Source organism: Crocodylus siamensis, chromosome 5 (genome assembly GCF_052110815.1).
Source record: "Crocodylus siamensis isolate JL-2025a chromosome 5, ASM5211081v1, whole genome shotgun sequence".
Taxonomy (NCBI): domain Eukaryota; kingdom Metazoa; phylum Chordata; order Crocodylia; family Crocodylidae; genus Crocodylus; species Crocodylus siamensis.
The window spans coordinates 36395668-36539846 of NC_143399.1; the positions used below are offsets into that span (position 1 = coordinate 36395668).

At 43.3% G+C, this 144179-nt stretch overlaps 1 protein-coding gene across 1 annotated transcript; it reads left to right on the plus strand.

The window, feature by feature from the left end:
• The first annotated feature begins 48387 nt into the window (after positions 1-48387).
• On the plus strand, positions 48388-119922 carry PLPPR4 (phospholipid phosphatase related 4). Its single transcript, XM_090049280.1, has 7 exons — positions 48388-48760; positions 77679-77864; positions 93008-93137; positions 97410-97605; positions 108724-108781; positions 111838-112011; positions 115183-119922. Exons 1-7 carry the CDS (start codon positions 48683-48685, stop codon positions 116518-116520), a joined length of 2160 nt encoding a protein of 719 aa, XP_089905406.1. The 5' UTR covers positions 48388-48682; the 3' UTR covers positions 116521-119922.
• Positions 119923-144179: the final 24257 nt, after the last annotated feature.

Consider the following 144179-nt stretch of genomic DNA (forward strand, 5'->3'; position numbering starts at 1 on the left):
AAAAGGCCCTCATGAAAATGAATGGCTAAAACTTTTACTACAAAATCACCACAAATTTTTGCATATATTCAAAAGTGTTAAGTATACCTGCTCTGTAGAACTGTGCAAAACGGCAACAGTTTATTTCGATTTCAGATTCACGATTTTAAATGGACAGTGTTTCATTTTGATGTTTAAAAGCTCTGTTCTGTCTTGTTTCACCAAAACTGTTTCACTGTTTCAATGCTGTTTCAACACATTTCAGCGTTCCACCCATAGGCTATAATGGGGAATCACAAAAATGCCTATAACTTTGTCATTTCTTTCCTGATTCATATGAAAACAGCAAAGATGATAGCCCCTTCTGATGCCATGAAGCCTGTCAAGTTTAAAGGACATAGGTGCAGTGGTTTATGGGAAACTGAACCTCAAACTGTTCAGAACAAAACTCATAACGTGTGAGTGTGAAGGCACGGAGGGATGAAAACAGCAGGCATGATAGCCCCTGCTGAGGCCTAGGTTCAAGGAGATAGGTGCAGGGGTATCTGGGAAACAGCACCTCAAAGTCTTGAAAGCAAAACTGATGTCACTTGAAAACAGCAGGGATACTAGCCCCTGCTGAGGCCACAAAGCCTGCCAAGTTTCAAAGAGATAGGTGCAGGGGTTTCTGGGAAACCACACCTCAAACTGTTCAGAGCAAAACTCATGACATGTGACTTTGTGTATGTGTTAAGGCAGAGTGGAATGAAAACAGCAGGGATGGTAGCCATGAAGCCTGCCAGCTTTCAAGGAGATAGGTGCCAGGGTTTCTGGGAAATGGCACTTTGCCGTGGAGTAGGGTCCCTAGATATGGTCATAATACACCATAGCCCTAGAACTGTGCCAGCTCTAACTTGCGAGCACCTTCTCTTCTCACCTGCTGCCATGTCTTGTTGGAAAAGATAATAGATAGGGAGGCTGCCCTTGAGCTTCAGCTCAGTCACAGTCCTCATGGAAGGTGTTATTGGAAGGGATGCAGACACTGCTCCCATCTCCTTGGTGCCACTAGCAGCAGAAACAGCATGGCTGCTAGTTGCTGGAAAGAGGCCGTGTCTAAGTTTTGGAGGGGAGGGAACTTGGAGCTCTCCCTCTGCCCCCTCTTTTGCCCCAGCCAGAAGTGCAGCCACCTGCCTTTCCAGCATGCTTCATGTTTGGTTTGCTGGAAAATCTCTGTGTGTTTCTGTAATGTAATATATGTAGTTATGTAATACTAGCCAATAGCCTGTCAAGAATGACGGGGTGAAGGGGAGGCCAATCAGAGCCCAAAAAAGTGTTATGGACAGATAGACAGACCAACAGATTAAGGTATTTATATTAAAATAAATGTATGTTCTGTAATATATGTTGTGCTTGACTGTACAGTCAATGCAGATTGTCAGGGAAAATATAGATTTATTTTATGTGGAGAAAGAATTACAGAGAATATCAAAAACAAAAAGAGGATTTTGGGGGAGGAATAAATTCAAAAGAATGGATTAGGAAAGGGTATTAAGGTATTTTGCAAAGGATTGGATCCCACTTGCTAGGAAGACACTAGCAAGTAGGAAGTGAGAGCCTTCCTAATGCTCCTGATGCTGCTGGAGGACACAGCTCAGTAAGCTGAAAAAGCTTGTTTCAAACAATGCCTTTATGCTCCTTCTCCATCCCTCCCTCAGAGCACTGGGATTGTAAGGGACCTCAGGGAAGGATCACAGTCACTCAGCGGCTACACATGTCAGTATCAGAGCAGTCCTTCCCTCCTCTTCCCCCTCCCTCTCCTTAGTTTGTATTTCCCTGCAAGCCCGGCTTTGAAACCCAAAACTCTTTGAAATTTTCAAAACGTTTCGAGTGGCCTTGTTTTGTTTCGATGCTGTTTTGAAGCCTTGTGGTTTATTTAGGTTTCAGTGTTTCAAGCTCAAAATCCACTGAAACACCTTTGAAATGAAATATCTGTTGAAATTTTGCATGGCCCCACATTACTGCTCTGTAATGTGCTGCCGGTCCCAAGCCATAAATGTTTCAGAATAATATGACAAACACAGGTAAGTAAAATTTAATATAGAAGTTGGATGGATTCTTTGGAGTCCAGTGAAGATGAAAGGCTTTTTATATGTAATATAAATATAGGTTGAAAGAAAATTATAAAATCAAAATATGTAGAATGAAGTAGCAGAACAGGTTAATGCACTTGCCCTTTATCTCTATAGTGTAGGGCACAAATCCTGGTTTCATTTACACATGGGAAATTAATTTAGTAGCCACCTTAATTCTTCCTACCAAACATTTGTCTACACCTCTCTAGAACTGCACAAGTTAGCATGATTGATCATCTCTCCTAGGAGTGCCCCAGCACTAAGATGCTCTGGTGGGTGAGAAATAATGGATTACACTAGGTTTGATTTGAACATGCAACTTCAAAAGCACCAGATTCACATAAAATATTTTTAAAATCCATGGATTGCAGTGCAATCCATTCCAGAGAATCTTTGCACTGCAGGACTTAAGGAATCTTGAAGACCTGGACCACAGTGATTTAACCATTAAATCAGAAGAAAAAGGCACTGGTGATTTAATGGAATCTTTATCTCTTCTCTTTTTCTGTGGGTAAGTTAACATACATGTCCCATACAGGTCAAACATGCTGATGGGAACCTACAAAGATGATTTATACACAATGAACAGAAGGATTGGTTGGTACAACCCATCTGAATAAGATATATGGTAGTGACCAACAAACACAGTCTACCTCAGCACCAACTCTTTTAAGTCATAATGAGCCACATTGTATACATTACAACTTCCTCATCATTGTCACAGCTGAGTTGCACCTTTTCCCCCCATTTCCAATGATTTCTGTTTCTTCACCTGGCTTAAATGTCTGGCATACATCACCAAATGAGGCCCAAACAGTTTACCCAGAACCCCTTTATCAAGCCCTCTCTCGGCCTGTTGCATGTGATTAGCGTGGCCCTGTCTTCCATGAGGTGAAGCTGGACCAGGTTGCCCAATACTTTATCTGTCTATACATTTTTAGAGGATCCCTGGACTTATGATAAAAACACCTAGTCCCAGTCATGACTGGGGGAGGTAATTAGCAAATAGATCCTTTGTGGACATATCTGGAGTACACACACACATTAACCAATGCAAACATCACCTTGGCTTTAAATGCTGTTGACTGCTGGGCCCACCTCAATGAACTTTATGGTAAATCATGATAGTTTGTCTTCTTCCCTTCAGAGTGAGTCACCCATTCAGAAAGCCATGTGTGTTTTCTTCTGGTGCTACAGAAGGGCAAAATTTGTGAAGACCATGTTGTACAAGACAAAACAGACTTGGGGCCGAGGAATGTCCTGCTGTTTCTTTGAGCCAAATACACAAGCCAGATCTGCAAACTCATGACCAGGGCAGAATCTAAAACAGCCGGCTTCATAAGATACTTTGAAAGACACCAGCAGCATCACTAGTGAGCTTTACATTCTGCCCAACTCAAGCCCATGGACCATGGAGATGCCATGGTTCTACAAGATCCTGAAACACTTCCAGGAAAAATATGATCTGCATAATGAGACCCTAATAGCCCTGAAAAATCACCATAAACTGCAGGAGATGGTTAGGGTAAGAGACATTTTGTCACCTGTGGACTTAGTACCTAGCGACAGCTGCCAAATTGTGTGGGAGCAAATCTTCCACAGGGAGCACGGGGATTTGAACAGGAAAATAGCCCACTGGCACTCCTTGTGCAAGTATGGAGAAACAGCAAGGGACAGAGAGGCCCATCAAGCTCCCCCAGGCAAACCTTCTGTTGAATGGCTGAAACAATTGACCACCTCCTCTGGAACTTCCCCATCACCAGGGAGGTGTAGAGGAGAGTAATCGTACTTCTTCTGATGGTGACAGTACTCAGGACCTGGACCAGAGAGGCTGTGATTTTTGGTCACCTAACCAAGCAGTAGGAAACCCTAATAACCCACTTCAACCAGTTCATCTCCTGCTTCAGGAATGCTCTGTGGAAAGGATGTGGAGAAGCTTGAGAGAGTCCAGAGGAGAGCCACGCGCATGATCAGAGGTCAGGAAAACAGATCTTACGATGACAGGCTGAGAGACATGGGACTCTTTAGCCTGGAAAAGCGTAGGCTCAGGGGTGATCTGATGGCCACCTATAAATTTATCAAGGGTGACCACCAGGATCTGGGGGAACGTTTGTTCACCAGAGCGCCCCAAGGGATGACGAGGTCGAACGGTCACAAACTCCTGCAAGACTGTTTCAGGCTGGACATAAGGAAGAAATTCTTTACTGTCCGAGCCCCCAAGGTCTGGAACAGTCTGCCAGTGGAGGTGGTTCAAGCACCTACATTGAACACCTTCAAGAGTAAATTGGATGCTTATCTTGCTGGGATCCTATGCCCAGTTGACTTCCTGCCCTTTGGGCAGGGGGCTGGACTCGACGATCTCCCAAGGTCCCTTCCAGCCCTAATGTCTATGAAATCTATGAAACCATGGTTCAGGGGCGTCAGTTGTAGCCATGTTGATCTAAGGACATAGGCAGACAAGGTTCTTTGGGTAAATTAAACCAATGAAATATTTAGTTAGTCTAATAAAGGATATCACCTTTAACCAAAGAACCTTGTCTCTCTGTGGAAAACAAGGAACTGCTCATAAACAAACATACTCAGTCAAGGCCTGCATCAAAATGGGAATGAGTGAGATGCAGGGATTGGAAAAGGGCAAATACAGTCCCCATCTTTAAGAAAGGGAAGAAGGAGGATCCTGGGAACTACAGACCTGTCAGCCTCACCTCAGTCTGCAGAAAAATCATGGACCATGTCCTCAAGAAATCCTTTTCTAAGCACTTGGAGGAGAAAAAAAATGATCAGGAACAGTCAGCATGGATTCAGCAAGGGCAAGTCATGCCTAATCAACACGATTGCCTTCTTTGATAAGATGACTGGCTCTGTGGATGCGGGGAAAGCAGTGGATGTGATATACCTTGAGTTTAGCAAGGTTTTGATATAGTCTCCCACAGCATTCTTGCAAGCAAGTTAAGGAAGTGTGGGTTAGAGGAATGGACTGTAAAGTGTATAGAAAACTGGCTGGATTGTTGAACTCAATGGGTAGTGATCAATAGCTCAATGTCTAGTTGGCAACTGGTATCAAGCGGAGTCAGTCCTGGGGCTGGTTTTGTTCAATATCTTCACTGACAGTCTGAAAGATGGGATGAACTGCACCCTCAGCAAGTTCACGGATGACATCAAGCTGAGGGGTGTAGTAGATATGCTGAAGGGTAGAGCTAGGATTTAGAGTGACCTAGATGAATTGGAGGATTGGGCCAAAGAACTCTTATAAGCTTCACAAGGACACTTTCAAAGTCCTGCACTTAGGATGGAAGAATCCCATGCACTGCTACAGGCTTGGGATCAACTGGCTAAGCAGCAGCTCTGCAGAAAAGGACCTGGGGGTCACAGTGGACAACAAGCTAGATATGAGTCAACAGTGTGCCCTTGTTTGCCAAGAAGACTAATAGCATGCTGGGCTACATTAGTAGAAGCATTGCCAGCAGACTGAGGGAATTATTCCACTCTATTCTGCACCGGTGAGGCCATATCTGGGGTACTGTGTCCAGTTTTGGGCCCCCCACTACAGAAAGGATGTGGATAATTTGAAGAGAGTCTAGCAGAGGGCAACAAAATAGTTAGGGGGCTGGGGCACATGACTTCTGAGGAGAGGGTGAGGGAACTAGGCTTATTTAGTCTGCAGAAGAGAAGACTGAAAGGGGATTTGATAGCAGCCTTTAACTACCTGAAGGGTAGTTCCAAAGAGGATGGAGCTAAACTGTTGTCAGTGGTGACAAAGGACAGAACAAGGAGTAATGGTTTCAAGTTGCAGCAAGGGAATTTTTAGGTTTGGCTATTAGGAAGAACATTCTCACTAGGAACATGCTGAAGCACTGGAAAGGGTTATGTAGGTAGGTGGTGAAATCTCCATCCCTGGAGGTTTTTAAGACCTGGCTCAACAAAGCCCTGGATGAAATGATCTAGGTGGGGATAGTCCTGCTTGAGCAGGGGGTTGGGCTTGATGACCTCCAGAGGTCCCTTCCAACCCTCATTTTCTATAATTCTAAGATTCTATGATACTACAAAAAGATGGTTGAAGACAATGGGGAGGAGATGACAAAGATATGGAAGAGAAAGGACTGGCACAAGCTGTTCAGAGGTGGGACTACCACTGGAGAGCGCAACAATGATGGCGACAACAGAAACAATGGCAGTGATGATAACAATTATGACAATGAATGAAAGGACTGAGGAATAAGCAGAGGTTGGGAGGGGTAGAGACAGGAAGGAGCAGGGTACTGGGGCAGTTCTTTGTGTGATTGTAATGGGAAAAAGTGATGGTGACAGGCACACAGACGTGCGGGAGTGTGGATGTGCAGCACTGTTATTGTAACAGGAATGAGAATGGTATAACTGTAAAGGTGTGTGTTCAACTGTCAGGTGAACCACACTGGTCACAAGACAGGCTGATAGAGATTTAGGTGAGTGTGCATGTGTATGTTTATCTAAATACAAATAAATAGTTTTGGGAAAAAAATGTTTGTACTCTCTCTAAATAGATGCTAAAGTGCTACTTAAAAGTATGTTTATGGAGTACCCCTGCTAAAACTTGCAGCAGTTTCAAAAAAGTTAAAATGCATCATTTCTGGGTGAACTAAGTCTATGGGTACTATATGCAAATTGCTATGTTTATTTCAAGGTCAGTTTTTTTCAGATTTGTTCCTCACTTTCATGTGCTCATGAAGAGCAAGGTCTGACAGTAAGGAGGGGGGAAAGGGTTGCAGGGGGAAGAAGTTGGGGAGCACAGAAGGCAAAAGAGCTACCTGACCCCACCCCACCCCCATTTATTTTCCCTGCTATATTCAAGATAAACCTCTAATAACTAGATTCTATATCTAGAAAATTGTATCAAATTTATAAATTTTCCATATATAGAATCCTATTTTGGGGGCTCATGTTATATTCAGGGTCATTTATATTTGAGCAAATATGGTATTTTCAGGGGGGGTAGTGAGTAAAAATACATAGATTCTATTTTTCTTTAAGAATTTTAGAACCATTATTTACATGCCTACTGTTTCTATTAATACTTCTTTGTAGTGAATCCTCTTACTTTTGTGAATTATCCACTTGACTTCTATGGGACTTCTTGTGCAGAACAGACAAACTGGCTTTGGACCTCCATTTGTAGCATTTATTTCTAGGTTAGCCATAGCTAACAATTTAGGAATGAAAGAATCACTCTATTGGTTTAAACGCTTCATCCAGTCTGATCCCATCTGAACAATTATTACTGCTTCAGAAAGCATTACAGCCCAATAAATCACTAATTGACAGAAGGAAACATTTCTTCCCAAGCCAAGTTTATGCCCTCGAGCTTACACGTTCTTGGAATCAGTCTATATGCAAAGTGCATCCAGGCTTTCTACAGAGGTATATAAAGTTCCATATGGAAAAGAGTCATACCCCTCATGAATTTAATGTAACATTTATACTGCCAAAAATATCTGCTGTCAACATCCACAAATCATTTGCCACTTCGGAGTTATGTTTGAATAGAAAAAAATCTGACAATATATTCAAAAATACTGGACTGTAAGGAAAACTGCATACATCCAGTTACGAAATGTTTTATTTTTCAAATCCACAAATGGCTTGGCAGTAATCTCTTTCTTCTATTCCAGTAAGTCTTTAACATCAATGTAAACAATACCACTTAGCTGCTACAGGCTTTGCATAGATTCAACCCCTTAAATGAACTGTGGTAGAAATCAGATTCCATTTTTCCAGTAGAGTTGCATCTACTTTTGCTACAGCTGTGGAGTGTTTTATCTCCTTATTTACATAGTGTGATTCATCACTCATTGAATAAGAAAAGCTTTTTTTGAATGCCATGTAAAGACATTTGTGCCAGATTTCAAAAAGGCAAAGCCTCTTCTGTGTTCTATACACCAAAGATTTCTTAAGGCACAGCAAGTGTGCTCATTAAACTGTGCTCAGTAAAGCAGTCTTTCAACATAATTAGTCTTCTCAAATACTAATCTCACTTAAGCTGTCCATCCATCCATCCATCCATCTGAGTTTTTAAAATATATTCATGTCCCCTGTGCATTATATAGCACACAGTATTTCACTCTGATTTTTTTCCTAAACAAAGAAGAAATATATGATACATTCTGGAAAAAGCATTGTCATCAGCTTCATCAGGTAGTCTTTCAAATGTTTTATCTGTTAATTCAAAATAGACAATAAGGATATTCTTTAAGAAGTGACTATTTAATATATTAATTTAAATTACATATTTTGAATTTGTATAGTGAAAGAAAATGTTTGTATTAAGTCAAATGTAGTGACAATATTTCTAGACAAGTAATGCTGGATTATGTTACTTATGTTATGTTATATATACCTCCACTTTATTAGAATAAATTAAAGAAAGAGAAGCTGTTTTTGTGGTGCAATCAAATGAAACATATTACAGCTACTGTACAGCCACATTAAATTGAAATAATTCTGAAAGCTGTAACATGGACAGGCACATTTGTCCACAAGAGGGCTCTCGAAATGTAAAAATAATGTTCACTGAAGCCATCTGCTTACATCTGCTGGCCAGAATCAAGAAGGAGAAGCAATGGCACCAAAAAAAGCATAATAGCACATTCATTTTTATGTGAAATATGGAATTATTGTAAAGACAAACAACACAACTGGTTTGGTACATGGAGTCTTCTGGTTTTAAATGCAGTTGGCTTTCAGTGTGAAAAAAAATTCTCAACTGAAATATTATTACACGCCTCATTAAAATGGTTACCAATTGACTAAGGCACTCAGTAAAATATTGCTGATATATTTTTTAATTCTATTATATTTAAAGGATAAAACATGCATCTTTTCTGTAATAGATTTGCATGCTTATAGATGCATGAAAATTTTGGTTTCATCAAAAGGGCGGATCGGAAATGTATCTGAAGCCTTTCTGTCATGACTTATGTCATGTGTCTAGCAACCATCAAATATTCTGGTTTTAATCCATGCAGAGATCAGTTTTGAGATACCGGGGTTTCAAACAAAGAGAAAGCAAAGCATCCACACCTCATTGCTCACATTTGTCAACAGTCACCGCCAGGTGGCAAACATTTCTAAACTATCATCCAGCTCTCAGTGTTTCCGGGGTGCAGCTCAGTCTGCCATTGCTGTGCAGTGAAGCAGGCATTACATCGCCGATCCAGAATCTTACATATATGTTCATCAGCACTTCTTCTGTCTCTCCCCATATTGCATACATTCAGACACCGATGCATGTGCACACACTTTCTGGGGGCAGGGGAGGACCAACCAAGGAAGCAATTAACGAAAATAAAAGAAATAACATTCATTCTTTGAACATAAGATGAAATCCTGCCACCTCAATACACTGCATTCCTCTGCTCAGTCCCAGAACAAGGCCAGGAAAGTGGAGCAGCACTATCACAGATCCTCATCTCCATGACAACATCTCCACTAGCACAGAGGCTGGATTGCAGAATTAAAGGAACAGTGTGATTTTGCTATAACTATATCTACCCGCTTGCATGGTCCAAAATACAACTATATTACAAATATTTTAATAATTTGTCAGGAGCTAGTTTAAAAACAGAAATCAGCCTTGTACAATATGAGACATCTGCCTTTCCAAAATATAGCAGAGGTGCACTGTCTAGTCTGGTGCCCTGGGTGGTGGTGGTGCATGGTGCAGGGCCAATGACTACAGATTTCATGCTGCAGGGAGGATGTCATCTCCTTTTGTTTGCTGCTGATACGTGTGTCAAGAAGCCATTTTAGCAATGATTTTCTGCAGCCAAATAGGTGGTGACATCTCCCTCCCACAGCAGTGAATTTGCAGCTGCTGCTCCTACACCATGCACTACACTGCTGCTTTGCCTTCCCCATTTGCCGGATCCAGAGCTGGCACTGCAGCAGGAAAGGTTCAGGGTCTGAAAGGGAGGTAGGGAGTTGGAAGGCTGGCTGTCTGCTCTCCCCTCCCCCATCCCTCTCCTCCCACCCTCCAATTCCATTCTGTACTCCACCTCCTGCCTTAGGCAGCACCTATACATGCATATATGTATGTATCATGTCCCAGTCACCCACTCATCATTACACTACTGGCATATAGGATGCTACTCCTTTAACATCTTGCCATTATCATTATTTCTCTGATGCTTTTACTAGATAAAAGTATCCAGAGGCCATATATTAATGCCTCCTCTTATGTCCTTAGCTGGAGATTTCTGTGTGTTTTCAAGGAAGAAACATGGTCTAGTGCAAGGGTGGCCAAACTCAGTAACCCTTCATGCCACAAACCAAAATCCTAATAACAGCAGGACACACAGCTATACAGATGCACTTATCCCAAAGCCTGCACAAAGGCCCTACCTTACATAATAACTGGTCACAGATTGACTTCTTAGAACAAAGAATTTGCAAGAACTGAGGACACCCAAAAATAGAAAACAAGAAATAAATATTTTTATTTTAGAAGCTGATTTTAAAGCAACCAGGAGCTTCCTGTGGCTTGCAGGCCACAGTTCTGAGCACCTTTGGTCTGGTACAGTGATTCCTAACCAGAGAGCTGTAACATCCCAGGTGCCACCTATGCAAGGAAGAAGTGCTCTCTCCTTCACCTGCTGGCTTCAAGTCCCTCAAGAAACATCCACAGTGGGGAAGTGGGGGCTACATTTACCCCTTCAGGAACAGACCTTGACACTAGTCTCCATTCCTCCAGCAGCCACTGTCACCACCTTGTGCCTTGTGCAGGGACAGCTGCCTCCTTCAGGGGTCTAATGACCCACACCAAACTTTTCAGTCTGCCCCGCTGTGCAGCCCCTGATAGAACCTGGCTCCACCCCCTCATGCTCACAGAGGTGTCCTGCCTGCTCTGCCACTCTGTGAGATCATTTTAAGGGTGCTGCAGAGTGCGAGAAAGTAAACACTCTAAGAAATACATTCTTTTTTGAAATGGGGTACCACTAAATATAGAGAAGTTATGGAGGGGGCTTTGAGTCTAGAAAGGTGAAAAACCACTGCTCTAGCAGTTAGGGCGGGGGACTAGGGAAAGGGCAACTGAGCTCTTTTCCTCATTGTGCATTCTTTCATTGTGTGGAATTAGGAAAGTCATGTTTGTCCTGATTTTCAGAGGCTCTGAACCACTCACTGCCCTAGACTTCAGTCACTGATCTCTAGGTTTCAATTACAAAAATCGATAATATAAGATACAATGTACTTAATCCACATGTGCACGTAATCGATGGAATAGAATCTGGCCTAAGGTATATAACCTCCTGTCTTCTTGTCGCTGAAATAAAAGATAAATTGTCCATTAACTTTAAACAAAACAAAATAGGCCACAACTTTAATGTATTCTGCTAATTTCATCTTCACAACTGTTATCCCAGATGCAAAATTCATTATCCTACTACAGCAAGGAGTTCTTGGTCTTGAAATACAATTGCTTTTACTCTGAGAAGCATAGGCAACCCCATGATATGCAATCAGAAGCAAAGACCAGAGCAGGACGTGTGGTGGGACTCAAGTGCCTGTGCACTCTAGCTTTGCAGTGCGCTTGCAATTTGTTCTGCCAGGATGAGCAAGCTACTTGTCGCCCCCACCCAACCCCCACTTTTATCTATATAGCTCTTAAACTACCTGTGCCTCTGCTGCTTCTGTTTCTTTTTCTATTGTTCTGTCACATAAAACAAGCACCAGAGAATTCAAATGCAAATAAAACTGGGGCTGAGTTGCTAGAGGAGAAACACATTTCCAAAACCTTTTCTAACAAAACACAGTTAAACACTTTGAAAAGGTATTAAATTAAACCTGGTTTAAACTGCAAAACCCATTCTTATTCTGAATTCGTTTAGGGCCTTCTCATATGTTGCACTTCATTGATCTCTGTTAGTGCTAGCTTGAGTTTGGAACAGTCATATGTTCAAGCCAGCAGGGGCCTTGAGGACTGAAAGGTAAGAATACCCCCACCCTCCTCTCATTCTGGGCTTCCTCCCTGCCTCCCTCCCCCTTGGGCCCTCCCCTGTTTCTCCCCCCCCCAAACTCTCCCCACACCCCTCAGAGCTCCCTCCTGTCCCCCTGTTTTTGGGGACACCCCGTTTTCTCCCCACCACTTCTGGGGCTCCCCACTGCCCTCCTTGGCCTTCATGGTTTACCCATCCCTGTGTCTTCCAGCTTACTTATGGCCACCTGCCCAGCCCAGAAAGTGGCAGTGGCTGGGCAGGCAAGTTCCCCTTCCCTGCCTGCTCCCCTGGGACAGCATCTAGTAAGCCAGGACATTGGTTGGGGGGAGGGCAAGTGGAGATCTGGGTTGCTGGGGGGGGGGGTAGGGGATGGCAGGCCCAGTCTTGGGGGGGGAAGGAAAAAGAGGCAGATAGGAGCTGGTAGCTCTACCCACCCCTTGGGGTCCCCCTTCTCTTCCCACCTGCCCCTGGTGCTCATCTCTTCCCCCTCCAGCTTACTTTTGGATACTGGTACTGTTCTAGGGGAGCAGTCAAGGAAGGAAAATTCACCTGCCCAGCCCCTGCCACTGCCCCAGCCACTGTCGGGCTGCTGCTGTTCTTTGGGCTGAGCCCAGTGCAGAGAGCAGTGGTGACATTGAAGGCCAGGTAGGTGGGGTCCCCCTCACTGAGTGCTCCTCTGGGACATCACTGGCAGCCAAAGGTAAGCTAGAGGGATGAAGGAGGTAAGCATGGATTTGTGGGGGCGGGGAGCAGCACACTGGTCTGGGCTGGTGGGGGAGAGGGGCAGGGGGTAGTGGCTCAGTCATTGGGAGGCAATGGGCCTGATCTGGGTCAGTGATGGGAGTCGGGGGTGGGAGGCGTTGTACACTAATGCGTAGCCTAGAGTGGCTACAACTTAGTGCAGAAGTGGGCAATTATTTTGGCTAGAGGCCCACTTAAGGAGTTTTGGTGAACTGTTGTGGGATAAGAGAGGAGGTGCTGACCCAGTACAGTGTGATGGGGGAGAGGCAATTGATCCTGTCTGGCCCTGGGTCCATCCATCTTCCACCTGCTATGTGCTGGACATAGTGGAGAGGCAGGTGGGCAGGGTCTTCATGGAGACCATCTGGATCCCCATGGGCAGGGTGCGCTTGGCCAGGCAGATAAGATGGGGCTGGGCAGTCAGGGAGATGTGTCCAGGAGTGGAATGGGGGTCGGTCTGGGATCATGCAGTGGTGATAGCACAGGGCCAGGGCCCAGAGCAGAGCTGTAATCTGCTTCCTGCATGTCCCTTTGACAGACACAGGTCCCACGGGGCAGGGACATCTGGAGAGCAGATCACAGGGATATGTGGAGAGTAGATCTGCCCCAGGCCCTGGCCCCAGGCTGTCATTGCCTATGATCCCAGCCCTGGCCCCAACGCCTAACCCATTCCTGGATGCAGCTCCCAGCATGCAGCCCTGTCCTATCCACCCAGCTGAGCATGCCCTGCCTGCAGTGGTTACAGGCCAGTCTCTATGGAGAACCTGCCTGTCGGCCCACTCTGTCCAGACCCCTAGCAGTGTGTGCAAGGCAGACTGGCAGTGGCAGTTGGGCAGAGTGAGCCACCAACACAGGGACTGCTGGGAAGCTGAGTCTAACTGCTGTGCCACCCCCTGCCCTGAGGTGGCAGGACCGGTTGCACACATCACAGCCTGAGCTGCCCCCCCTCCCCCCCCGGGCTTGGGTCAGGTGGAGTCCAGGGACCCATTGTGGGACAGACAGAATCCCTCAGTGGGAAGTTCTGGCTCATGGGCTGTATTTTGCCCACCCCTGCCTTAGTGTAACATGTGCTTGGTAACATAGATCAAAGATAAACGTATGCTGCAGTGGCATATGTTTAGATGCTAAAAGAGTGCTTAAAACTAGTTTCATGTGCTAATGTGTGGACAATCCAAGGGTTAAGAGCTCCAGGAGCCACCTAAAATTAACATATAAGGGCATTGTTACCTGGTAATTCTGGGTGGTTCCTGGAGATCTTAACCACTGGATTGTCTGCACATAAACACCTTAACCTGGTTTTAAGCACTCATTATGCAGCTCAAAGTTACAGCACTCCGGAACAGGATTATCTCTGATGGGTACTATCCACCTCCTGTTCCATTACAGTGTGGTCACTCCCCACAGATGTGCTGCCCAACCTGAAGTCCTCCACTGTTCCAGAATCTCTCACACCCCTGCCCACAGAGCCTGTCCTTGCTCACCAGCCCTCTAAGTGGCAACTCATAGCTACAGCTCCTAGTGATCTGGTCCTTCCCCGTTCATCAGGCTAGTGGCAAGTCACAGCTGTGCAAGTGGGGGGCAGTCAAAGAAGGTTTCTAGACTAAGGATGTGACTGCTCCAAACTACACTCCCTTCAATAGAGTTGATCCCACTTTGCATCACTGTAAGTGACTTAAACCTTATTTTAAACTAAACCTTTTTCACAGTGGTGTCAGAGAGTTCACACTAGCCCTTCAAAATGAGGCTAATTCCTCAGCTAATTACTACTTTTTACAATAGTGCCTAGAGTTTTCTAGTCACCAAATAAGAGTCTGACTGTACTCACATAGCAAGAAACAGCCCTAGCCCATTGCATTGTGTCATGATCCTTTGTACTGGCTTTAATGGAAAGTTTTCCCATGCCCCAATATTTCATAGATTCATAGATGTTAGGGTTGGAAGGGACCTCAATAGATCATCAAGTCCGACCCCCTGCACAGACAGGAAAGAGTGCTGGGTTCAGATGACCCCAGCCAGATGCCCATCCAACCTCCTCTTGAAGATCCTCAGGGTAGGGGAGAGCACCACCTCCCCTGGGAGCCCATTCCAGACCTTGGCCACTCTAACTGCGAAGAAGTTCCTCCTAATGTCCAGTCTAAATCTGCTCTCTGCTAGCTTATGGCCATTATTTCTTGTGCCCCCCAGGGGTGCCTTGGTGAGTAAAGCCTCACCAACTCCCTTCTGCGCCCCCATGATGAATTGTGTTCACATCAGATTAAACACACACACATGTGTAATTATGGGTTGACTCTGTAGAGACAGCTGAAGTGCTGTGGGGCAAATATAGGAAGTCAGACATGCAAGGGTGCATCTATCAGAATAAAGGAAGGTATATTTCCTGTAAATAACCACAGGTGCATGTAATTATACATAATACGATCAGATATATGCACCTGCGGTTATAAGAACTAAATGTTGTCCAGGAAAGGCTTATGCTTTCAAGCCATGTCTCTGATATGGAAACTGAAACTTCTGATGAGGGGAGGATCCTTTAAGGAATTTAACTGTAACTCTTCAATAGATGTTTTTGGCCTATCTTATAGAATATAATTTAAAAATCCAATCTTAATTTCTCCTATAGTAGTTTAGATGGTGGTTCAAAGAAATAATATAATTTCTATTTGTTTCTGTAAGGTTTTTTGCACAACTGCTGTAAAAGATCATTTAATTTGCAAAGAACCATATTGGTTTTATCACTCTTCATGCTTAAAGGACTTTTCTTGTAGCATCCTCAATGGGCTTTCACTTTAATATTTATTGTAGCAAAACCATTCTAGCAAAATAAAGGCTGGATACAGAAACACTCCTATCTATGACTGGTATCTTGCGGTTGAGATTTCTCTAGGGTGGAGATGCTGTCCAGTGCATCACAAGTGTTTAAAAATTAAGGTTTAACTAGTACAACAGCTGATGGAGCTTGCATGTCAAATTCTAGGTTACTGATTCAGTTGGTGGAACTTTTCCAAATGAATCAATACTGACTTCACACCAAGGAGCACTGTGCTTGTAGAAGTTGATTCTTTCTAGGTGAGACCCACAGTTAACATCCCTTTACTTCTGGGATTCATTAAAGAGTTTGCATATTTTAAACATGAGAGAGTTCATCCTACTACAGTCCTAGGTATGTGTATGCACCATGTGCCAACATAAAATGCCTCTAGTTTTCAATTCTCCTTCATTTCACTTGTGTCAAGTGTTGTGCTGCTGCATATTGTTAACCAGACGGAGTATTTGACTGGCCAGAGATGGCTGCATTTCAGGGGTGGATGAAGTGATCCTTGTAGATAGGTATTATTTTAAGTATGTAAACAGCTCTGGGCTGTAAATCAACCTTGACTAGTTCTGGCTCAGCTATGCCTATAAAGCCCAGCCCAAGAAGTACTGGGGATCACTGAAACACAATCCTTCTCAGAAGTCCTCAAAGTTGAACAAGCCCCAGTGCAACATCTAGAACATGCTGCATACCCCCGTGTGCCTATCCAGCCATGCTGATGACAAAGGAGGGGTAAAAACATGACTTCATCCTGCCCCCTTTCTTTTAGTATGGGCAAAAGTCTACAGAGGGAATTCCTGTGTCATTTCCTTGGCAGTCCAAGACCACTTCTGAGAAGCATGACTTGTGTATGCATTCCTGTTCTGCACATGCCAAGCCCAGAAATGGGGTAGTAATGTGGCCCTGGGAAGCAGATGTCTATCTCTGACATGTTTGTGACTGGTGACAAGGGAAGACTCCACTGCCTTATTGCCAGGTTTACAGAGGGAGGAGCAGGTAAGTGGGAAATCTCTAGACGATGCTCTCAAGACTGCTACAAAAGCAGAATAGTAAAACACAGCAAACCCAGGAAAAGCAAACCTTGCATTCAGAGGAGCAAAGGGATTACAGTTATATTTAACAGTCTAACAACTGAATGAAGATCATAACACAACACAATTCCCTGTGCCAGCCATCTGATTTATACAACAATGCAATGGTAATATGTAATTAGATTAGCTAGATACATTTTCTTATGGCCTGAACTTCTAAGAGCTATTTTCCAGCTGAATGGGAGAAAACAGGTACAGGCAAGGAAAAGGAGGATTTGTACCTTCAAGGGCAGTGACTAATATGGGCAAAACACAGTGTCTGCTCTCTATAACAGTAAAAATGTGGATTTTCTGCCATTTTACCTTAAGGTGCTCATTTATTCAAACAGTTCTATTTAAATTCAGACAGAAAAGGTTTTAGCATAAATATGTACACCTCACCTAAAACTTGTTTTCCTGACACTTGATAAGTGATTTTATTAACTAAAATGGAGACATTGAACAGGCCATAAAAGTGTATAAATTGAGTTATGTATGCACAAATAACTTTTTGAGTTAATATAGTCATAATGGCTTTTTAAAAGGTACATCCAGAACTTGAGACTGTCATATCCTGAGTGGTATAAAAGTAAAATGAATGTAATTCCAACAAAAAATATATTAATTATACCACAGGTAATTTGAAATACAAAATATACCTCTGAGTTAGCTGTGACTGGGGACTAGATGTACTGTACAAACACATGTACACATGTAATGGACATTTTCTTTGGGCTTGTTCCAACCCTGCTACAACATGATTCAATTTTTTTTTGAAATAACAGAAGTCACTTACTAAGAAATACCTTAGTATGATAGGACTGAAACTCTCATTTTTTAAAAGCCCATTCTCCATAGACAGGAATTTGACAATCCATTTGGATATACCAGACTAAATTTTGCTCTCTGCAGGAACCTTATGTCACTGGTTACAGAACACTATTGCCCCAAAAGCCTAATGTTAGCCATTATTAAATCTCACTAATTCTTACTGAATAAGGACAGCAGGATTAAACCTTTAGCAATTTAATACAAGGTGTTAAATTCCAGCTAAGTCAATGAAGAATGAAAATCAGTATTGGAACCCTGGACAAGATTCTTCACTCTCATCCAGATGTTTCATGGCATTCTGGCATTCTGCAGTAATTAAGATGGAATCCAAAGGTAGATTTCTTTCTATGTAATAGGATATTCAAGTTCCAGCTTTCCAAACTTTTCCTGGGCTACTGTGGGGTTTGGGTATTGGTGTTAGGGAGGATGTGAATGGCCAACGTGAATCTCATCCTTATACAAAGGACTGATAAACTCACAAAAAGTTGTATACAAAACCACATTTCACAAGGGGGATCTTATGGCAGCACAATGCCTCCCACACCTCTGTTCCCTTTGATAGTATGAATGCAATATCCTCCCCTTCATTTTTCATGGTGGAGAAGTGGTACTATTCTGTTTGAGAGAAAGAACTCACTTATTGCTTTGTCTACTGAAAGGCTTGGTAACCCCACTGGATACTAATGAGTAACAGAAGCAGTCCTTGGGCAAGGGTACACATTCATTAATGAGCTTTTGGTAATGCATATTAAATTTAGTATCTCCATTGTGAAGTACTAGAAAAAGGCACATTAGCTTACTTTTACGTGCATTAGTGAAAGCGCATGTGGTTTTTTGTGATCCTTTAGGCTAGGGACAGACATTCAAAAAGCCTACGCCTGAATTGATTCAATCTTTTCAAGTTAGTCTAACCTGGCTAGGCTGAATCAGTTTTGTAACTGGACAGACATGCCAGAAATACAGGCACATGCCTGCAGTGGCTCAGGCTAGAAGCCAGGGGGTGCTAGAGCAGCCCTCCCTTCCTTTACAAGGGCTGAGCTGAGGGGGGTGTGGCCAGACCCCAGCAGGATGCTCTGATAATTCTCCCCCCCAACCCTCCAAGAAGCCCAGCAGGGAATGTTTATCACCCCTAACTCAGTGTTTATCAGCCCATTTAGAAAACAAAGCCTAACTAATGGAGCTCTTTTTAAACAGCTCTTCCAAGGAAGGACATTAAGCTATCTGTTGATGAGCTTCAAAAATCCTGTCTGCCTCTTATCTCCCACAGCAGGAACTGTAGCCAGCATGTGGTCTGCTAGCTAATGCTGAGGTGTCTGTGTAAGGCAGAGGGGAGGAGCCAGCCCTGCTGTAGAGCAGAGAGCCCCACCCAGGCCAGAGAACATGCTGGGATGCGGGGGGTATCTGGTTTATCTTAAACCGGCAAGAGGTCTGGGACAGACATTGCATAAACCAGTTTGAGCCAAATCAGTTAAGTTTGATCCTTCATTCAACTAGGTTTATCTCAAACCAGTTTCAGCCATTTTCAAACTGGTTTATGTGCACTGAACATCTGTTCTGTTACAGGTGTAAATCAGTTTCTGATCACTTAAACCACTTTATGTGTAATGTCTGTCCCTAGCCTTAATGTGCATTAAAATAGTCTAATGCACATTAAAGGTTATGTGTAGACACACCTCTTGTGAATATAGCTCTTTGAATGTTATATATGCCTCTTCTTTCTGTTGGGGAAATATTACCACTATGGACTACATATTGTGCTCAAATACACACAAGGGATTGTCACTGGGAAGGGGGGAAAAATTACTACAGATTACAGAAGAACTTAGACCCAGAGGTTCTTGAGAATAAGTTGACTTTAATTTTGAGTAACCCCCCATCGTAAATAATTTTGAAACATGCATTAGTTCATTTGACTTGAGTCTGTTGTTACATTCACTACCTTAAATTAGGAGTGAGAGGAGAGTCAAGCCATATCCGTACATAATATGTAATAGGGGTGTACGAAATGGGCCGTATTCGATTCAGATTTTGATTCTGCCCAAATCGGGGACAGCAATTTGATTTGTTGATTTGGATCACTGTCCCTGATTCAATTTGGCCAAATCTGGATCTGAAGATTTGATGCCGATTTGGAGAATCAGTGATTCAGCCATAGACACAGCTTTAAATGTTTTTTCTACATATCTCAAAGTACCAGGCATGGCTTGTGAATGCTGCAATGCTGGGGTGGATGAAGCATCCCACAGGAGTGCAGAAGGATCCCTCTGTGTGCTTGGCAGTGAATCCAGAAGCAGACAGGAAGTAGTTCCAGTCCACTTCCAGGTCCACACAGGGCCCCTCCTATACCCCCGTGCTCAGCAATTGGCTACAGGGGGACCCCAGGTGCCTCCCCCAGACCCAGGAGCCACCAGTCACCAAGCTGGGAGGGTGCGGGGGGCAGGGCGCAGCATGCTCCCTAGTGGACCTGGAAGTGGACAGAAGTGCTTCTGGTCCACTTCTGGGTCTGCTGCCTAGTGCACTGGGGAGCCCCACCGTGCTCTTATGGGATGCTCCATCCACCCCAGCACTGCAGCACTGGTACCTTGAGGTATGTAGAAAAAACATTTAAGGCTGTTCTATGTCTAAATCACCAAATCTTTCCGAATCTCTCCGAATTGATTCGGAGGGTTCCAGTTTGATTTGGAGAGATTAAAGGGTCTCCTGATTCAATTCAGATTCAGAGATTTGGCCACTGAATTGGGCCAAATCTCTGCCAAATCAAATCAGGGACCAAAGCTTCACATAGCACTAATACATAATATATATAACACACTGTTCTATGACTGATGACATAACATGCATTTAATAATATTCAGAATCTTCAGTATGAATATATCCTAAGAAACTTTAGATTGGCCATCTTTTTTTTTTAATTTGCACATCATAATCAGTTTTGACTTGGAAAAACAGTGGGGAAGAAAAATTTGTATTATGCATGTGTAATGCACAATGTCTGATCTGTTGTGACATTTTTCTTCACTTGTGAGAGACAGAGCATTTCATTAAAAGTTACACTGTTCTTGAGTTCTTCCTTCCTCTCTCCACTCATGAAGATACATTTTGTAATGAAAATTGGACATGACATGGGGCATAATGACAACACCTGACTGGTAAGCTATGTTTCTTTTAAAAAAACCTATCATTGTATATACTAAACTCTCAGATTCTCTAAAAATAATTATGATTTCAGAATATTAATGTAAAAAATGTAAAAACATTCCATAGCTATGCTACACAAAAATGTCTTATATGTATAAGGAAAAGCATCACAGCATTTCAAATTAACATCCTAATTTTTTCTCTGATGCCAGTTTTTAATTTTTTTTTTAAGATAAAATTAGATAAAGCAAACTATTTCACCTGAGAACCAGAGAAGTATGGGGGCAATATGAAGCACTCTGAATTTTGGCTTGATCAAAATAAATGGGAATTTTGATATTAACTTCAGCAGAGCCAGGTTTTCACCCTTAGGGTGCATCTACAAATGCCCTTTACTGCAGAGCAGATTAATTAGCTCTGCAGTAAAGTGTCACAGGTGTCAAAGCCTACTGGTATTACAGCACAGTAAACTAACTAACTCCATGTAGAATAGTACTGTTGAGGACAGGTCTATCTTACAGCACAGTAATTAACTGCAAGTAAACACACATGTAGTCTGTGACTGCAGTCATAAATTGCACCTGGTCAGCCCAAGCAACACAGGGCCAGATAAGTTACCTGCCACCACAGTTTCAGCATTCTCATGCCCTAACCAGCCCCTACACCACACAACACTGTCACCTGCAGCCTGGGGCTAACCCGCCAAGCCTGTTGACAACCTGCGGCTGCTCCATGATTCAAAATGCTGCTGTCCTGGGCACACATGTAGACACTGTGCTCAGGAGCAGTGCACTCTGGCACAAATTGCTCTGGAGTTTATCACATTGCCTTAATTATACATGTAGATGCACTCCTTGGGCACATCCAGATGAGCCCACACATGCCTCTTGCCACTTCTCAAACCATTTTGAGATGCGGCTAGAGGCATGCAGAAAGCAAACAAAAACATTCCCCACACTGCATATTTGCAGCACAGGCTTAAAATTTCATAGATTTCATAGATTTCATAGACATTAGGGCTGGAAGGGACCTCAGAAGATCATCAAGTCCAGCCCCCCGCCCAAAGGGTAGGAAGTCAGCTGGGGTCATAGGATCCCAGCAAGATAAGCATCCAATTTGCTCTTGAAGGTGTTCAATGTAGGTGCTCGAACCACCTCCACTAGCAGACTGTTCCAGACCTTGGGGGCTCGGACAGTAAAGAAATTTTTCCTTATGTCCAGCCTGAAACAGTCTTGTAGCAGTTTATGACCGTTCAACCTCGTCATCCCTTGGGGCGCTCTGGTGAACAAACGTTCCCCCAGATCCTGGTGGTCACCCCTGATAAACTTACAGGTGGCCATCAGATCACCCTTGAGCCTACACTTTTCCAGGCTAAAGAGCCACATGGCTCTCAGCCTATCGTCATAAGGTCTGTTTTCCTGACCTCTGATCATGCGCGTGGCTCTCCTCTGGACTCTCTCAAGCTTCTCCACATCCTTTTTGAATTGTGGAACCCAAAACTGGACACAGTACTCCAGCTGCGGCCTCACCAAGGCCGAGTACAAGGGGAGAATGACGTCCCAGGATTTGCTTGAGAAGCATCTATGGATGCAAGCCAGCGTTTTGGTCACTTTACTAGCCGAAGCATCACATTGCAAGCTCATATTCATCTTGTGGTCAATGATGACCCCCAAGTCTCTTTCTTCCATAGTGCTAGCCAGCATAGCACTGCCAAGCCTATAAGCATGCTGCAGGTTTTTTTCCCAAGGTGGAGAACCTTGCATTTTTCAGTGTTAAACACTATCAGATTCTCAAGTGCCCCGATGGCCACTGCTGCTGGTAAGGAGTGGGCCATGCAGGGGGGATGGGGGCATGTGGGCCATGAGAGGGGTGGGCAGGTGACCCTCCCCTTCCAAGCTGCATCCCCACTGTTTTTGGTTATCCAGGTATCAAAAAGAAAAACAAACCCAGAAAAAAGTGAGGCAAAGCACGGTCCAGGGCCATGCCCTGAAGCAACTGGATTCTTGGGTCCTCCAAAAAGATGCTTTGGTATCTGGCCAGAGTATCTCTATGCCTGCCCCTTTCCCCAGTGCTGCAGCATGCTGCCAGCCCATGCAGGGCAAACAATGATGCAGGCTGCAGGGACCTAGACTTGGGCTCTGTTCCAGGTAAGTGGGGGGTGGGGGTTGGAGGTAGGGAGGGGCTGGAGAGGGTGCGGGCAACCATGGGGATACAGCTTGGGAGGGGAGGGTCTCCTGCCCACCCCCCCCATAGCCGACATGCCCCAGCCCCCCTGCATGGCCCACTTCTCACCAGCAGCAGTGGCCATTGGGGCACTTGAGGCCTCCAGGCACAAGTACAGGGCAGCATGTCTTGGCCTTGGCCGCCTGGCACCTGGTGCTGCCTGTGCCTTATTGCACAAACCTGTTTTGTCTTGATGCAGCACCATGCATCTTTGGGCAGCTCTGGGCTGCTCTGGGTGTCCCTTGGGGCCCCATGCTACTCACAGGGACTGCCTGTCATGCTGGGCCAGGTCCTGTGACCCTGTGGGGGGTAGGTCCATGTACTGTTGGGGGGGCTGCACCCTGTGGGGGGCAGAGGACCCACCCTTCCTGAGCAGCCCCCCCACACAGCCCCCCTACACCTACCCATACATCCCATGCCCCCCATCCATTCACACCCACAAACATCCCCCCATACCTCTTTCCACCCCCCCTGCTGCAAACCCCACATTTCCCCACCACATACCCACCATGCTCAGCTGCCAAACAGGATGAGACCTGATGGCAGGAGCTGTGGCTGCAGAGGCAGCTGGCCCCACATCCTAATTACTGCAGGAGTCGGGGGAGCTCTAATTGTTCTATGGTAAGAAAATCAAAAGCAAACATCAAAATATATAGATATTTAAAATGTATTTTATTATGATGATGGAGACACTGGTAGGCTTCCAAATTGCTTTAACATTGTAAATATATCAATAAAACATTGCCCAACTGATCTCTCTCTCTCTTGCTCATGGTTTTTTGTTTTAACTGTAGAAGAACATGGATTTGGGGGTATTTTAAAGAGTGAGTTTAGGCTTTTTTATTAGAAATTTTGCAGTTTTTAAATAGGGAACACCAGAACTCCTGGTAGTGAGGCAGGTGGCAGGACCCAGGCAGAGGAGCCTGCTCAGGACTGGCACCTGGGACCCAGCTGGAGGTGGCTGACCTCTTGGCCACTTGGGGCCAGGAAGACATGCTTTGACAGGTAAAAGCAGGCCACCACACTGAGAACATCTTCTGGGCAATAGCTACCCAGATGGCAGGGTGGCAGCACACATGACAGTAGTGACACACAAAGGCCAACTGGGCAGTCACAGCCCACTGGCGGCTGGCCAAGAGGTGCAGATACCTCTGCTGTGACCATGCAGTCCCCATCCATGAACGCAATACTACTCTGAAAAATTACTATGTAAACTTGATAGCTCTTACTCAGTAGATAAGCTCTTTGGACGTACTGAGTAATACCTGCTGACTTGAGTAATCAAAATAATTTTGTATTGCTTTTAATGTCTCTTAAAACTTGTAGGAGCTAAAGCAGAATGGAAGCTTGATTCTCTTCCCACTTTTGCAAGGTCAATAGAATTATTCACCAGCCAACAGTTTCCTTGGGGTAGGTGACTGTTTTGTATGGTACAATGGGGCCTTAACACCCACATAAGTACCTGGTGGGAACTCATTCTAGTGTGTCATCCACTGAGGATCTGTCACCCTCTGTTATGCCACTTCCTTCTTTTCATAGTGTAGGAAAGCAAACATAGCTGGTGGAAGGGAGTCATGATTAACCACGTTGGTCATCAATTGAGGTTTTGTCTTAGAAAGTCTAGTGAAGTCCTGACCAGAGCTGTAGAAAGTTCCAGAATAGCAACACCGATCACCAGGGCAACACTTCTACATACATTTATATTGGGCATGCCAAGCAAAGCAAACACACAGACCTAATTTTTCATTAGTTCCTTTACTACAAACCAACAGAAGGCAAACAGGGCAGCATGGGTATCAACCCAGCATATTTTGAAGATATTGATGTTGCACAGGTTTAACAGAGGGACAGCTAACCTGAAGAATTTTAATTGCTGGTGATGATTCACAAGAAGAAAGAACTTGGCTTGACTTTCCCATCCACCATTTAATTTTCAGGGCTGGCAGTTACATATGTAAGTATGTATGTACATACTAATTTTAAATTGATTGTACATGAAAATCTTGAGGCACAATAAAACCAGTGCCTCATAAAGCTGTTGTTCTTTTTTAGCAGAGACTAACTGCAGACTAGAATAGCACTTCCAAGTAATGTTGATCTTAGTCTATCAATAGAATTGTATGACATGCTGAGGGGTCTTGTACATTATGAAGTTGCTGTTGTTGTTTATCACTTGTTTATTTTTTCCCTTCCCTGAAAGACTAGGATACTATTAAAAGCAGAGTACTGGATTTGATGCATTACAGTTCAGTCTGGTATGGAAAACAAATCTCTCTGTTCCTTGTATCTCTTTGCAGCTCCCCCTTCTAGAGCTAAGGAAATAAATGGGAACTAATATCTTCCACAAAAAAATCACTCCTTTTACCTTTAAAAGGGCATTCATTCACATATCAGACTCCTGAAAACCAAGATAGCATGCATTACTACTACCTAGAGAGATGCCACTTTTAATCTCAGATTATGTGTGTGTGTGTGTGTGTGTGTATATATATATATAGAGAGAGAGAGAGAGAGAGAGAGAGGGAGAGATTATTACTAGGATAGAACTTCTTTATTGATTCAAAAAGTCCAAGTGTCATGTTTTACTCAAGTAATCACTCCCTGACCTTATGGATCTGAACCACTGTCCACACTTAAGGTTTCTTGAGTAAGATAAGGCTTTGGATTGAGCCAAAGCATGATGATTCAGGTAATATATAGGGGAAGGAAACCAAGGAAGAATGTTAAACTGATGTTTTAAACTACCCACGTTTCAAAAGCAGAAACTCATGAGCCCCTTATTTTCTCTGTCAGCTGTGCTGTAGACCTACTGGGTGTGGAGGAGGTTACTTCCCACTAACCAAGAGACACTGCTGAATTTAGCTTGATGTCTTCTGTGGCAGCCTCGCTGAAATCACAGTAAGTCAGTCAAAAGCAGACGTCAACACGAATGAACTAAAACCAGTAGCAGCAGATGAATCAATCATCTGCTTCAGACTTGTTATTATCACTTGTCATTGTTACTGTAAAGTGCATGCCAGGAGTATACAGCAAAAATCTCTCGTTAGAATATTTGCGCTGTGTAAAGGCATTTTCTGTAACATTGACTGAGGCTTTGTTTAAAGTTCAGGGTCAGTTCATCATCCAGTTTCGTGTAAGCAGAGCTGGTTTACTTATCTTTCAGATCTATGAAAACAAATTTCAATGCTGATAGCAAATAGAGAGGAGAGGTTATTTTTTGTGGAAGGTTTAGGTACCATGTAACATGACAACAGGCATAGTAGAGAAACCTAGATAGATAAGATACAGCATTTCCTTTTGATTTTTGCCTTGTAACCTTCCTTTTTTCTTCACTGATTCCTATGCAGTCTCTTTATTGATGAGGTTTTATCTATATAATCTTTAATTTATTATTGTTCATTTTTACTAGTCTTAGAAATAGTGAAATCTGTATTGCAAACAGGACAGAGAGCCTGCCATGCCACCTACCTAAGCTCTAAGTAAGGCTTATGGGCACATGCATAGAACACCTGAGCCAAGTTTATATTACAGCTTCCACCTTTCCTGTATTTGCTGGAGCATCACCAGTGGAGAATTACAAGCCTTAATTTTTTCTAGAGTGTATACAATCAGGGAACAAGGGGACTGATTCTTTTGTATTTTCTCAGGGAATACTAATATTAATTTAAATAGGATAAAATCCCTAGTAGGAAATATCCTTTGGTGCCAGTAGTATGTTGTTGTGTACTCATGTTCTCAAAATCTGATCAACAATAGAGCTGATGAGAGGAAAGGAGAGGAAGTAGTTGACATTAATACCTTTTTCTCCTTGAATGTGGTAAAAAGGCCCTGTACTAAATCAAATCTTGACCTTTTCTTTTTGGATCTAGTTAAGAGCAGAGGGTTAATTAAAAAAAATACATCATTTTGGATCTGCTGTGCTTTCCATGTCCCATTGTGAGCTTTCACATGCCAGACAAGCTTATTGACATTTGTACATTCACCCAACTCGTTCCTTTACATTTCATCCATATGAGAGAACAGATATTCTTGTCCCACTTATTATGTCACATGACATTTTGAGGGTTGGTTAAAATCTGTAGACTTATCACCTTGGCTGATTCTTAGATATAGATATTACAAGCCATGCCTGAATTTGTTCCTCACGCCAAAACCATATGGAGATCATTGTTCATTCTTCCATGGATCAACGCAGTATTCCATAATAATAGGAGCTGGTTATATACAAGATATTCTCTGGTCCAGTTGCAAGAGGTCTTTTCTGGCCAAGACAGTTATAATGGGTAAATATTATAACTGATTGTCCATTCATAGCAAATACAACTATGCCTAATGTGAACAGGTTTCGTGTATGCTTCTCTTCACTCCTCTGCCAGTGCAACTTAATAATCATATTTAGCATACTGTCTGTTTTTATTGTGTGCTGGCCTCAGACCCCTTTTCCTTAAGCAAGAGATTGATAGTAATGCCGAATTATGTGGGGATTTTATAACATAGTCAAATACGGCTCGGTCTTGCAACTTCTACTCACAAGTTGCTTCTACTATTTTTACAGCCCCAGTAAGACCAGAATGAAAATTCAAGCATACAGAAAACTTGGTAAGAGGCTAGATAACACAGCTAATCTTTATCTTTTCAGAGCAAATAGGGCCAAATCTAGTACTCCTCGGCAGCTTCCTCAGCATGCTACAGTTCAAGAAAAGCCTGGATATAAGGAAAGAAGTCATATGGCCCTTACATAATATGCTTAAAAAGTTATGCTTCACACTGAATAAACATCTGCTGCAGCATGTATAGAGTGTGATAAGGCAGCATCTAAGTGAGCTGGGAAAAAGGTCTCTGGTCTAAGGACCTGCTATTGCATAGATCTTCCTATGAAAAGCGAGGGAGCATGGAAAGATGCAACCTTGCCATTTTACTGAGATAAGATTTATGGCATTACTCCAAAGTAACTACACTGTCTAAAAGGTGAATATACATTCCATCTGCCTCACTTCTTAACGTTTCAGGTCAAGGGTTGGATTCGGGAAATGAGAAAAGTCAGTCACTTCATCCAATGGTTTATAACCTCATAAATCCCGGTTTTAAAAATCCGTAATTCTCAGAAATCCAACACTTCGGTGGCTGCTCCCTGAGTAGTGGCAGCCGGTCCTGGAGCTGCGGCTGCAAGCAGAGTGGCAGTGTGGAGTGGTGGATGCAGTGGCAGCCCCGCATGCAAGCTTCCCTCTCCATTTCCGGCCACCGCTACCCCTCCCCCTCACCTGCCCACCCTGCTCCACACACTTTACTTACATTTCAGATGTCTGGCATTTTCAAATATCCAGCAGGTGCTCGATCCTGAGTATGCCAGATTTATGAGGTTATACTGTATATGTAAATTTGTCCTCATACAACAATCCCTTATTATGTTTATGCTGATATCTCATGCTGCAATTCTCTGTCTTCCAGAAACAAAGCCAGAGATGAGATTTAGTTGAGAGGCACAAGGAGGAGGGAAATAGATTGCATTGTGTAGTATCTAGGCCCAGATGTGTGGCCCCTATTTTGCTGTGTGCATACCCTTATTATGCAGCCCCTGATGGCATGTGTGCAGTGAAAGAGGATTATCTTTTGCTATAAGAACTGAACTGATCCAGAACTGGAATTTCTATGACATTTGCTCATTACAGTGCTAAGGTCTGTTGTTTCCCCACATTCCTATAACAGGAACAAATTGGAGGCAGGAAAAAGAACTGCCTCATTTGCAAAATCTCAGCTATATTTTACAGGCACTCATTTCTTGTGTCATCTGTTTTACATTTAAAAACAACTCCTTAAGGATACAGAAAAGAATAAGGGACAACAGTACCCTAGCACAATAGGAAATGATAAATCCAGTTGTTACTAGATTTACATTGTACTCCTATGTTTTATATTTAAGAGGCAACCTGTGGCATATACATTGCGGTATTCTTATGATGATAACCAGTATTTGCTGCTTTTAGAAACTTTCTAATCACCCTCCTTGTTGTGTGGATACAATATTGCCATTTGAGTTGTACAGCTGCTTACCATAGGAAAATGTCCTTTTGAGGCCCAACCTGCAGTCTGTGGCAGTGATTCTTAACCAGGGTGTCATGCACATTGGGGTGCCTTAAGGGCCTTTCAGGGATGCCATGGGGAGCCATAAAATGTTAGCACTATCAGGTGTCCAAATATGATTTACAAGATAAACCCAAAGATTTTAAATAGGAATCCATATGGTTAAAAAAGCTTCTGACCTATTGTCAGACCTTTTGTGGTCTTTCTGAATAGAGTTCTTTGCAACAAAAGAATTAACTTATTATTTTTTTTGTAGCCAAAAAACAAGTGAAAACTAAGAGCTGAAATTTTCCAAGGGGTGCACTGAGTCTAAAAAAATTGAGAACCACTGGTCAATGGGAAACAGCACTGCAGACTCCTGTGACAGGCTATGCAGAGCTGACTATTGTCAGTGCTTCTGGGGAGCACCCCTTTTCTGGTGCTCAGGAGAAGCAAGAAAGGGCTTATAGCTGCTTTGCAGGCAGTTTGTACCAGGCAGAGTCCAGTTTTGGGCAGCACATGTTGCCACCACATCCATGGATCTCCCAGGGTCAAAAAACCTGTATGTGCTGCAAGGCAGCAGTGCAGGGAATGCCTGCATGTGCAGTGTGTGGCACTGCAGACAGGTCTCCAGCATCACATGCCACATGTCTGCACTTGTCTGGATGCAGCGCCACTAACCTTAATAGACACAAAGGGGTTCAGTATATTGTATGTTTAATAAAAGTATGAACGTGTAAATCACCTTCCCTTCAAGAATTTCAAAGCCCTTGACTAATGAACAGAGAACTATGAAACATCCCAGCATCTCGCAGGGAATTAGCAACAGAATTAGGAATGGAAGCCAGGAGTCTGAAACCTAGCCCTCATCTCAGCAGTTTCCAAAGTTTTACCATCCCAGTAAAACAATAAAATAAGCAATCACAGCATTGTTCAGAACATCTTATCATGCTCTTCCTTGACCACTTATGCTATATACGTTTTCAAGAAGTGAGGTCCTTCCTCTTTCATTTCAACAGAAAATGTCAATGTTCTGAACCTCAAGAATACACCCAGAAAAAAAAGGAGAATGCATACGCCCACCCTGTATGAAATGTTCCTGAATTAAGAGCAGGGAATTTCAGGTCATGCAGCTTTTATTTCTGAAGGAACTAGCGGGCTGGTTTTACCAAGGGAAATTTTTGAAAAGGCACTGTTAAGCTGAAATCAATTGCATTGTTTTAAAAATAGTTTCAGGTAGCATGTGAACTTCTGAAGCACTTCTCTTCTTTGTGGTTTTATAGTTTTGTGGTTTTACAATCACATTTCTTTCTTTTTTTCTTTCTTTTAAAGAAATTTTCTTCCTTGTTGCTCTGGGACAGATCCATTCACAGAAGAAATAAACAAACTGATTACGTACAAATGTACTAATTAAATAAACTGAAAAGATTTTTTTTCCTATTGTCTTTCAGGCAAGGAAATTACTTATAAAAATAAGAGATGAAATGACTCCAAACAAAAGTATAATTAAATATAAAATGTCTTTTGGGGAAAGGAAAAAAAAATCCATGCTTGACAATGCCTTCTGACCTTGTCTTACCAAAACCAAGTGTGCATTTTTAAATGAACAGCTGGAGCAACAGACTAGTAATGTCAATTATTACATAACATTAATAAATTCTATTAGTAACACACTGAAATAGATTTTAAAGTATATTTTCCTGAACACTTGGAATTATTAACTTCATGTGTATGCATATGCAGACTCAACCTACTTAAGCTTGCATATTAAATATCTCCCTAGGTAATGAGCTCAGGGAATGAGATGCACAGTAATCCGTGTGAAATTCTACCTTCATTTGGAAACCTCATATTCTTCCTGCCCTGTTTTTTTTTTAATCACATGAAACAAAGACACTGGATTTAACAAGAGCTTGTGAGCCTCACTTCTTATTATCTTCATCTTCATCTAAAAAAGGCCACTGACTTCCCTGCCTACTGCTGCCCTAATGCTTCCAGCGTCCTCAGATCATTGATTCTACCACATGGTCACAGCTCGACTTCTGCCCTGACAGACTGTAATGGTGTTACTAGGGTAGAGTACATAGGAAGAAGTAAGAGTGATTCTACAACTGGTTTCCTGAAGAACTTAGAACAGAAATATGGAGAAAGGGAGAGAAAGAAACAGAAAGATGGTGCAACAGAGAACCCTACCTTGGACAGCTCCTTCGGCTCCACTTCCTTCTGCAAAGTGTAAAACAAATGTTACGTTAGCAGATGACAACCATGACATAGTTAATATTTAAAGGGCTCAGACAAGCACACTATCAACTCTAGGGTGGGGGAGGAGTGTTATATTATTCCTCACCTTTCAGAGCTGGGTCACTTGGTTTCTCCTTACTGTCTCAATTAACTAATTACTCTAAGCAAGGTTTGCTCTCTGCATCCTTAAATCTGCATGCCATGCAAAAGCAGGGAATTGGAAAAGTGGGGAGAAAAGCACAGAGAGGAGTTTGATCTAAAGTAGGCATAAGGTAAATAAAGGGGAGTGGATAGACGAGTCAAGAAGTAGGAAAGAAAGTATATGTGGAGTATGCTAAAAATGTGAGTAAAAGAAAAGACAAGAGGAGAAAATAATAGAAGAAAGACAGAAAGTGGAGTGGAGAGAAATGGAAAATTCATGGGGATGAAAGGATGAGGGAGAGATTAAGAAAAAGAAAAGCAGAGGTGTTAGGAAAACAAAAAGAGAAGGAAAGAAGACTGAATGGAAACATGTAATAAGGGAAAGGTATTTTCATGTTCGTTACAGAGATACTTTTGAACCTTTTGCATATACCTGTGAGACATTCCCTTCCTCTTGTGAGATCCTTCCTTCAGACCTGGTCTGGTGCTGTTCCACATACAATGGCAGTTTGAGAGAATATTCACATTTTAATCTGTGTGAAAGTATTATTTTTTTTCATTCATCTTAATCTGTCTGTAATCTCCATTTTCACAGCTATGATATATTTTATTTTATTTTATAATTCTCTCAAATGCTCATTATGCTGAGAAATTGTCACTGCTTTTTTTGTTTTGCCATTGCACTATAAATAGATTGGTTGAGCATAGTTAAGAGTCAGAAACAGCTTCCATCTGGGCTACAAGATGATGATATGCTCTTCTGCATATTCATTGTCATACATGTAAATAAGGAAGTTGTCACCCATTAGCAGAGAAACTCCTCTACTTCTTTTCTTATATAAAGCTGTAGCTTGCATTAGAACTTCCAAAAGTTAATTAGCCTAGCTGAGCCCAGTTCCTAAATGGAAAGATTTCCATAGGACATTAATAGGGTTTGGATCACATCCTAGTTGAACTGAATTATATTGGTATCTAATTTCATTTTTAAATAATATCCTTTGTGTAGTGAGATATAATGTAAACAAGCCCATTTGGGACACCCATAAAATACAAACTAATAAGTAAAAAATATCTTGTCTGTTGAAAGACATGCACTTTTTTCTTCTTTTCAGATAACGTAATTTGTAGAAGGCAAATAAAAAAAGTATCTCCTAAAAGTTACCCAATTCTAAATGAATGCTAATATTGATATTTTATGATCAAATACTTTTAAATCCCAACAAATAAATCCCTCAATCAATATCAATGGACCCCTGAAAAAAATCAGCCTTGCAAACTATGCTCTTATATATTTTGGATTGGAATTAAGAAATCTCTTTTATAATGCTTTTACTTATTTCAAAATCTGATGCTTTGTTTTCTAATGAGTCATAAAAAAAAGTAATAACAGCTTGAGAGAAAACAGATTTCTTTCAATGAAACCCAGAGATACATTTGAAAATTAGGAAGGGCTGAAATCTGTATGTCCACAGAAGAGTAAGTAAATTATAAGCAATATTTAGCTAGGACCATATCAACTACATATGCATTTGGGACAACAGTATGCTAAGTACTGGCTTTTGCTATGTACAAATGAAAAACTAGCTGCCTCTTGTATTTAATAGTATAGGATTTAATAGTAGCTAGCTCTTTCAGTATCTGGATGAAACAGTTCAACCCAGTACAGGTTTAATATTTACCTCACTGCTAGTTTTTACAAAACTTTGGGTACTGAACAGGGTCATGGGTCTTTGGTCTAAAGGAAGCCGATAGCTGATAGCTGACTTGGTAGAAAGGTCTGGCTGCCTGAGGAAGCCATTTTCTTCTTTTGTATTGGACAGAGCTGTAACAAATGGCTTTCTTCCCTTGGTAGTTCTTTGCAACTAAATGTCCCTGCCAAGGAGGGGCTGGAGGATCTCTGTATTTTGTTGGGTTCCAGATCAACAGAGTTCAAATGTTTTTTTCTAAATTCTTGCCCTCCTCCTACATTTGAGGCTAAATCTATTTCCACTGAAGCCATTAGAAAGATTGCTATTCCCATCTCCGGAGGGCACTGGGTCAGACTCCCCAGAGTCTTATCCTATCCTGCCCACCTCAGAGGTGCTTTAGTTCAAAACCACACCGTCACTATTTTCTGCATGCTGACATGCATTTTGTCTCTTATACAACCGCTTGCAGTGCAGTGTGCATCAGCTCATGTGCAGAGTAGACTTGATTAATCGACTCTTCTCAGAAGCAGCAGATCTCTGGTGTGTCGCTAAATGAAAAGTTATGTGTATAAATGCCCTAAAAAACCTGTGCTATTTAGTTAATGCACATTAAAATAGGCTAATGTGCATTAAACACCACTTAAGAACTATGCTCTTTAGTTAATAAGTATTAAGACAGGCTAATGTGTAATACGTATATAGATGGTGACCTGTTGGCTAGCTCCACACCAGAGTACCCTCGTACCCCAGCCAGTCCCTCTGCAGCACATCAAGCTGGGGCAGAGCACCTCTGGGCTGGCATGCTGATCCCCCAAGCCAGCTGCCACCTGGGGCCATGCTGCCCCAGTTCAACACACTGTAGTTCCAGGCATACATGTAAATGCTGTGCCTGGGAGCAATAAACTCCAGCACAAACTGCACTGGAGTTTATTGTGTCACATTAACAGCACATGTAGATGCAGAATATGGTCCATATTACTTAAGCTACAAATTCACTCTTCCACTTCCTATCCAACCTAAACTTCACTACTTGCACTACTATTTGCATGACCTAAAGCCCATTAAAAAGCTAAAATGGCATTAATGTGTTAAAGATATTCCTACTCTAGGGAAATAAGAGAAGTGCTGCAAGATGAATCACCTCCTTCTGGCATGATGGATATTTTCTCATTATCGCCATCATTATTATTTATGATCATTTTCCCCCTTTGGTTATTAAGATTTTTAATTCTACTTGTATTTTATAATTCTGTGCCCAAGTTATTGGCAGAATAAAGAAATGAAGGATTGCTCAGTGGTTAGGGGTACAAGCCTTGGGCATAGGGAGCTTCAGTTCAATTCCTGTCATTGCTGAGAACAAGTCACTTTGTCATGATGTATGCTTTCCAGATTTACTGGCTATAGGTTTAATAATTTTGCTAGTGAAAGCTCCTAGGTAGGTTTGATTTATACCAGAAAAAGTTCTTTTGCTGGTATAGCTTACACCAGCTCTGCAAGTAAAATAACCTATATTGGCAAAAAGGACTGTTTTGTTAGTAATAGAGTCTACACCAGGGGAGTTGCTGCCATAGCTATGCTGGCAAAAAAAAATGATTTCCCTACCAAGCACAGCAATACTGTCAAAACTTAAGTCTTATTAATAGTTTAGTCAGTATGCACAGTTCTCCATCTGTACAATAGGGAAAACAGAGATATTGTCATGATAAATACAATAAAGATTATCAGGGGCTTAGACAATATGATAGACCATAGAAGTACCTTAGAATGATAACCAAAAAGGTTTATGTCTATAGCTAGTTTCTACATTGAGCAGTCCCTACAGTTTCTGCCTTTATGTTAAGCAGAATCAAGCCTATACTTCAAGGTACAGAACACCCTCAAGTCCCATCAACTTCAATGGGAGCTGAGGATAATCACCATGTTTGGGGAAATCCCTCGCCCCTTGTTACCATCACCTATGTAGAACGTAGGCTTGTACAGCACTGGGTGTGAAAATAAACATGATTCACATGAGTTGATATGTATGATGGATCCAGATAACCAAAAGGCCATTTTCAATCGCTTCAAGTAATTGGGAAACTCAAGTCTGCAGGGCCAATTTACATCATCTATAACCTTTCTGTCTTACTGAACAAAATGATGACAGGGAGATGTGTTCTGGAGAGAACTAGTTACTGTGGGTTACACTGAGAAAGGATGCATGACAGATACCCTAGTCTATGCAGTATGCATGGAAATAAGCAGCTATGTTTTCACAAAGGCAATTTAAGAACCCACTGTAGCTTAGAAGAAGTAATTCTGAATACCTCACTGAATACTCCATTCTCTGACCACTAGGCATGTCAAATATCAGATTTCAAAAGATCAGATTTCAAAAAGTTCATGAAAAGGGTTTGTGTTTACAAATGTACAGTGATCAACACCTCTTTGGTTTAATGTATGCAGTTCCTGCCTTATTTTAAGTCCTTAGTTTGTTTTCTGCAAATAAAGCAAATGCTGACCTTGGAAAATAAATAAATCAGTAGTAAAAGAGAACCTAGTTTTATTTTTGCTAAGACCAAAATGTTTCTTACCAGTATGTATTAAGGATTGCATTTTAAACTAGTTATGTAGGGAGTTATTCATGAATAGTGTACAGAAATGAAATAGTATCATTCGTGGAATCTGATTACACTCACTGGGTGCATCTACACTTTCATTAATGAGCTGTAGTTACAGTGCATTGTTTTGTAAGTGCATAACCAAGTACTAAATCAATGTTCAGTAACTGATGCTACTGCATAGCAGCACCAGAGCACAGGTTTTTCCAGATGCTAACTATGCAGTAACCTAATACTACTGTGCAGTAACGTAATAGCAGGAGTTTTGCCTGACACGCTACTGCACCATGTTACTAGGCTACTGCAGTTAGTGTCTCATATAGATGCACTCACTGTGCACCATGTTGGAAAACAGCCAGAACTGTAGTATATATAGTTAATAAGTTAGGCCTCACATATTTGTATATATTTCAAATATGTATTGCTACATATTATATTATAAAGACCAAAAAAAAAAAAATGGGGGGGAGGAGGGGGCAATCCCTTGTTATCCACATTAATGTCAATGGAAAATCTGTGGCTAAATCCCTGTATACTGCCATGAACTGTTTACTCCCTACCTGATCATTTCTTATGGTGAAAACGTGTTGATTGCATATGCCAGCCTTCACTCTCCTAACATTCTTTTCTCCATTTAGTGGTTCTTATGGATGAGCCTTAGAGCATTTCTGTGCATGATCATAATATGGCTAAGAGCTAGCCGATTACTCTCTGACCTACATTTGACAAAATCAAAGTATAGAAGGGACATTTAGAACGGTTTATATTTTCACCCTAGCTCCACTATAAAATAAGCAATGTCTCAGAGAGACATGACTAGTTCATGTGGCAAATGTATGAAATAGGATCAATCTAGTAAAGGGTCTGGCAACCTGCAGTCCATGGTCTGGGTGCGGCCTGCAGATCTGGGGGGCTTCATTAATAATCTGTGGTGAGGGGCTTTCCCCATGCTGTGGCTGGACAGTGGGGTGGTCAGTTCCTAACACTGGCCTGCTTCCAACCTGAGCCTGCTCAAGCTGGCCCACCACTGTAAAAAGTGGCCATGTTCGTCAGTCTGCACAATCTGCTTTCCCACTCTTGCTCTAACTGTTTGGTGGGTTGGCTTTAAAATAGTGGCAGCAAGCTCTTCTCTCATTATGTAGCGCTTTTGCATGCCAGGTATTAATAGTGAGATTTTTCAGCTGCCTGATGTAGGCAAATTTTTTTGTTGTCACACATGTTTTAGAAATATGAAAATAGAAAATCAGTGGCTTCCTTTCCTCCGCTACTTGGCAACGGCGTTTCTTGATGCTGTATAGTACTAATGGGTGACACTGAGGCATGTTTCAGTGTTATTTCACAGGCATAATAGTCTGAAATGTTAAAAAAAAAGAGGCAAGGGAAAGTCAACACATGCTGCTTTAACCCCTGCTTGCTTAGCATCTGTGCTTTAGGAAATCAAAGGTGGAACATCTCTTCAGAACATGTGGATATGATAACTGATAGAAAATGAAAAATCATTTTTTAAATGTTTGGGTTTTATTCAATACTGAGAACATAAATGTTTTATTCAATACTGAGATTGCGTTAATAGATAAAGAGATGTTCCATTGCCAGTCAATGGTACTCTAACTCCAAACAATTTAAATTCTTCTGTAAAATTGGGTTTTGAATTTTAATGTAGAGGAGAAAAGAGATTCAAAATCTCTTGGGGAATTTTGCAAAAGTAGGCATCTCAATGTTTTAACACTTTTTCTTTTTACCAAGTATGATTAAGTTACTGTTTTATGCTTTTCCTGTTCAACTGCTGAATTTGTCTCTCAAATCTACATTCCCAGTCCACTTTTTCTGTTTACAGAATTTGTAACATGCATTTTTCATGAAAATGCATGCAGGTACATATTACAAACACAGAATCTCCCTTATTAAGCTTGTAAAATCTAGCACTCAGAAGTAGAAAATATCAGAATTATGGTTGCCTGTGTTGTGTGTGTGCACTGTGTACTTATGTATACTCATCACAATTGGATCCTTAATTACCTGATCACAGTCTATCTTTTTGACCAGACCTTTGTATCAGTTAATACATAAAGTGGTCAGGCCAAAGTGATTTGCCCAGCATCATCTAAAAACTCTGTGACAGAGTTTAAAATATCAACTGTTACTGAGCTAAGCCTTGGGTCTTGAATTTATATTTTGATAAATAAGTGGCCCCATCCTCAAGTGCTAATGCATGCCTCCCTCCACCCTCCCCCCAAAATATCCCATGGATGTGAAAAGGTGCCACTGGATCTCAGCACTTTTGAAAGTCAAGCTACTTCATTTAGACATCTATTAAAGGTAGATTCTTAGCTCTGTACTTGAATTATCCAGGTATTCAGAATCTTTGCCTAAGTGTCTTCAAGTGGTAAACTGTTCACTTTTTAGGTGGTGTAGCAAGTTTAAAATCAGAGAAGATTATTCAGACTGGTAAAACCAGCCTTTCCAAGAATCAAGTGCCTATCAAAAGTTATGACTCTCATCACTCCATGTAGCAGCTCTGCCCAAATCTCTAGTCCATATACTCTTTCAACTATCTCCTGGCTGCCATGTGACTTCACGCTCTTGTATATCTCCCAAATGCATTTACCTGTAATTCATTCAGATTGTGCCCCTTCTGTCACTCAAAATCACTCAGGGCCAGACTCAAAACAACCTCACTCAGTCTGACGGTGCAAACACATGACACTGTCTGTGGAGTAGTTTACTGCATACTTCTCTCTGTAATTATGAACAGACACATGATCAGCTCTCCCAAACTGACTCTCCATGGATGGTGCTATTAGAGTGTCTGGCCATTTGGAATCACATTTGTATTGAGCAAAGGACTACCACAGAATAAACCCAATTACATAAGCCCTGTTCAGCGGTGCAATTTACACTACTGTATTAGGCTCCTCAATTTCTGAGGGCTAGCTTTACCCTGGAACAGATTAATTTACACTGGTGTACATCTGTGCACTAGGTGTCTGCTTCAAATTTACTACAGAGCAAAAGTCAGTTTGCTCCACAGCAAACATATCATGTTTCTGCACCCTGAGTGTATCTACATAAAACGCTACGTCACTGTAAGCAGTGACATAGCTCACCACTGTGGCAGTGTAGTGTCAGCAGGCATGAACCATGATCCAAATGCTACTGCACAGTGGGGTCAGAAATGACGCACGCACCACTGGGCCTGCACAGTAACAACTTTGTAAACATGCCCCCAAGTAAAATGTTACCCTACAAGCAGTAACACTGAAACGAATGAGGTTATGACATGAGCAGTAAGATATTGCCCAGTACTGAATCCATCCCATGTTTTAGGTCGTTTAGATAACACTGATATTATATTCAGTCCTTAGGATGCAGTACCTATGCTGCTGGTGGAAATGGACAAAGTGCTCATATTTCAGCACTAAGTATTCAAAAGGAATGCTATAAACAGCAGAACACAGTACTTAGGAACAGAGCCTATCTAGATTCATTTGGAGCCTCCAACTCAAAGCACAAAAGCATAAGTATCTATTGTTATCTGCCTACCATATTTCAGAACATGTGTTTCCTTCTCTAGGCCCTGATCCAGCAAAGCACTTAAGTATGCATTTAACTTAAGCATATGAGTAATGCCACTGATATAAAATCAGTTGAGCCTAAACCTAGAGAAAAGCACGGAAAAAGACCCACACAAAATTAATGGAACCTCAAGCTATATGCTAAAACTGACTATCTGATCATGTTATTCTCAGCCTTTTCTTTCCTTTCTTCATCCCCATGTTATTACTTTCATTCCTTGCATTATAGACAAAATTAGGATTCCTGGGTTTTCTCTGCAGTTTTAGGAATCCTTAACAACAGAGGATCTCAGAGATATCTCAGTCACTACATATTTTCTATCTTCTTTCATAACCACACTTGCCTTTTTATGATATTATCCTGTATTAACCACTAAAATTGCAAAGGCTTACTTATTTTTAATTGTATTTTAGGGGTTATTTAAAACCATACATTCAAAAGAGACTTACTGAATAAGTCACAGATCATTAAAAAGGTGTAGATCTCAAGAATCTAAAGCAAAGATTACAGATTAATAAAAAACATGAAAGTTAGCTATCGTCTGCTTTTCTCTGCTTCTTTCAGGCATTGACCTATACATAGCCGCAATGAAAAAAGGATATTAGTGGACATAGCTTTATAGCAACAGGAGATTATTAAATATGGTAGATAAACAATTGCATTATAAAACTGTGATTTTAAGGCAGAACTTCATTCTCCCATATACACAGGGGATCTCTATATTGCATATATTGAACTTGCTCCATTAGGAAACTCCCACTGCTGTCACTTGCCATCTATTCACAGTTTCATGCTGCTCACAAGGGATCCACATGTGGATCAAAGGGAATTTTGTCCTAATAAAAGAAACTACAGGGGAAAAATAATAATCTATGCAGTCACTAAAAGCAAATGTAGCCGTTAATAATTAAATGACCGACTGCTTTTGATATCATTCAAAAATTCAGTTTTCATATAGATGTCTATTATTATTTCCTCCTCTTTTATTTGCTGGCTTTATTGTTCCTGGAGTACACTGCAAAATATTTTGGGATTATCTTTGCAGAGAGCATTGTTCTTCAAGGCACCATTTTTTCCTGTGAGACTGTTACATATTGCATTGAAAGAGTTGCACAACAGATTGGAAAACATCTTGAAGGAATATATATTTTTTAAAATGTGAGGTCCAGTTTCTTATAGAGTCCAATATTTCATAAGTGATTGAGTGTGAAATAAGAGCATGGATTTTATTTCTGCAGGAGCAATATGCAAATTCTACACAGAACAAAATCCAGAGACCAACCATCTTCCTGAGGGACTGAGAAATAATATATTGCAGCACAATTTTAATATGACAAGCAGAGTCAAAATCGGCTGTCAGTCCTGCACAGAGGCCGACTCCTGTACATTGCTCTTCCTCAAGAATGGATTACTGTCGTAAAACGATAGGTTTATCTATAGCCACCCCCCGCAACAAAAAGGAAAACCTATTAATGCTAAAGCATTAGCTCTAGACTAATGACACCACCCAGGCAAATGGCTGTTGTGCAGGACTTCTATGGTGGCTAGAGGAAGAACCCTTCCCGAGTCCATGAAGCAGTAGGAGAGTCCCTGTATTTGTTACTGAAGCCTCAGGAGTGATTGGCAACTGCCATCCGCCCTCTGCAGAGGATTGAGCACAGGATCTGCACAGTCATGGGTCCTCTGAAGCTGCACCAGCCCTGATGCTGTCAAGAATTCCCTCGGACCACTGATCTTCTGCCTTCCAGGACTACTGGGTAGTGTCCATGTAGTCTTCCCCTTCTAACGTGGTGAAACTGCTTCAACTATTTCATTCAGGATCTACCACATCTTCATGAGGGAAGGCTGAATATTGCCCCAAATAGACTTGTTTAGCTAGAGAAAAGGCACCTCTATTAATTGATCATGCGATACACGCTCATCAGGCTGACAGCCTAAAATGAGAAATCATTTCAAACTCTATTTCCCATAGCAAGTAGCACAGCACTTGCTCTATACTCATCATAAGGCTGGAAGTGGGAGTGATTTCCCTTCAACACTACTGTTGCCTCCTGCACAAAGCTGGTTTCCCTAGATTATAGGCACATACTCATGATTTGGCTCTGGAGGAGTTTGAAAGATTAAACATAGGATTTTCAGGAGCATCTAACATTAGCCAGACGCTCTTTGTACTGGACTCAATGGGATTTGCCCTTCTGTATTATTTGTTCCACACCTATCAAGGAAATGTGTTTTCTTCAAATAGGGAAGCTTATTTTTTGCTTCCCTATACATTCATGGTATTTGAATAATTCTATCAACTTAATTGATTGTTTTTACTGGAGCAGAACACAAACAGCTTTACTGGCATGTTTCCACGGTACTTCACAGTTACAAAGGTTGGTTGAGATTCAGTACAAAAGCTGTCAGGAGTAATGCCAGTATTGTACATGTAGCTATACTGTACATAGATAATAAGCATTCATGAGGCATCTATCACCGTGGTATCTCACCACACAACCTAGGCTGAAAGGATCCAGACACTATCAGAAGAATGGAAAGCACAGATCCTCTGACTCTTTGTAGCAGCCAACTTATTTTCCTTAAAGAAAATATAAACATCTGATGCTCATTTACATTAATTCTACTTTTCATAGTTCCACAGCAGTTGAATTGGCCTTAATATGAGGACAAATGTAACTTATGGCCACTTCAGGACTGTTTTATTTTTCTAGAGCAGTCTATGTGGGAATCAGGCTCTACAGATCTCAAAACTGACATTTGTCAGAGGGCTGGATGAGAGATGTCTTATTGTTTATCTTGACTATGACAGGATACGTAGAGAATTCAGAGGTCTGACATATTTCCAGAAGACTGCATTGCTTACATATATTGTCGCTACACTCTCAGAAACAATTTCCATTTGTTTTGTTGGTGCTGAAGATGGAAAACCCAGAATCCTCATATTGGATCTTGTGGGGAAAGGAAAAGGGGACTGCTATTCCTTTATTTTGGTTTAGTAGGGACAAATGATTGATGCCCTGCATACATGATCTAGAGTAAGGACAGGGTTCAAGGAACACAAAGTGTCCCATAACCTGACTGCCAAGTGCCAGGAAGAGATGCCATAACATCTTGGCAACAGTGACAGGCTGTTCTTGGGGGAGTGGTTGTTACATCTGGGTACCAGTGAAAAAACACCCAAGACAGGAGCTGCACCGATGGGGAGCAGAAAAAGGAAAGAGCCGTGGCTTCCTTCAGTAATCTTCAGGACCCAAACTATGCAGACCCAAATATCACCCTTCTGTATAGCTTGTTCCACACCTGTCAGGGAAATGTGTTTTTTCCAGATAAGGAAGCTAATTTTCTGCTTTCCTACATGTTCATGGTACTTTTAATATGCTCTGAGAGTGCTAGATACCAGGTTGTGCTTCCTGCCCCTGCCCCTCTTTGCAAAAAGCTTCAGAGGATAACCAGCTAGTCCAAAGGAAAAGCTTCAGAATCTACCGAAGAGGGACATTCAGCTACTTCAACTGCATTTGTTTCACCTGAACTGACTGGCCACTCACTCCACCCCTTCAGAGCCTCTTCACCTCATGCTCATTCTGTACCTGGCCCCACTCCTGTCCTGTCCTGGCCTCTCGACCCTTTCCATTTTGTTTATTCCCCATCTATATGCATAAATTGGGGAACTAACATCAGCTGGTTCCTGATGTCACACTGTTCAGTCAGCTTGTTCGTGTACCTTTTTTTCCCCCACCCTGCATCAAAAGTTTCTACTTAGATTATGAACGGTTTGGAACAGAAACCATGTCCTGTTCTGTGTCTGTACAGTGCCAGTGACATAGGGCCCCATTGTTAACTGGCCTTTAGGCAGTATCTTAATAAGAAGGATGAATAATAAATATCATGAGTTGGCAAAATTGCATGATTATATTACAAGTTTCCCCAAATTTTGTATTTTTCCTAAAGTTCCAATTCCTTGAATTATATCATTGTTAGAATGTCAGTGTGTTATGAAAAGGAAGCTTCTAACATGATACCAGAGAAAAGCATGAAAAAGTGACCTGTGTGACCCATAATAGCTCAGAAATCAGAAGGAAAATGTATGTGACATTTATCACTGTTAGAAATCTCAGGATCGGTAAACCAGTCTCATGGTATATGAGCACTTAGGGCTGGTGCTACTGGTCCAGGAAGTGTGGCTCTGACTGGCATTCACTTAGCAGAAGACAGGGCAGATTTGCACCCTATAGACACGTGTGTGTGTGTGTGTGTGTGTGTGTGAAGCTTTTGTGAGTGGTAGCTTGCTCCATCAGATGCTGTGAAAAGACATGCATGAAGCAAGGTATAAGGAGAGAGAAATTTGAAAACAAAAGGCAGAATGGAGGGGGAGAGAGGGAGGGAAGGGGGACCATGCTGGGAGCAGCAAACAATCAAGCAGTAATCTTATAGAAACCAAGGAGTCACCAGAGCTAATGCAAGTAATGGAATAAGAATCCATAGCCCATCTCACAAAAGCTTGTACCCCCCCCCCCGACACACACACACACACACACACACACTCACACACTTTGGTTAGGCTGTAAGCCACCCTTGTCTTCTACTTGTCTTTAGACTAATGTGGCTATTTTTCTCTTCGCCATTCTGTCTCTTAACTACTTGCTGATTACTGATGTCTAGATTAAGCTTGAGTTTTCATGAATTTAGTAGCCAAGTTAAAATATGTATATTAAAATGCCATCTGTCTTGTAGGCAAGTATCACTCCTGACCTACTGTATAAACAACCTGCTCATATTTTGTGCAAGGCGCATTCAACATCCCCTCCTCCCCACATCTTATTAACAGTAAGACAGCAAAGATCAGCTCAAACCTTCTTTTCCAAGTACTGGCATTACACAGTGCTTGTCCTTGAAGATCACTAAGCCCACATCCCAGAGATCCATTCTTGTCTCCATTGTATACATGTGTGATGAGACATCTGCCTCAGGAAACCAACAGAACTCATTTTACCCTTTTCCGGAAGGTTCAGTATTGTTATCAGGGCTGGGGGGGGGGGACTATCAACCTATCAAAAATCTATCAACTACTTCTTAGTTTTTACTGTTTTTGACTATGGAAAAATACTGAATCATTTTGTCTACTGCAAAGAACTCAGAAAGACCTCAACAGGTCAGAATGCTTTTAACACTATGGATTCCACTTCGAAATCTCTGGGTTTAGTTTGTAAATCATATTGTACACCTAACTGTGCTAATATTGTGTGGTACCATGAAGCAGCCTTGAAAGGATTTTAAGGTTGAGAATCACTACCCAGACTGATAGCATACTGCCAGTATTTCTCCCTAGAAAAAAGGAAGAACAAGAGATGAACTTTGACTGCCTCTCCCAGAACGCTGCAGCCACCCCTTACCAAAAACTGAGTTTTCAAGCAGTTGCAGAGATTTTACATGCATTATAAAATAATATCCTATGCTAAAGTATATGCATTATATATCTTCCACTGTCCATAAGTAAAATCCTCATTGGCATCAATGGGAGTTTTCCAGAGAAAAGACTGTAAGATTTGATCCATAAATAGTATCTCAAAATAACACGTTTCACTATGGGAACAATCGCTCATGGTAACTCAGTTCCTTTCAAGATATTGGCAGAAACTGCACAGCATCCTTTAGTGAGTGTGAAACTCATGTACATCATTCTTGCATAGCAAAGAAGAGCTCAATACCGTGTTCAGTTACAGTGGTGCAGCTCCCACCAGCTGTAGTGGAGAGCAGCATGGAGCCTTCACTAGCAATTGATGTCTGAGAAAGAACAGGTTCTTTGGACAACATGCTAAATTTGAGAATACCACACTCAGTGCCAGGATACTATTATATATTATACAAGCTATTCCTCAAACCTGGGGAGAAAAGAAACTTACACCAATTCTCTCCATTGTCTCTCTCACCACATCCTTCAGATTTTTTGGGACATGTATCTGCATATTTTATAGAGACTAGCTGGAGCCCAATGTTTTGTAGTCAAAATTGAGACAATTGATGAAATGAAAAGACAGGAATCATGAATTCTCAATCCTTATGGTAAAAATAGCTACTGTCAGCTGTTGGTGTGATCCTTGTGCAGTAACCCTATCATTTTTTTCAACATGTTCCCATTTTAGAAAGTGGGAAATACTTTTTGATGTATGATCCTCCCTCATTGGTAAACATAACTAGACTGATTGTGTATCCTGTTGGATCCTTGCCATGGCCATGCCATCTTTTTTCCCTTCTAGACGGCACAAGCTGTTTCACTAGGAACCCTTTGGGAATGGGAGCTAGTTTGTTTTGATAGTTAAAATTTCTCCCCCCATCCGATGAATATAGTCACTGCTGCCTGCAAAAAAAATCCCAAGGCACTTCCACCACTTCCCAACTTCTACTGAGATTACTCACCTATTTAGGTGACCAGAGTGCTTATTCTCTTCTCTAGAAGACTAAAGCATATATGGGATGACCCAAGAGATATTTCTAACCACCACCACCATTTCTACCTCCTAATACAGTCATAAATTCTAGGTCTTTTGCCCCAGGGTACTACATCACCTTGAGACACTGTTTCCATTTGCAAGGTGAAATACAAATACAGGTGTGGGGTGTTCTTTCTTCTATCAGTTGGGGAAGCTTAGCATGGCTCACGTCCCATTTTAAAATGGTTAATGCCTGAGTGATCCTCCCAGTATTATCTAATGTAAGTGTTTCTTTCTCGGTCCTTATAGGCCACTACCATCAGAGAATCTAAAATTCTGTTCTGCATAAAACCTCAGTAAATACACACATCTGGTACAGAATAAGGTTCATTAAATAAATCAATTATGATTTATTTGGACAAACCAGCCATGGGCTGGCTAATTGGCCATTTTATAGGGAATACATTCCAATCAGCTTAGGGAACACATGCATTTATCACTCAAAAACCAACGTATGTCCCCTTGGCAACAACTAATTCAACTGTCTGCTCTATCCAGTTTTAATGATACTTTTTGTTCCTATCAGAAGTAACCATGAAGTATAGTTCTGTTCTAGAAAGGAAGCCTTAGAAATAATCACCAGAAAGGTAACAGACATACAAATTACTGACTCCCTGTACTAAGAACAAGTTATATTTAATCCCTTGAAAAAAGATTTATTGTAGGTCAACGCGATGCCAAGAGCCACAGAGATTCACACAATCCAGTAACATATGTCAAAACCACTGCAGCTAAAAATCTCATAGTTGGCTTTGTTGAGTAAACTGGCAAACTACTGTAAATCGTGAAACTGGGGCTATGGAATTAATTAGGGCCAGCACTAGTCTCGGCCTCTTGGAACTTCTTAATACTCTTGTGAAGCCCCTCGTAGGCAGAGTCTGCTTTGTGCTGTTCCATCTAACACAAAATAACTTCAAACCCATTGGGCCCAGACACCAGAAGATGCATAGTGCTTCTAGAGGACTGCTACCCCTTTTTCTAACAATTTGTTGCTACAAGGGACGCTTTGTTAAAATAAAGTAAGGTGTGAATGTAAAGCACAATCGCCATTCTTTGCAAGGTCCCTGTGGAATGCACACTTACTATGCAGTATTTTACATTAGTGCTTAATTAACTTCCAAAGCAAACTAAGAAACTAACTAACACAATAATTTTGGGCAGCTCCTGGGGCTCTTAACACCTGGACTGTCAGCACATTAACACCTAAAATTAGTTTTAAGCACTTTTTAGGCGGCTCAAAAGTTATGCCACTCCAGGACAGGATTATCTTTGATCCGTGTTACCCAGCTCACATAACGCTATGTTGTAGCCATGTAAATACCCAAACCCTCCACCCCCTGTCCCGCATTTACCCAGATTGGATCCATTCCTCCCCCCCCTGCCCTCCCCAACACCCCAGATCCCGGCTCACTGCCCCTAACCCCCCCCCAACTTGTGGCTGCCCACACTGTCTGTCCCAGGGGAGCAGGCAGGGAAATGTTACCTTGCTTGCCCAGCCATTGCTACTGCTGTCTGGGCAGGCTTACCCTGGAGAAGAGCAGCAGCTTGGCAGCCTTAACCCTTCCCTGCCTCCTATCATGGAACAGACAGCATGGGCTATCACAAGTAACAGGAGGGGAGAGCCCTGGGAACAGGGTGGGCAGGAGGAAACCCCAAGGGTTGGGGGGGGGGAGTCCCAGGGGCAGGAGGGAAGCTCAGAATGGGAGGGGGGGATTCTTACCTTTCAGTCCTCCAGCCCTGCTGGCCTGTAGTGGGACTGCTCCAAACTCAAGTTAGCACTAACACCAATCATCTTTCATGCAGCTCACACTATAAGGTATAACAAGGCCCTTAGCTAACCTGCCACAATGCACTCTATGGAATAGAAGTGTCCACCTGGAGTATGGGAATATGTATTTCAGGCTATTACTTTGTGTATACAAGCATCCTCTTGGAAAGATAACTATTTCTGCAGCTCCATCCCATTCATTATCTGCACTGCACACTCAACTCCTCCCAGCCAATGATGTTCAGATCTGTCAGCAGCTGAGTTATCAGTGTGGGGGGCTCTCAACAGCCAGCTGGACCTGACTGTTGCGTTGTGCAGTGGCTCAAATTACACACTGCTGGTCATGTAGTACTCCTGCCCTGAATGAAATGTACTGCTCTCAGACCCCTTGGCTTTGAGTGAGTTTTTGACACATATACGCTTTCAGGTTCCTGCTTCCAGGAGGAAGGGAGGAATAATGCAGTCTTATGGTTCACCCATACATGAAGTGCCTTTGTCCCCATGGGCTACAGGAGAGGAGAGAACTGCTGTATCTACTTTCAGCCCTACAGCAGGGAGAGCTGGAAAACCACTGCTGTGCCTACCTGAGAGAGGGGAGAAGCCACTATCTCCATCCCACCTGTCTATTCCCTTTCAGTACCTCCTACAGACCTTCCACTACTGGCTTCCCAGGAATCTCATTGGCCCTTCGCTACTGCACCCTGCTCTTCCTGCTTCACAACCCGCTCCTGCCCCTCTCCACTGAATTCTGCCAACACCAACACATAGTTCTTTGTCCTGTGACCCAGCTGACCTCCCCTTCCTTCCTGAAAGCTCCAAAATAATGAATCCAGGAGTGAAGGGGTTAAGGTGGCAGGAGCACTCTCTCCTCCTCCTGTGGGAAAACAGGGCCCCTTCCCACTTTCCATGGAGTAGGTTTCTTGACGTCAAGCCTATGAATATTGTAAGAAGCTTCAGGATTGTAAGTGCAGTGGGTCTGCTAATGCATAGAAAGCAGGACTGTGTGCTAAGCAGGGAAGCCATTGTAACAGCATTGGGAGAGGAAAGAAAATCTCTCGCAGAGAAGAGGCTTTGGGCTGCCTGTGCCTGGCACAAGGGGAATTGCTGCAAAGGGGGAAGCTTCCTGCTGCACACGCCAGAGGTGCCTCTGGGGAATGTGACATCAGCACTAGGAGCCAGGACTTGGGGGAGAGGAAAAAACACTCACGCATCCTGAAAGAAGAGCCCAGCTCACCTCCTGAGCAAGCATGTCTGCAAAAGAGAGGCAAAAAAGCAAAGTAACCAAGGACAGCGTCACCCTATTGCCTTGCTTTTATTTTGTGGAGGTGAGTGAAGAGCCTAAGTTTGTCTCCCTTCCATTTTAGCATAATGCAGATACATTTTAGAAGAACTCATGTTCTTAGCTAGCCTATTTGTTCACTCCCCTATTCCTGTATTAATCACTGCCCAGGTTAATAGGCAGAGGATGAATAGTACATTGTCATTGTATACTGAGTCTGACTGAGGAAATATTGTGTCTGTGTGTATTATGTATGTGTTTGAGTATGTTACTATGTTTCATACCTCTGTGAAGATGTACTATTAGTGTATGTCTCTGATATCTAGGAGCCTGTAGATTCCAAAGGTTAAAATTAAGCTTTGCTTGTAATAAATATATGTGCAATTCGTGGCTGCTCTTGAAACCAGCTCTGCATCATCTGAGAATTCATGGGAAAATATGTTCTTTTCGTCTCTAAAGCTAGAGTTCATTCTATGTGGAAGCCTTTCAGAATTGTTTAATATAAAATGTGTAGGTGATGCTTTGCCTAAATAAAATCCATATTAGGACAGGATAATAACTGATGTAAAATGAACCTCTTCCTTCCAGAATAATGTTTTTTTGCAAATAGAGCAGCAACTAATAGAAATCATATCACACACACAGCATAATCTCAACAGGAAGACACAGGAAGACATATTTCAGACAGGAGTGTATGTGCAAGCACATTGCGAGTATTATCTTGATGACACAGAATTCATGTTGCTAAAGAATTGCTCTGAAAAATTAAAATGATTTTAAATTTAAAAAACAGTCCTTTGCCTTCATCAGTCCCCAGGAACCTGCCTGGATAATCATGTTGCATTAACAGATGTTTACCTAGAAATGCATGCTTATATTTTGAAAAAGCAAAAGGTTCCCATTAGGTTCTTTATTTAAAGATTGAAACATGTTATGGCTGCTCTGTTGGTGCCAGGTAAAGTTACAATTTCACAGGCTCAGAACTGGCATATTGCTTTTGACAGTGGTGACATTCACTTTTAAGTGTCTGTAGCTGAGCAAGAACAAACAGGGTTTCAGCTTCCAGAAATCAGTATGTTATTTATGTGTTTGATAAAACAGCAGTGACATCTCTCACTCATGCGTGTTGCACACAGATGCTAACACAACATGCTTTTGATGATGCCTTTCACAGCAGGGCAGTAATTGAGTCATTCAGCCTCTGTGCCTTAGTTTCCCTATCTGTAAAAGGAGGAGGGCACTTGTCCAACAGAGGTGTTGTGAAGATACTGTATGTGTAGAAGCTAAAATAATGGTGGGGGGGAAAGGGGTGTAAGAGTTAATTATAACTGTAAGCCTGAATAGCACTATTAAAAATCTTGCCAGAATATATTAAAACAAATATCTTATTTTGTTCAGAAGGATTTAGAGAGCTGCTAAGGTTTTTTAGGAAGACAGGAAAGCATAAGAGAGGCACTTGTACATTGTGGTAAAGTCACTACCTTTCCATAAAAGCTCCCAGTAGTTGCCTGGGTCAGGGAAACAAAACAATACCATGCTGAATATTTGAATAGAAAAAAATATTAGGTGGGAACATTATGTAAAAAGAAGTTAGACATGTCTTCTTGTGAGTTAGGCCTACTTTGTGAAATTCACCCACTGAGAAAAGGCTTCTGCTGGGCCCACTCTCCACATAATTACTCCACTGCTTCACAAGGATTGCTTGTGATTAAGGCATTAGCCTAAGACAGAGGACAGCATACAGTTCTCACAGGAAAAAGTACATTTCTAACACTAGTGCAGATTCTATATCAGACCCTAAGCAAGTCAGTCAGAGTTCATTCTATAAAGGGGACTTAAGTTCAGCTAATGGATAAAAGATGGTACCTCCTTCTGTGTTCTGGATAGCCCCAATCCAGCAGGTATGTTCTACAGGTGAGATAGGTGGAGGAATACCTAGATTGTGCTATAGTGCATCACACATTCAGCACCTCTAATCTGATCACTAAGAAATGTTCTTATGGGAGAAACTAGGAAAAAGGAGGGGGTCCAGAAAAGTGTCTAGGAAAAGGAAGGAAATAGAAATCCCAAAACCTAAAGAGTAATCCACAGAGGCAAAGAAGAACAAGATAACTTATGTTCATTGATAGGCCACAGAACAAATAAAAATAGAGTCTTTACCTCTAGTATTTTACCCAGCAGGATTTACACAAGAATTTGGGAAGCTAAGGTACATGTCTATTGATAGTTCATTTGAAGGAAATAATTATGGGCCTGATTTTGATCTCAGATAATCAGTGTGAATCAAGGGAATGTGTGATGTTACACACCACATAAAACCATTATGGCCAAGTACAGACAGCCTGAATTGATTTAGTCTTTGCAGATTAGTCTAAAATGCAGAGATTAAATTGAAACAGAAGTGAACAGACATTTACCTTTGATTCGGGAAATGAAGCCACATTGCCTACAGTGGCTCAGGCCAGAAGCTGGGGGTGCTACAGAACAACTCTCTGGCACATATCCACCATGAGCTGTATGTTTGCTTCCTCTTCCTGCTGCCCTCAAGGTCTCTGGGATTTGCAGTCCAGAATTACAACAGCAGGACTCTGCAAGGTTGCTCAGAGTGCCTCTGGGATTTGTAGTCTACAGTCACAGCTGGCAATAAGCATAAGAAGAGGAAGGGGTATTTAACCCCCCCTCCCCCCCCCCCCCACTGCCCTGGCCCCAGCCAGGATTTGCCAGCAGTCTCCACCTTCCCTCTCCCCCTACGGACTGGGCTGCATCCCCAGCTGGACTTGCCCTCCCCCACCCTCTTTTCAGCCAACCCCCACTGCTCCAGCTAGGGAGATGAGGGGCAGGGCCAGCCCTGTTCTCTGGAGCACACAGCTCAGTCCAGCCCTGGGCTGAAAAGCATGCTGGGATACTGGGGGACCCTGATTTAACTTGAACCAGGAAGGGGTCTGGGACAGAACTTTCAGAAACCAGTTTGACCCAACTCAGGTAAGTCTGATACTATATTCAGTCAGGTTTAACCTAAACCTGTTTCAGACATTTTGAAACTGGTTTATGTGCAGTGAACTTCTGGTCTGTTACAGGTTTAAACCAATTTGACTAGGGACAGACATTACACATAAACCAGTTTAAGTGATCAAAAACTGGTTTAAACCTGTAACAGAACAGACAGAACACAGAGTTTGAAAATGGCTGAAACCAGTTTGAGATAAACCTGGTTGAATGTAGTATCAGAATTAACTGATTTGGCCCAAACCGGTTTATAAGGCTGTGCAAAACAGCACCATTTAATTTCAATGTCCATTTCACCATTTCGAAGGGACAGTGTTTTCTTTTGTTGTTTCGTTTTGTTTTGAAACACTGTTCCATTTTGTTTAACTAAACCTGTTTCACTGTTTCGACATTTCAACATTTCACCCATAGGTCATAACGGGGAATCATGACAATGCCTAAAACTTTGTCATTGCTTGCCTGATTTGGATGAAAATTGTAGGGATGGTAGCCCCTTCTGAGGGCATGAAGCCTGCCAAGTTTCAAGGAGGTGGGTGTGAAGGCTTCTGGGAAATGGCATCTCAAACTGTTGAAATCAAAACTCATGACGCTTGCCAGCAGAGGCAGCTTCCTGTCATCCAGCATGCAGATATGGGGGCTGTGGGGCTGTGCCAGACTCGTCTCAGGGTACAGGCCTCCAGATCTGTGTGTCGGATGACAGACGGCTGCCACTACCGCCTGGGACCAGCACTGAAGCCAAGTAAGCCTGGCTCCAAAACTCAAAATGTTTCAAAACTTTCAAAACATTTCAAGTGCCTTCACTTTGTTTCGAAGGTGTTCCAAAGCCTTTTGTTTCATTTTGATTTTGCTGTTTTGAGCTCAAAACATGTGGAAACAGCTTCAAAACGAAACACCCGGCAAAATTCACACAGCCCTACTAGTTTATGCAATGTCTGTCCCAGACCCCCTGCTATTTTAAGACGAACTAGACTCCCCCAGCATCCCAGCATGCTCTCTGGGCTCTGTGGGGCTCTCTGCTTGCTACTGAAGCAGGGATCTCCTCTTCCCTCCCTCCTAGCTCCCACAGCATAGACCCCAGCCCCACGGTATGCTAACTACGCCGAGAGATGTCTGTGTGCATGTCTCCAATTTCACTAGGACAGGCAGACAGAACAGTAACTGCTTAGGGCATTTTGGAGCGAATCAACAGGTCAGCTGGTAAGCTGTTTAAGAAGAGTTTGAACTAATGGAGAGAGGCTATTGTTTTGCTGATGGGACAATAAAAACTGTTATCAGCTCCCTGCTGGATTGCTTGCCTGTCAATTTGCTGCAGACAGTATAAAGAAGCAGGGAGAGGGACATTGAAAAGCTCTATATCATCAATTAATTCATGCTTTCCCCCCAACCCCTTGTCTCAGAGTGCTAGCAGGGGGCTGGCAACACCCCTGCCACTTGAGCAGCCAGTGGGGAAAAGCCTGGGATGGTGCAGCCAGACCTCCCTAACCACAGGTCCTGCGGGGGCTTGGCCAACCCACCCCTGGCTCAGCACTCTGGAAGGCAAGGGAGGGCTGCTCTAACACACCACCCCCACCCCCCAGCTTCTAGCCTGAGCCACTTCAGGCATGTGTCTGAATTTTCTCAGTCCATAGAGAATATCTGTCTAGTTACCAATTGATTCAACCTAGTCAGATTAGACCAACCTGCAAAGATTGAATCAATTCAGGCTCAGGGTTTTTGAATGTCTATCCCTGGCCTTTCTGATCACTTAAACTGGTTTATGTGTAACTTCTATCCCTACCCCATGAGCTCAAATGATATTTAGCTTCATTTGCTAGTGGTAGAGATCCAGCTTCTCCTCTTGCATCCATTTTATACCAGTGCAAGTCCATCCCCTTCACTGGAGCTATTCCAAATGTGCACAGGTGTAACCAAAGGGAGAATCAAGCCCATGGGTTAGCAGTGATAAAAGAGAAGGAAATCTAAAAATAGGGAAAAGAGTAAGAGTATCAGCAATGGTGTATAGGCCACAGACAGAAAATACCAGGAGAGCAAACACAGGGCATGTATTAAATACAATGTAAGAATATAACATCAATACAAAATTCTATCATTAATGAATTACCATTAACTACAGCATTAATGAACGCTTACGATTTTCATCATTCATAAATAAGTGATGGATTGATGGATTGTTTCCCGGGTCATAAGAATGTTTTCAAGCATATTTTTAAACTTTCTAAAATAAGTATTTTGTGGCACTAAGTTTTACACTTTGAAGAAACACTGATCAAAGCACATGAGTTAGATAAATTTAGTTTTGCCTTATGCATCAGTACTAACCGGAAGTCTGTAGTAATCAGCACTACCAGGCAATCTGGTCTGCCTTATTTCTTAATTCTGCTTATGGCATTTCACAGTTCTATAGAGTGGATAATTAGAATCTCCTTTTCATTTCTGAGGGAAACAAGACAACTGGGAAAAATTAAGCTTGTATCTGCTCTAGTGGAAGGTTATTTCTATAATAAAGGCTCTATCAGCTTCAGGAAGATATTAACCATTGAAACTGTTTGTGGTGATTCCTGGGATAGGTTCCGCTCTCTGCTTAGCTGATGGCACCTCTTTAGCATTATGAGTATATTCAGTAACAATGGAACAGTTAGGGAGATCCTGTTTGGAATCTCACATTTTCAGCATGAATCTGGAAAACTTCCAGGGTTATAGACTCCCTGTTCCTCAGAGGGTTGGCATAATTAAGATACAAGGCAGAGTGGGTTGTCTGGTAGTGCTGATATCTGTGGAAACTGCATTGACAAATGTATTTACGCATGATGAAATTATTAGAATTGTTTCAAGAAAAGGTCTTGGAGGAGAGCAGTGAATGAGATATACCTCAACCGTAGCAAGTTTTCAACACTTCCTCCCATGACATTCTCATCAGTAAACTAAGGTGGATGCATAACTGGTTGGACCATTGTACTCAAAGGGTGCATCTACACATCACCTTACAGTGATGTAGTGACACACTATGTCATTGTATGACATACTATGACAACATAGCAATCACATATGTCTACACATGATCACCAGCTACATCACCAAAATGGCACACTCCCAGGTATAACATGCTGCTATGGTGACATAGTGGTGAAATTTAACCATGTGCTGTATACATGGCGCAGTACCTATCTGTACTGCATCATGCTTTGGTACTTCCAAAAGGAAGTACTAAAGCATGATACCATAGCAACATCACCATACAACGACATGTACATACCCAAAGAGTAGTCACCAATGACTCAATGTCTAACTTAGAGGAGATATTAAGTAGGGTTGCCCAGAGGTTGGGCATTAATGACCTGGAGGATGGGACTGTTAGCAAATGCTCAGATGGCATCAAGCTGGATGGAGATGCAAACAATCTGGAGGATAGGTCTGGAATTCAGAATGACCTTCACACAGTGAAAAAATGGTCCAAAATTAATTGAATGAAATACAATAAGGACAAATTCAGAGTCATGCATTTAGCACCAAACTATCAAATCCACAAATATAAACTGGGGAACAACTGGCTAGGTTGCAGCACTTCAGGAAAAGAACCTAGGGTCTAAAGTTGAATATGAATCATCAGTGTTCTTTTTGCAAAAAAGAAAAAAAAACAGCCAATAGCATACTGGGTTTTATTAATAAGAATATCACCTGTAAGTCAAGGGAAGAAATTCTTCCACTGGTGAAGACTACCTGCAGTACTATGTCTAGTTTTATTCACTGCCCTTCGAGAATGATATAGAGACATTTGGAAGATTCCAGTGGAGAGCAATAAAAATTATTAGAGTTCTAGGAAACATGATTTATAAGAAAAGGTTGGAAGAACTAGCATTACTTAGTCCGGAGAAGAGAAGACTGAAGATAGAATTGATAATAGTCGTCAAACGCATAAAGGGTGGTTATAAAAAGGATAGCAACTGACTGCTATCAATTATATCAGTCAACAGGACAAGAAGCATCAGGCTTAAATTGTGACAGAGGAGTTTTAGGTTGCATGTTAGGAAGCACTTTCTCACCATGAGGGTGATAAACAAATTGCAAGTAGATGGACTGGCTGTGCCCTAGCCCTGCATGGTTCATTTTTGTCCCTGGTTTATTCCACATAGTACTTTTTAAACTTAAAGAAACAACAGAGTGACTATAACTAGAAGCCTTTAATCACTGTTGGCTGGCTGATTAGACCAGCTAGCAGAGGGGAAGTACACAGGGGTTACACATCTGAAGTGTGGTAGAACAATTCTTTTATACCATTGTTATACATTAAATAACTATAGAAAACAATCAGATTCTAATGACTGCATAAGAGAACCAATTGCCAGGTACCACACAGATACCCATGCAAGAGTATTCTATTTCACTACTTTGGTGTGTACACAAATTTGTTGTTAACCTTTCCTTCAAACTTCTCTATCTTCCTGGAAGATATGTCACTTAATTTATCATCTTCCAGGTACCATTTGTAAGAGCCTTGAAACTCCTTGTTCATTATATTTTTGGCAACTAAACTAAGCCTGAAAGGGAAGGGGAGAGCTTGATTAGAAGCAGACACTTTGTTAAACTAAGAAAGGTGAGTAAAGGGGGAAGGATAACTGCTAGAAGCTGAGGCCTTGTTAAACCAAAGTTTTGTTGAAGCCTTAGCAAGACAATGTTGGGGACACATGGCCTCTAGCCTATTTAACATCCTACCAATTTTCTTCTTTTTGTGATAGTGTTGTTTGTATGGACTAACATTAAATATAAATATATTATATTTGTATGAATATATAGGGAATAAATGCATTTATAAAATATATAATATTATAAGCCGATTTTAAGCTATAAAATATAAAATGTTAGGTTATAAAGAATAGAAATATAAAGAATGAAGTTGTGAAATGCAAGACTCATTGCTCTTGGTTTTATCACGGCAAAAGTCAATTCCCTTCTGATGAATCTTTGAATTTAGTTTTTCTGGTGGTGTATGCATATTCCTATTAAAATAACAATTACCAATGGCACTGCCAGAAGCAAAACACTTAGGGATCTAATTAAGGGGTGCCAGGTTAACAGAGGCCCTCTATTCTATCCAACACAACACTTCAACAGATTACTTAGAGAGGTGGTAGAATCTCTACACTTGGAAGACTTTAATATGTTAAACCAACGACTCTCAACCTGGTCGCTGTAGCTGTGAAATCCTCTGAAGGATTCTCTGAGTTGTTTGTGAATAAGGAATATGTGAGGAAATAAGCAGATAACTGCAGGCTCATCCCTAGTTGGCCCCTCGCCCCCACTACCCAGCCCCTCTGCAAGGAGGTAAGCACTGTAATGAATAACTTTGTTTTTGAAATGGAATTCATAAAAGTTAGGGAAGAATACTTCAAGTCTAAAAAGACTGAGAATCTCTGGGTTGGACAAACGCTTCTCTGGAAATGTTTAGACAGGTGTGATCAAACCTAAAGCAGGGGGTGGAAGAGTTGACATCCTGAGATCCCTTCCAGACCTATTTTGCAATGATTCTAGATGATTTTTCTTCACCCATACACTCCAACATCAAAAAGTCTTGAGTGAAATCCTCACTCCATGGAGCCATGTGAATGGTGCTGTTGACTTAAATGAAGGCATTCAATCCTGGTTTTGTTTGTTAGATTAGCATGTACAAGATCAAATACAGTGAGTTCAGTTTTCTACTCATTTGCACAGATAAGATGTAGCACCACTGAAGCCAGTGAGTTACACCAGTGAAAAGTGGTATAAGGGAGAGGAGTATCAAGCCCAGAAGGTAAATTTCTATTACAAAGAAGTCATAAAAGTTTTGTGATTGGATTCCAAAGGCCAAGATTTCACCCACTGTTAGACTAGATCCGGAGTTGCCATAAATCCAAATAGTTCCATAGGTTTAAACAGCATCTGAAAATCTAGCCTCTCCATTTTGTGTCACTTTAGATCTAGTGGCAGAATATTTCATATATCAGTTGCTTAACTGTGGGTGGGGTGAGAAAGGAAACCATCTCAGAGAACATAATTACAACATAATAATATTTGTTTCTTATCTTTTGTGGTGTGTAAGTGGGAACCTCCATATGTATCTAGGGGTCTTCTTTTGGTAGTCATTCCTAAAATACAAACAGTATATGATACAGTCAGAATTATATTTGAGATCATTTCTTTGAGTATTGCTCCACTTCTGTTCCTTATCAGAGTGTCTGTTGTAGTTGGTCTTGTAGAAGACATGTAAACAATTAGGTTTCAGTTCTGTAAAGTGCTGAGTATTGTCAGGTCCCATTTAAATTAATATATTGGGGATTTTCAGACTATTTTAGGACCAGACACCTTGATTTCACTCACTTCTAATGTATACTGACAGAACTGTTTGAAATGTCAGATGTGTGTATAGTATTATCTTTCAGTCAGATATGGATTTAAAAAAAAATATTCAGCCATGCATGTTACACCTACATTAAAATTATATGCAGGGAACCCTGCAAGCCTTACGTCGGCATGACTTGGAGGTATATGTATTTTCTGTTGGAGTCTGGTGGTTAATTTGTGTGAGGATTATAGGTTTGACTCTTTTGTCTTAGGGACAGGACATTTGCTGTATACTATTTTAAGAATCAAACACTAATGTCTTTGGGAGACACAATAGAGGGGATTCCTTTCATTAAGTAAAGTTTCTTCTCGGTAGCTTAAATTCAGTCTCACTACAAAGAAATTCTGAAACACTGGTGAGCTGCAGGGGCTCACACAATCATTTTGTTAATTTGGTCCTAGGGGAGAGAAACTTGTCTTTCCTAGTGGAAAATGTGGTGCCAATTGACACTTTCCAGGCTAGATATGAAGACCAACTCTGAGGAATGAAAAGAACAAGCATCTTCAACAGGAGGTCGAGGAGGTAGAAGATACTGGAGCCTCACTCCTCTCACACATCTTTTTATGTGAAAAGTGCCAGTTAAGTTAGAGATGTATCCAAGTGAACCGGCTGCTAAGCGCCACCAAAATTCGGTGGCTCACTCTCCGGTGTGTTCCTGCTAGGCAAGAGTTAGTTTTGTTTCTGAAATTGTGTTAATGACCAGCCCACCTTACATTTCTCTTCCTTTACAAATGATGGCCTGCCATCTTGCATTTTTCTCCCCCTACAAAGAAGAGAGATGATGCAGAGAGGTCAGCTTCTTAATATTTTCAGCTCCTTCTCAAACTGAGACCAAGGCAGCTACTTTCCATTTAAGAAACTACTGAGACAGAGACAGAGGCAGTTCATTCAGGAAGCTACTACCAAGGGTTGAACTTGTCACAACAAGCAACCAGGCCTTCTTGCATCTCACCAGCACTAAAGGAGTGCATGATGAATGCACCATGTAGAGCAGTGGTGGGCAAAGTCCAACCCGCAGGCCGGATCAGGCCTGCAGTAGACTCCATTTTCTTCCTGTGTTGCTGCAGTCGGTTTCCATGGAGACCCCAGCAGCAGCAGTACCATTACAGCATGGGCCCATGTTTCCACAGAGACAGGCCCCAGCATCTCTGGCAGGGTGCATGGCTGAGCAGGGAGCTGCTCTGAGGTTAGGATCTTGTGGCGGTGACAGCATGGTCTGGCACCAGGGTAAAGCTATGATCTGCTGCCCACACAACCTGGGCAGGGGTATGCAGGCAGCAGACTGCAGCTCTGCCCTGGCTCCAGACCACACTGTCACCACCAGAAGATCTCAGTCCTGGCCCCAGCCCTGGTCCCAGAGCAGCTCCCCATCCAGCTGGGCACCCTGCCAGTCCTGCTGGGGCTAGTCTCCATGGAAACCTGGGCTCACACCATCACAATGCCAGGTTGCCGGGGTCTCCATAGAAACTGGCCGCAGCAACACAGGCAGGGGCTGCTGGGAAATGGAGTCCAGCTACCAGCCAGATCCACCATTTTGCCCAACTCTGATACAGAGCCTTCATCCTGCCAGCCTCTCTACCAACCGATGAGAGTAAAAGAGGGTACTGGGTCATGCTGCTGTGACTACATGGAGTGAGAGAACTGCAAAATGTGCAATCTGCAATTTTCACCCCTGCTCATTCCAAAGCCTGAATAGCTGGTAACACAAGGTGCCCTACTCCCTTCCCTCCATCACAAGGGAATCTGTGTGATAATCAAGCGTGTATATAAGTAGTCAGAGGAAGTCTGACCTTAGTATCAAATGAAAGGAAATGGATCTATTTCCCAGCTTAGTACCAGAAGGGACTCACTCCCACTGCAGAACATCATGCCTCTGATCGATAAAAGCCATTTACTTTCCAGCCTAAATGAATTCATGGCCACTTTATAAACTGGGCCTTATATAGGTCTCTTATGGGAGTTGCACTGAACTCTTCTAACAATGGAAGGAGCTGAACACTCCAGAATTTGGCTTATGAGGGAGGGGGCAGAATGGTGGGGAGGAGCGCAAGTATTAGGGTGGGGATTATGGACTGAAGAGAAAACAGGGAACTAAGAACTGTTTGAAGAGGTTTAGGGAATCTATGTGATTATGAATGGTTAACTAAGAAGAATATTTTATTCAAAGAATGACACTTGCATCACTAACTGAAACATGATTTATTCTGAGGAAGTCTCACTGAAATTTGGCAACACACTAACCCCAAACCAACCAGCCTTTTCAAATGTTGGTATGCTTGACTAACTGTAACATTTCATCACTTGATACAAAAGAAGCCATATGAGCAATGGAGAAGAAAATTACTAAGCCCCATTCGTTGCTGTTGTTTTAAAACAAGTGTTATATTTGAAGGCATGCACAGAACTCCTTTGCTTCTAATATTGTTTAGCATATTGTAGATTTTTCAGTTAGAGATTTCATCTGTTTCTAACTCCAGAACCTCTTTTTAAAAGTTAACTTTCAAAGTATTTTGACTATTCCACCTCAAACTATCAGCTTAAATAATTTTCAGTTTCTGTGTCTTCTTTATGTGCTAGATGCCTCTTATAATGATGTCAAAATTAAATATTTTTATTCATGCTCTCATAGAATTACTGGGCAACTGAAATTCCTTCCTTTAAGTAAATAAGAATTTTATTATTTGTGTACCAAATTGTTTCTCTGTCTTACTCATAGGAGAGGCTTTAGAATTAATATTTTAGACAAAGCTAGAGTCTTCATAAATAATAAAAAAAGTTATGTTAGTACTGAAAAATATTTGTTTCTAAAGTAATACTAATTGGAGCAGCAGAGTAGGTCAATTACCTGTCTACAATCAAACCTAGATATGGGAATAACTTAGTCTGTAAAATGGTGATGGGAATATGTTTTTGTGGCACCTGATCTTGTGAATTGTGAGTTAGTAGACTCAAGTAGAAAGAAAAAATTACTCCCTTCACATCCAGTCTCTATAACTAGTTCCTGCAAAGGGAGACATGGGCTAGGGACAGATGTTACGTATAAACTAACTTAAGTGATCAGAAACTGATTTAAACCTGTAACAGAACAGAAGTTCAGTGCACATAAAAAAGTTTCAAAATGGTTGAAACTGGTTTAAGATAAACCTGATTGAATGTAGTATCCAGTGTTGCCAACTGTCATGATTTTTGGCATTGTTCTTAAAGTCTACACTTCGGGAATATGAAAAAAACTTAACTCTTTCTCTTATATATATGTACACAGGGCCAGACACAGAGTGAGAGGAGGGTATGGGGGGGCACAGCTAGATGCAGAATGGCTTCAGTGCAGGGTGGTGGGTGGCAGCGGCCGTGTGGTGTGACAAGTGGCAAAGCTCCGTACCTGCCCCACCCCCACTCTTAACATGCTTACACACACACACATATATAAGCAAACTGCACGTCAAAAATGGTGGGGGTGGGTACAGAGCTTCATCACCCACCACCCTGCACTGAAGCCATTCTGCATCTAGCTATGCACCCCCCACCACTCTGCATCCAGCCCTGTACACCACCCTGCCCTACACAGCATCTGCCCAGACTGCTCCACCTGGCCTGCATCCGCCTGCCTCCGCTCCCCGTTCCCCTCCCTCCCTGCTGCCTCCCCCTTCCTGTTGGCTGTTCCGAGTGGTTATGTTATATATATATATATATCTTGCCCCTCGCATCTGGCCTTTCCTCCCGGGCTGCCCCAAACAAAACCCCAGCCCTGGGTGTAGGGGGGGAAGAGAGCAGCTAGGCAGGGAGAAAACTGGCAGCCAGGCTGGGCTAGGCCAGGTGTGCAACATGGCAGGATGTGTCTGCCACATACTGGGTGGAGTATGGGGCACAACCATGCTGAAGCCCTGGGAGCTGCCGGAGCTGACAGTGGTAGGGGTGGAGTTGTGTGCAGTGTGTGGCCAGGACCTGCCAGAAGTGGGGCAGCCCCAGTGCAACCAGGTCCCAGTCCAGCCGCAATCCAACATGGACCTGGAGGTGGGGGCAGCCACAGCTCCTGCCCTGAGCCTGGAGGGCAGCGTGTGCTTCTCTAGCCACTTCTCCCACTGCTCAGGCCAGAGATGGAGCTCATTGTTGCAAGGAAGGCTTGAGTCCTGCAGCTCCTACTTTCCTGTGGTGCTGCCACATGCGCTCCGCCCTAAGGAACAGCAGCGGCAGTGGGGCCTATGCAAGTGGAGCACCTTGCACTGGTTGCACCCCAGGACCAGCTTCGACCCCTCCCTCCCCAGGGCAGCGTGTGGCTCTGAGCAGGATTTGTGGTACCTTATGCTGTGCTCCAGAAGTCCCCACATGTTGCCCCCGTGCACTCTGTGGACACACATGGCAAGGTAGGATGAATCACTCTGCTCAGCAGGGCTTATGTCCAGGATGGAACCGTTGCCACCATGTTCCCTCTGTGCATGTCCTCACCTGGGTTTGGGGCCATTTCACTCTCCTCCTTGTCCCCCCCCCCCCACATCTGGCCTTTGCTCCAGGGCTGCCCCAAGCAAAACCCCGGCCCCATTGGCTGGGAAGGCATGGCAGGATCACCACCTGGCTGGGAAGGGAGCTCTGAGGGTTCTGGGCTGTGCTGAGCCACAAGCAGGGGGGCAAAGTTGGGCAGGCCCTGGGTGCAGTCCCTGCAGGTCAAACCTCTCCCCAGTCATATTCAGCCTACCAGGGCCTGGAAACAGCCCCTCCCACCCTCCACTTCAGCTCAGTTTCCCTCCAGCCTGAAAGGAAGGGAGGGCTTGCTCTAGCACCCCCTGTCTTCTAGCCTGAGCCACTGCAGACATGTGGCTGCATTTCTGGAATCAAAAATGAATAGCTATTCACTTGCAAATCAGTTCAATCTTCACAGTTTAGACTAGCCTGCAAAGATTTAATCAATTCAGGCTCAGCTTTTTGAATGTCTGTACCTAGCCATGGTGAAAAGACAAGTTTACTAAAAACATGGGCTAAATGAACCTGACGTCTGGGAAGGAAAAAAAAAACGCACACAACACTGCAAGGGTGCAAGAAGGAACCCAGTTAACTAGAGTTTGCAGGCTATTTTAGGTTGGCACAGAGGGAGGGGAGTCAATTTTGGCATGCTAACAGGTTAATAGGAATCAAAACATCTCAACTCTAGAAGTTTCATAAATTTGCATGGGAATGCAGAAAGTGCCCCTTTATCTTGCTCCACTGTCCAATTTTTGCTGAGCAGAGAGGCCAATGATCCTAAAAGAAACAGAAAACTGAAGCATGAAATGGAGATCCTAAGAGACTTGCACCAAGGGAAGGCTATTAAAGGAGCTGCATGCAATGAACACAGAGTCAAACAGAGCAGTTAAATCAATCCTACCACCACAGAAAGGAGCTAAGGCACAGGTGAAAAGATTCAGAACTAATATGCCTGTCCTTTCTGCTTCCTTCCATGTGCTTTGTGTAGCTAGGAAAGTAAGCTCCTGTGACCTTAGTAATGATACAGGAGGAGAAGATACAGGAGAAGGAGAAGAAGGTGATTAGGAACAGGGGCAAATCATGCCTGACCATCCTGATTGCTTTCTATGATGAAACGACTGGCTCTGTGGATGTGGGGAGACCAGTGGATGTTGTATACCTCAATTTTAGCAAGGCTTTTGATACAGTCTACCACAACATGCTTACAGGAAAGCTAAGGAAGTATGGGCTGGATGAATGGACTGTAAGGTGAATAGAAAACTGGCTGGAGGATCAGGCTCAGAAAGTAATAATCAATGACTTGATGAATAGTTAGCAGCTGGTATCAAGTGCAGTGCCCCAGCATAGGTGGCAGAAGGCTGGGGCTAATGGGACTTAGACCCCCAAACTAATTTTGTGGTGACTAGTGACAGCAGCAGCACCATGGTACCATCATCCTGCAGAGCCCGGTGCCATTCAGCGTCACTGCCACATCTCGGTACTGCAGCACCACGCACAGGGTACCCCCGCTGCACACTCCTCTGCCGCCAGTGTGCACTGGCCCCACAATGGCCCTCAGCCACCCAAATAATATTTTCTCCTGCCATTTCCATGCCCCAAGGGCCAGTCCTGGGGGCCAGTTTTGTTCATTGTCTTCATCAATGACCTGGAAGAAGGCATACAGTGAATATTCAGCAAGTTTGCAGATAACACCAAGCTGTAGGGAGTAGTAGATATGCTGGAGGGTAGGGCTAAGATTCAGAGTGACCTAGAAAAACTGGAGGATTGAGCCAAAAACTATCATGTGGTTCAACAAGGACAAGTGCAAAGTCCTGCACTTAGGACAGAACAATGCCGTGTACCAGTGCAGGCTGGGGGCTGACTGGCTGGGTAGCAGCTCTGCAGAAGAGGACCTGGGGGTCACAGTAGACAATAAGCTAAATATGAGCCAGCAGTGTGCCCTTGTTGCCAAGAAAGGGCTAACAGCATACTGGGCTTCATTGGTAGGTGTGTTGCCAGTAATTCCAGGGAACTGATTACTCCGCTCTATTGAGCACTGGTGAGACCACATTTGGAGTACTGTCTTCAGTTTTGGGCTCCCCACTACAGAAAAGATGTGGACAAATAGGAGAGAGTCCAGCAGAAGGCAACAAAAATCATTCAGGGGCTCAGGGACATGACTTCTGGGGAGAGGATGAGGGAACTGGGCTTATTTAGTTTAGAGAAGAGAAGACTGAGAGGGGATTTAATAGCAGCCTTTAACTACCTGAAGAGTGGTTCCAAAGAGGACAGAGCTAAACTGTTCTCAGTGGTGGCAGATGAAAGAACAAGAAGCAACAGTCTCAAGTGGCAGCACGGGAAGTTTAGGTTAGATAGTAGGCAGGATTTTCTTACTAGGAGAGTAGTAAATCACTGGAACAGGTTACCCAGATAGGTTGTGGAATCTTCATCTTTGGAGCTTTTTAAGCTTTTTTAAAGCCCAGCTAAACAAAGCTTTGGCTAGGATGACATAGGCTGGGATGGTCCTGCTTTGAGCAGGGGTTAGACTAGATGACCTCCTGAGGTCCCTTCCAACCCTAATTTTCTATGATTCTATGATCATATTTGGAGGGCCTAGTATAAGACCATGAAGCACCGAGAAGACAACAAGGTGATTTAGAACAATCAGCATGGATTCATTGAGACCAAGCCATGCCTGACCAATCTGATTTCCTTCTATGATAAAATGACAAGCTCTGTGAATGAGGGGAGAAGAGTGGATGTAGTCTACTTTGACTTTAGCAAGGCTTTTGATGCTGTTTCTCATGATATCATCATTAACAAACCAAGAAAATACAAACTAAATAAATGTAGTGTAAGGTAGATATGTAAGTGGTTGGATCATTGTACTCAGAGGGTGCATCTACATGTGTTGCTTTGGTGACATTGTTACTGTACCGTGAGTTAGTACTTCATTTTGGAGGTACTAAATCATGGTGCAGTAACAGCCCCTATTGCACCATATACATGGTGCATGGTTCTTTTTAGCATCTACTTCATTGTAACAGCTTGCTATACTGGGGGAGTGCATCGCTATGTAGTTGCTGGTCATGTGTAGACACCCGCAGATGCTACATTGCCATAGCACATTGCTACGGTGATGTAGCATCATGTAGTATAGGCATGCCCAGAGAGTAGTACTCAATGGTTTAATGTTTAGTATGGAGGAGATATCAAGTGGGGTTCCCCATGGGTCTGTCCTTGATCCAGTTCAACATCTTCAATGATTTCTATGATGAGATTGAGTGCACACTTAGCAAATTGGCAGATAACATCAAAGGAAATAATCCTTGCAAATCAAAAGAAGTAAATCTTTCTCTATTCAGCACTGCTAAGGCCCTACCTGAAGTACTGGATCTAGTTTTGGGCCCCATACTTTAGGAGAGATGTGGGCAGTTTGTAAAGAGTCCAGCACAGGGCAACAAAAATAATCAGGGGCCTTAGAGGCAAGATATATCAGGGAAGCTGGAAAGAGTTTAGGGGTTATTTAGCTTGAAGAAGAGAAGACTGAGCGGGGACTTGATAACAGCCATCAAATACCTGAAGAGTGATTATAGAGAGATGGGCTTTTTTTCTCTCTGGCTCTAGAAGACAGGACTAAGACCAATGGCTTCAAGATGCTATAGGGCAAACTGAGACTGGAAATTGAGGAAGAATTTTCTGAATGAAAATGGTCAGGCATTGGAATAGGCTACCAAGAGAAGCTGTGGAATCTCCATGCTTGGAAACTTTCAAAAGCAGGTTAGACAGACACTTGGCTGGGATGTTTTAGTCAGGGATGCACCCAGGGAGTGGTGATGGATGGGTCATTTTCGACCTGGAGATACATGGGCTGTGGGGTCCCCCAGGGCTCAGTCCTCAGGTCCACACTGTTTAACATCTTCATCAGCAACTTGGACAAGGGGGTGAAAAGCGCCTTGTTCAAATTTGCGGATAACACTAAGATGTGGGGGGATGTGGGCACGCTAGAAGGGAGGGACAGGCTACAACTAGATCTGGACAGGTTACAGGGGCGGGTGGATGAGAATAGGATGGGATTCAATACTGACATGTGCAAGGTACTTCACCCAGGGAGAAAGAACAGCAGCATATCTATAGGCTGGGGAATTCTCTTCTTAACAACACAGAGGAAGAAAAGGATCTTGGAGTCATTATTGATTCCAAGTTGAACATGGGCCACTGATGTGAGGACATGGTCAGTAAGGCTAACCACACCTTGTTATGCATCCACAGATGCATCACGAGTAGGTCCAAGGAGGTGATCCTCCCCCTCAATGTGACATTGGTCAAGCCACAGTTAAAGTACTGCATCCAGTTCTGGGTGTCGCACTCCAGAAGGGATGTGGACAGCACTGAGAGGGTCCAAAGGAGGGCCATTTGCATGGTCAGGTGAGAGCAGGGAAGGCCCTATGAGGAGAGTCAGTGAGACCTGAACCTGTTAAGCCTTCACAAGAGAAGGCTGAAAGGGGATCTGGTGGCTGTCTCTAAACTTACAAGGGGAACAGGAGAGTCCCTGTTCCCCCAAGCACTACCAGGAGTAACTAGGAATAATGGCCACAAGTTGACTGAGAGTAGGTTCAGGCTAGACATCAGGAGGCACTACTTCACAGTCAGGGTGGCTAGGATCTGGAACCAACTTCCAAGGGAAGTCGTGCTTGCTCCTAACATGGGGGTCTTCAAAAGGAGGCTAGATAATCACCTAGCCAGGGTCATATGACCCCAGCATTCCTTCCTGCCTGTGACAGGGGGTCTGACTTGATGATCTGCTCAGGTCCCTTCCAACCCTATTAACTATGAAACTATTCCAGAGAACTGATTGCATTCCCCTATGTGAGAGTTCAGAGTCAGGCCCCATATCTGAAAATAATAAGGCATGAAAGAAATGTGTTACACTGTATTAAATGTATCTTTAAAGTAATTAACATATTTGTTTTGACTCTGTTGTTGAGATACCAAGAAGAGTAAGGAGAATTTAGTCTAAACTTCTGGCCATATTTGATTTTTCAATATCTTTTGATCATATACCCTCAAGAGTATTTAGTATTACTGAAAGGACTTAAGATGAAATCATAGCCCTATTAAAGTCCATGTCAGTTTTGCTTTTGAGTTCAATGGAACAGGGATTCCATCTTTAGTCTTAACCAGTGGTGCTCAACCTCTCAGCCCCATGGGCAAGATGAGTGGGTATGACATGTAAGCTGGATCCTTTGCAGGACTGACACACAGAGTTGGGCCCCATGTACTCAGATTAGGCCCCAGTCTGCCCTGGCCCCATGTGCCCAGATCAGGTCCCCAGTTGTCTTGACCTGTCCCTGTGCACCCAATCTAGTGTGCAGGACCACACTATCCATTCTGCCAGGCTCTTCTTGGATCTGGAAATTTGGCAGCAGGAGATTGAAATGAACACTGTTGCCTCTCCCTCTCTATCAATTTTTCAGATCCATTGGGAGCCCAATGCACTGGATGACATAACTCCATAGGCTGAATCTGGCCAGTGAGGTGGGTATTGAGGTCCCCTGGTCATAGCAAGAGAAAAGATGTATGGCAATATGTATGTATAAGAAAAACATCTGTACTCCACCTCCCACTTCTGCCCCCAAGAGAGAAATGGAATCACACATGAAAGAGTCTACTTCCTTTGCTTTTTAAAATCAGTGCCTAGGCATTCAGATGACATGGCAATGTCCACAGTATTAAAGCCTGGTAGACTAATAGGGAGAACACTTCCCAAGTCTCCATTCCTTTTTCCCAAAAAATCCTATAATAAATTGAGACTGATTATACTAGGCAGGTGAAGAGCTATGCTCATTAGTTGTGACTCACAGAAAACAACATCCATTCTAGTATATTTGTTATCCTGTCTTTCCCAAATCTACATGGCCCTCTTGTTTGTTTCATTCAACAGTTGAGCTTTTTAAATTGAGAGATCCATTAGCTAAAGACTGACCTTTATCAGATATCTTTGCAGACCCTTACACAGTATTGTAGTCTTCATCTGCTACCACACTATAAATATTAAATATAATGCTATCTAAGTCGTCTCCGGGACCTTCTCAAATTGTTTATGTTTAGAGAAACGAATGATATTCAGGCAGGTATTTCATGGGCACAGTCTTGTTTACTTACAAAGAACGCATACAAAGTCCCATTCCCCTGACCACAGGAGGAAAAACTAACCAGAGGAAGTTCACTTTCTGAAGTTTTCACATCTGTTTCACATCTGTATAGATCCCCAGTGACCTAAATGGCATTGCTCATTCAACACTGTGGTGTCCACTACCTCTCATAAGATGCAATGCCTTAGCACTCCATCCCAGTCTGAAAATAAAGAACTACACAGATCCATCCAGCAATTTTCAACAGGACCAAATCTTCTGCTCAGGTACAGTCTTCAGACAAACAGACAGTTGAGTTTGAGTTTCTCAAGGCCCAGCTGTATCTACCGGGAGAATCATCTCGCTGGCAAACTGCCTGATTTCTGGATATCCCCAGCTTAGGGCAGAGTTGATTTGGTTTAAAGCCTCGCATTAATCTCATCCTAGTGAGCACAGGGCCTTTTCATCTCATCACACCTGCTTGCTCGACAAACAGTCCCTTGCTTTCCTCCAGATACCACACTCGTGCTGATTCTCACTGTCTGCTGATTTCTTGTTCCTATGCTCAGACAGACAGTTGTATTGCAATCAGTGTCATAGCCCTTGCATTTGCAACAAATTTCCAGTGAAATTCCTCAAGCTATATGAGTCAGCTTCTACTCAGACCTTGACATGATGGCTCAGGCCTTGGGTAGTGGCTTCCAGTAAATAAGGTATGATTAACACATTCATGGAATTGCTTCCTCATGTAGCCCTAATGAAAAATAGCTAGAATGCCTATTATCTTCATAGCCTATATATCAAAGATATGCCAGATGGCAGCCACCAACACTCCACAATAAAATAGCAATTCATATGTTACCATTATGAAGTGAAGGTCCTGGTTTACAAATAAGAATAGATACAAATACAATGACTATTGCAGAGAATCTTGGGCAAGTTAAAGCTGAAGGTCAAAAATTATAACTCAAGAGCATGTGTACAGTGCTCCAGTCAAAAAGAAGGGATTTGAGGCCAAGGAATATGGCAAAGAGGTCAATCCCTCTGATTCTGCTACTGGGGGGGGGACATTGTCCTTTTTCTCTCTAAGGTCCCTTCCTTTTTGACAATAGGGATTCTTCACCATTACTCAGCTCCCAGTAGTATTACTACCAATAGCTGTACAATACTTGCATACTTGCAACAAATGGTAACTAATGCTGTTTCTAAGAAGACTTAGGCTATCAAGGTAATCATTTGCCTGTCTTTTGATTTAGGACAAAACTATGATGAGTAGAAAGGCTGCTGTCCAACTCTTTCACCTCTCACATAGTCAAAGGCTTTGAAAACAGACATCTCATGGGAGTGCCACCACTAGTGTGGGGGTACATTCCTCAATGTTCAGACCCTATTGACTAATTAAGGCTCCTTCACATTGCACTGCACTGTCCTTTTTACTCTGTTCCTGACTAAGCTTTTAGCTATGCTCACACATTGTTAACATCTTTGTGTAGGAACCATTTCTTTATTTTCTTGCATGCCTAAACTGATAGAGTGGGTCCCCTGGAATATAAATAATAAAGACTCCTCTTTAGAGGTCAAAAGGGGAATTATTTCTTAATGAAAATTTGCTAATTTTTTAAGTCACTATTCAAATTTTAACCAATTCTTTTCTTCGCTTTGCTTATTACATTCCTGATGCAAAGTCTTTTGGAGCCAATAGGAATCTTTCCACTGATTTTGCTGAACTTAGATCAGATTGTATGATCAATATGGATTGCAGATTGGCTGAAGGGTCGCATTCAGAAGGTGATGGTGGATGGGTCATATTCAACCTGGGGAGAAGTGGGCAGCGGAGTCCCCCAGGGCTCGGTCCTTGGGCCCGCGCTGTTCAATCTCTTTATCAGAGATTTGGACGACAGGGTGAAAAGCACCCTGTTTAAATTCGCTGATCATACCAAAATTTGGGATGAGGTGAGCACGCTAGTAGGGAGGGAAAGACTGCAGCAAGACTTGGATAGGTTACAGGGGTGGGCTAGCAAAAACAGGATGCGCTTCAACACTGACAAGTGCAGTGTGCTGCACTTGGGCAGTAGTAACCAGCAGCACACTTATAAGATGGGAAACTCCCTTCTTGAGAGCATGGAGGCAGAAAGGGATCTTGGAGTCATTATTGACTCCAAGATGAACATGAGCCAACAATGCAAGGTCACAGTTGGAAGGGCTAACTGCACCTTGTCTTGCATCCACAGGTGCATCTCAAGTAGAGCCAGGGAGGTGATCCTCCCCCTCTACGTGACACTGGTCAGGCCACAGCTGGAGTACTGTGTCCAGTTCTGGGCGCCCCACTTCAGGAGGGATGTGGACAACATTGAAAGGGTCCAGAGGAGGGCCACACGCATGATCTGGGGATTACAGGGCAGACCCTACATTGAAAGACTGCGGGACCTAAACCTGTTCAGCCTTCACAAGAGAAGGCTGAGGGGGGACCTGGTGACCATCTATAAACTCACTAGGGGGGACCAGAAGGGTTTGGGAGAGACTTTGTTTCCCCTAACGCCCCCGGCATAACAAGGAATAACAGCCATAAGTTGTTGGAGAGGAGGTTTAGATTAGACATCCATAAGAACTACTTCACAGTTATGGCGGCTAGAATCTGGAACCAACTTCCTAGGGAAGTGGTGCTGGCTCCTACCCTGGGGGTGTTTAAGAGGAGACTTGATGCCTACCTGGCTGGACTCATTTGAGCCCAGTTTTTTTCTCCTGCCCTGGCAGGGGGTTGGACTTGAAGATCTATAAGGTCCCTTCCAACCCTACTTCTATGATTCTATGATTGTATATTTCCAGATATAAAATACAGAGAAAAGAATTAGAAGTCAAATATTTTTTCATCAACAGAGTAAGCAAGAATGTAAAGATTTGTTTGCTTAAGTTGAGGGGTTTACTTTCTTTATTCCAATTAGGAACAAAAAAGGAAATTTCTATTTTGTAATTGAAACAATGCACATAATACCATCGAATTAAGTTTGACATATTCAAGGTGTTGGAAGCTACCGCTTGTAACTACAGTGCTGATGCTATTGTAAGAATACTTAATAAAGATTCATATTTTCATAGTTCCATAGTTTCTAGGGTCAGAAGGGCCCTGAGCAGATCATCAAGTCCAACCCCCTGCCATGGCAGGAAAGAGTACTGGGGTCAAATGACCCTGGCAAGGTGTACATCTAGCCTCCTCTTTAAGACCCCCAGGGTAGGAGCCAGCACCACTTCTCTTGGAAGGTGGTTCCAGACCCTAGCCACCCTGACCATGAAGTAGCGCCTCCTGATGTCTAGCCTAAATCTACTGACAAGGGAGTTCCCCAACCTGTAGGTATGGTGCCGGTTGTTCCTCCCCAGGTGCATCACTTTGCACTTATTGGTGTTGAATCCCATCCAATTCTCATCCGCCCACCCCTGTAACCTGTCTAGGTCCGATTGCAGCCTATTCCTCCCTTCTAGCATGCTCACATCCCCCCACATCTTAGTGTTATCAGCAAATTTGAACAGGGTGCTATTTATTCCCTTGTCCAAGTCACTGATGAAGATGTTGAACAGTGCGGACCTGAGGACCGAGACCTGGGGAACCCCACTGCCCACATCCCTCCAGGTCGAAAATGACCCATCCACCACCACTCTCGGGGTGCAGCCCTGCAGCCAGTTGGTGACCCATTTGACTGTGTGGTTGTTGACACCACAGTCCCCCAGTTTCTTAATGAGAACGGGGTGAGAGACATTTTAAATAACTACTTATAATTTTTAGAATACTGAATAAACACTTATTTTTCTTTAATCTTTTTGCAGATATATTCAGTATTTTTATTTTTAAAAAGATATGAAGGTAATGTGTCCTATAAGATTTAACACTTGGTATATATATTGCAAGTTATTTATAGACCTTTTCATTAGGGATGCTATGGACTTATGGCAGGCTGCTTAGACCTTTAAAATAAAAGTTTTTTGTTTCTTAAGAATGGGTAGAAATAATATAGGGATCCTAGAAGTTCATAGCACTGTGGAGACTGAATCTTTTCAAGGGTTTCTTAGGAATAATACTGAGGTCAGCAATCTATGGCCTGTGGCCTGATCAACAAATATTAATGTTGATATTACACAGTGAATATTAGTTCATTATTTAAAACAATTTTACAAACCGGGAAACTCTTAAAAGAATAAGTTTGTGATAAAGTACTGGCCTTAAACTCAGGAGATATGAGCTCTATTCCTGTGGCACTGGGCACATCTGAAAAATGGAGAATTATAGTTTCTTTTGTTTGTCTTGTGTGTTTTAACAACTTGGGGCATGGAATGTCTTTCATTATATGTTTCTGCACTTCCTAACCCAATGGGGTCCATGTCTTTGTTGAATGATCTAGGCACTGTTCCAACATAAATAATAATGGTGATATCAGGTCTCATGGATGCCTAAACAATGATAAGTGGCATCCCAGTGAAATCACACAGTGCACAGGCCCAGATGACGATAACTACCATGTTTAGGTAGTGTGGCGCTTCACTGCCCCTTATACACCCAGCATTAGATTGTACCACAAATTCTCTCTTAATTCTTCGGTATAGAGTGATCATGCCCACTGCATCACTCTGTGTTGGGTTTCTGCAACCTGCAGCATACCCGATAGGGCTGTGCAAAACAGCACCGTTCTGCTTTGACATCTGTTTTGATGTTTCGATGGAACAGTGTTTCATTTCAAGTTCCGTTTCCTTTCAAAAGCATTGTTCTGTTTCATTTCAAAACTGTTTCAACGTTTCCCCCATAGGCTATAATGGGGAAGCATGAAACTGGAGGAGGAACAGCCTCCTGTGATCACAGGCAGATCAGGGGCCTCACCCCTGGAGGAGTCTGGCAGAGCCCCGCAGCCCTCCCAGGGGTGTGGGCAGGAGGCTGCCACTGCCACCTGGGACTGGCACTGGGAGCTGAGCCCGGTAGAGGGAGGTAAAGTGCAGCTCCAGTGCTGTGCTCTGCTTCCCCCACTGGGCTCAGTTCCATGGGGCAGGGAAATGCTGGGCGCTGAGCCAGGTGGAGGGAGGTAAAGCACAGCCCCAGCACTGCATGCCACCTCCCTCCACCAGGCTGCAAGCCTCTGGGAACTCATCCCTGTGGAGGGAAGCAGCATGCAGCCCTGGTTGCTGCTTCAAAACTGGCCTTGTTTCATTTCAAGGCTGTTTGAAAGCCCCCTATTTCATTTTGATTTCACTGTTTCAAGCTCAAAATGAGTTGAACCAGTGTTGAAATGAAATAGCCGGCAAAGCTTCTCACAGCCCTAATACCTGAGCAGCTCTCTGGTTCAATGCCCCAACAGAAGACAGGCAACACTATTAGCAGAACTATTTCTTTACCTACATTGCATCCCCTTTGGAGTTATTTGTACCCACAAGGAGGAAGTAATCATGAAGATTCTCTGAGCACAGGGATTTTGTTTGTCCCTTCATCTTGCTGGGGAAGAATAAAAAATAAATATTCCCCATTCTCTGTACATCTATACAAAGGCTCATAGTAGCTTACCAGGCACACAAAAAAGTCATCAATGACGATTTCTATGTGGTGTTGCCCATGGAAGATGAGAAATAGTATTAAATAATACATCCAGCTAAAGAACCTTATTTTTTCTGGTATTTTGGGTACAAATCAGAAATTCAAATCAAATACATTATTTACTGTTTACTAAAGCAAATTTGCTAGAGGCCTAGTCTTATTCTTATGACACTCCTGAGAATTACAGCACTTTGCTTCATTCAGAATGACATTTTATATTCCTTTCCTATGCAATCACAATCAGCCTAATAAACCAAGGTATGGTGCAGTGCAATCAGCCTGAATACTGGGAGTGAGGCAGACAAAATTATTCTTTTAACTACCTTCAGTGTTGTTGTTCTAAGCAACACTTTTAAAATATAAGGTAAACTGTTAGCCCTGTCCTGTGTCACCTCAAAGCAAAGCTGTTATTTTCAAGCAAAACACGCCCCTGCCCTTAAAAAGCATTTTTCAGTGGAGCCCAGCTAATACTCCTTCCCCCCAACCACCCAAAATTACATTTTCTTTCCCCAAAACTTGCACTTAACAAGTACATGTTTACAAGTTTGAAAATGACCAATTACTGGATCCAGTCAGTTTTCTCTTGTCATACAGAACCTCTATCACACACCATCATCTTCATCTGACATATACAGTGTACCTAGTACAAGTTTTTCCTCTTGTTTTACGATGGAACAGAACTCATTAGGTTGTTTAAACTTGTTTTCTATTTTATTAAGATCTCAAAAGCCATGTAACCCTTTAAATCATGGGTGGGTAAAATACAGCCTGCAGGCCGAATGTGGCCTGCCAAGTCATTCTGTCTGGCTCATGGGGCCCCTAAAAAGTTTAGTAAATTAATATTTATTTGTTCCTGACTGCCTCTCAAAGATGATAGGATCCAAGGGCTGTAGGACCCAGGGCAAGCCAGCAACACCAAGCAGCCCAGCCCCACCCCATCACACCCCCAGCCATTTCCCTGCCTTCCTGCCCCCATGCTGCTCCAGCACCAGGTGGGTCCTGGCTGCATCTTGGGACTGCAGGAGCACAGAGCCGTGCCAGTACCCCAGGGTGTGTGTGGGTGTGTAGGGAGGGTCAGAGTGTGTGTGGGCATGTGTATGTGTGTGTGTGTGCACTTGTGTTCATAGGGTGAGTCCCACATGCACACTCCACCATACACATGTACCCACACACCCTTGCACTGCCATACACCCTCCATCCACCACCCCCTCACACATCCCAGCCACCCTCTCCCCCACAAACTCCATACCCATCCACATACAGACCCACATAGTCCCTCACCCCACACCCACCCTCCATACCTATCCACTCCCCACAAGCACACTCACACCCTCCCCCACACCTCACATACCCACACACCGACAGTCCCCACAAACTTATACATACCTCCTATGCCCCCACCTCTCCCCACAATATACAAGACTGAGACTTTATTATAAGCTATTATATACAATCACCTCTATGCACATTACACAAACACGTAAACCAGATCAAAAATATTTTTTAAATCAATTAATAAATGTTGTAGATGTTTGCTCTTTAGAGTATAATTTGGTGTTTTTCCGGTTCTGAGATGGCAAAACCCCTTGCTGAAAGGAGTAATTCTGGGGGCAAGGGGAGGGACTCCTGGTGGCAAAGACCAGGGGTTAGGGAGCAGGACTTCTGCTCATAAGATGGCGACCAGGGGGCAGGGCACCTGTCAAGGGGAGGGGCAAGCCATGCAGCCCTTGACAGCTTGCCAAAACTCGGTAAGCAGCCTTCCTGCTGAAGTAATTGCCCACCCCTGCTTTAAGCTGTGGCAGAACATTTATACATTTTTGCACATTGAATATGTTTTTTCTCTAGAGAAATGGAATGATTCATCTGCTTGATGTTATTAAATGTCTTGACTGCATGGTTGTAGATTTAAACAAAGTTATTTTCCAAGTCTGATTTGTTTTTACCTATACAGAAGTCTCTACATTCCCTACTAGTTGGAGACTGTGCTGACCAGTGTATACTCCCTGCCATATTGGTGCTTGCAACTGGTCATCATTGTGACAGTCTCCCCTGAAAGGCTTTCTGCTGGAGAACAACTTCTATTAGAGACATTTTTTATTCTAGAAGCTGATGGAGGAACTGGGTGAATTTACCTACAGAAGTCTACCCACTATCCCCAATAATTAATGGAAATAATTTGTAAAGGATAACAATCACAACATAGCTAGAGGATAAAGCAACCACAGACTATAATCCTCAGGAGCTTATGCAGAATGAATCTTGCCAACCAAAATTAATTGCTTTTTTTGATAGAATTACAAATTGAATGGCTGAAGGAAATGCACTATATATATCATGTATTTGGATTCCAGGAAAGCATTTCATATGGTTTTTCATTAAGGCCTCTTTTGAGATTGAATTCAAATTGGCTTGAGCATAGACACTGTCATGTTGATCAAAAGCAGGTTGAAAGATCCTTAACAAAGGGCAATGATAAACAGGACAGCAATGAGAAATGGCTTTAGGTGTGCCTCTGGGGTAGATAATAAGTCCTGACTGATTAAAAATCTTATAAAACATAGCCTTATAAGCAAGATCCCCATGTTGTATGGGGAAAACAGCCTTGTATTAGAATCAAGAAAATATGGGAATAATACATGTTGGCAAATATTTTTGTAAACTGGTTTTCAAACTTGTCAAATAGCTACGAGCAGTAAATAAGGACCTGCAATGTGTTTGTCATAAGCAAGTTTGCTGTGGAAGTATGTGGCCCCTTTGACCTACTAGTATAATTCAAGAGAGAGCGGGAGCTTTTTTAGTCTAATTTTGTGCTCAAATTTATTCAAAATCAGTTTACAGCCATTTGTTCTGGTGCCTACATTCACATAAGCCCCTGAATTCTTCTCTTTTCTTTTCTGGTTGTTTTTTTTGTTTGTTTGTTTGTTTTTTGGAGTGGTGAGGGGAATGATATCTTGTTCATTCTTTGTTTTCCTGAGATTAAAAAAGTCAAGCTAAGTTTCCTTTCATAACATAGGCTCTCCATTCACCTGATCAGGCTAGTAGCCTGTCTATACCTGATGGGTAGAAGAAAAGGGGTTCCTACAGTGCCTCTCTTACAGCAGGGTCAGGGTTTGATTAGATGAATCTGAAAAATGGCTGCACAAACTGAAGCTCCGAAATACTGGGGGATTCTTCTATCACATGTTGTAATTTAATGATTCGTTTAATCAAGAAACATTTCAATGCCAGTAAAGAAGTTACCTGTACACAACTGTATTTGACATAAATTGTGCAATAATTGGTTAATTAAAATAGTTTACTAATTTACTATCTAGCTTGCTGGCTGAGATTTGTGCGATATTGAAATGGTTTGCTAATAGACTTTGCTGTTTTTGCGAAAACTCATATATATTTAGGCATTATTACATTACAAAATAATAATTAATTGCATTTTCTTCCTTCCCAGTTGCCCATATTGGCATCTTCAGTTGTTAGCCTCTATTTTCTTGAACTCACTGATGTTTTCAAGCCAGTTCACTCTGGATTCAACTGCTATGACAAAAGTCTGAGCATGCCATATATTGAACCTACACAAGAGGCTGTTCCTTTCCTGATGCTGCTTAGTTTGGTTTTTGCTGGCCCTTCAATTACGGTGAGTAACAGATGTTTTCACTTCTAATACAAGATTTTGGCACAGATATCCAGTCAGTGTAAAACACTTTAGCCCCATTGACCTTACTGAAGCTGCTCTGAATCTGATGAAACGCATGATTGGGCGGTCAATGTCAAGGGCTATAGGCTGTACAGGAGGGACAGGATAGGAAAGAGAGGTGGGGGCGTGGCGCTCTATATTAAGGAGGAATACACATCCGCGTTAATAAGCAAGGAGCCAGGGGAGGGGCACTCTGAAGTGCTTTGGGTTAGAGTACAAGGCAGTCGAGGTGAAAGGGACTTAATGGTGGGAGTCTACTACAGACCTCCCAACCAGGGAGAAGAGCTTGACCAGGAATTCTTGGGTCAGCTCACAGAGGTAGTGAAGGCTAGGGATGTAGTAGTCATGGGGGACCCCGGACATCTGCTGGGAAGAGCAGTCAGCCAGGTCTGAACACTCACGTAGGTTCTTGGCCAGAGTGCAGGACCCCCATCTAACCCAGGAGGTGCCCAGCCCCACCAGGGGGGACGCCTTGTTGGACCTAGTGCTGGCCACGGGTGACGACCTGGTGAGGGGGCTGCGAGTGCTAAAAAGGAGGCTTACACCCAATGGAAAGAAGGGGTCATCACCAGGGAGGACTATTCTGTAGTTGCTCGGGGATGTAGGGGGGTAGTTAGGAAGGCAGTTAGGAAGGCCAAGGCAGAGATGGAACTGGGACTAGCTTCCCAGATTAAGGACAATAAGAAGCCCTTTTTTAAATACGTAGGGGGTAAAACGAAGGACCCGGGTAATGTGGGGCCCTTGCAGGACGCAATGGGAAACTTGGTCGTCACACCAGACGGCAAAGCTAACATGTTTAATGATTTCTTTGCCTCCGTCTTCCTAAGTAGGGACCAGAACATCCACCTCCCTGCTGGGCCCCCCTCGGGCCCCAGGGGAGGCACACCTGGGCCACGGGTTAGCGAGGATTTAGTTAGGGAGCTTCTGGAGGGGTTGGATGTATTCAAGTCAGCTGGTCTGGATGATCTCCACCCTAGAGTTATAAAGGAACTGGCCGAGGTCATTGCAAGTCCCCGGCACAACTTTACAAGCACTCATGGTACTCTGGTGAGGTACCGGAGGACTGGAAGAGGGCCAACGTGGTCCCCATCTTCAAAAAAGGGAGGAAGGAGGACCTGGGAAACTATAGGCCAGTTAGTCTTACCTCGATCCTAGGCAAGCTGTTCGAGAAAATTATGCTGGCACACATCCAGGAGGGGCCAGCAGAGGACTGCATGCTTAGGGGCAACCAACATGGGTTCATCAGTGGCAGGTCCTGTCAGACCAACCTGGTGGCCTTTTACAATCAGATCACCAGATCATTAGATGCAGGGGTAGCAGTGGATATAGTCTTCCTGGACTTCCAGAAGGCTTTTGACACTGTCTCTCACCCCGTTCTCATTAAGAAACTGGGGGCCTGTGGTGTAGACACCCACACAGTCAAATGGGTCGCCAACTGGCTGGAGGGCCGCACCCAGAGGGTGGTAGTGGATGGGTCCTTCTCAACCTGGAAGGACGTGGGCAGTGGGGTTCTGCAGGGCTCGGTCCTTGAGCCCACACTGTTCAACATCTTCATCAGCGATTTGGATGAGGGGGTAAAAAGCACCCTGTTCAAATTTGCTGATGACACTAAGATGTGGGGGGACATGGGCACACTGGAAGGATGCAACAGGCTACAATCAGACCTAGACAAGTTACAAGGGTGGGCAGACGAGAATAGGATGGGTTTCAACACAGACAAGTGCAAGGTATTGCACCTTGGGAGGAACAACTGGCACCATACCTACAGGTTAGGGAACTCCCCTCTTGTCAGCACGGAGGTGGAAAAGGATCTGGGGGTCATCACTGACTCCAAGATGAACCTGGGCCAGCAGTGTGGCGAGGCAGTTAGGAAGGCCAACCGCACCTTGGCATGCATCCACAGATGCATCTCGAGCAGGTCCAAAGAGGTGATCCTCCCCTTCTATGCGGCACTGGTCAGGCTGCAGCTAGAGTATTGGGTCCAGTTCTGGGCGCCACACTTCAAGAGGGATGTCGACAGCATGGAGAGGGTCCAGAGGAGGGCCACTCATATGATCAGGGGACAACAGGACAGGCCCTATGAGGAGAGGCTATGGGACCTGAACCTGTTCAGCCTCCAAAAGAGAAGGCTGGGGGGGATCTTGTGGCCTGTTATAAACTAGTCAGGGGGGGATCAGCAGGCACTGGGGGAGTCCCTGTTCCCCTGAGCACTGCCAGGAGTGACCAGAAATAATGGTCACAAGCTGGCAGAGGATAGATTTAGGTTAGCTATCAGGAGGCGCTACTTCACAGTCAGGGCGGCTAGGGTCTGGAACCGGCTTCCAAGAGAAGTGGTGCAGGCTTCTACCCTGGGGGTGTTTAAGAGGAGGTTAGATGCACATCTTGCTGGGGTCATTTGACCCCAGTATTCTTTCCTGCCATGGCAGGGGTCAGACTAGATGATCTGCTCAGGTCCCTTCCGACCCTAGAAACTATGAAACTATGAAACTGAAATCATAGGAAAGTTTCCCTGGTAATAATTTATACTGAAATGGCATTGGGAATTGGAAAGCCAGAACAAAATAATTTTGGGAGACACCTTTAAATGCAGAGTCACTTTATTTAGTCTTTTACACTCAATACATTCAAATATTCTTTCACATGTACCATATTTTGTTTGTTTTTTCCTCAAGAAAATGTTTCTAAGTTTATAGAGAATGAGGTCACTGACATTTCATGGATACAAGACCATAGAATACTACATTTTTTCTGACAGCAAGAAACAGCAGGAAATTTCCGCTTAATGTGAAAGTAGCAAAAAACGGTCTTATTGACTACTGACAACAAACTGTTTAGTTATGATTGTGAGTCACACCTCCTGGAATGACTGGGCTTTGCATAGAGAACAAAAATTGTGGAATGAAATGTATACCAGAGGAATAGAAAGAAATCAGGTTCTATGTATTCTCTCAATTAGGGTGCTGACAGATGTGCAAGCCCCTGCTCTAACTCATGGCACTTTACATAAAGCACCATGAGTTACAGCAGCCCCTGTGACCCAAAAGACATTTATCTACTGGGTTAAGGGGTGGGGGAGGGGGGGAATCACTCACTTGATGAGAGTTAATTTTTTGCGCAATTGGCCACTTTTAAAGCACTCTTAAGCCATGCACGTGTGTCACCACATGGCTGTAGAGTGCTTTTAGGGGGCCAGTCGCACAACAAATGTAACTTCTGTCTGCATCCTTAGTCTCCTCTAGAGTGCTTTTTGGCTATGCAAATGCATTAAATTCAGATGCTATTTACCATTGATCAATCAAATGCCTCTTTAATGATGGCCTTTGTCCCTGCCCCCTGCCTCCACCGCCAGTATGCTTTTTTCTTTGCCCTCAGGCCAGCCTGGATATCCGCGCTCAGCCATGAAGGTTTCTTGGACTCTTTTCCCGCTTTCCTGCACAGTGGAATTGCATCCTGCTGCGCCCCAAGGACAGTCTCCTTGAGGAAGGACCACCTTCCTGGACCCCCATACTAGCTATACCCTGGGCTCCGGGTGCCTCTCTGACTACTGCCCTGAGCACATCAAAGTTGGCTTTCCTAAAGTCAAGTATTTGCACTGTGCTAGTTACCCTCCCCACCTTTCTCTGAATAGTAAACTGGATCATTTCATGATCACTGTCCCCTAGCCTCCCTTGTACTAGCACATCCCCCATGAGGTTATCCCTCATTCTTCCCTCAGTGGCAGCAGCATGCCCTAGGAGCAGGCAGGTCCTGCCAGGGGCTTCACCACTGTGGAGGGAAGGACTGCCCGCCCCCCCCCCCCACACACACACAGTTTAGGGTCTGCTGGCAGCTCACCCCCTGGCCGTGGGAAAAGTGGGCAGACTCCGGGAGGGGAGGAAAACATCAGTCCTTTCCCCACTTTTTCTTTTTTTTTTTCAGTGGAGCCTGCCTACATGAGCTGCCACCAGGGCATGCAGCCCCTGAGCTCCACAGGGCCCAGTGCTTCCCTCTGCAGTGGTGGCACTCCCTGGGTGAGGTGTTGGCAGGTGGGTGCTGCCTGAGGGGTGCCACCACTATGGAGGGAACGTGCGGAATCTCATGGAGCTCAGAGGCTGCTCAGCACACCAGCAACTCACCCCCTGACCATGGGAGAGGCATATGGGCTCCAGGGGAAAAAAAGTCTTCCCCTCACCACTTATTTTTTTTCTCAGCAAAGCCTGCCCACATGAGCTGCAGCTGGGCCATGCAGCCCCTGAGCTGCAGGGGTCTGGTGCTTTTGTCCATGGTGGTGGCATGGCAGGGTGCTAGTGGGCAGATGATGCCCCAAGTCACTGACAGCACATGGCCCAATCCAACAGTGCACAGGCACTGAAAGCCCAGGTGTGCTTTGGGAAGCTTGGGCTTGGTGGGCTTCTAGCACTCTATGCACCATCCGTGCTGCCTTCCCACCACCTGGGAATGAGCTGGGTTGCCCCTGGAGCAGTGCAGCAAGATGGCAGGAGGGCAGTTGGGTGTGCTGATGGCCAGAGAAGGCAGCAGGGACAATGCGTGGGACACTGGAAGCCTGCCAAGCCCAAGGTTCCCTGACCATGCCTGGGCTTCCAGAACCCTGTGCACCATTGCAATTTGTTACATAGCAAACTAAAATATATCGGATGTGTTTTACTTTGCTACATAACAAGGTAATTTAAAGTGAAATACACCACCACACATGTACAACATGACGTAATTAAAACAAAATACACCTCTGCAGTTGTAAGCAGTGACATCATTAAAGTGGTGCAAAAGGTCAATTAAGCCACTTCAAAAGCCAATTTTGTCACAAGTCCAAGCATCCATGTAGAGTGGGTGAAAGAAAATGCCTGACAGATACTCCTATAGCAATTTCACTACAACTGCCATGTGAAGTTGAAATGAAAAGTAAACATTTCTCCTCTTGTAGACACTTGGGCTAAGTACAGTCAGTAAAACAGCCCGAGGCTGAATCGATTCAGTCTTTTCAGATTAGTTTAAGCTGTTAAAATGCAGAGATTAAACTGAGAAACAACTAGACAGACATTCATTTTGATTCAGGCAATGCAGCCACATACCTGCAGTGGCTCAGGCCAGAATCTAGTAGGCACTAGAGCATGGCTCTGTAGCCAGCATTGCCTGTGTGTTTACTACCTCTTTCTGCTGCCCCCAAGGTAACTGGGATTTGCAGTCAAGAATCACAACAGCAAGGCTGCTCATCACTTCCTTTTCCTGCTTCCAAGTGCCTCTGGGATTTGTAGTCCACAGTCACAGCCAGGAGTAAGTTTTTAGTAGGCCAGGACAGCTCTTTACTCGGGGAAGGGAAGTATAACCCCTCTCCTTGCCCCCAAACCTCAGCCAGGGTTTGCCCGGGGTGGCGGGGGGTGGGGGGGAGTCCCTGCCTCCTCCCATCCCTCCTCAACCCTTCTTTGCTGGATCAGACAGCCCAGCCCAGGGATGGAAAGCATGCTGGGATGCTGGGCGACTGTGATTTAACTTGAACCAGGACTTCTGTCCCTAGCCTTGTATCTCTTTCTACATTACATTTATTTTGCTAACTATTTTCATATTTGACTGTTCACTTACATAGCATGTTGGTGGACACTTTTCAGTGCATAATGTAGAAAAACAGACAGATCAACTGACATGTTTTATTCTTGGTACTAACTGCAGAATTTACTTAATTTCAAGTTCCTTTGGAAAACGGATCTCTAAAATGCAAAGCACATATAAAAATACATATGAAGGCACAAAGCTGAAATCCTTCTCTAAACAGAAAACCTCCCATATACTTTAAGGGGGCTAGGACTTCATCAATAGGCAGTCAATAGGGCCTGGGTTAAATCTGTGTTAACATTTCTGTTTTAAAAATTGTTTTCTTAAACATATCACACAGTAAAAAATACATTTCATTGCAAATGACCCTTGAATTCTACCTAAACTGGAAGAACCTTTTAGATAAAACCCTGTCCATTCACTGAAATGATTTGCAGTAGAAAGCTCACTTATGGGCTTTATCCCTGTTTAAATGGGTGACTCTGTTTCCTGGTCCTTCTACTCACTAAGCAATTTTTTCTGGATCATTGTGCTTTACAAGCCACCAACTTCAGTATTGCCTACCCCAAGCATTTACAACTCACAAGCCATGAATAAGGCTCCAAAAATATAAATTTACTTAAGAATTGTGAGATTTTTTTTCCCCTAAATTGGGTTCATTTTTTGTCTTTGGTGCTAGAAGATTTACAGATGACATGTTCTATCATAAGCATCTGTATTAAAAGTTACTTTTTAAAAATGAAAACTAATACCCATAAGTAACAGCATGGCTCTGGCAGCACGGGCTTTAAGGAAATCATCAAACATTACAATATTTATTACAAAAGCAAAGAGTTGGCAATGCTACAATTTATGTAGGACTCTCTGGCTGACACACTGCATATTATTGCATAAACTGGATCCAAAGTTTTGGCCATTGAGAATAGACTGGCTGGGTAACTGTTTTACTAAATCTATCCAAGTGGAAATTCACACCGACATCTACAGTGATGAATGCATTAGTTGAATGGAAATTAAATGGACTCAAGGACCATGTGACAGACTGAATCTGGATGTAAGAGCACTGAAATTCATTGACTTCAATGGATATGTAGTAAGGTTCAATGTTAAAGTTAATTGCAGTGGAGAATCTCTACCCTAGAAGCATATCTAGCCTTGAAAAGCCATGTCATATTAGGAATTTTTCATGTCTCCACTGAGATAGGACCTACAGTGCCAGCCAACTGGAATACTCTAGGACTGAAAAACAATTTCTGTTTTAACTTCTTGATTTCACAGTTCTTAATTTACTGAAATGAATTGTCACCTTTTGAAAGGAAATGTTCCACACTTTGTATAGGCCTAAAGAATTTTTTTTTTTCTAAATCTAAGCAAAATGCTTGAACTAAGTTTCAGTTTAGGAGGAAGCAAAAATAAACTTCCTTATATTTAAAAACTGTTGTAATCACAATGATTTTAGATAAAACTAAATGTAAAAATAAAGACTGGAAATTGAAAGCTATGTAGAAAATAATTCTTACTGATAAGGAGTATACTTTTTGCTTAGAAAAAAATGTTTTTGATTTGCCAGAGTTATGGTTACTTCAACATTCCACAAACATTGCCGGAGGAAATTGTTGCTATCAGTCGGTATATACTTGAGCCCTGATCTTTCTAAGGTCTACCCAAGCACTTAATCTTAAGCATGACTGGTCCCACTGCACCCAGTGAGACTGCTCACTTGCCTAAAGTCATAACCCACACAGTCAGATGGGTCACTAATTGGTTGGAGGTTCGCACCCAGAGAGTGGTGGTGGATGGGTCTTATTCGTCTCTAACCCGAGCCCCAGGCATGAAGCAGACCTCTCAAATCATGGGGTCAGGCCAGCAGATGGAACCTTCCAATCCTCATAGGATGTCAAGGGCCCGCAGCAAGGCGGTAGCCCTAGACTTCAACAGGGCCAACTTCAATGAGTTGAGTTTAGTGGGAGAGGTGCTGAGGTTCTCAAGAGCAGGGGAACTCAGTGCCAAAGATGAGTGGTCTTTCCTTAAGGAGACGATACTCAGGGCCCCAAGGGGTGACCATCCCAACAAGAAGCAAGGGGAGCAGGACTGCCCAAAAGCCCCCCTGGCTCACCAAGGGCATCTAGGAATGTCTGATTGCCAAAAAGGCAGCATACAACCAGTGGAAGGGGGGTGCTATCTCCAAAGAGGAGTATACTTCCTCTGCTCGGGCCTGTAGGGGGACTGTCAGGAAAGCTAAGGCAGACATAGAGCTAGGACTAGTGTCCAAGATCAAAGATAATAAAAAGTCCTTTTCAAATATATAGGGAGGATGAAGAAGGCACCGGGAAATGTGGGGCCCCTGCAAGCTTCTCCGGGCAATCTGGTGGTTGTGCCAGAGGAGAAAGCAGACCACTTTAACCAATTCTTCACCTCCGTTTTCTTGTGCAGGGACTGGGACTTCCCCACCGTGATGCAAGACGGACTTGAGGGGAATGCCTCCAGACCTCAGGTTGGGGAGGACTGGACGTGTTCAAATCAGTGGGTCCAGATGCTCTCCAGCCCAGGGTATTGAAGGAGCTAGCAAGGGTTATTGCAGGGCCTTTGGCATGGCTTTACGAGTACTCCTGGTGCTCAGGCCAGGTGCCAGATGATTGAAAGATAGCCAATGTGGTCCCCATCTTTAAAAAAGGGAGGAGGGGGGACCCGGGCAACTATAGGCCCGTCAGTCTTACCTCTATCCTTGGGAAACTCTTTGAGAAGATCTTCAAGGAGCACATCTGCGACGGACCGGCTTCAGGGATGATGCTCAAGGGCAACCAGCACGGTTTCATTAGGGGCAGGTCATGTCAGACCAACCTGATTGCCTTTTATGATCAGGTCACAAAAGCATTGGATGCAGGTGTCGCTGTGGAAGTAGTCTTTCTGGACTTCAGCAAGGCCTTTGACACCGTCTCCCACCCCATCCTCATTAAAAAACTAGGTGACTGTGGCATTGATGCCTACACAGTCAGATGGACTGCAGATTGGCTGAAGGGTCACACTCAGAAGGTGGTGGTGGACGGGTCATATTTGACCTGGGGAGAAGTGGGCAGTGGGTCCTTGGGCCCGTGCTGTTCAATCTCTTTATCAGCAATTTGGACAACGGAATGAAAAGCAACCTGCTAAATTTGCTGATGATACCAAAATTTGGGGTGAGGTGAGCACGCTAGTAGGAAGGGAAAGACTGCAGCAAGACCTGGATAGGTTACAGAGGTGGACTAACAAAAACAGGATGTGCTTCAGTACTGACTAGTGCAGGATGCTGCACTTGGGCAGTAGTAACCAGCAGCACACTTATAAGATGGGAAACTCCCTTCTTGAGAGCATGGAGGCAGAAAGGGATCTTGGAGTCCTTATTGACTCCAAGATGAACACGGGCCGACAATGCGAGGTCACAGTTGGCAGGGCTAACCGGACCTTGTTGTGCATCCACAGGTGCATCTCAAGCAGGTCCAAGGAGGTAATCCTCCCCTTCTATGCAACACTGGTCAGGCCGCAGCTGGAGTACTGCGTCCAGTTATGGGCGCCACACTTCAGGAGGGATGCAGACAACATGGAGAGGGTCCAGAGGAGGGCCACTCACACGATCAGGGGGCAGCAGGGCAGGCCCTATGAGGAGAGGCTACAGGACCTGAACCTGTTCAGCCTCCAGAAGAGAAGGCTGAGGTGGGATCTAGTGGCCTGTTACAAACTAGTCAGGGGGGATCAGCAGGCATTGGGGGAGTCACTGTTCCCCCGAGCACTGCCAGGAGTGACAAGAAATAATGGTCACAAGCTGGAAGAGGGTAAATTCAAATTAGACATCAGGAGGCAATACTTCACTGTCAGGGCAGCTAGGATCTGGAACCAACTTCCAAGAGAAGTAGTGCTGGCTCCTACCCTGGGGGTCTTTAAAAGGAGGCTAAGGGTCATTTGACCCCAGTACTCTTTTCTGCCATAGCAGGGGGTCATACTGGATGATCTGCTCAGGTCCCTTCTGACCCTACCAACTATGAAACTATGAAGTAGGTATGTTTTACAGTATTGAGACCCTACAAAGAAATGCATTGTTTGACCATCACAGTTACTTAAGTATGAACTTTCCAAAACTGTCTTATTAACTTTAGAATCATTGAAATTACTGTTACTTTCCCTAAATTTGGTTTCTATAATCATCTGTCACCATTTAGTCATCTGAGACTTAAATACAGAGCCAAGTTTGAATAAAATGAATCCTGCAGCTTCAATTTATAACTAGTTAAAATCAGCACGCTCCAAAAATGCCTTAGTTCATACATACTGATGAGTATAAATCAATACATGCCCTGGCATAACAATGCATACTTAACCTGTGCTACTAATAAGTACTGATAATAGACAGTGATAGTCACCAGTTGGTGGCTGTGACTTATGAAAATGTAACCAGTTAATTACTTAACATTTTTCCCTTCTCTTTCCCTTAAAAATTGCTCTAAGTTAAATGTGCTATAGGTGCATTTATGCAAACTTCAGATTGCACATTTTATAATTTAATTATTAATTTCAAGAAATGACACAAGTCTAATTCATATAAAAGATGCAATATATAAAACAAAGCAAAGAAAAGCTTGCAAGGAGCTCCGATAATGTAATATACACTGACCTGAAGACATCCAAATGGAACTTATTACATTATGGAAACAATGGGATATCAAGATCAAATAAAATGGTTGCATATAAAAGCATAAGTAAGCCACAGATCCCAAGGATAATCAAAGAATGCAAATAACAAGGAAAAGAAACCAACCTCAGACCCTACTTATAGATCTCAGAAAAAGCCATTAAAACAGAACTTAGTTTTGTGTATGTTATTTGGTTACAGTAATCACTAGCTTTTTCCTATGCTTGAAGTACTCCTGAGGTCTGTGTCCCTTACAGAAAATGGATTTTACAACAGTTGTCATATCTAGTAAATTACTTTTCCAAAGCATTACTGTAAGCAAATCTGTGTCTTGCAATGTCAACAGAATGGGGTTTTTGTTTTATGTGGGTTTTTAAAAATCCATTCCATTAAACAGTAGGTGCAAAGTGGCTAGTATTTGATTCAGATTTGGCCGATTTGGGGGACAGTAATTCGATTCAGTGATTTGAATCACTGTCCCAAATTGATTCAGCGGAATCTCTGAATGACCCAGGCCCATCCCCTACCTGCTCTTCCAGCCCAGCAATGGCTGACCTGCCTGCCCCAGCTCATGGCACTTGGGAAAAAAAAGCCCCCAACTCACTGGGTTGCCAGGCAGGGGGGCAATCCTTGCTGCCCCCCACTGGCCCACGCTGCATGGGGGGGGCTTTGATTGGCTGCCCCCCGACTGCCCCCCGCTGTTCCAGCCCCCCTCATGCCTGCCCCACCCACCATGGCTCTGGCCCTTTAAGGGGAAAAAAAAACAAGAAAACCCCCCAAACTTACCAGTTTTGGCCAGCAAGGGGGCCATCCCTTCTGCCCCCCCTGCTGCCCCATGCCATGGGGGGCTCTGCACTGGCCCCCCCAAAGCACTGAGGCCACTGCAGGAGCCAGTGAGGCCTGGGGTTTTTCTTGGGTTTTTTTTTCTTAAAGGGCCACAGCTGGGGTGGGCAGGACAACCATGGGAGAACTGAGGTAGTGAGGTGGGGGTCAGGGGCTCATGCAGAGCCCCCCATGCAGCATGAGGTAGTGGGGGGCTGCAGGGATCACCCCCCCCCACCTGGCAGCACCCAGTGAGTGGGGCTTTTTTTAAAGCACCAGGAGCTGGGGCGGGTGGGCAGCCATGGGCGGGGAGCCAGGTCAGGGGGGAGGGGGGACTGGGGGAGCAGGCAAGGGAAGGGGCTGGCAGGCCCCCCCCCATGGTCCCCTCCCCCACTCCTACTTACCAGCTCCAAGTCCAACTGCAGCTGCCTCTCTGAATCCGACTGCATCGAAGCTCTCTGAATCTTTTCTGAAGATTCAGAGAGTCTTAAAATTGATTTGGGCCTTTTTATTGGTCTTCTGATTCGATTTGGATTCGGCCACAGAATCGGGCCAAATCTCCTCTGAATCGAATCACCACCCAAAGCTTTTGCACAGCCCTATTAAAAAGTAGCTCTTTAGCTCAAATTTTTGCAATTTTGATGTGCCTCCTAAAAAGACTACTTGTGGTGTAAAGATAAATATATATCATTTACACCAAGAGGCTTCTTTTCCAGTATCTCTCAATGACAGTTCAACACAGCAGTACTGAATTCTCAGAATGGTATTGCATTACTAGCATTAGTCTAACTTCCAGCCTGACTCTTATTCATATCAATGCATTTGGAATCAAACCCTAAATAATGTTTTTCTTTTCTAAGGAAAATACAAGCATTATTATGGTAGTGCTAGAGTGATATTATAGCTGTGATGGTCAAGGAAATATGCAAGAGGCAAGGATTTTTGTGTGTGTTATGTTTTATTGGACAGACTCTGTGGTCAGTCTGAGCTCAGACTTGAAGAAAGGTGCCTTGTACCCAAAACCTTCTCCAAATTGTTCCCAACTGAAGCAGTATTAATTATTCAGATGTCATGTAGCCTGTTCATTTAGCCATGTCAGCATGTTAGAACCTTCATTAGCCAGTGACAAGCATGCTGGTGTTGTAGCTTCTTTGTAACAGGAATTCGTAGCTAATTAAACTTTCTAAATCTTGTATATCACTGGCTTTTCCGTATCTTTCAATGGATTTATTTTGCTGAAGGAAAATAAAGTACATTCCTAGGAGGAGGGTCAATGGTCAATCAGCTAAAATGGTCCTTTTTATTTCTCTTCTCCCAGGAACAGAGGTATTTTTAAGATAATGCCTTGTATCAAAATTTCCCTGTGTTCCATCCAATTCTGCATAATTTAGGCTTCATATAAAAAGAGATGTTTTAGCAAGAGGTTAGAATTGTTCCTGATCAGTACCATTTTTTTGAATCTGGGGAAAGGCAAACCAAATCTGTTCTTAAAGCTGCAAATGGCCTTATTCATCTCTGAACCTGAATTACTCTTTGGACTATAGGCACGCACAGGAGGGACACCAACCCACCAACAGTTAGTGCTGACCTAGTGAGGGGATACTTGGAGGAGCTGGATGTGTTTAAGGCAGCTGGCCCAGATGATCTTCATCCAAGAGTGCTGAGGGAATTGGCCAGTGTCATAGCAGAACCACTGGCATGACTATTTGAGCACTTGTGGCATTCAGGACAGGTCCCAGAGGACTGGAAAAGGGCCAACGTGGTCCCTATTTTCAAGAAGGGAAGGAAGGAGGATCCAGGTAATCATAGGCCAGTTAGTCTCATCTATATCCTTGGGAAAACCTTTGAAAAGTTATTAAGGATTATATTTGTGGAAGTCCAGCAAGAAAAATAATGCTGAAGGGCAATGAACATGGGTTCGTAGCAAGTATATTCTGCCTGACTAATCCTGTTTCCTTTTACGACCAGGTCGCAAAATGCTTAGATGCAGGAGTCAAGGTTGATGTCATTTTAAATAGGCCTTTGATACAGTGTCTCATTCTGTTCTCATAAATAAACTAAACGGCTCTGACACAGATGATTGCAAAGTCAGATGGTTGTCAAATTGGCTTAAGGGATGCACCCAGAGAGTGGTGGTGGATGGGTGGGTATCAGCCTGGAAAGATGTGGGCAGTGGGGTCCCCCAAGTTTCAGTCCTTGAACGAGTGCTGTTCAGTATCTTCATCAGTGACCTGGATGAGGGCTTGGAGAGCACCCTGTCCAAATTCATGGACAAAACCAAATTATAGGGCAAAGTAAACACACTAGTGGGCAGGGAATGGATTCAGGCGGATTTGGACAGGTTGGAAAAGTGGACAGAACAGATTAGGATGACGCTTAACAAAGATAAGTGCAAAGTACTGCACCTAGGGAGAAAGAATTGCCAGCACACATACAAACTGGGAGATGACTTCCTGAACAGGATAGCAGCAGAAAGGGATCTTAGAGTCATAGTTGACTCCAAGATGAACATGAGTCATTGCTGTGACGAAGTGATCAGTAAAGCTAACCGCACTCTTATCATCATTAGCAGGTGCATCATGAACAGGTCTAGGGAGGTAATATTTCTCCTCTATGTGGCATTGGTAAGGCTGCAGCTGGAGTACTGCATCCAGTTTTGGGCACCGCACTTCAAGACGGATGTGGATAACCTTGAGAGGGTCCAGAGGAGGGCTACTCAGATGGTTAGGGGCCTGCAGGTAAGGCACTATGGGGAGAGATTGAGGGACCTGGATCTCTTCAGTGTCTACAGAGAAGGCTGAGAGGGGATCTAGCGGCCAGCTACAAATTCATCAAGGGGAGACAGCAAGGAATAGGAGATGCTCTGTTTACCAGGGCACCCCTTGGAGTAACTAGAAACAATGGCCACAAACTGACAGACAGCAGATTTAGATTAGACATTGGGAAGAACTGGTTTACAGTGAGGGTTACCAGAATCTGGAATGGACTTCCAAGGGAGGTGGTACTCTCCCCTACCTTAAAGGTCTTTAAGAGGAGACTGGATAGGCATCTGGCTGGGGTCACCTGACCCCAGTGCTCTTTCTTGCCCAGGAAAGACTTAACTCTGTCACTGCTGATAATTGTAGCAGAAACATCAAACAAATCTGAGACTGTGAATTTAGGGCCATAGCCAAGATTTCCATTCAGTAATACCCCATCTTCTGCTTACTTCATCTAATTTAATGCCTCTTGCACACTCTTTACATGTCCATAAGGACAAAACCCCAGTTGCTGCAGTAAATCTGGTTAAAACCAAGCCAATTACACAATTAGAAAAAAGCAGGTTGCCATGTAATTTTAGTCTGCTAGCAATTACTAGGCATGAGGCCAAAGGCTGAGCATGACAACCATCTCAGAATTGCTAAGTTATTATATGGCTTTTAACCATTTATGATGCAACATACTCTAATTGTTCAGTTTTGTATTACAGTGGGTGTGTCTACAGAAGATGTTACATTGCCACAGTGATGAGCTACAGCAATATAGTTCATCGCTACAGTGACATAGCATCAGCAGACACAAACCATGACACTGCCGCTACTGCACAGTAGCTCGTTGCTACTGTGCAGTAGGGTCAGAAATGACCCATGCAGTGCCGAGACTGCACAGTACCAGTGGTTATTATGCAGTCATTTAGCACTTGCTTTAGCAAATACTAAATGATTACATAGTAACAACTACGCAGTCAGGCGCATGTGTAGACACACCCAGCAGCACCTAGAGGTCTCAAGCATCGCATTTGGCATTTTATACACACCTAATAAAAAGATGATCTCTTTCTCTTTGAGCCTCTGTTGCTTATGTTTAATTTCAGTGCCCCTTCTTGTTTTTCCTCAGATCAGGGAAAAATGTATTAGTGAATGTTTACATATTGATATAAATCCTCTGAAGGCAAGTACAAGTCAGCGTACGACATTCTTCCTATTATGATTTTATTGCCTGCCTTTGAATTCAATTGCTAACTGCTGCATAATTGCTACATTTACCCTGAGCTTTTTCTTTGTCATTGCAGATAATGGTAGGAGAAGGAATTCTCTACTGTTGCCTGTCAAAAAGAAGAAATGGGATTGGAACGGAGGCCAATATTAATGCAGGAGGCTGCAACTTCAACTCTTTCCTTAGAAGAGCTGTCAGATTCGTTGGTGGGTTTCAGGTTTTAATAAATAAAGGCACTTCTATGAGACACTTACGATTTTAATCATGCAGTATTTCATTTTTTTAATGGTCTCTAGAACAGTGGAGGGCAGATTGTTCCATGCCAAGAAGGGCAAAAAGCAGCTGTCAAGTGGGATTGCAAATTAAACATGTCCATTCAATAATGCAACACTTTTACTTTCAAGGATTCTCTTTCATCTACTGCATGATTATCAGTGCTAAGTCGATAATTTTGTTTATTTTCCCTCAACACCCTAAAATCTGATATCAAAGTCCATTCATATGGTTCGCAGTATGGTGTTTCATTAAAATGTGCTATCTTTTCCCTTGGAAAAAAAATCAAAGCAGTCAGTGTAGTGTTTATAAGCAACACAACAGCAACTTGTTAAAAATGTCAGTGGATTTGACATTCCATGTCTGAGATGTGGCCCCAAGCAAAATAAATAAAGGCTGCTAAATTTATTAGCAGAGAGGTAATTAGCCATGTTAGTCTGAAGTCAGGTGGAGGCAGGGTAGATTTGTACCTTTATAAACTAACTAAATCAGAGATGTATAGCATAAGCTTTCACAAAGGACTTTCTGCATCAAATGCTGTCTGATGAAGCAAGCCCTCTGCTTATGAAATCTTACCTTATACATTTCTGATTTAGTTAGTCTATAAAGCTGCAAAGCTACCCTCCCTTCTTCTAAAATTATATCATGAAAACAAGGAACAAAGATCTTTTCTTTAAAAAGTATTACTGACCTTCACTGGATTTGACCTGTCAAGTTAGGCTTTGAATGAAGTCCCATTGTCCGTAACGGGCTTGAGGCAGGTATTCCAGAAACCTTGAGTGAGAGAATATGACATTGGCAGAAGAGATGCACAGGCAGCAGTTTAAGAGCCAGAGAGGAAAACTTCACATTGGCGGGTGTTCAGCAGAATGCTGGGGTTTGTAAAGGGGAGGTTTTGGACCCACACACAGATTCAGTAGCCAGAAATGCCTCCTATCTGTGATGTGGGGGAACAGAGGCTATGGCAAGGACTTAACAACAGCCAAGGAAAGTAGTTAAGCTGCCTGATGCACTGCAGGACTCTACAGAATAGTGCCCCATTCCACCTCTATACAAACCGGGTTTTGGAAAGAATGCTTAGTAAAATAGCAAAAAGTGAGTTGGTTTTGTGATCTGTTTTATTGGACCAGCTGTATAAGGGGTTAGGCTGGAGGAAGGGTATTTGATGTCCAAAGGCTTGTCCAACAGCTCTCCCATACAGTTGGTCCAATAAAAGATGTAACAAAAAACCCTTGCCTCTTGTACATTTTTGGACTATCATGACTGCAACAATACTCCAACCCTACAACAACATAAGTAATGTGTATTCTGAGCCACATTTGGTATCCTAAGGCCCCTAATGTTACTGACCAATGATAAAGGGAAAATGGACAAAATGACTCAGTTTTTAATGGGTAAAGGCTGAACAAGAGGGGCATTTTAATCAAATTTAGTTTTCTAGAGAACTGACAAGGAGTGACAAGATCCCAGTGACTCTAGGGATAAATCACTGGTTGGAAGATAGCCAGTAACCACAATGACCAAAAGTCTTTACCCAATAACTAGTGTTTGCTTATATATACAGGAGTGAGTGGTCTTAGAACAGGTATTAATGGAAAGGTGTCCATATAACAAAAAACCCACCCCAACTTGCATTATTTGGCAACACAGTGGCCAGCCCAGTAAAAAGATCAAGGGCTTGAATATTTTCATCCTGCAGTAGGTGATCCACCCTGGGGTCACCTCAGGCTCAGATGGTTGGGCACTTAAGTTACGATTAATTTTCAGCTGGATAAGAATATCTATTTTGGCTACTTTGTAGTATAAATGTATGAAGAAATATAATAGACTATGAGGTTATCAAAGTTAAAGACAGTCCACTGAAAGGGAAAAACATCAATGTGGGATATATTTTCCAGAGTAAATTATCTCAATTTCTTTATCAGCAAATGGGTATGATACACAATTTGTTACAGTTAATCATAACTGAAGTTTATTAAGAGGGCGAGGAGCTCATGTATTTTTAAACATCATAGAATCATAGAATCATAGAAGTCGGGTCGGAAGGGACCTTGTAGATCTTCAAGCCCGACCCCCCGCCTGGGTGGGAGAAAAAGACTAGACTCAAATAAGTCCAGCCAGGTAGTCATCAAGCCTCTTCTTAAAGACCCCCAGAGTAGGAGCCAGCACCACTTCCCTAGGAAGTTGGTTCCAGCTCCTAGACACCCTAACTGTGAAGTAGTTCTTGCGGATGTCTAATCTAAATCTACTCTCTAATAATTTGTGTCCATTATTCCTTGTCATGCCAGGGGGCGCTAGGGGAAACAGTGTCTCTCCCAAACGCTTCTGGTCCCCCCTAGTGAGTTTATAGACAGTCACCAGGTCCCCCCTCAGCCTTCTCTTGTGAAGGCTGAACAGGTTTATGTCCCGCAGTCTTTCAATGTAGGGTCTGCCCTGTAATCCCCAGATCATGCGTGTGGCCCTCCTCTGGACCCTTTCAATGTTGTCCACATCCCTCCTGAAGTGGAGCGCACAGAACTGGACACAGTACTCCAGCTGTGGCCTGACCAGCATTGCATAGAGGGGGAGGATCACCTCCCTGGCTCTACTTGAGATGCACCTGTGGATGCATGACAAGGTCCGGTTAGCCCTGCCAACCGTGACCTTGCATTGTCTACCCGTGTTCATCTTGGAGTCAATAATGACTCCAAGATCCCTTTCTGCCTCCATGCTCTCAGGAAGGGAGTTTCCCATTCTGTAAGTGTGCTGCTGGTTTCTACTGCCTAAGTGCAGCACCCTGCACTTGTCAGTGTTGAAACGCATCTTGTTTATGTCAGCCCACTCCTGTAACCTATCCAGGTCTTGTTGCAGTCTTTCCCTCCCTACTATCGTGCTCACCTCACCCCAAATTTTGGTATGATCAGCAAATATAAACAGGTTGCATTTCACCCCGTCGTCCAGATCACTGATGAAGAAATGGAACAGCGCAGGCCCCAGGACCGAGCCCTGGGGGACTCCACTGCCCACTTCCCCCCAGGTCGAATATTACCCATCCACCACCACCCTCTGAGTACGACCCTTGAGCCAATCTGCAATCCATCTGACTGTGTAGGCATCAATGCCACAGTCACCTAGTTTTTTAATGAGGATGGGGTGGGAGACGGTGTCAAAGGCCTTGCTGAAGTCCAGAAAGACTACGTCCACGGCAACATCTGCATCCATTGCCTTTGTGAGCTGATCATAAAAGGCAATCAGGTTGGTCTGACAAGACCTGCCCCTAATGAAACCATGCTGGTTGCCCTTGAGCATCATCCCTAAAGCCGGCCCATCACAGATGTGCTCCTTGACGATCTTCTCAAAGAGTTTCCCAAGGATAGAGGTAAGACTGACAGGCCTATAGTTGCCCGGGTCCTCCCTCTTCCCTTTTTTGAAGATGGGGACCACATTAGCTATCTTCCAGTCATCTGGCACCTGGCACGAGCACCACGAGTGTTCGTAGAGCCGTGCCAAGGGCCCTGCAATAACCCCAGCTAGCTCCCTCAACACCCTGGGGTGGAGAGCATCTGGACCCGCTGACTTGAACACGTCCAGCCCCTCCAGAAGCTCTCTAACCCGGTCCTCCCCAACCTGAGGTCTGGAGGCGTCCCCCTTGAGTCCATCTGGCATCACAGCGGGGAAGTCCCGGTCCCTGCACAAGAAAATGGACATGAAGAATTGGTTAAAGAATTCCGCTTTCTCCTCTGGCACAACCGCAAGATTGCCCAGTGTACCTTGCAGGGGCCCCACGTTACCCGGTGCCTTCTTCATCCTCCCTATCTATATGAAAAAGGACTTTTTATTATCCTTGATCTTGGACGCTAGTCCTAGCTCTATGTCTGCCTTAGCTTTCCTGACAGCCCCCCTACACGCCCGAGCAGAGAAGCTATACTCCTCTTTGGAGATAGCACCCCCCTTCCATTGGGTGTACGCCGCCTTTTTGGCAAGCAGGCATTCCCGGATGCCCTTGGTGAGCCAGGGGGGCTTCCAGGCACTCTTGCCCCCCTTGCTTCTTGTTGGGATGGACTCCTCCTGGGCCCTGAGTATCATTTCCTTAAGGAACAGCCACTCATCCTGGACACTGAGTTCCCCTGCCCTCAAGGACCCCAGCGCCTTACCCACTAGTCTCCTCAACTTGTTGAAGTTGGCCCATAACAAGGCTCAAGGAGTTATTTTGCTTTATCTTCCAGGTGTTCATGTGTTTGGCCTTTGTTCTACTGCTCTCATTACTGACATCATACAGCTATCAACAGGGTATCAGGCACCATATTTCCTGACAGTATGCAAACCTAACTACACATCCCTAAATGTATCTTGCTCAGAAAACTCATACATTGTGGAAGATATTTGCTCAGGATCTGATACCACAATCATCAACAATGGAAGGTTAGTTTTATTCTTCATTATGTATTAATGTTTCCTCACAATCTACTTTTTTTTAAGATAAACATTTTTATTTTCTACCCCACCTGCAGCACTTAATATATTACTACATCTACTCTTGAGCGAATGTTGCCAGATTTATAACAAAGTTCAGGGCATAAGCTGCTCTTTGCATATGTTCAGTATGCGTAATAACCTTTTTAGCCTAATGGAAGCTTTGGAGATCATTCTTAAGACTTCGGGGTCCAACACTGGGAGTGGCAGTGTTTCTTTCTTTGAAGTAGGTACAGTGTCTTCTTCAGTTACCAATGGGACTTGCTTCTGCTGCTATGTTTGACGCACTCCCCAGAAGTACTATCTGCTCTGTGTAGGAAAATCTTGCCTACATATACATGTTACTTAAGGTCCCCTTATACTTTCTGTTTTGTAACCATATGAGTGTAATCAAGCATAACATTCACAAAAAAGTAGTAAACTTGTAGTAGTAATCTGGTTCAGACAGATGTCCTTTTATTACAGAAAAGATCACCACATGTTGTGGTCTGTGGCAGCTGAGTAGGGGCACTACTATGCAGAGCCACCCACATCGCTGTGCCGGACCCAAAACCACACTTCAGAAGTCTCCCCTGGGGAGTCTACATATGGCTGTCCCCCTTTTTGGAGAATACCCACAAGCCTGGGGTATCACTGCCATCACCTGGGCACTCTATCTGTTAGGGATAGCTGTACAGGAAACATAGAACCTGCAAGCCTTGGGGACTCTTTGCCCACTGGTAAAGTTTCTGGGTGATTCATTTAGCCCAAAACCTCCCAGGGTAATCTCAGGTATGACTGAGTTTGGCAATAAACAGCCAAGCTTTGCTAGGAGCAAAAAAGCATTTGCCCTCTCTCACCTCAGGCACTCACAGAGAAAACAGCCAGTCATGCTTTTACTGATACTTTTATTGTTCAGGGAGAAGAGGAGAGGGGAAGTGGGGGGGGCGGAGAGAGACACAAGTACACAAGGAATTTGAGATAAAAACACTTTGAGCAAGTTCTAATAAATTGGGTCTTACAAATATGGGCTCAGGGACCCTTTTTAATATGCAACTAAAATACTTCGTTCTAATTTACTACCTAATTTACAGGTTTACTCAACGGTTCATCCAGACAGCAGCCTGGAGGTACTCTTCTTGTATGTCATTTCCAAAATGCCTGCCAGAGGAAGAGAGCAAGCTCCCCCTCCATTAGGAATTTACCTTGCCCGGTCACCTAGGTGACCAGGTTGAACCAAGCAGCCAGATTGAAAAACAGAGGAGTAGCTGGAATGTCCCAATCCAGGGTCACACAGAGGGAGATTGCTTCATGTGGTTCATTTCACCAGTACTCCCCTTTTTTCTTTTTCTGTACCTTGCAGCAGGGAGATGTTTTCTTCTGTGTCTAGCTCCAAATTTCATGACACTATATCTAGTTCCAAATTTCATGACACCGTGTCACATAGAATGTATTGGTCATTGTTCTGTTTATTTGATTAGATTCTTTTCTTCCCTGTTGTTTGTTTTTTTCCCCTGATGTTTTTTAATCACAGAGCCATTCAAACATTAAAGAACAACAAGTGGATCACCTGACCAGTTTACTTTTACAGTCTATATCTCTGGTTGTTTAGGTACATGTGTCTGACATTTCCAGTGAGCACAATTACTAAGTAACCATTGACAGTTGATGTCATTAGTACAACAGTACCAGTACCGCTGTTTCATGTTGCATATAAAGGGATAGATAATGAGCTGATGTAAATCACTATAGTTTCATTTGGGAGCTCCACTGGAGCTCTATTCTTTCCCATCGGTTTTTATTATTAAGAAGACCCAGAGTCAATAAGTGGATGAAGTATCCGCTTGTGATAGGGGGCCATATAGTGGCTGGTCTAACCGCTCTTCTGCCACACTTTTGATGTAACTCAGAGAAGTTATTTATAGGTAGGAAGCTGCCCATTTACTGCCCGATGCCAAGAACGTAATACACAGCTCTGTACTGCCCTTACACAATGCCCCATGCCTCATAGATGGCATCACTATGTGTCTCTGGCCCCACAATGTACCTCAGTCTACGCCTGCCTGATGTTCAGACCCCACCTGGATCCTTCTTCCTCAGGCTTGCTACTCCCCACCCTCATACTGGGCTGCAAAGCTCCCTAAGCCCTTTTCCCATTTGGCAGTGGCCCCCTCCAGTACCTCTGGCCACATGGGCCCAGGCCTCACTTCTAAGCCAGTCAGAACTCCAGGCCCCTGGCTCTGGCTGTCCCTTACGGTGGGTGCTCTGGCACTTCAACCATTCTGATCCTGGCCCCAGCATTGGCCAGTCAAGGTTACTCCAGTTAGGTTACTGAACCACTCATACTCACTCTCCCCTACTGGTCCACCTTCTCAGACCCCACAAAACACAGCTCACTCATCACTAAGGCCAGCCTATGTGCAGTCCTTCAGGCCTGCCCACACAGACTCTACTTTATGCAGCACATGCGCAGTCCTTCAGGCCCACCCATGCATACCCTACCCTACACAGCCTACTCACTTCTCACACTCCCCCTCACTGGGGCCCCTATGCCACCCCCCTAACTGGGGGTCTCAGGCCTGATGATATGCCTGGACCCCTTGCCTGCCCCTCTATGGGGTAACCCACCAGGTCATGGGGGCTGAGGCTATATGGCACCCCATACTCATCTTCATTAGGGAGGGACTGGTGTGGTATTTCCTGGGGACCATCCCACTACAGACAGCCCCACCACATCATCCAACCCTAGCAGGGTGTAGTTTTAGGTCATTCCCCAGGACTCCTCCATCCCCATAGTTCTTACCCTGAACCACCAGGTGTTCTGGGAGCAGCAGCTCCAGCTGGGTGAATGTATTCTGGCAGCATCCCTGCAACAGCTGCCAGCTCACCTCAAGGGACCTGTTTATATTGAGGCTGCCCAGCTCAATTGTCCAATCCAGTAGCCATCATGCATTCATGTGGGCATCTCATTAGGCTGCACCACACCTGCCAGCTATCCACAGCCTGCTCTTAAAGGGGCAGGCACCAAAGGTCCCCTGCCACACCCCCATATCTGCATGAATTCAATGGGGCTTCCTTTACATGGGTGCAGGGATCTGTGCTCCCAGAGCACTGCAGTATCAGATCCCAAGTAATTTATTTAGCCTTTCTAGGTGGGTTTCTACATTCTCTGTTTTTTAGAAATTTTAGAAGAGTACTTTCCTTCTTGCTTTGTAGGTCCTCTCTTCTAAAAAATTAATAAAATTTGTCACATCAGATTAAAATTTTATGAAGACCCAGTGGCTAGTTTTTATCAGCTCATATTTCTTCAGAAAAGCTGGAATATGACCTCAAAATAACATCTCTAAGTTATTCCTCCCATAAAGATAACATTCAATGATTTCTGATTTTTTCTTCTCTAGGCTCCCTGGTGATGAATGGCTTATTTTTGCTTCCCTCAAATTTTTCTTCACTTGTTATAGTGATCAGATGCCTGTTAGTGGTCTAACAGCATCTTCAGCCATTAGTGTTTTATGATATAATATAGCCAACCATGTAACGTAATTTGACTATAATGATTATAGCATATATGGGCTTTTTCTTATATGATTGCTAATGGCCTTCATTTTTAATTTATAATATGCAAGAAACTATTTTCATTCTGGCAAGTTTCCTCCAGATTCTCCTGTGAACAGTAAAGGGAAGAACTAGTGCAATTATTCAAATGGAAATATGAATTAATTTTTGCCACCATCTCATAGAAGTTCAGTGGCTTCTCTCATCAATCTCCTTCCCTGTTTATATTCAAAAAGGGTTTCCACTGCATATATTCATATCATTCATGAGCTCTCCTTTCTTCAGTTTCAGTTTTCTTAATCCGTTTTATAATTTGTCAATCTCCCTTCATAATCTTCTATATCCAGTTTACACAGTGTGTTTTCCAGGTCTTGTGAATTACAATAAAATCTCTGTTATCCAGCATCCCTGGGGTAAGGGGATTGCCGGTTATGTAAAACTCTGGTTAACTGAAATAACCCAGCAGGGTTTTCAGGTAATGCAGAGCCAGGAGGGGGAGGGGTGGCGATGGCTGCAGGCAGAGAAACAGCAATGCAAGGTGGTTGCCCACCATGTGCAAGCTTTGCCCCACCCCCGCATCCATCTGGTGGCAGCACGGAATGGTGGGTGGTGGCAGTTACTGCCGCCACATGCAAGCTTTCCCCACCCCCACCACATCTGGCTGGCCAGCTGGAAACTCCAGTTAATAGAGTATTCCAGTTGGTGAAGTACTGGATAACAGAGATTTTATTGTATTTTTCCCCACTAGCTTCCTTAATCTTATCTCTCACTTAAGAAATCTGAGTGATATTCCTACTTCCTCGGATCAGTATATTCCTTATTTCAGAACTCTCGATTTCTCTACCTCAGGGCTGCCAACTGGCAGCTCACAGGCTGCATGAGTTAAATTGGAGCCCTGAGGTTTCCATGTGGCTACTACGGCTGTGTGAAATTTCAGCAAGCATTTCATTTTTAAGATGTTTCAACATGCTTCGAGCTCGAAACAGTGAAATCAAAAAGGAAACAAAAGGCTTCAAAACAGGTTTAAAATGAAATCAAGGCACTCAAAACCTTTTGAAAGTTTCTAAAAGTTTTGGATTTTGAAGCCAGGCTTGCTGCAGCTAAACAGAAGCTAAGGAGAGGGAAGAGAGGAGAAGGACACTCTGATATTGACATCTAGCTCCCTGTTCAATTCCCCTGTTCTCTGATTGCTTCCCCAGCTCTCTTATTATTTCCCCAGCTCTTCCTGGGGGGCGCAGGCCCCTAATCTGTGTCCCAGGGGGTGCAGGCCCCCAGCTCTGCGCATGGGATGACAGCAGCCTGCTGCTGCTGGCTAGGGTCAGCGCCAGCACTGGGTTCTTTCTGGTGCTCGGTGCAGGCTGCACTGGGCAGACCTGGATGCTGGCACTGATCCCAGCTGGCAGTGGCAGCCTGCTGTCATCCTGAGCACAGATCCGGGGGCCTGTGCCCCCTGGGAGCAGTCTGTCACAGCTCTGCAGCCCCCCAGGATGTGCAGCCCCCAGATCTGCATACCGGATGACAGCAGGCTGCTGCTACTGGCTGGGGCCAGCAGCAGCACCAGACTTCCCAGTGCTCAGCATAAGCTGCACTGAGCACTGGTCCCAGGTGGCAGCAGCAGCCTGCTGTCTTCCTGTGCACAGATGTTGGGGCCCACACCCTCCAGGAGGACTCTGGCACAGTCCCACAGTCCTTCTGGGGGGCACGGGCCCCCAGATCTGCACACGGGATGACAGCAGGCTGCTGCTGCTGGCAAGTGATACAAGTTTTGCTTTAAACATTTGAGGTGAAGTTTCCCAGAAACCCTTGCACCTATCTCCTTGAAACATGGCAGGCTTAATGCCCTCAGAAGGGGCTAGCATCCCTGCAGTTTTCATCTGAATCAGGCAAGAAAGGAAAAGTTATAGGTATTTTCATGATTCCCTATTATAGCCTATGGGTGAAACGTCAAAACTCATCAAAACAGTGAAACAGTTTCAACGAAACAAAATGGGCAGTGTTTTGAAACAGTGAAATGAAACACTGTCCCTTCAAAATGGTGAAACGGAAGTCGAAATGAAAGGGTGCTGTTTCGCACAGCCCTAGTGGCCACCACTGCCCTCATTGTTCCAGCTGCAGAAGCAGCCAGAATCTCCAGGTGCTTTCTCTTTCCAGCTGCTCCTTCACTGGCCCAGAGTATGGGGTTGGTCAGTGAAGCATAGCACAGCTGCAGTGCTGGGTAAACCTGCAGCCTGGGGCACCTGAGAGGCATAATTCAGAAGGTGAGGTTGCAGCCAAGGAGCTCAGAATGAGGCAGTGCACCTGGGCATGGGAGGAGACAGGGTGGAGAGCTGCTCCTGGGCATGCAGTGCAGCCAGGTGGTACACAGTACAATGGTGGGGGAGGAAGGTGCCCAGGTATGCAGTGCAGCAAGAGGACATGTAATATGAGGCCCTAGAAGCTCATGGCTCTCAATGGTGTGGCCCCTGCTAGTGTAGCATTCATCTGCTTAGAAGTTGGGCAGCCCTGTTCTACCTTATTCATACTAGATGTCATGATTCCCATCCACAAAGATCACAAGCCTTTGGTATGCTTATATGAGATTAAGAGATAGCAAAGTCAAAAGAACAAAAGTCAAGTTTCCATTAGAGAGCTCAGCATGTGTGTCTCTTCAGTAACAGGCTGCATTTGCACGGATGCAAAGATTCTAAGCACAGTAAGAGGAAATCAACCAGAATACGGTAAAACTACTGCTTGCACCACATCAGAGTCATCAAATTAAGGTCCAGATATGAATGTTGCTGAAGTAAATAGAGATGAATCTAGTACTTGTGCTCAGGTCTTTGTCTAGCAAGTACCCTTCAGTGTCATCACAGTTGACTCTCCCTGACAGCCTTGTGAAGATGACTTTAATGCTTTGCCCCTAATACTGATGAGGGTAGAGGCAATATATAGATACTATTGTCATTTATGGAGAATACATGCCCAGTGGAGGGAAGATTTTCCCTCCTCCCCAATATCTTTTTGGAAATCTTGCTCACAGTTTCAAAGAAGTCAGATTTAGATCTCTTCCCTCTCCCCTAGCCCCCTGCCCCTCTAAAAATCATGTTGATTTCAATTTGGCCACAGTCAAAACTGAGAAATTCTTAGATCTAAGTTCAAATCAACGTAACTGGATTTACACTAGTTCTAAATTTAGGTCAAAGAGCTCACTTATGCAGAATTATTTAGCAAAGACAAAGCAAAATGCATACATAGAAAAATGTGATATATTGCTTAGTGGAATGACGTCTTCTTTTACTAGGGGCATTTGTACACATGCTTGCACCACATGCAATTCTATAAGTATCAAAATGCACATCAGTGCTGAGAAAATGGCGGCAGCGCACTTTTGAACTAAAACATATCAGAGATGTTTTAGTTCGAAAGCACACCACTGCCATTTTCTGCACGCTGACACACACTTCACTGTTTACACAGCTGCACACAATGCAGCGCAGTGCTTATCAACTCTCATGCAGAGCAGACTCAATTAATCAAGTCTGCTCCAATGTGCCTGGCATGAAAATGTGTATGTATAAATGCCCTAAGTGTTTGTAAATGCCTCAGTCACTGCTGTAACTGCCCCTCGTGTAGACATACCCAAAGTAGCTTTATGCAGAGTTAGTTCCAGAAGAGCTAGCTGTGCAGCTAAGGCAACACAGAATTCAGGCAGGGCTAAAAAGTGCCTCACCTTCAAACTGGCTAACTGTTTGAGTTCAACCATGTTGGGCTCCATGCAACTGCAGTACCTGAGCTAGCTACAGTAACTGCAATGTAAATATACCGATTCATTCAGACATAGAATATAATTAATTGGAATAACAGAAGGGGGGGGTAATATCAACATAAGAGGGAGGGGGAAATAATACCAACAATGAATTAGCACATATTTTTAATCTACAGTGCTCTCTTTTAAAGGGAAGACTGAGTGCAAATTCTGTTTATCATTCATAAGACCTGAACAAAGATTCTAGCTCTCCAGTAAACATAGAGTGTACACAAAAGTGATGCATGCATATTTTACATTACAGTGCTCTTAAACATGACAGAAGTGCAGTGTTTAGCAGGGCACACCTCTGAACCTCCCTGCATTTTCCAAGCTAGGAGGCAAGGGCTGCTCCACACCCTCCTGGAGCTGCAGGAGACTGTAGACAGCAGCGGGGAGGTGGAGCTGGAATGAGCAGCTGTCACTTAGCGTGTCATCTTACTCCTGCATTATGTCCTGCCCCCCCCCCCCCCCCCCCGCCCGCCAGCACTGGGAGCCAGCACTGCTTTTGTCATGGGCCAGGCAACAGCTCTTACCCAGGTTGACAGCCCGGCCTGGTCCCCGGCCATACAGGGTTTCAAGGTGTGTGTGTGTGCTGCACCCGCAGAGTGTTCCCCTGTCTTTAGGAGTCTTGGCACAGTGTCTGCCACAAGACTGAGCAGCAGCTCTTGCTCAGCCCCACTCCAAGCCTTTGGTCCCCAGCAACGGGTCTCCAGGGGGAAGGAAGGGAGGGGAAGGAGGCAAGGGAAAGTAAGATTGTGGGGGGGCACATATGTGTATTTCTGTGAGTGTGTGTGCATGTATGTGTGTGTGCATGTGTCTGTGGATGCTTGCATGCATGCACGTGTGTCCCACCCACAGCATGTCCAAAGATCTGGTCCCCCCCAGTCACGCAGGGTCTCAGGGTATATATGCGTGTGTGTGTGTGCATGCATGCATCCCATCCACAGCACGTCCCTTTAACACCCCCCCCCCCCCGCAGAATTGCCAGAAATTTGACCAGCTTACAGAAGTTACTTAAAGAGCAGTAGGTTGCTAAACCATTGTAGGTTGCTAAATACAGTGCTTCAAATTTAATACCTCATTTAAGGGTAAATTTAAAGTGCTGTATCCATTTCAAAGTGCTGTAAACCCATGCACTTTTGTTAAGTCATGGCAATAAGGCACTTTATTAAAATGGCAACAACAAAAAAAAGCAACTTCTGTACACACCCACTGAATCACACCCAGGTGGTTTTAGTTGAATTTTTTTCTTTATGTATAAAATCTTTTCTTTATTCCCTTATCGCTTCTCTTCTTTCCAGAGAAAAGAAAGTCCTAAAATGTAACAGTAAGGGGGAGAATATAAGGAAAATTAGTGTATCTCGTGGCATTTCCAAAAAGCTACATGCTGTGACTGTTCTGAAGCTAAGCTACCAATTGTAACTGTCACAGTCACTGCAGCACCTGATTTGGGGTCCAACCCTGTCGTGTGCTGAGAGCTTTCAACATCTATTGATTTTAGTGAGAGTAAAAGGCATTTTGTAATACCAGGCCACCAGTTTCTGCCTGAAGCTGCTGTGTGAAGGGGCACAGAATCATAGAAAAACAAGGCTGAAAGGGACCTCCGGCAGACATGACTTTTTCCTAAAATAGCCTTTCCACATCCTTCTGCCATCTGTGAGCCTGCTACGTTAGAAAGTGTTGGGAGCTGAATTAAAGACATTGGGAGATAGCAAATAAAGCTTTGCATATGCCTGCCTCCTGGGGGCAAGAAGGTTCCAATCTTATCTCCCCACCATCACAATAATTAGAAGGAAGAAACAGAAGACGTGGGGATGCGAGGCTTCAGTATTTCTGTGTGGTCGGGCGGTGCCAACAACCTCAAGCCATTAAGCCTGAACTGTATGGCCCCAACTTTACCTACAATTTTATGCAGAGTTTTTGGATGTTAAGTATCTCTCTGCTCTCCATATCTGCAATATGTGGGAAATGGGTAGGAGATTGCTGGTGCTCCCTTGTGCCCCAGGGATCTGTGTCTGTTATAACAGCTTGCTGGAAACAGGCATAAAGTATAGCTGCCTGCAGAACTGACATGTGGCCCAAGATTTGGAAGTGTATGAAGCCTCCTGAGTGCTAAGAAGCACTCTTAGGCCACAGCCAGGCATCTGAAGGATGACCTTCATTGAGTTCACATTTCAGATAAATATTATTTGATCAGCTCTAATTACTCATTACATTTTTCATGTGAATAGTTACATTACATTTATTCATCAAAAGATAAATACATTATCCACAAACAAAAAATTCTGTTATTTTACCTGTACTGTGGAGAGCTGAATTATTTTCTTCAAATGAATTATTCACCATTTTTAGACATGAATCAGAACTGCAAAAATAGAAAGAAAAATGCGAGAATGTATAGCAGTTCTCCTTCAATATGCATTTCATTCACCAGTCACCTAAAGAAAAAGCTGGAAATGTATATGATTAGTTTTTACTCCCCCCATATAGATGTGGGGGGATGTGGGCACGCTAGAAGGGAGGAATAGGCTGCAATTGGACCTAGACGGGTTACAGGGTGGGCGGATGAGAATAGGATGGGATTCAAAGTGCTGCACCTGGGGAGGAACAACCGGCACCATACCTACAGGCTGGGGAACTCCCTTCTCATCAGTACAGAGGCAGAAAAGGATCTTGGAGTTATCATTGACTCCAAGATGAACATGGGCCGGCAGTGTGGGGAGGCAGTCAGGAAGGCCAACTGTACCTTGTCATGCATCCACAGATGCATCTCGGGCAGGTCCAAGGAGGTGATCCTCCCCCTCTATGCGGCACTGGTCAGGCCGCAGCTGGAGTATTGCGTCCAGTTCTGGGCACCACGCTTCAGGAGGGATGTCGACAGCATGGGGAGGGTGCAGAGGAGGGCCACTTGTATGATCAGGGGGCAGCAGGGCAGGCCCTACGAGGAGAGGCTACAGGACCCGAGCCTGTTCAGCCTCCACAAGAGAAGGCTGAGGGGGGATCTAGTGGCCTGTTAAAAAACTAGTCAGGGGGGACCAGCAGGCATTGGGGGAGTCCCTGTTCCCCCAAGCACTGCCAGGAATGTCCAGGAATAACGGTCACAAGCTGGCAGAGGGTAGGTTTAGGTTAGATATCAGGAGGCGCTACTTCACAGTCAGGGCAGCTAGGATCTGGAACCAACTGCCAAGAGAAGTGGTGCAGGCTCCTACCCTGGGGGTCTTTAAGACAAGGCTAGATGTACCCCTTGCTGGGGTCGTTTGACCCCAGTACTCTTTCCTGCCATGGCGGGGGGTCGGACTAGATGATCTACTCGGGTCCCTTCCGACCCTAGAAACTATGAAACTATGAAACAAGCCCCCATGAAGACAACATAAGTAATCTTGTTTCAGGTTCTTCCATGGATAGAGGTTTGCAAGGACTGGGCCCTTAATGAAAATACCTAGAAATGTAATTATACATTATGTTTCTCCCTTTTAAAATTATCTAGTGTTCACTGCACTAATTCATTTGTAATATTAAGTGAGAATAGACGTTGAATATTTAACCCAAAATGTGATTATTTTATTAACTTGTCCTTTCTCCAGAATACAGAAAGGGAATTTAAGAGTAAAAAATATGTTAATAATTAGGCATTTGCTTGTGGCTTGTAAGATAAAAATGCTTGTACCACCTGGTGTTTTTTTAAATGAACATTATCAAAATGTATTTCAACTGAGAAGCATAATTTGGGTGTCCTTTCTTGGCAGAAAATCATTCCCTTCTCAACATGCTACCCTGGCAGCCTTCGCAGCTGTGTACGTTTCAGTAAGTAACCAACATTGTTCATTTTATTTTGTAAGAGAGAAAAATCAGAACGTCATTTGCTGCCCATCATAAAGTGACTAGGTTTAAATGGTTGCTTAATGTAGTAGTGATATAAATGCACCTGACAGTAAGAGAAAATTACAAAGAATTAAAATAAACTTGGTACTATCAAGGAAGAGCTAAAGTTGTTTCATTCATTCTGTTCTCTAATAACATTTCCTTTGTAGTGAAGTGTAGCGTTAAAGCTGATTTAGTGTTGCATATTATGTACACATAAGATATGATGCTTGCTTGCCTTACACATAGATTTTTAAGTTTACTATTAAAATAAATCTTAACATGTTCACCCTTTTCCCCTCCTCCTGTTTTTCCTCAACACATAGCACCCAAACTCTAGACATTAAAGGACAAGTCTACCCATGGTGCAGCTTCATTGCCTCAGCAGAATTACCCTAGGGGTAAATTTGGTCAATGTGAATAGCTCTACTTGTAAACAGCAGTTGGATTGTACGACGTATAGTAAACTGCACTGAATTTTAATTTTTCCAGTCAAGGAGGAGCACAAATCAGAGGCCAAGAATTGGTAATCTCCAAAGGAGATCAGACTGTTTATGTGAATAACAGGAATATCTGGAGTTACAATAGTTAATGCAAACACAGTAAGAGAAGGAAGATTAAACACCAAATTTCAGGGCTTAAACCAGTGTCTATAGGATCTGGCATGTTGTTGTGTGTTTGTACAGGGTTTTTGACGATGGGTCCCTCATCTGTGACTGGGGTGCCACCAAAATGCAGTACAAATGAATAACAAATAACAGCAACAACTATTATATATATGTAACTATTTTATATATATATATATAATATATATATATATGATTTTGAAGACATCTGCTTTTATAACAGAAGGACCATTATATGAGTAGACTATGAAAATCACACCATATATTGAAATTAGTTGGACTCTAGGTGCTGCAACCTGTATGTATGTATGCATACACACATACACCCACACTGCCCCCACACATACACTCACACCCCCCCACACACACACACACACACAATATATTGGCAATCCCTTGCAGTCAAGGATGATTGTCTTCTAAGGCTGTGCGAAATTTCGCCAGCTGTTTCGTTTCAATGCTGTTTTGACTCGTTTTGAGCTTGAAACAGCTAAATCAAAATGAAACAAAGGGCTTTGAAAGAGCCTTGAAATGAAATGAAGCCAGTCGAAACATTTAAAAAGTTTGAAATCGTTTCAAGTTTCAGAGCAGCAGCCAGGCAGTGAGAGGCAGGGGAGAGCCAGGGCTGCGCTGCCAGTGGCTCCACAGCCCCATGTGGCTCAGCCAGGTGGGGAGCGCAGTCTTGGCTCTCCCTGCCTCCCGCCACTGGGCTGCGCTCCATGGGGCTGGTGGAGCCAATGGGAGTGCAGCTCTGGCTCTGCCCACCTCCCGATGCCAGGCTGCACTCCCATCAGCTCCACCAGCCCCATGGAGCCTCGCCTGGTGGTGGGAGGCAGGCAGAGCCAGCACTCCACTCTGCTTCCTGCCACCGGGCTGAGTTCCACAGGGGTGGAGCCGCTGGGAGTTGAGCCCGGTGGAGGGAGGTGGAGCACAATGCTAGGGCTGCATGCCACCTCCCTCCACCAGGCAGCAAGCTGCTAGGTCTTGTGCCCAGTGGAGGGGCATGGCGCACAGTGTCGGCAGTGCACATCACCTTCCTCCACCAGGCAGCAAGCCACTAGGCGCTGAACCCAGTGAAGTGGGCTGGCACAACACTGGTGGTGCACGCTGCCTCCCTCTACCAAGCAGCAAGCTGCTAGGTGCTGAGCGTAGTGGAGGGGGCTGGCCAGCCCTCAGCGCCTAGCAGCTTGCTGCCCGGTGGAGGAAGGCGGCATGCAGCACCAGGGTTGCACTCCACCTCCCTCCACTGGGCTCAGCGCCCAGCAGCTCCCAGCCCTGTGGAACTGAGCCTGGTGGGGGGAAGCGGAGGGCAGTGCTGGGGCTGCACTCCACCTCGTTCCACTGGGCTCAGCTCCCAGTGGCAGTGGCAACCTCCCACCCGCACCCCCAAGAGGGCCCTGACAGACTCCTCTGGGGGTGTGGGCGAAACTCAAAACAGTGTTGAAACTGATGAAACCGAATGAAACAGTGCTTTCAGAAGGAAACTAAACTCAAAACGAAACACTGTTCTGTCAAAACAGAAGTTGAAGCAAAACGGTGCTGTTTCACACAGCCCTGTTATTTTCCATGATTGCTTTATTAGGGATTTAAAAAAACCCTTCACTGGGAGGAATTATTCCACATCTGATTCTTTTGAGGTCTCTTCACCTTCCTTTTAAGCAGTGTTTCTCAACCCTTTCAAATTACTAACTGCTTTACGCTTACTATAGAAGTAAGAGCAAAACATACATATGAAAACAATGATAAAAATATTGATATGTATGTGCTGAGAATTTGACAGTGACTACTTGATCTTGAAGGGTATGGTTACACTGAAAATGAAATTTTCTTTCCCTTTGGTTGTAATGCAGTTTTTAATAGGTCATGACCCCTCCCATTGCCTTTTCTGAGTCCCTGGCCCAGAGGGGTGGCATTCTTCCCCCTAGTTGAGAAAAGTGGGAAATTCACACATCTAGGACTGGCCACTGGGAAACAGGTATTGGACTGGATGGATCATGGATCTTATCTGGTATTTCAATTCCTACATCCTGGAAGTGCTAGCTCCTTAGCTAATCATGCTTACACTTGCCTCGGCCCTCACAACTAGTTTGGGTCTATTAAGTCCCCAACCAAAGCTCTCACTCTCATTGTCTTTGATGATAGCAAAGATATTTCTTAGATCATTTCTCCAGAAATGGGTCCCTTGTAAGGACGTATTTTTCTAAAGCATATGAGTAGACTTTACTAGGTCTGAAAAACAATCCGCAAAATTCATACAAAATGATAATATTATATACAGGCTTACTTTGTATTGAAGAAAATAATGAACACAAGAAAGTATCATCTTGCTAGTTAAACGTAACTTCTTTAAATCACTTTTTTTTTATTTTCAAGATGTACTTCAATTCCACGTTAACGGACTCCTCTAAACTTCTAAAACCTCTACTGGTCTTTGCTTTTATTATCTGTGGAATTATATGCGGCCTGACTCGTATCACACAATACAAGAATCACCCAGTTGATGTTTATTGTGGATTTCTAATAGGAGGAGGAATTGCTCTCTATTTGGTAAATATAATATGAATGTAGAAAGTTTTAGTAAGCAATGTACACAAGAATATTTATAATATGTAGAAAAAATCCTTTATGGTTATTATGTACAGATATTCTGCCCTGTGATAACATATATATTCAGCAATGGTTTGAAGACTTTTATTAACTATAACCATTATAAGGGGGAATGATGTTGCCATTTAAAATATGTATAGTAATGTACAACATTGATTTTAAAGGGAAATGAGATCTAACACTGAACATGGAAACCCCTCTAAAAAGGTGCATTGTTACACTATTTGAGAGGCACTTGTGGCCTTTCTATTCAACACTTGAAAGCAAAACAAAGAAAAAAAATTTTCTGCCATGTTGAGTTTATACTACATGGGTTAGTTTTATCACAAATAAAAATTAATACCAAAATTAACTTATTACCAGATGCAGTAAATTACCAAGCCAGTAAGAAACTAACTGATGCCCTTATTGAGCTTTGGAGAATGGTATAGAGATTGCACAAAGTTGTTCTGATCATAAACAAGGAGCAACAGTCTCAAGTTGCAGCATGGGAAGTTTAGGTTAGAAAGTAGGGAAATTAAGTATTAGAAAGAATTTTCTCACTATGAGGGTAGTAAAATACTGGAACAGGTTATGAGAGAGGTGCTAGAAGCTCCATCACTGGAGGTTTTCAAAACCTGGCTAGACAAAGTTTTGGCTGGAAAGATATAGTTGGGGATGGTCCTGCTTTGAGCAGGGGGTTGAACTAGATGACTTCCTGAGGTCCCTTCCAACCCCTCCAATGATTCTACGCCAGGAAGCTCCAAGGCATTCCACCTGTATCAGTTAGAAACAGGTGTAATAATTCACGGGCTGCTTTGAGGAATACTCAGGATAACTTCTTACACCAGTTGGTGAAAAGATAAGAAAGCATTCTACCAGTGTCTTCTTACATCTGTACAGCATGGCCAAGTTAATCACCCTCCAGCACACAAGCAGAGATGTAATGATGCAGCCAGTTACCCAGGACACCTACCACACACAGGCGAGTAGCAAATTCCAGTTGCTGCCACACCACACGGCTGCAGCAACAGCTGTTTTTCTTTGGGCACCCTTCCAATTTGGTGTCTGGTGTGGCTGCCCCAATAACCTTGCCCTAGCGGTCAAGAAGATCTGGTGAGAACATTTCACCTGGATCTTCTGTGGGTGGGTGAATGAAGAAACTTCCCTGAATCCAGTTCAGCTATTTACACACCAAAATGAGTCCCATGTCTGTCAGTATAACATTGAAAGATATGATTGTCCATCACTTTATGATCATCACATGACAACCTAAGCTATGTACAATGAGTTTACAATAGTGGATGATTTTGAGGGCATCTGCTTTTAGAGCAGAAGAATGACCATCAGCATAAGTAGACTATGAAAATCATATTATATATTGAAAGTCATTGATTCTTTATTAACAAATGTCACATAAAATGACTGTGTGATTGTTTTTAAAGTCACAAAAAGGAGCTGTGCATATGTTTTATATAATTTTTTATGCATGTTCTTGGCTCAGCTGCCTACATGCTGTTGCACAGTTGCATACTGGAGGGTTCACTGTTCTGAATACTATGCACCATATGAATCTGTCCTGAAAGCTAAAATGTGATGGGGAAAGAGAAAGGGAAAATAATACTGTGCAAGTACAAGTAGCTCTGGACAGAGTGCAAGGAACAATTAAGCTGAGTGATTAATTAAAATAGTTTAACTATTTATGACATATTTGCTCTTGGTGGAGTAAAAGTAATGTTGTAGCCATAATGATCCAGAATTATTTGAGGCACAAGAATTTTTAGGGTGATATATTTTATTGTAGCTGTTCCCAACCACCGGGCTGTGAAGGGTTGGCTGCCGGGTCACAGCACAATCCCCCAGCTCAGACTCCCTTCCACCCAGGCAAGTGGCTTCCACTGCCAGCAGTGACATGCAGGGTTAAAGCTGGGGGGGCGGCGCAGCCCTGGGAAGGAGGCAGCCGACTCTGTGCACCCCAACCTTCTCCTGTGCCAGCACGCAGGTTGGGAACCACTGTTTTATTGGACCAACTATACAGTTGTGATAAATTTAGACATAACCTGATGAAGAATGTCTAGCATTTGAAAGCTCATCTAATTTTATCCCATCTATGTAGTTGGTCCAATAAACAATGTCACCCAAAGAAATTGTTGCCTCTTGCATATTCTCTCTCAGCAGAGTTTGTGAAAATGACATTGTTTTACAACTGGTCCACTGAATAGAAACATGTAGTAAAGCTAAACCTTCCTAAAGGTCTGCACACCTTGGAAACCACTGACTCACAGGTGATGAATTGTTCTTTCAAGTGGATCTTGTATTACATGTTTATTATGAAAACGAAAAGGCAGAACAACTGAACAGAGAACTAATCAGACTTGAACAAGTTTCAATAAATCAGAGCAGACAGTTGTATGACTCTAAAATTTCATCAGTTAGGACCAGAAATTGCAAAATCATTAATTACTTTGAAAGCTCCATGTTCTCTCTTGTGCTGAATATTGTTTTATATTCAGCACAACCCCCAGCTCATGGACCAGATCTGGCCTGCAGTGCAGTGTCATCTGATGCGCTGGGCTCCCTGTGTCTAGAAATCTGGTGACAGGGGAGTGGTGGCAGCATTGCCTTTCCCCGGCCAGATTTCTGAACCTGTGCAAAGCCTGGTGGGCTAGATAGTATGGCCCTGAGGGCTAAATTGGCCACAAGGGTCTGTAGGGACATGGGGCCTGACAGGGGTACATGGGACCCAACCCAGTGCACAGACCCTATGATGGCTCTGGCCTGAAATGTTGAGCACCACTGCTTTATAGGAGAGAGAACAACAGGAGGAAGCCAAGTACCCCAGTTCCCCTAAATATTAACTTGGGCAATAGTGGTGTAACTATGTAGCCTACTGGTATAACTGTATACATAACTGGACATACAGAACTGTGAGCACAATTGGTACATGATAAAACTTCTATTGGTGAAGATGCTAACTAATGGAAAAGAAAGGAGGAAAACAGAAACTGAATGAGTCCTGTCAAATCTGAATTAATTCTACAATTTTCCTTGTTACATTGAGCCATGAGAGTTTAATTGAAGTGTCTAAAAATATTCTTTATCCATAATTGACTGCTTTTATCCAAATATCAGGGCCTGTATGCTGTTGGGAATTTCCTGCCAAGTGAAGAGAATATGTTTCATCACAACCTGCACAGAGAACCATTAAGGTCTTTAACAGACCTTAGTCAAGATGCCAACAGAATTTTACCTGGTAAAAATGGTGGCAGCAGTGATGGAATTTCTTCTCACCATTCTGAGAGTATCTTGAATAGAAATCATAGAGATTCTGGATCCCTAACTAACATCAAGAGAGCAAATGCTGATGTAGAGATCATAACTCCACGGAGCCCCATGGGAAAGGAAAATATGGTTACCTTTAGCAACACATTGCCAAGAGTTAATACACCATCACTAGAAGATCCAGCTCGACGAAATGCAACAATCCATGCATCAATGGACTCTGCCCGTTCCAAGCAACTTCTTTCTCAATGGAAGAACAAGAATGAAAGTCGAAAGTTGTCTCTACAGGTAATAGAGACTGACTCTGGACAGTCACCACCAAGAACTATTGAAATAAGATCCAGCTCTGAGCCATCTAGAGTGGGTGTTAATGGGGATCATCATGGCCCCACCAGTCAGTACCTAAAAATTCAGCCTGGTAGTGTACCAGGTTGTAACAATACTGGTCTTTCAGGTGGGCCCAGAGTCTCTATTCAGTCACGTCCAGGATCTTCACAGCTAGTACATATTCCTGAAGAGACGCATGAAAATATAAATACATCTCCAAAAAGCAGTTCAGCTAGAGCAAAATGGCTGAAAGCTGCGGAGAAGAGTGTTGCATGTAGAAGCAATAGTCAGCCAAGAATCATGCAAGTGATAGCCATGTCAAAGCAGCAAGGTGTGCTTCAGAGCAGTACTAAGAATTCAGAGGGTAGCACAGTTACCTGTACTGGAGCCATCCGGTATAAAACCTTGACAGATCATGAACCAACCGGTATTGTCAGAGTTGAGGCCCATCCAGAAAATAACAGACCACTGATTCAGATGCCATCAGAAGGTGAAGGGAGTGGATCATGGAAATGGAAAGGTCCTGAGAAAGGCAGTCTTCGACAAGCATATGAGCTCAATGATCTCAATAGGGACTCTGAGAGCAGTGACTCCTTAAAAGACAGTTATGGGTCAGGTGACAGGAAAAGAAGTAACATAGATAACCCTGAGCACCACCATCATGGAATTACCACCATTAGAGTCACACCGGTTGAAGGAAGTGAAATTGGCTCTGAGACACTGTCCATTTCCTCTAGCCGGGACTCTACACTTCGAAGAAAAGGTAACATCATTTTAATCCCTGAACGAGGGTGCAGTCCAGAGAACACCAGAAACATCTTCTATAAGGGAACATCCCCCACAAGAGCATACAAAGAATGAAATCAGAAGTATCGGCTAATCCATACCATCAAGAATTAAATACATTTTGATAAAGCTCCTGCTCTATTTGTTTTTGAGCTGATGTTAGAAATATCCTTGATGTGCCAAATTTCTGATCATCAGCCTGACTCTTTTTTAATGTTGCTGATGCGTGGTGTGCATGAGTCTGTGCATATCATATAGTGGGGGGAAAAGCACAATGCAAGAACCTAACTAATGTGAAGAGCTTTCTTAGAACTTCAGACTCAAAGTATTTATCTGAGGGTGATGATGTCAATCAAAAACAAGAGTCTTGAACAGACACTTTATTTCCTGAATGTGCCAACTTTTTTATTTTATTTATATTTACGTCCGAGGACAAATCGATTTTTCACAGCAAAGGCTGTATCAGTGTTGTATAATCACCTTTGCAGAGTTTGCACCAAAACTTTAATACAGGATGGTGCTGATTACAACTTTACATATTTTGAAAAATTTAAATACCTGTTTAATTCTACAGACACATGATGTGTTGGTGTGCAGTTACTTTAAAAGTAATGTCAATAATACTATGATGATGCTGGCTGCATTCATTTAGAGTAGGAAATATTTACAGCTTTGTTATAGTGGATCTGTCACATTAAAAGATTGCAAAGGTTTTGTGTAGTTCTTTAAAATGTCTACTGCAACAAAAATATGTGGGTGACGCTCCATTAGAATGGAATATCTATCTGTTTTGAATAGTTTTGCTGCTGTTACTGCTCAACTTTTGTTTAAGTACAGGTGCTACTAATGAAGAGGCTGCTTCTTAGTGGGCTAACTTGTAGAACTGTTTTAAATATTGTTTTTAAAGGGGTCTTTTAAAAGTACGTACAGTAATTCTGATTCTACATTCTCACAACCTCGCATTTTGTCTCTCTTCAGATCTTACGTGTTTCTGTTAATTTTTTATTGGATAATGCTTGGCACTGATAATTGAATGATGAAAAAGTGTGACCCACACAATTCAAAATTGCCACTGCCTGATCAGTTGCCAGCTACTAAGTAATTAGTGGTCTAGCTTACATTTAGAAGTAGTCCGTCACTTCACTTGCTTAGTTTAGCACAAATGACCCATACATTTCACTCCAGTCATGGTCATGAGAGTCCTTACTTATGATGCTTTGCTTTAAATCTGGAATGCCTTGGTATTAACAGTATTAGAGAGTGTTACACTGTGCCACAACTATAGCTGAGTTCCCTGAGTCAAACTCAGTAGGAGCCTCCTTTAAGCATGACTTCTTTTTAGTTAAAGGGGTGGAGTCCTTGTATCCAAGAGAACATAAATTAACTCTTAGGAGTGTTGTTCTTATCAAGAAATGAAATTGCCCGTGTTAGAAGGAGTTTCTGAATGAGTGAACTCAAAAAGGAACAAACATTGCATTTTCCTAGATACACAGGAAATAAAAACAGGGAAGGGATGTGGTTTAGTTAGACCTCCAGCTTTATTAACTTAACTCATCTGGGAATTATCTGGCAATAACTTGTCCAGGACAGGTCATTGTTCTTTTTGTCATTGTTTCTACATGGTGGAGTGCTGTCATCATACTCCCATCCCTCACCATTTAGTCCCAGTTTATTCCTCTCCATCTCCTACCTGAGGATTAGAGGGCTGAGGAAAGATGTTGTTTGGATAGACATTAGTAGTCCCAAACAACATTCCTCAGCTCCTTCAAAGAATGCCTTCCACAAAGTCCCATGCCAGTTTTAAGTACCAGGAAATGGGACCTCTAAGGAAGAATATGGCCTGGACAAGAAATATGTGCAAAATTGCTACAGCTGGGAGCTAGTTCCCTGACCTACCACAATGAGTCCCTAAACTGCTATGAAGAAAGCGGGGGAGGGAGGGAGGGAGGGTGGAGCCAATCCTGCCACAGCCAATCTAGCAATGAAAGAAAAACTCTTTCCCAGTCCCAAGAGGGGCAAGTAGCACAAAGTCCACAGCAGACCAAAAAACCCAGTCCTATGTAAATCCCTGTGGTGGGATGATGGGAGCAGTTAATACAAGAATGAGAAAAGATTCTGGCCCGAGCAGCCGGGTTTATATACCTTCCCCAGGTGCCTGGGGCCCAATAACTTACCTGGATTCCAATGCTTCCCCAAGTCTGCAAGTATCCCTTAAAGAAACTATTACCCTTTTTCCTTCTGCTCTAGACAAAGATTCCACAATGCCTTTGAGGTTGCAAGGAATATGCTGTACAGGTTATATTTAATGTACTATCCAGTGCTATTGCAACCTGCTGCCAATGGTCTATGAGGCACAAAAGCTGGGGAACTTAATCACAGAAACTTGGGAACAGTGAAAAAAGGAGTAATTTTTTAAGAAAATATGTTCAGAGATTATAGTATTTACAAGTTAGGTTTGAGGGTTTGTTTTTTAAACAGATGAGTCTTTGGTCCTTGGTATTTAATATCAAATCTTTTTTACATATTTCCTAGGGATGGCAAACACATGGGTTGTCTTGGACAAAAGTAGTTGGTTTTAGTTTAGTGTAGGCACACAATAAAGCAGGTATTAGCTTTAAAGGAATGGATGAAACACAATCATTGTTGACCTATCAATGCAGAGAGGTCAGACACAATCATTAGCTTGTAAATGCAGGGGGAAGAAACATAAGTAGATGAACCTGAACAAAATAGAAAACTGGAATGGCAAGTAATGGCAATAAAACAAGGATTAAAAAATGTTCCCTCTGGTAATTTGGCTGTTTTGGAAACGGCAGGGATTCTGGCGGGAGTGTTTGCTCTTTATTCCTTTGTTTTAGGCAGATGTATATTGGCCTATATCGTATGTTGCTTTTGTTACTCTGAAATTTGCTGCATTATTTAAAGTGCAGTGTGATATTTTTCCTATCTAAGCTTTCCTATTTCTTAACAAAAAAATTTTAAAGCACTTGTGAAATCATTTAAATTGTGTTCTTTACATAAATATTGATATATTGTTTTTTACTCAAAGTGCCAAAGGCTACTCTTTTTAATAATGGCATATCAAATTATATTAGAGAACAGAAATGTAATAATATATACATTGGAACTCAGACCTCTGCATGTATATTTGATAAGGAGCCTTTTGTAAAATTAATCTTTGTTTACATTCCACTGATACCTTAATTTAAAATAATCAGATAAATTGACAGGTGACATCTTCTTAGTGTTCTACTTTTTCTTACTTGCTAACAGGAGCACCAATTTCTTTGTTAGGCTATGCTTTACTGAGAAAAAAATACTGGATAAAAACCAATATGTTTTTAAATGAGAATTCTATATATAAAGTATTGTGTTTAATAAAATGGTATGCAATGTTTTCAAATGGACAAAAATTTGTAAATTGCTATAAATGTATTTTGTTAAATAAGTACAGATCAATGCTACTGTGTGAGTTTATTGTGCTAACATCATAAAAATAAAGATAAAATTCCTCATTGACATTCAGTTGTCTCATCTGTGGTGTAGCAGAAACCATGTCCCCAACACTTCCTCTTTTACAATTAATATGTATATTTTTAATAAAGTCACAATCTGCCAATACTGAAAACTCCATGCGAGGTAAGCTATATAAAAAAAAAAAACTCAGAGGGAAATATCCAACTATAGAAGAGGCTAGATCTATGGTGAGAAAATCATGTGAAGAGGATAATGGCAAACCTGAACACTGAAAGCCTGCTCTAAAGGCTATTAAGATTCAGATAAAAAAAATTTCCATTGGTATCAGCAAGTTTAGGAGTACACATTATACCATGTCCAGAAAAGCTGACAGTGCAGTTTTTTGTATGTTCTTAACAGCAAAAAGGCAGGTGGCTTTGCTCTGCTTCTTTCAACACGAGAATACTACAACTGTAAGTAGTAATGGGCCAGTTGATTTCTGGTCAAATAGAGCAGGCCAGTCTCCATTTCCCTCCATTGTGTGCTGTGTTTATTCCATTTTGTACTGAGATAAATATCCACAGGATGTACAAGGCAATGAACCAGTTGATTCAGTGTCTTTCTCCATATTTCCAGTTTTACTTGAATTTGTCCCTAGCTCAAGAGCTGATCTCCCATAAAATGTCTGTGTTTCTTATGTAGAAAATGTTGATTGTCTCTAATTATGCAAAGGGGTATATTCAATGTTTTTATAGATATAAAAAAATAAACAGTTCTGGCTTTGAAAAGGGCCCTGCAGAGATGCTTGGATGTGAGATACCAGATGAGGTGGTTGTACAGTTGTCACATAAGTACAACTCTATTGAGACCTTTTTTTATAACAGATCAGTGCACATCTGATTTGGCAGGAACACTTTAAATGCATTTCCAAGACACTGTTCATAAGTAGCCTGAAGTAGTAAATGTATATAAATATGGAAACTAAATAAAATGACAACTCCTATAGAAAACCAAGAATTAGGCATCAAAAGTGATTTTTTAGCAGTGGGCTTTAGTTTGTACATAGAAAAGAAAAATAAGACAGTTCTTCATCCTGACTATATATGCACACCCCACTTTTACCTATTGCCTCCTCCAAGCCATACTATAGACCAATGATTCTCAACCAGGGTGGAGGAGCAAATTTATTCTATAACAGTATAATTGACTTTGCCATTAACTCTAATCTAGGGTGATTAAAAAACCCTAAAATATAGGGAAAATGGAAGGAAGAAGTACTTCAGAACTCAGCCAGATATTCCTGGCCCCAAATAAAAGCAGGAATTTCAAAAAAACAAAAGATTGCGCTAAGAGATCAGTTATACATAGTAATGAACGTATGGAGAAACAAGAAGGTAAAAGTTTGAGAACCTGGTTTAAAGCCCCTGGGAGCTCTCATTGACTTCAGTGGATTTTGAATCAATGGTGAAGCCTATAGTAGAAATGAGACTCAAATGTCTGGCCTGATGGTAAGAAGGAGCCATCATGGAAGAAAAAAGCAGAGGCATAGCTGCTAGGCTCTGCACCCTGGGCAGTGGTGGCAGGGGTTAGGCTGGCAGTGGCAGTGGTGGCAGCTGGGCCAGCAGCCGTGATAGTTGCCATTCCTGTGCCCGTCTATGTAGGCCCCCACAGCTGGTGCCCTGGTTGCCCACCCATTGTTACAGTACTGGCCAAAAGAGTAGAAGTAGAAGTAGCTGTGATAAAGGAAGCTTAATAAGCTTAATAAGTTGATACAAACCTTGAGAATGTTTTGAGGGAAAGGATTTACCCAACCCAGTTTGCCTTTCATCATTAAAGCTAAAAAAATGAAGTACAACACCTTTCTGCAGTTATTTATTTGACTTTAATTCACTTCAGCCATATGCATGTTCCTAGTTGTTCATTTGGTAAGTTCTATTACAAGCTCATGCACTTGAATACTGTAGAAAGCAATAATTAACTCACATGGTCGAGTATTAACTCCAGAAATTGTCCTTTATATGAGATGAAACATGACTGACATAGGACAGTTTGGACAAGATATTTGAAATACATCACAGAGTGGCACAGAGGCAATTAAACAAACCAGAGCATGTCTTAACAATAAATTACTTTTGGAAGAAGGACTGTGTGAGCACATGCAATTCTTTAGTGAGCCTCTGACAGGAAAAATATTATAAAATCTCCACTCAGCCAATTAATCCTAGAGTAGCTATTAGAAGTCTTTCGTTTTAAACAAAGTCTGTGGTTCACAAGGAGAAAAGATCCAAATAATCTGCTCTCTCCCCCTAAATTGCTACCTCTGCCTTGCAGATTCAGAATTACTTATCTTCTTCAAACCCTTCCCAGAATTCAACCTATTCAACTATATATAGAACTGCCAAGAGTCTGTGCAAGTTATGTAACCAATTACAACTAACTGAAAAAGCACAGACTTATACAATCAGGTACTTACAATCATTTGTTCCAAATCAGTGTACAGAATGGAGAAAAAAGTAGCGTTTTAAAAAGATTTGTAAACTGGTATCAGAAAAAGAAGCAAAATTAGAGCATTCACTCAACAGTTACAATAACCTAGCTACAATCTGGTGCTATGTGCAATTGAGCAGAAAAATAAATTATTCTCTACAGGACTGACAAAATACAGTTCCAATATTATTTAAAACCTAAACAGGAAAATCAACTGATGTTTAGTGAAGCTGTCTCTCATGTTTGTGTTAATAAAAGGGATAAGTGAAAGGAGCTCTTATATTACAATAGCACAATGTTGAAGTGTTCATTTATTTTAGAATATCGCAGCGTTACTCTAGGGCCTGTTTCATGCATCTACTCAACTACAGTACCTTCATTTTCACCCTAGCCCAATGATGTTTCTTACAGTTATTATAGGCTTCCAGAAAATCTGCCTAACCAATAGAGACAGAACCTATACCCTTACATAAGAGCCCTTTGTGCTTTAAACAATCAGGGACATAATCCGCCACTGTAGGATGGCTGGAAATAACTTTATACCACCCATTCTATATCCGATAATAGGACTTGAAGGAGCTTGAATTCCTGAGTCAATGAGTCCAGTTTCCTGCTAGTACAGGCAACTATGTTGTATTGCTCTGTTCAGAAATTTATCATGCTTCATCTCAGCAAAGGGGACCTGCTGGGGATAAAGAAGGCTGAGAAATCAAAGAAATGGAGCGGGAGGGTGGGCCAAGAATATAGTGCACTCAGCACGGTCTTGCAAAATGATCAAAGAGAACAGGCTGCAATAACTACAACTCGGAGTAGCTACTAGGCTTCCTAAGTTACCTCCAGGGCCATGTTAGATAGTCAGGGAGATGTGAGCATAACAATGACTTAAAGCCAGCTCAGGATTGAGCTGTACTTCATATATATAAGAAAAGCAAGGATTATCAATTATAAACTTTTACTTTTAAAAAAATCTGGGAAAGGATAGATAGTATCTAGAAAGGATAATTGGCATCTGGCCTCTTTCACACTTTACCAGTTTTCATGTGTTTGTCATGTACTCAGAGAAAAAAACCAGGAAAAATCTGGAGAATCTGAAAGCTGTCACAGGGCTGCACTTTCTAACTGCGGCATAACTGAAAGCTCAATTTTCATTTTACCAAAATGCTCAGCAGCGTGACTGATAGACGCATGTGTGGGAGGAGTGCCCAGTAGAAGATTATTTTTTCCCCTGTTCTTGTAATTGCTGAAGAGCACATCATTAGATAATTGCAATATCTGTCTGTAGGTGTTTGGAACTCCAGATGAATGATTTCTGGTAAGAGAATAAGGCACATTTTTATAGCAATAATTCAATTTTCTATTTCTCTAGGAGAGAAAACAAGACAGTATAATACATGCTGAAAATATTTTTTTTTGTATAGCTCAATGATTTTATTTTATTATTTCTCTGCCTTATTTGAGTTAGAAAAGTTAAAGAAATATTAGTCCTTTAGGCTTTTTGCTTAACCACAGAATGTAGCCTTTTGGACATTAGAAATAGTAATCTGATTATAATACATCACTCCAACACCACCACTGCAGTACCTTAAGTTCACTCTAAAACATCCTCTGGATTGTATTAGAACCCAGATACTTCCCGGAGTTAGGTTGCTAAGACGAGGGTTTGCAAAGTACTGGGAGGTATACAGAACCGCAGCAAACAACTGCACAGGACTAAGCTATTTCCTGTGACTAATCCTAGGACCAATGTTTTTCTGATTAGCTGCACTGGACCACTGATGACCTCCAGGTGTGTGGAACAGCTGTGCCCTTTGAGGTAAAAGCCAGAGCAGGCAGGAAACCCACTGTGATCCAGATTTTTCTGTATATCATCATACGAATTAGAAACAGGGCAAAGACACCATCGACTCTCAAATGAGCTTTGCCAATGATCACTCAGTGCTCTATTGCCCAAACTTTCAGCCCTGTGGGGTGGATGAGTGGTGTGGTCTTGATCCATGGCCCAGATCCAGTCCATAAGCCTGACCTGGCATGCAGAGCTGGCCCAAGGCCCGATGCAGTGCATGGGGCCCGTTCAGTTCGTGGCCCCAGCCCCACATGCCAGATAAGGCCCTGGGTCCAGTCTCATGCACCAGATTGGGCCCCACACCAGATAGAGTCTGCAGCCTTGGCTTCATGCTTAAGACCATGTAATCTGGTTTAAAAATTTGGCAGCAGGGGAGTGGTAGCAGTGTTAATTACCATTGATCCCCCAATGCCAAAATTTCAGAACTGTGAGGAGCCCTGCTCATTGATGATAGGGCACATTTACACTGTAAGCTGCAGTGTCATTTACAGCTCAGAAACTTAAGCTAGCTTTAAGTGAGGCAGCATGGGCCTAGATATAACAAGCCAAAACACTACACAGCTGTCTGCAGTGGAGACATCCCAATAGACTAATATGTTATTCAGCAGGGAGAATAACACCTGTGTCATCTAGACTTTAGTCAGGTAAGAAAGTTTATGGATTCCATTCAGTTCTATATGAAAGGAATATTGTTGATCCATGAAATTTTTCAATAAAATCACCTATATTTGTCAAATTACTATTCCATGCATAGTTTTCTAGTATTCTATCAGCTTGTACTGTGTGACTTGCCCAAAATCACATTTGGGAAATTGGGCCCAGAACTCAATAGTCTGTGGATCTCATGCTCATGTATATTTCCAACCTAGACTATGATATCACTCTCAACTTTGCTCTGCAATATGTCAGCTATGCTTAAATACAGGTAGCATTATTAGTTCCTGAAAGGTCTATTCCCTGGAACAAAAATCATAGTATCTTGGACCTCTGAGAGGCATCAATTGCTATCCTTAGTCTTGTATATTTTTCTTTATGTATCTTGATATCTAATAAATTTTCCTTGGATCTGAGAGAGGAGAGTTTTCAGATAACTGGATCATGCTAGCAGTCTTCCTCTTCTGCTAGGAACGCCCCTTTTCTTCCATTCATTGCCACTGCTGCTATTTACAGGTGCCTATACACATGCTCAGAGGTTGGGGGAGGGCATTTTAATTAGAGTGGTTTCTGGACAGCTGCTGTAATTAAAATGTCTCACCCACCCACCCTCTCTGCCCATTTCAAAATGGCTGCAGGGCATTTTAAATAAAGTTCATTTGATGAGGTTTAGTTAAAGCATGCCCACAAACATTTTGAAATGTATGGGGGGGTGCTTAATACACATGACGATGAGGCAACACTGGAGCATTCTAATTAGAACAATCAATCACATTCAAATTAGAAAGCAAACAAACACATCTACAGACAGCCTACATTTCTGGCACTAAGTACCTATTTAGCACCTAAGTAGGTCCCTAGGTATCAGTAATGACAGATGGGGCTACAAACTTATAATTTAGAATTTATGGTTAAAGGTTTACAGGCCAAGCCCTATGAGGAGAGACTGAGGGACCTGGACCTCTTCAGCCTCTGCAAGAGGAGGCTGAGAGGTGATCTTGTGGCCACCTATAAATTCATTAGGTGGGCAAAGCAAGGAATCGGAGATGCTCTGTTCACCAGGGCACCTCTTAGGGTAACAAGGAACAATAGTCACAAACTGACAGAGAGCAGATTTAGGTTGGACATCAGGAAAACTTTTTCACAGTAAGGGTAGCCAAAATTTGGAATGGGCTTCTACGGGAGGTGGTGCTGTCCCCTACCTTGGGGGTCTTTAAGAGAAGGCTGGATAGGCATCTGGCTGGGATCACCACTCACATGATCTGGGGACAGCAGGGCAAACTCTATGTGGAGAGGCTACGGGACCTGAACCTGTTCAGCCTTCACAAGAGAAGGCTGAGAGGGGACCTGGTGGCCATCTATATCTTATTGGGGGGATCAGCGGGGAATGAGAGAGACTCTGTTCCCTCAAGCACCTCCTGCAGTAACAAGGAATAACGGCCATAAGCTGTTTGAGAGTAGGTTCAGGCTGGACATTAAAAGGCACTACTTCACAGTCAGGACAACTAGGATCTGGAACCAATTGACAAGGGAAGTGGTGCTGGCTGCTATCTTGGAGGTCTTTAAGAGGAGGCTGGATAGTTACCTAGCTGGGGTCATATAAGCCCAGTATTCTCTCTTTGGACTTGAAGATCTACCTAGGTCCCTTCCAACCCTACATCTGTGAATCTATGGGGTCATCTGACCCAAGAACTCTTTCCTGCCCAGGCAGGGGGTAGGACCTGATGATCTGTTGAGGTCCCTTCCAACCCTAGCACCTAGGAATCTATAAATGAAAGAAAAGCAAATAATTCCACACTAGGTGGCTGGATATTTCTAACAGTGTAGTGTGTTCCTTTAAGACAGAACAGTCAGCCCTGTTGAAAAAATTCAGTTGCAGCATTATGGATCAGCAAGTGTCCCTCTGCAAACAGACATCACCCTTATGCCACCGTGACATTTTTTATGGTGGGAGAAAACCCAAGCAAACAGACATCCGTGTCCCCTGTCATACCTCCATGGGGATCCCTCCTCTGCGTTTGCAAATGTATACCGTAGGAATCCCCATGTAGAGGATTCCCATGGCAGACATGATGCCACACCCTAACTCAGGCTGCATGCCTGCAAGCAGGGTAATCTCCATGGCCATTCCCCTGCTTGTAGACGTGTGCCCCAGGCACAGTACCTGGGGCCATTGTCTGACATCTGTTTATAGCCTAGAAGCTTTAAAAAGCTCTCATAAAATTGGAGGAAGCTTGAATACTTCTCTTTGGGAGAACTGGCTAAGAAGCAAAAGAGCAAAACCTGCCTCCAGAAGCCGGTGGGCTATGTAACACACTTAAAATACTCTAACAACCAGTGGGGGAAAGTGATATATTCAAGTGACACAAAGGATAACTTGAGCCTGATCTGACTGAGATATGGCACCTGGCAGAAAGGGCTAACATGCAGAGATACAAAAGAAGTGGGCATTTTAAAAATGCGGTGGTTTAGGAATTAAGTATCAAAGGCAAAACTCTAATTGCTGAGTATAGGACATTAACATTCTTATTGTTGCCACTGCTACTTACGATACATAACTGGTAAAAGATATACTAAGCAGGCAAATTATGGCAAAAGCAATACCTGGAACTGGCATTTTCAGAGAAGCCAAAATTAAGTGAGTTGAAACATTAAGCATCAGTATCAAAAAACAAAATAATTTAGCAAATGTACACATGAGATTTATCAGGCCTAGTGGGCAGACAGTTAGTGTGTTCTGGGTTTTTTTTAAATTTCCTCTGACAAGGATCGCAACTTGACTGAAGTTTGAGCAGAGGAGAAAAATTAGTCACATCAATCCCAAATTAAGATAATCAATATGTGTAGTGTATAAAACCTCAAGATTTCTTACAGTAGGAGGCTTGGCTTTGCAAATGAGAAATTGCTTTTTGTCTATGAAATGAAATAAAAACAACATGAACACCTAAGTAGGTTCAAGATTTAAGTGATGTAAGTGTCAATTATGGGAGCATACTAATGAATGCCTTTTTAAGGAGGAACTATGTGATGGATACCTATAGTGAAAGCCTACTGTAGTTTGTATCTGCATTTAGTGTTCTCTCCTCCTAATTGTACACAACCTGAGTTAATTTTATTTTTAAATGTCAGTGAAACAAATATTGTGCCTAGTAAAGCAGCCATTCCATCTTGGGCTCTGGGATCTTGCCATTTTACAAGCTAAGCAAAGCAATTTGTTTAGACTTTGGACAGCATATCACTACGATGGTGGCACCTTTCCCATAAGGCTATGGTTATGTTCCCAGTACTGGGCATGTCTACACATGTAATTAATGTGGATCAATAAACTCCAGAGTTTATTGCTCCAAAGATGTTATTCCCAGGTGCACCGCTTGAACATGTACCAGGCTCTATGCACCACACAGAGCTTGGTCCCAGCTGTCCAGGCTGGCAGGGGATCCAGGGGATCAGCCTGCCAGCCCAGGGCTTTGACCAGACTCCATGTGCTGCAGGGGGCTGGCTAGGGCACAGGGTGCCCCAGCATGCAGGCTTTGCAGAATGTGGAGACAGGAAGCAGCCAGCCCAGTCTCTGCATACTGCAGAGCACCCACTGAGCCACATGGAGACAGGGAAGCAACCACCCCAGAGCTGACTGCTCCCCCATCTCCACATGCTGCAGAGTGGCTGGCTGGGGCCCTGGGTGCCTCAGCTTGGGGTATGCCTGCCTGTGGCCCACCCAGCCAGGGCAGCATCTACACATGTGCTGCTGAGCACAAAAAAATCTGCAGCAGGGTAGTACTTGTATTGTATAAGACTACCCTACTGTGGAGTTTATTAGTTTTGTGCACCTTAATAGAGCTACAAATGTAGATACCATTTATGGTGCAGTTAATTGATCAACTGTGCAGTAAACATCTCATGTAGATGTGCCCTTGAGTCAAAGGAGCTTGACTGAGCCTACAGCTGTAGGGTGCCTGTGTCTTGCCCAGGAAAATTACCATGAAACACATTCCACCCGCCTGCTACCACTCCCCCCATGCCAAATCCCCCAAATGAAGCAAAGTAGCCACCTCAAAATGGCTACCACTAAGCACACCCAAGTCACAGAGCTTTAGGGTGGCCCAGGTCACACTCTCAAGACTGCTCTAAAGCAGTTATAATGCCTCATTTCCAGCATTTGGTACATATAGAGTGGCAGGGAATGCCTCACTGTGTGGAGAAAAAGTATGGTGGTACTGTCATCAAGTGAAGTACAGAGGGAGAAAAAAGATGCTTATACTGATTACTTTCAGGAATCTGAAGACCATTTTCTTAATTCTGGCAGCCTGGCCACAAGGCATGTGAAGTAACTTCATCCTGCTTTTCTAAATTCCCTCTGAAACCTTATTTCATAGTAAACTTTTGCACTGCAGCAGTTCCTGGAGACCACAAGGAAGATCAAACCCCCTTGTGGTAAGCACATACAAAAAGAGGGACAAGACCCCTATTTTGTAAGAAACTCCTTGTGGGAGCTAGGCTCCACTGGGGACAGCTTGACACCTAAAAGTGGTTTCTTTCCCGCTTATCCTGGAGATATATCCAATATACCTTGTCCTTCAGAAATTGAAATGGTCCTGTTCTCAAATACAGCTGGTTCAAAAAATTTTGCAGCACACATCAAAGAAAGAAATAAACTGAGTGACCGTACTGAATTTCTAGTAAGAGCATAGAAAAGTAGTTGCAGCAAAACATTGTGTATTGACTGAGGCAACAGGCAAGGCTGCTTGGGAAGATTAAAAGAATATTTTTAAAACTAATGTTAAAGAAAGATTGGATCTTACTGTTTCTTGAAAAAAAAGATTGATTAAAAAAGATTGATTAAAATTGTCAGTTTTATTTTGTTTTATACAATTTACCATTCTCTAATTACAGTGCAGTATTTCAGATCATGCAATGTTGCAGGTAAATGCTTTCCTGCTGTTTTGGAATCTCCTTGTCCTCAGATTGCTTCTTCTCTACACCACAAAGCATGCTTAAATCAGCATTATTCTATGGCTGCATGTGTTTGACTGTATGGATGGACACAAGCACATTTTGTTTGATACAATAGTTAGGCCCTGGTTCTGCAATGAGATCCAATAATGCAGATGCCTGCAGAACCCCATTGACTTCAAAGTCTATGTTCACTGATGCTATTTCAGGATTAAGCTTTCAGTGTGGATTTATTAGCCAGAATGGTATGTTAGGCATTAATAGCAGTCGACCACTGAGCGCTCTATGATTACAAGAACAGTTTGCTGGTTCAAATAGTAACCTGTTGCTATTGCGACATGAAGAGAGATCTGTTGCCATGGAAACAAATGTAACATAATGGAGATGGCTGATAGATATACGATACTGTTGCTTCATTTAAGACAAATGCAGCCCAGCAGCATACAAAGAACAGTGTCTAACTTGCCTTTTTCAATGAGAATTTTACATTTAAAATCTAAATCCAGTCCATCACAGTTACTTATAATTCAATTAACTTTTATAAACATGACATTATTCCTCACAAGCCATAAAAATATATTGAAAATTGGATAGAAATTAAAATCAACAAATTAATCTTGAAACATAAGTCAAAGACCATTAAATCTTGCATGCCAAGTGCTTTAAGGCTTGAAGGAAATGAAAATATGCCTGTAGGGTCTAATCCTGCATTTTTAGCTAAACCAAGTTCTATTACATTTTATGGGTTTTGCTCTTTTACAAACTGCAATTTCAAGCCCTTACACAACTGTGCCCCTAAGTCTTCTCCAGGAACCATAGAATACGATTCTAATTTAATATTCCTTGTGTAAGAAAATATTCTGTTTCTATTTTGTTATGTAAAATCTATATATCTGAACTCTAAGGATTACAACCTTCATTCAGCCTTGCATCAGTCTGAGCTTTGTACTCCAGGAGGCAATGTGGATCCTTATGGCTACTAAGGGCAGGTTTGATCCCCATCATAAATTAGAGGAATCCATTTCTGCCGCAGCTACAACAGATACTGTATATATTGTGGTAGAACGAGAATGGCTAGGGAAGAGGAACGTATTGGCTTCAACCCATGCTGCCACCAACAGCTACTGTCCCTGTGCCTCCTGTGATGGGGAAATGTAGACACAGTTATACCAGAACTGGCTTGCTGAAGAGCCTCATGCACCAGATGCACTCCTAAGCAGGACTAGGGTTTCACACAAACCACCTACATTCCTACAGTTTAATCAAAAGCCCATTCAGATCAACAAAGCTCCTTCTCTGAATTCAATAGCTTTGGATGACCTCCCCTCTCCTTCCCTGCACCCTCTGCTATGACCTTTCTTCATTTAAAACATTACTACCACATGAGAAACTCTTATAAAAAGTAAAGCAACAACCTGGTATCTGATGTTTGCAGTTAGGCTGTTGCCCCCTGGAGGCTTCCCACTGAAGGCAACGGGGTTCTCCTGGATTTCTCTACATCATGCAGTTTGCAGATCCAGAAGCCAGCTGTGTATAATTTGGGTGTTTTAAATAATATAATCTATGTGTAATTTGTGGTGTCTTATATAATACAATGAATGTGCCCCAGGTTAAAACACAGCCTGTATTTTTTTTACCCTTACTTCTACTTTATTTTTCCCTTTTTAATAATGCAGGGCACTGTGACTAACATCTTTGCTGTTTATATATTTACTGTAAATTAAAAAAGATGTCAACAGGAATTTACCATGTTGAATTTTCCCAGTTAAGGCAACGTTTTACTGTATGGAAGTTTACTGCAGTATAATAGCCTGTTTGGTTCCAGGTATAAAATCTACTGGTACATTGTATGATAACTGGTTTCCCCCTATTTATTGTATCTGATCACAATAGATTCTATATTATTTCAGAATAGTCAGTTCATATTAACAGTGGGTACTCCTCCCAACTTCTTTGTGTTAATAGAGGACCTGATCTTGTTCCTGTTTAGGACAGAAGGAAACCATTCAGTCTCACCTGAAAATTGTCATGTCACAAAATTACACCTCTACTGAGTTGAGTAATTTGTATTTAACTGTTGAAGACAATGGCAAATTTCTGACTGAAAACAATGAGACTCAAACATGGTAGACTCCATTTTAACATCTCAAATTGTGAGTTTGCCTTGACTGCAGACAGCTGAACAAATTCAGCTATTCATTTAACACTGTCAAACCATAAAACCAGGAAACACTGTCTAGATAAAATCACTTTAAGATGGGTGCATAACTGGTTGGACCATTATGCTAGAAGGATAGTTACCAAGGGCTCAACATCTAACTTGGAGGAGATACCAAGTACGATTTCTCAGGGGCTTCTCCTGGTTCCAGTAATGCTTAATATCTTTAGCAATGACCTCCATAAATGGGTAGGAATATAGAAAATTGTATTTATAGGATTTCCTTCATTTGCCTCCTGAAAGGGTTAATAGGGCTTGGTTTCTTCTCAGAGAAAGCTGTAGTTTCTCCCATAAGTGTACAGATAATTCACATGGAGCAAGTGGCATGGATAAGGGAAGGGCATGAGCTTGGGCAACAGGTGCCACCTTAGTCAGGTGGGGCATTTGCCCCCCTGCAACCAGTCCCACCAACTGGGGGGGTCACCCACAACTGATCCTGCAGACTGGGGGGAGTCCCCCCCAGGTGATCCCATGACAGCTGATCACTGTGGCCGATTGCTACAATCACTGCAGCTGCTTCTGGGAGTGTGTGGCCGCTTCTGGGAGCAAGCGCCAGCCAATTGCTGAAGCCACTCCCAGAAGCACCCACAGCCACTCCCAGAAGTGGCTGCAGCAATTGCGCTGATCAAACATTGCTTGCAGGGGGGGCACCGGCACTCCTGCCTGCCCTCCCTGCCCATTGCCTAAGCAGCAAGCACAGCCAGCCAGGGGATGTACCAGCGCTCTCAGGGGGTACACATGCACCCCTGTGCAGCCCTTATGCAGGAAGAAGAGAAAAGAGAACACATCCCCTCCAGGTTCTTCAAGTCTCTATAAGCATTGGTCCCTTCCCTGAAAAACTGAAAGGGTGCATAGTAATCTACATTCCTAGGGTCCCTCAGCCTCAAAGCGTTATAAAGTTTTGTTGTTTTGATTTCTTATGTTCTTGTCAAACTGAGTCAAACATCTATGGCTCCTAATTGATTCCTGCCACTGTATTTTCTGTTTCCATAACAACTCCACCAGTTGTCAGCTTATAAATAACCATTTATAAAGCACCTTTATGGAAATTCAATTTTTAATCATTTTTCTGCAGTAACAAGGAAGAGATACCTGAAAGCCAGATATGAATTCAAGGAGATAGATATTTTTTTAACTGGGTACATTTGTACACAAATACAGGAAGATAAAATGATGTTTTGTGTAGACACGAACAAAAAAGTAAGACAAGAATGAGCTCACAAACTGAATGTGGGAAAATGCATATCTCTCTGATCACTGCTAAAATATACATGCAGTCTTATTTAATAAAAAATTTATAAGCACCGTTTTGCTGTACTTGGAAAGAAAATTGAGAGGTAGAAAAGAGTTGTTACAATCGCTTTTTCATACATACAAATACTATGCTATTTTTTGACTCACAAATCTTGTCTTTGCCTCATGTATTCACTCACTTATTGTGATTTACCAACGACATTTTAAAGAGTTCACTCAGCTTTGCATTTGAATTAACAGCTTGCTATCATATGACTTCAGCTTCTCTGTTGCTACTAAGAATAGTTTTGGTGTTGCTTGCAGGACCTGAGAGAAAATGTGCATATAAGTTCCCAATAATGGAGCATATTAAAGTACTACTGCTGTGATAGTATAACTGACTGTCAATAAAACAGTAGGACTGGCCCCTAGCAGCATAAATAGGATATCCAATTGTAGCACCAGCCCCAGATGCTGACTTAGAAGGAGCACAAGAACAATGACTGCTGCTGACTCAGACCCCACTGCTGGCCCAGCCACTGCTCCTGCCCTTGCTGCTGCTACACCCAGGACACAGAACCTGCTTTTTATGGCTCTGCTAGCCCTTCTCAAAATGCTGTGAGATGCTCAAAGTAAACACCAAGGCTAGGGACAGACATTCAAAAAGCCTGGGCCTGAATTAGTATAACCTGGCTCGGATAAATCAGTCTGTAACTGTATAGACATCACGTCTGGAATGAAAAAATGCAGGCACATGCCTGTAGTGGCTCTGGCTAGAAGCCAGGCGGCAGGGGTGGGGGACACTAGAGCAGCCCTCCCTTCCCTTCTATAATGCTGAGTTGAGTGGGGCATGGCCAGGATGCTCTGACTGCAGAGGGAGTCCCTCCTGCTGACCAGCCCAGCAGGGAATTGATAACACAGAGTTTATCACCCCACTAAGAAAAAAACAGAGGGGCATTACCAGCTACCTGTTGATTCGGCCTTTGTCCAGTCTGACACAGCATGAACTGTAGCCAGCACATGGTCTGCTAGCTAATACTTTGTGCCTGTGTAAGGCAGAGGGGATGGTGGAATCCCTGCTCAAAGGGAAGGGAGGAAGCACAGAAGCTATGCAAATGCCTGCAGTCTCTGCTGGAGCTGCAGCCAGGTAGCAGAGGGGAGGGGCCAGCCCTGCTGTGGAGTAGAGAGCCCTGCCCTGCCCAGCCCAGAGAACATGCTGGGATACTGGGGGAGTCTGGTTTAACTTAAATCAGCAAGGGGTCTGGGACAGACATTGCATAAATCAGCTTGAGCCAAATCAGTTCAGTCCGATACTACATACAGCCAGGTTTATCTCAAACCAGTTTCAGCCCTTTTCAAACTGGTTTATGTGTACTGAATGTCCGTTCTGTTACAGGTTTTAACCAGTTTCTGACCAATTAAACTGGTTTATATGTAATGTCTGTCCCTAGCCCAAGTAAAAGGTGGGGAGATGGCTTCTAAGCTTCAGTTATAATGGCCCTAGTGCCTGATCTTATAAAGATGCCCCTGTTAAAGCATCTGAAGCCTTTCTTCGAGATTACTCAGATGAATGCTAAGCCACATGAAAGTTCACTGCAAAACCAGAGCTTTATAAATTACTTGCAGAAACATAGCAAAAAAAAAAAATCAGATGGAAATATTATTTTCAAGTTGACAGTTTCCCTTTAAGGAGAATTCCCCAGTGAACATAATGAGGATTTCTACTTAAAAACTGATAGCACACATAGCCCTAGAATATAAAGACAGAATTTGGCATAGATGTGTAGCTAATACAGTGAACTGGGAAGCAACTTGATAATCACTTCCTTAAAAGATTTTATGTGAACCACAATTATTAGTAGAGTATTTACAGATAAAGAAGATTGTCTATTATTTGTATAATTTCTACATGAAATATGAAATAAAAATAATCATTAGTAAACTATACTCTCTGGAAATAGAAGAGGAAAAATAGAGAAACTTTTTGGAGTTTCAGTGCTCTAAAACTGATGTTTGTCTCTCTGGTGCTAGTGCTATAGATAGAAATACAAGAACCTGACCTATCGACTCCTGATCTAACTCCTAGGCTACATCTCCTCCTTTCCTCAATTACCTCTTAACCCTCAGTTTCTTGTTCTAGCATTGAGCACATTAGGCCTAGAAAATCCTTATTCTTAGATAAAAATTAAGAGGAGCAACATAGATTAATTTTTTTAACCAGTATTTTTGGAAAGCTAAAGAAATACTTTAAAAGGGCATATAATTAAATAAGTGAATAATTTTCCCAGTGGAGAAAAAAAGAAGTTCCTTGCTAACTTTCCATAGCAAAAGGGAAAAAAGGGTCAAGCACCACTGAAAATAGAAGCACCTGCTTGTAACCAAGGAACCTGTTTAAGCCAATGCAGGACCATGAGATTAGGCCCTAAAAAATTTCTAGTTGCTTGTCCCTAATTATGACAACAATTCCACATAAAAGGAAATTACTAATCCCAGATAAGGGGAGACTTACAATATACCACAAAACACATGATGTGACAAGGCACAAGGAAGAAGCTATGACTGACAAATACTATGTAAATAGAAACTGAACAAAAATATTATTCCTCCACAGGTAGAATCTGGCAAATCATATTTTCCGTGCAATTGAGGTTGAACTATTTAATCAACATGTCCTGGCCACTCTCTTAGCTGCAAGTGAAAATTAAAATGGATGAAAAAATTCGTAATTCCATAGATGAAAAATTAAACTCTGTTCAACTTGTCCTTTCATCATAGCGCCTATGCTGTCTTTGAATAGGCTTGTACACAGGTAGATAACAACTAAGAGAAAAGCTAGAAAAGATCCCAGCCTCTTATTATAATACTGCCATATAATGACTAATGGAAAACTATGAAACAAAGAATTTCAGCTAGCCTGAATCCTCACAGGTACTACAGACATTAACAGGCAAAGTACTCAGATGGCCATACAAATATGCCATTAAGTGGAAACTAAAATGGGAACACATGTAATTTTCATAGAAGCTCTACTTTTGTCCTGAAATTTATGGGGAGGTGAGTTTGAGTGAGTGGAGAAGATGAATAGAGAAACATTTTTATTTTTTCTGTAAGATCAATTATCTTGAGAATCACTGTGCTGTGGACCATTCATAGTGTGCTAGCTATTAACTGTTACATTAGCAGAGCCCTGAGATATCAGATTGAGGCACAGATGACATGAGGAGGAATGATTATTTGTTAAGGTGTTTAAAAACACACGGCTTGATATTCATGTAAATTACATGGGCACATAACAACCTGCCCCTCAAAAAATCTTCAGGTGGCTATCAAATTTAATCCTTAAAAATAGCAGGTTTTAAAACATGTATAATGTTCATATTCTGGAGGTATTCACAGACTCCCACAGAACAATTTAACTATTAGCTTCCTTGCCCTGGAAATTAAACTTTGAAAATAAAGTCATGATCATTAAAATAGTCACAATGAACGTTCCAAGGCAGATCGCTGAAGGCAGGGATATTGACAAAAACAAGTGTTACTAGGGAAACTGAATTGCACAGAAAACTAGCAACAGGACAGAAGACCTCTTCCAAAACCCACTGCAGTCAGTGGGAGCAGGATGAGCAGGATCAAGTCTAAATGAATAAAAAACATCTGTGGGTGCTTGTACACATGATGAAAATTGGCCATTTTTGCAGTTTAAATGCGTCACACTGTACATGTGTGGTGGAGGGGATTACGATTTAAATGAGCTTGCTAGATTGCAAATAAAACCAAATCTGCAAGTAGTTTAGTTTGCAATGTAGCTATTCGTAATGTTGCAGCCTTTGACAGCTTGCCCTCCCTACCACCACAGGAGAGCCAAGCTGAAGGCAGAAGCAGTGAGAGACCCAATCCTTTTTTTTCCCCCCATGAAGCCTGCCTGTGTCTCCCACAGCTGGGAGGTGAGTTGAGTGGCCCCTGAGCTGTGGAGGGCCCCAGTCCTTTCTTCCATGGTGGCGGTGCCACCCAGGGCCACATGGGCTAGCAGGCGGGTGCTATTCTTTCCTGCCATGGCAGGGGGTCGGACTAGATCTGCTCAGGTCCCTTCCAACCCTAGAAACTATGAAACTATGAAACTATGAACAGTCAGACCAGGCTGGGTGCTGCCTGAGAGCTGGAGCAGCACCCACCCACTAGCCACCCACCTGGGTGGCCCAGGGGTTCTGCCACTGTGGAGGGAAGATCTGGGGCCCTTCACAGCTCATGGCCCACTGGCAGCCCATCCCCTGGCCATGGGAGAGACAGGCAGGCTCTGCAGGAAAAAAAACAAAGGATCAGGCCCCTCACCACTATTTTTATTCCCCCTCAGCAGAACCTGCCCATACAAGCTGCCACTGAGCCATGTGCCCCTTGAGCAGGAGGGCCCAGTCCTTTCCTCTGCAATGGTGCCCCCCAGGTGGAGTACTAGGTCCGTGGATGCTGCCCCAGCTCACACACAGCACCTGCACTGGATCCAACTCTTCCCCGAGCCCGCATATGGAGCAGTGGCCACTGGATATCCAGTGCATGGGCTTGGGAAAGAGTTGGATCCAGTAGGTGCTGCTTGTGAGCTGGGGCAGCACCCACCTGCTAGCACCCCACCTGGGTGAGCCCAGGGGGTGTTGCTGCCACAGAGAGAAGGACTGCACCCTGCCATAGCTCAGGGACTTTACGGCCTGGCAGCATCTCACTCAGGCAGGCTCTGCTGAGGGGAAAAAAAAAGCAGCAAGGAGCCTGATCTTTTTTTTTCTGTGGAGCCTGCCCACTTCTCCTACAGCCAAGGGTGAAGCTTCTGGTGGGCCCTGAGCTGTGGGGGGGCCCTGGACCTTCCCTCCACACCAGTTGCACTCCCCACACAGCACCCACCCACTAGCAGCCCACCCAGGCAGCTCCAGGGGGTGTTACTGCTGTGGAGGGAAAGTCTAGGTACCTGCAGCTCAGGGGCTGCTCAGCCTGCTCACCCCCTGGCTGAGGGAGAGGCAGGCGGGGGTGGGGAAGGATCAGGCCCCTCACCATAATGGTGATGGAAGCCCCTAAATTGAAACGGTGGGTTTTTAATTGTTGCAATTAAAAATCCACCATTTCAATTTAGGGGACTAATCCCCCATCACGTGTACAAGTGACCTATGCTCCAGAGGCTCCTTTCATGTTTTACTGGCATACGTTCCACATACATGACCTACTGACTTTGGACTGAAATCATGTATGATTTGGTAACAGCCAAAATAAATGGTTGCATTAGTTATTGTAATTTTAGATATTGTACAGTGATGAGAGGACAGCAAAGAGGAAAGTTTATAAGAGGGAGATGGGAGAATTTTCAGCCCCTCTTCCTTATGACTAGGAAGCAAAAGATCCTGATTACGACTATTGAAGCAACACTGGAGGAAACCTGCAGAGTAGCAGAGATAACAAAGATGATTGGATGGAAAAGCCACTGTGTATTACTCTTGAGCAAGTACCTGATGGAAGCCATTCATGCCTGAAGTGTTGCTTGATAAAGCTCATAGATGAGAAGGTACAAGGACTAGAGATGCGGCAGAAGCTGAAAGTAAAGTATAGATAGGGATTTGAAGACATGATGGAGGATGGGAGCCAGAAATAATACAGATAACTCAAGATATGCAGGACATCTGTCAAACAAAAAGATCTAGATGAAGAGGGTGAACCATGGAAAAACTTCAGCCTGAGGTCAAGGTAGGATGAAGAAGAGAGCTGAAGAACAGATTTGCTTCAATGAAGAACACAGAGGGAAGAAGACAAGCAACAGAGAGGGAAAGAATAAGAAAAAGAAGCTAGTCCCAGCAGAAGAGAAAATGGCAATAGCCAGAAGGCAAGAAGGAATCATGTTATGCAAGAGATTGTGCATGCATTGGATCTGATATAGCCTTCAGCAAAAAATGCCTGATACTGAAAAAAACAAGAATTAGTAGGAAACTGGGGGGAAAAAAAGGCTAAGGAACTAGCTAAAGGAGAGATGATAATGAGTTGTGATGAACAGGGAACTTTTGGGCAGGAGGGAGGTTACTAGCAGAATTCTTCAATCATTGGTCTTGGATGTGTTTTCATTAATGGCTTGTCACAAAAAGTAAAAATATGTGTAACCTGGGCAGTACTCCAAGATGTACCCCCTCTCCAATTGAAGGGATCAGGGCAAGTGCACAAGTGCTGTGGGAGGTGTAGAGACCCTCCTCCCCCTATAGAGCAGAGCCAGATCACCAATGGGGACTTAACCATATACCTTTTAATGAGAGAACACTAGTGGGAACATAACAGGTAAACCAGGGGGTACAGGGGACACTACAATGCCCCGAGGGGGCAGGATTCAATAACGGTTAGACACTTACAGTCATAGACATATTCATCCAGTTGACAAAAGACAGTTAACAAAATATACAACACAAACAGCAGAACAAACAATACTGGTGGGCAAAATATAAAAGGCACAATGTACAAAACGCCAAGTAACAAGGAATATAGGGCCTAGGTACCTAGGGCGGGGGGCAGGAAGAGGGAAAACACTCTTTCCTTTTCCATTGCAAAGGGAGCTTCCCCTGTCACTTCACTCACCCCAAATCAACCCAGCTGGAACTTGAAATCAGATCTCCCACATAGAAGACAGAAACTGTACCACACAACCACCAGTGCTGGTACTGCTCTAAGCTGCTAGGGGTCTTGACCTTCCAGGACCCTGGCCTCACCTTGAGCTGCTTGGCCTCTTATTGGAGGAGCTGGAAGCAGAACTGGGAACCTCTCAGGTTGCTGCTCAGATCCTTGCTGGAGCTGAGGAACCTCTCCTGCTGGCCACAGCCTCTCAGGGAGGATCCTGGAGCCCAGCGGGAAGCTTCTCCTGCTGGCCACACACTGCGCTGCTGAGGGTCCCAATGCTGCCTGCAGGTCTCACTCCTTCAGGTGCTTCTGAGGCAACTGCTCCTGCCCTGCTGTCCCAGCTCTTGCCAGCTCTTTGAAACTCCTTCCTCATGGTCTCTCACTGATCTCCAAGTCAGCTGCACTGCCTCTTCTATCCCCCTCCACATGGCCCAAGGGGCCAATCAGGGGACATGGAGGGTGAGTCTCTGGGGCCTGACTGGTGAGGAAAGGAAGTTCCAAGCCTTCCAATCATCTTTTACCCTTTTAAAACCCCTGAGCTAAATCACTACCAGCTAGCCTGTGTCATCCTCCCCCATGGCACCCTTCACCATCCCCGGTGAAGCACAGACCTCAGACTGGGGGACTACTGGACCCAAGGGGCAGTGATGAGGACCTCCCCCAGCACCCCGGGGCATCGTAGGTGAAGCAGCAGACTGGCTGAAGCTCCCACCTTGGCCATGGGGTGCGGTCTGGGGCAGGACTCCATGAGGGCCCCGGAGACTTAGGTTCCCCCTCGAGGAGTCTGCCCCACTGGCAGGTAAAGGCATGTGGATGTTTTCTCCTCGGTCTCACCAGGCAGGGCCCCATGAGCAGCAGTCTCCATCTCTTCTTCACTCTGAAGAGTGGCAGGTCCTAAGCTCGGGTGAAAGTCAGCAGGGTACCACCCATCAGAGTCCTCCAAGAGAACTGCCAGCTAGGTGGCACGAGGCCTCCTTCTATGGGGAGACCTAGGCCTCTCTTCTTGTGGCTCTTTCTCAGGCTGAGGTGGCCCCACCAATTCACCGATAGGCAGCAGGAGGTTCCGGTGGACCATGCAACTTCAACCCAGTCCAGACTCAGGAAATCTTGTATACTGGGAAGTCTTCCAGTTGTCACACCACTGTATAGGGTTCAGCCCACCACCGATCAGCGATTTTGTGTCTCCCAGTTAGCCCCAGGTTTCACAGCAGCACCCATTCCCCTTCTTGTAACCCTTGCTCATGAACTTAAGCATCATAAAGCCACTTATGGAGTTGCTGGTGTCTTCCAGCAGTTTCAGCTGCCAGTTGGTATGCACAATGCAGACAGTCCCAAAGCTGTTGTGCATATTGACCATGAGTCAAATGTTGTTGGTAGACTTGTTCTACCCCAAAGCACAAATCTATGGGTAACTGGGGCTACCTCCCGAACATGAGTAAATACAGACTGACCCCTGTTGCATCATTCCTAGTGGAGTTGTAGGCATTCACCAGGTATGCTATATGCTAGCTCCATGCAGCCTTTTGTTCCTGCTGGAGGGTACCCAGCATGTTCAACAGAGTGCGAGTGAAGCACTCAGGTTGGGGATCTCCTTAGGGGTGGTAGGGTATAGTCCTTGATTTCTTTATGCTAGTCACAGTCAATAATTCACACAACAACCGGCTCTCAAAATCTTGCCCTTGATCAGAGTGGATTCTTGAGGGCAGCCCTAACAAGGAGAAGTACTTTTCCCACAGTACTTTGGCAACTATTCTTGCTGTTTGATCCCACATAGGGAAGGCCTGGGCATATCGGGTAAAGTGGTCTGTCACAATCAGCACATTCCCCTTTCAGCGCCCCTCCCCTTCTATGGCTAGGAAATCCACGCACATGAGCTCCACGGGTTTTGGGCTCCGGATGGTGTGTAGATAGGCAGTTCGAGTAGGCAGGGCCTTCCTCCACACACACTGATCACAATTTGAGCATTTAGTCTTTACGTTTTCAGCCATTCGGGGCCAAAAGAACCACTCATGGGCTACTACCAGGGCGCGCTCCACCCCCATGTGCCCAAAGTCATCATGCAAGGTCCATAACACAAGGGCCTTATACTTCTGAGGGAGGACCAGCTGCCAATATTTCCATCCTTCTGGGTCCTGCACCCCTCCGATGTAGCACTCCATCAAACAAATGAAGCTTTTCCCACTCCCTCAACAGGAGGTGGGCTGCTGGGGTAGCATTATTAAGCATCGTGGGGTAGGTATTCCCTGAGCTCTGGGCACACAGCACCTCTCACACATCTGGGTCCTGTTCTTGCACCATCCGCCATTCTGTTGCTGTGACCTGGGGCAATAAGAAGGGAGTCAGCATAGCACACTGAACCCAGGCCTGTGGGATCCCCTTGGGGGCAACCCCAACACCTCAGTCATGCAAACAGTACTTTCCCTCATCCCCACAGGGTCTTGTAGCTGCAGGTCACAAATGGTCTTCACTGCCTCAGGACTCCAAACACTCCTGGGGTTGCTGGGGAGTTGTCAAAACAGGGCATCAGCATCCACATTCTTTCATCCCACTCGATAGTGCAGGCTGAAGGTGTAGTTGGCGAATGCCGCAATCCAACATTGGCTGGTCACATCCAGCTTAGAGCTGGTGAGCACATAGGTAAGGGGATTATTGTCTGTCCACACCTAGAAGGTGGTTCCATACAGATAGTCCTGGAATTTCTCAGTGATGTTCCACTTGAAGGCCAGGAATTCAAGCTTATGTACCAGGTAGCGCATCTTGCTGGGCGACAATCCCCTGCTGGCAAAAGCCAGTGTCCATCGTGTTCCTGGTACAGTACAGTCCCCAGTCCTGACAGGCTAGCATCTGTCTGCAAAATAAAAGGGTGGTAGGGGTCAGCATATGCCAGCACAGGTGCCCGAGTCAACCACCGGATCACCTCCTGGAAGGCATCTTCACACTGTGAGTCCCACCAGGGACCAAAAGGCTCTGTGGGGTGTCACAGGGATTTAAGCCATTGTCTCACCCCTTGTTGCGGGGGGACCTTCCCACCTGGTGTCCATGAGTCAGGGCATTTAAAGGTCCAGTTCAAAACCCCTGGGCTAAATCACTACCAGGTAGCCTGTCACATCTGCTAATTAAATTTGCTGATAAAACAAAGTTAAGTGGCATTATCAACGAAGAGGAGAACCAGAATGTCATATAGTAAGAACTGGATGACCTTGAGACTGGAATAATAGAAATGGGCTGTAATTCAATAATACAAATGGAAGTCATTAATAGACTAACAATAAGAATTCCCCTGTAAGTTGTGATTTTATGAGTTGGAAATAAAAAGCAGAATGACACGGGCATGTTAGTCAGTTACAAGATCACTCTGAGCTGAACTGATGAAGTTATGAAAAAGTGAAGTGTGAAATAAGGATGTACAAAGAAAGATATTTCGAGTAGAAATAGGAAGATATTTGTGTTGGCCTAATGTTCTGGCCATGATGAAAATAAAATATGCAAGAGGCAAAGATATTTTGAGGAGGGGGACAGCTTTTATTGCAGAATTTTCATGGTAGGGAGAGATTTTAGGCAATCTTTTGAACACAAGATTCTCCCCCTAAAGTCTGAAAAAGAAGCAAATACAGCCTGAGGTAAGTCAGGAATAAAACAATAGTCTGTGAAAAACTCCACCTGTAAATAAAAAAACACAGTCTGCTAAAAGGAAAGGAACAGGATTGTAAAAAAAGAGTAAAATGGCATTATCAGGATAAGTTGAAAGGCAAGAGAAATGCAGTGGAAAGCATAACATAAGTGGAAGAGCAAGACTATCCACGAGGGAAGAAGGTCCTGGTGTGCAGAGAGATTAGCAAATCAATGTCTGTGTTTAACCCCTGGTTTTTCATTTCTAGTAGGGCCATGAATTTTTATTCTCGGGCCTATCTTTTGAAGGTGTTTTGTAAATTTTCCTTGAACACAAAGATTGTGAGGTAAGAAAGTGAGCAGTCCTGTGAAAAATGTTCTCTTACCTGCATTTGTATGTGTCTCTGTCCTTTATCTTTTTCCTCTGCTCTTTCATTCTTGCATGTAGTTTTTATCCAGTTTCACTCACATGATTTCCATGCAGGCATTTGTGCACTGGGTGAGACATATCACATTCTGGGATAGACATGTGTAGGATCTGTGAATTCTGATGATTTAAGTGAAGGGAGTGTTTATTGTAGTAGCAGTGGAGATGAGTTGTCAGGTTTTTCATTTCTTGTTAAGGCAGGGTTGTGTTCCATTAGGAGTATGTTG

Excerpts from the sequence above, each read along its gene's own strand:
- PLPPR4 (XM_090049280.1), top strand. The coding sequence starts at position 48,683 with ATGTCTGCAAAAGAGAGGCAAAAAAGCAAAGTAACCAAGGACAGCGTC. Across the intron at positions 48,761-77,678 it reads CTTGCTTTTATTTTGTGGAG|TTGCCCATATTGGCATCTTC; the intron begins GTGAGTGAAGAG and ends CTTCCTTCCCAG. Across the intron at positions 97,606-108,723 it reads ACAATCATCAACAATGGAAG|AAAATCATTCCCTTCTCAAC; the intron begins GTTAGTTTTATT and ends CTTTCTTGGCAG.